Genomic DNA, 123,245 nt, shown 5'->3' with positions numbered 1-123,245 from the left:
TGATACGTGGAGATCTTATAAATTTGATTCTGAAAATGCCTGCGGATTGACTTGACGGTCTTGCCGACATAGAAGGACCCACAGGAGCATAAGATGATGTAAACCACATCAGTGGTATCGCAGGTGACACTCTGATTGCATCTAAGGGTCCTTCCCATGGGTAAGACCAGCTTACTACCCTCAATCATATAGGGACAGAAATCACATGCACAACATCGAGTCAAACCTACACTCCTTGAGCATAGGTTTACAAATGATATTGTTATGCACAAATAGGTCTCCCAAGGGGCATGCCTTCCTATGTATGATCCGCTGATTAGGGGCAATTACATTTCCTACTGTGGGATCATTTGCTTAAAGATGCCTGGGTGTGCTACAGATATCCCTTATTTTATTTGTAAGCCCTGTATAGCATAGACAAAGTCTGGTGGTATTGGAATCATTTTCTTTATATTACAATGACTAAAGATTGGAGCCTCATGGTTACTTTCTTTTGTATGCCATGTTTAGCCACTTATTTTTTATACCCTTACCTGAGAATTCTCTGTTGTAAGTCCCGAGTTTCCAAATTGAAATCCATCTGATCCGTGCAATCCTCCAGCCCTCAGATACTGGCCAGTTGGAATGCCACAGATGAGGGCCTCTGGATGAAATCTTTTAGCATGAAGGAGACTGTTTAATTTTGTTTTAATTATGTCATCCTCATCTAACTCAATTGACAGGTCAAGGAACATCAACTTCCTAGAATGGCACTCGCTGGTAAATTTTAAATTGTAGGGATTACACAGTAATTCCTCAGTGAACTCCTCACCTTCCCTCAACGTACTGGTCCAGAAAATGTGGACATCGTCGATGTACCTGTACCAGGATACAATCCTGGCTAGCTTCATCGACGATGTCCCCCCACCAAAGAGCCAGAGCACCCAATTTCCATGGAAAAATTTGGCATAAGCTGGGGCAAGCCTAGTGCCAATGTTAGTGCCTTGGGCCTGGCAGTAATACTTGCCATTACAAACTAGATTTCTGGTATCTGCTTTCATTCTGCTTTATGCTCTCAAATTTGCCATTCTCCCCGGAAAAGCAGGAAGGAAAGGTTTCCAAGGTTCCATTTGAACATGTTCATTGTTCCCAAGGGCAAAAGGTGGCATTTGTCCCATTCTTGATCTGAAGATTCTCAACACGTTCCAAAAAATGTTTTTCCCACTTTACCACCGCTACTTTTATTTTGCTGTGGGTACAGAACATTAAGAGTTTGTTGCCTTTCCATTTGGTCTGTTCATAGGACTTTGGGTCTTCACCAAGGTGTTAGCACCTGTCCAAGCTCTGCTTCCCTCTCAAGGGTATCCACATAATGAGACCTCTGGATGATCTCTTGCTAAAAGGGACAGTCAGTCCAGGTTTTGTCAGCCAATGTCCAGCAGAAAGTGCTGATGCAGCATAGATTAATATGGAGCCTCAATTTCTAGAAATCAGAGCTGGATCAGACTCATTACTTGGCAGTATCTGAGTCTAATCCTGGATATGGCCCAGTCCAGGGTCTTTTTTCCTCAGGACAACCTCCTGTCCTTCCACTCACATGGTTCGGTCCCTGCAGTGTAAAAGCCTCCTCCATAATTAACTATTGCATGAAGGTTCTTTGTATGAATGGTTGTTTGATTCGGGGCATGTATCATACGCCCATTTTCTTTTCAGACCATTACAATTTAACATCTTAGTTGCATGGGACAAACTCAATTTCCGGATGTGCCTGACTAGCAATGCCACACTCTCCCTGATGTGATGGATTCCTAATCAGGTGCTGGAGTCAGGGAAATCCTTTTTACAAATGACTCGGGAGAAACTGACAATGTCCTGGATACTTTCTTGGTACAGGGGATTTAGCCTCAGCTTCCCATCAACATCCTGGATTTTAGGGCAATTTGGTTGTTCCTTCAAGCTGGACCTCTCAACTGTGAGGTCACCAGACTAGAATCCAGTCGAACAATGCCACAGCAGTGGCTTGAGCAGAACTCCAATTTCCAAACTTTACCAGAGTGTACATCATAGGTGTGGTTGCTGCAACCAGTGTTTAAAGCTCTTTGTCGCAGGAGAGGTTTAACAACACACTGGACTAATGTTGCCAGATCCAGGGATACTCAGGCCTTCGCAGCAGATGCTCTGTTGACTGTAGCATCAGTTTAGACTAATCTATGCTTTTCCCCATCCAAAACCTCTACCTTATCTGCTCTGAGGGAATTCTAGTTGTCCTCATTGCACCAAATTGGCCCAGGAGGACATGGTACTCAGATATACTCATACAGCTGACAGACTTTCCAATGGCCCCTTCTGTCCAGAGGGTCAGTCCACTATCCTGCTTCTTGGATGCTGAAACCCAGGCTCTGAGGGACAGGGGCCTATCTGATTTGATCATCCTTTTTCTCATGAACACTAGGAAGTTGACTTCTTGTAAAGTCTACCATCATATCTGGAAGGCTTACTGGTGCAAGGCTAGGAAGAAAGTGGGATGATTCCTTTCCTCCACCAGTCTGGTCTGGATCAACATTTGGCCTTGAGCACAATGGAGAAATCTCAGGCCAGGCTATCCTTTTTTAGGCTGCTTGCACTATAAAGTACAGTGCCTTGAAAAAGTATTCATACCTTTGAAATTTTCCACATTTTGCCATGTTACAACCAAAAATGTAAATGTATTTTATTGGGATTTAATGTGATAGACCAGCAAAAAGTGGTACATAATTGTGAAGTGAAAATAAAATAATAAATGTTTTTTACATTTTTTTTACAAATAAATAACTGAAAAGTGTGGCATGCATTTGTATTCATCCCCCTACTCAGTTCCCCCAAGCTAAAATTTAGTGGAACCAATTGCCTTCAGAAGTCACCTAATTAGTAAATAGAGTCCACGTGTGTGTAATCTCAGTATGAATACAGCTGTTCTGTAAAGCCCTCAAAGGTTTGTTAGAGAACCTTAGTAAGCAAACAGCATCATGAAGGCCAAGGAACACACCAGACAGGTCAGGGATAAAGTTGTGTAGAAGTTTATTACAGGGTTAGGTTATTAAAAAATATCCCAAGCTTTGAACATCTCACGGAGCACTGTTCAATCCATCATCCAAAAATGGAAAGAGTATGGCACAACTGAAAACCTACCAAGACATGGCCTTCACCAAAACTGACAGGCCGGGCAAGGAGAGCATTAATCAGAGAAGCAGCCAAGAGGCCCATGGTAACTTTTGAGGAGCTGCAGAGATCCACAGTTTAGGTGGGAGAATCTGTCCATGGGGCAACTATTAGTCGTGCACTCCACAAATCTGGCTTTTATGAAGGAGAGGCAAGAAGAAAGCCATTGTTGAAAGAAAGCCATAAGAAATCCAGTCCAGAAGTGCAGTTTGTGAGAAGCCATGTGGGGGACACAGCAAGCGTGGAAGAAGGTGCTCTGGTCAGATGAGACCAAAATTTAACTTTTTGCCCAAAAAGCAAAATGCTATGTGTGGCGGAAAACTAACACTGTACATCACCCTGAACATATTATCCCAATTGTGAAACATTGTGGTGGGCAGCATCATGTTGTGGGGATCAGGGGTCAAGTCCTGGGAAAAAAAAGTGTGGGAATTCACCCAAGATCCACTCCCCCCCCAAAAAAAAAAAATAATTTTACGCTCATATGCGTATATATTTCACAGAAAATACAGTGCAACATTTATTGGAAAGTGCCAGTTTTCACCTGCAATAAACAAATAAATATAGAACAGTTGTAACAAAATAAGTTACCTATGCAATAAACGAATAAATATAGAACAGTTGTAACAACAAAATAAGTTAACTTGTTTGTCATACTAACAGAATAATCACCACAATGGGTGATGATCTTTCCCTCGCAGGGAATTTCTAAAACAAATAGTGTTTAAAAAACAAAACGAAACACACAGCCCATTAGAAAATATCCCACAAAATGGAATGACGTTGCCCTTGCCGTGCAAGATTATCAACTGTTCGAGATTTAGTATCATCTGCGCTGCGATGTATGGTCAGCCATTTTGTGACGTATGGTAAAGGATCCCATAAATGCACAGGAGGGCCAATGAGACTAATCAACAAAAGAGAAGACAGGCGTTCAATGCCAAGCCCACTCCTAATGGGTGACATCACCAAATTCATTGTACTAAAGCCCCTTTCACAATCACCGGATGTTACTGGAAGACTGTTAACTGCTGTCACCTCTGGTTTCAGCTTTTCAGGAATCTCTGCACCACCATTATCAATGTAGTCTCTGAAACCTTCACAGATGGATGCATAGCTGAGACGGAATCTTTTGCGCAGCTGCTCCAGCTTCACTTCACCTTCAAACCACGGACTGTCCACATTGATTGGCCAGCTTTGTGAATGCAAGTTGTCAATTTCAGAGACAAGACTTTCAAATTCACCTGACTGTGATGAAGCTGCAGGTTTGTTGCTCGCAGTTAAAGCAGAGTCTGGAGCGTAAATTATCCACCAAACATTGATTACATTGAGGGAGATTTATCTTCACTTGGCCTTTGGAACTCTCTGGATAGATGGTCACACCTTTGAAATTTCCTTTATCCAGCGATTCCATGACTTCTTTCAGATGTTTGCCAGGCATCTCTTTCATTTTTCAACTGCACGAATTGAACGATTAATCAGCTGATAGGCTCATGGAAGTGTGATGTCATCTCTTTGTAGAGCTTCAGATAACAGTCCCATTTCCTGAACAGCATCCGCAACCCCAGCAAGGTTTAACCACTAGATTTACTGCGGCAGGCAGCCACTCCTGGGCAAAGCGACGTAGTACTATGTTGGTCGCTCTCTCCGCTCTGGGGTGCGCTCCCGCGCGCCCCGGCCCCACCGATGGTCTGATTGGGTTCAGAACCGATCAGTCATCAGGTCCAGGCCAATGATTTTTGGCCTGGACCAGTTGATCGGTACTGACCAATCAGATACTGACTTGTGCCTGTGTAATATAAACACAGGCACAGAAATGACCTGCTCTCTCCTCCCAAAATCCTTTTTGGATTCATCGAGAGGAGAGAGGATCAAAACTGTGAGTACTGCACAAGCACACTTCCACACACCTAGCTAGGCACATTTAACCCCCGATCACCACCCCAGTTAACCCCTACACCCCCTGTCAAATCGAAAACTGTATACAGTATATAGCAGTTTTCTAAATTTCTGTATTAGTGTGACTTGGTTTAGCGCTTGCGACCGTTACTTTTAGGCTTAGGATACCCGCCACCCCCCCAATAATGATTTAAACCCCTGATCCCCAGTTAACCCCTCCCCCATCACATTGCACACTATATACAGGTGATATAGTGGTTTTCTGTATTTCTGTGATAGTGACTTCAGTTAGCGCTAGCGAGTTAGTTTCTGTCCCAAGTAGGTTTAGGGTCCCCACCACCCCCCCATAAAGATTTAACCCCCTGATTACCCCCAGTTAACCCCTACACCCCCTGTCACATTGAACACGATAGACAGTATATAGCATTTGCCTATATTTCTGTAATAGTGTGACTTGCGACTTGGTTTAGCGATTGCGACCGTTACTATTAGGCTTAGGATATCCCCCACCCCCCAATAAAGATTTAACCCCCTGATCACCCCCAGTTAACCCCTTTTCCCCTGTCACATTGCACACTATATACAGGTAATATAGTGGTTTTCTGTATTTCTGTATTAGTGCGATTGTGACTTCAGTTAGCGCTAGCGAGTTAGTTTCTGTCCCAAGTAGGTTTAAGGTCCCCGCCAACCCCCCCAGTAAAGATTTATCCCCCTGATCTACCCCAGTTATCCCCTACACCCCCTGTCACATTGCACACTATAGACAGTATATAGCATTTGGCTATATTTCTGTAATAGTGTGACTTGTGACTTGGTTTAGTGCTGGCAACCGTTACTTTTAGGCTTAGGGTACCCGCCACCCCCCCATATAGATTTAACCCCATGATCACCCCCTGATCACACCAAGTTAACTCCTTCATTGCCCTGTCACAGTGTCACTTTTATAGTGTACAGATTATTTTCTGATCACTATTATTAGTGTCACAGGTGACATTAGTTAGCGTCAGTCTAGGACAGCGCAGATCCCCAACGCATAGTTAGAAATATTAGTTAACCCCTTGATTATCACATACACACACATACACCTCCATTACTAGTATAGTATCTAAATGGATCAATATCTTTGATCTGATCAGAACTATACTAGTGTCCCCAATAGTTTAGGGTTCCCAAAACACAGCGTTACCAGCATCGGTCATGACACCTGCCAGCACCTCCATTTAGCCCCACCCCACCCCACCCAGGAAAGTGCAGTAATCAATAGATTACTGTCACTTCCAAAAAACACAACACACAAAACCACTGTGTTAGCAGAGTCTGGCCTGATCCCTGCTAGCATTAGCTGTTCTTTGGTAGCGGTTGAAATAGTCCTTGACAACCAGGTGCTTTTTTACCTGTGAGTCACACTACTGTACCTGTAAATTTAGTTTCTAAAATGTCCAAACGGTGGTACAGTAGTGAAGAGGCCTACAGCATACTGAGAGCGATGGGGAAGCCTCACTGGCAGAATCAGGGTCAGTATAAAAGCCTGTAGAGAACAGTGGCTCCCTGACAGATAGCTTCAATGACGGATGGGTCCCTGCTAATATCAGGCATACCCGACCCCATTCTGGAGTTGCTGAGGTGCAGGAATTGCAGGGTGCTCGTATGGAGCAGAGTGTCAGTACTAGTGCCGCTCACACTTTTGGTGAACTGGCAAGCACCAGCGGCTTAGTACACCCTGGACCTAGACATACCAGCATTGCAGTATCACTTAGTGACGTGGTGAGTCCCATGAGTGCAGTTCAAGCTGGTGCTAGCAGCATTCCCAATTCAGTTTGGTAGCAAGCAGTAGATAGTCCATGAACCCCAAAAGAGGGGTTGGGGGCGGCGACTGTCAGAGGACTCAGAGAAAATAATTACAAAAATTCTATTTTCTCTTATGTCCTCTGACAGTCGCCACCCACTCATACAGTGTTCACTACTGGGATGTCCTAAAGCAGTGTAGATGTGAGGGGTGGGAAACATAACTGTCTAAAAGACAACGCAGCACCCAGTTCAGAGAAAAGAACCTTATCTGAACCAGAAAGGTAAAACACTGGGTAACAGGAAAGCTCAACAGGAGCGAACAAACCCAGGAAAGCAAAATAACCAAGGGGGAAAAAACCCCAACAGGAGAGGACAGGCTAAAAAACGGCATGTCTCCCCTAAGGCACTGCCACACTCAGAACTTTGCGGCAAAAGGTGGCATCTGCCGATGCCAAAACATCAAGTTTGTAAAATTTTGTAAAGGTGTGCGCGGACGACCAGGTCGCTGCTTTGCACACCTGGGACACCGACGCCTGATGGCAGAAGGCCCAAGATGCGCTCACCGCTCTGGTAGAGTGTGCCGTGAGAGGGAAGGGCGGAACCCGTTCCCTAAGCGAATAAGCCTGTACAATCGTCTGTCTGATCCATTTAGAAATGGTTGCCGCAGACGCAGCCATACCCTTCTGACAGTGCTGTATCCTGGCCTATGCCAACAAGGCCCAGGCCTAGGGTGGCACTTTGCAGGGGGGCAGCAAAAAAAAAAAAGCTGCTCCCCACATGAAAAAAAAACAGCCTCCTCCTGGCTCCCGCACGAAAAGGATCCCCGCCAGCTTGTGCTACACTTTTAATATAGTGTCAGTTTTATGGGGCGAAATGGACCAGAGGGCAGAGTCCAGGAGGCAAATCAGTCTGGCATCCCCATAAAGCGGTCACACTGCTACCTGCTGGTATGAAAATACCGGCGGATGGGGACATGTGAACAGACCGCAGGCCGCCGACCACACTAAATACAACTGGCCCAACGACCGCCAATGCTAATAAGTCTGGCACTGCAGTCTAATGCTCTGCCTACCCTCCTCCACCCCAGGTATGGCAGGCATCATGTCAATAATAAAATTTAAATTTCTTTAAACATTCTTGTCCTTGAGTAGCATATTGAATTGCATCCTATACAATTAAGACTTTTAATTGTATATGATGGCAATAATATTTTGGACCTGCTCACCTCATATGTGCCATCGTAATATGTCACTTGATTAGTAAGATTACTCCAACCTTATAAGATATTTGGACTTGTGTTTGGTGCCACTAATTATTTCACTTATTTGTATAATGACTATGGACTTCCTATTTTTATACAAATAAGTGGAATAATCCTATAATTGCAATCAGTGGCAGCAAACACAGGTCCAAATATCTTAAAAGTAAGGAGTAATCTTACTAATCCCGTGACATAAGGCTGTACTAATAGCCACTGATGGGGCTGTACTGATGACCACTGATGAGGCCCCACTGATATGCTGCATTGATGGGCAGTAATGAGGCGGCACTGATAAGGCTGCACTGATGAGGCTGAACTTATGGGAACTGAGGCTACACTGATGGGCACTGGTAGACTGTGGTTATGGTCTGTGGTTTACAGATGACAGGGTTGGTCATAAACAGGAAGGGGTGTGGCCTTTACAGGAAGGGGTGGGTCATATTTAAATTAGGGGTGCACAAGTTTTGTCAGGCCTAGGGCAGCACAAAACCTAAATACACCACTGCATTCCGAGGTCCCTCAGGAAGGACAAAAAGAGAATACGACTTCCTCCTAAGGAGTCAGTAGACGACAGGTAAACCCTGATTGCCCGGACTACATCCAAGGAATGCAAGGCAAACTCCTTAGGATGCTTAGGATTCGCACACAGCGAAGGCAAGACAATGTCCTCGTTGAGATGAAAATCGGACACCGCCTTTGGAAGGAAAGATTGATGAGGTCCCAAGACCACCTTATCCCTATGAACAACCAGGTAAGGGGAGCGGCAAGACAGGGCCGCCAACTCCATCACTCTGCGAGCAGATGTGATCGCCACCAGAAAGGCGACTTACCGTGAGAGCACTGGCAGAGGAATCTCCCGGATGTTTTTAAAAGGAGTACGTTGCAAAACAGACAGAACCAAATTCAAGTCCTAAGGAGGCAAGGGTGCCCTCCTAGGGGGAGCCAGATGACGTACCCCTTGGATAAAGGTGCGGATCAAGGAATTTGACACCAAGGGGCGCTGGAAGAGAATGGCCAGCTCAGATAACTGACCCTTAATAGTGGTCAGCACAAGACGCTGGTCCACACGAGATTGCAGAAAGGCTAACACCCTCGCCACTGAAAGGGAGCGAGGATGGAAACCCTGCGATTCGCACCAGGCAAAAAAAGCCTTCCAGGTAGATAATAAATTTTACCGGACGAGGCCTTCCTAGCCTTGAGTAAGGTAGAAACGACCGCCGACGAGAGACCCCGATCTCTCAAGACCTGGCTTTCAACAGCCACGCCGTTAAAGCCAGCGACTGTAAAGCAGGATGGAAGATCGCCCCCTGAGACAGCAGATCGTCTCGTAATGGAAGCCGCCAGGGAGGCTCGACGACCAGTTGCATGATGTCCGCGTACCAAGACTGGCGCGGCCAGTCCGGGGCCACTAGAATCACCAACCTCGGTTCTGAGACTAACCTGCGAAGGAACATGGAAACAACTGAATCGGGGAGAAGGCATAAATCAGGCGATACCGATTCCAAGGCTCTACCAAAGCATCCAAGGCGTCTGCCAGAGGATTCTTGCCACAAACCTTCCCACCTTGTTGTTTAGACAAGACGCAAACAGATCCACGTCTGGGGATCCCCATCGCGCACACAGCATCTGAAAACACCTCCGAGTGTAGGGACCATTCCCCCTGGTCCAGGGTCTGACGGCTCAGATAGTCGGCTTGCCAGTTCTCCACACTTGGAATGTGAACTGCCGAAATCGCCGAGATCTGCGTCTCGGCCCAAGACAGAATCTCGGCCACTTCCTTGGCCGCCTGGGCACTCCTGTTGCCCCCCTTGAGGATTTATGTAAGCCACTGCAGTTGCGTTGTCCATCTGCACACGCACAGGGCGGCCCCGAAGACGATTCAACCAACGGAGCAAACATAGTCTGATCGCTCGCAGTTCCAAGACATTTATCGGTAGGGAGGATTCCTCCTCCGACCAAGTGCCCTGAGCAAACAAATTGCCCAGAACGCCACCCCAGCCCGACAGGCTGGCGTCCGTGGTGACCACCGTCCATAACAACGGCCGGAAGGATTTCCCTTCCGTCAGAGCCGAAGACTGGAGCCACCACAGAAGATCCGCTCTGACTTGGTGGCTCAAAGAGATCCTCCTTTCCAAGGAAGGAGGATGCCTGTCCCACCTGGCCAGAATCTCCGCTTGCAGAGATTGTGTGTGGAACTGTGCAAATGGTATCGCCTCGAAGGCTGACACCATCAATCCCAGGGACCGCATGCAGGTCCTGAGCGATGAGGACTCATTGTGCCTGAGGGACCTGACCTCGTTCTGCAGAGTCCGGAGTTTGTCCTCCAGCAGGAAGACTTTTGCCTGGGCGGAGTCCAGAACCATCCCCAGGTAAGGGAGGCGAACAGAAGGAGACAATGTCGACGTGTAACAGAGTGGCAATGGAACTTGACCTTAACAGGAGATCTTCCAGATACCCAAGGATTGCAATCCCCTGCGCCCGCAACAGGGCCAGGACAGGAGCCAACACTTTGGTAAACACCCTTGGAGCCAAAGCGAGACCAAAAGGCAACTCCACGAACTGATAGTGCTCCTCTGCGATTGTGAATTGGAGGTACCTCTGATGACCTTCGTAAATGGGGATGTGTAAATACGCATACTTGAGGTCGATGGAAGCCAGGAAATCTCTCGGACTCAGGGAGGCCACCACCGATCTGAGGGACTCCATGCGGAAATTTTGAACCCGCACAAAGCGGTTCAGAAACTTTAATTGCGGAATTGGACGCACCTTGCCCTCCTTTCTGGGCACCGTGAACAGATTAGAGTAAAAACCGCGAAACTTGTCCCGATGTGGCACCGGGACGATCACCCCCTGGGCGAGGAGATCCTGAACCGCCCGTTGGAGATCTTGGAAACTATCTGGGGTCAAATAAAGATTTGAGGGAAAGAATCTGTCTGTTGGGCGTGATCGAAATTCGATCTTGTACTCTGACCGAATGAGTTCCTGAACCCATCTGTCCTGAATCTTGGCCAGCCAAGGTTCGGGAAAACAGCGTAGACTACCCCCCACCCCTGAAACGGGTGAGGGCGCCCCTTCGGGTCGAGGCGGACTGGGCCACTGTGGGCGGCTTTTGACTTGCCCGCCCAAGGCTTCTTCTTGCCACCAGAGGCCTTGAAGGTTTTGCCCTTGTCTTGTGCCTTGAAGGCACGAAAGGACCCCTGGTTAGGTTTAAAGGAAGGGCCCCGCTTACCGCGGAAAGACTTGCCCCTGGACACCTGGGGCAGCAGCATGCTTTTATCCCAAGTGACCCCTCTCACCAATTCATCCAGGGAGTCCCCAAAAAGGTGATTCCCTGCATAAGGGATGTCAGACACCGTCTTCTTGGAAGACTGGTTGGCCGACCAGCTTTTCAACCACACGATGCGACAGATCGTCACTGCGACTGCAGATAAGCGTGAGACTAAAAGGGCCTCATCCAAGGCTGCGTAACACAGGTATAAAACAGCCTGAATAATTTGGTCCACCATCTCCAGAGTAGCAGGAGTGGCGGAATCAGCCACAAGGGTGCGCCTTAGCACCTTAGTCCACTCCACCACAGCCTGAGAGACCATTACTGAGGCGAACACTGGTTTCATCAAGGAACCTGCTACCAGATAGGAGTGGCGGGTAAGAGACTCCACCCGCCTATCCGCTGGGTCTTTAAACACCGGAGAATCCTCAGCGGGCATCAAAGTGGCTTTATTTAACCTGGACACAGTGTGGTCCACCTTAGGGGCCACAGTCCAGCGCAAATCCACCGGAGACGCAAATGGATAACGGTACTGAAACCGCTTAAGCACCACAAAATTGAGCTTTAAATTGCGCCATTGTTCATTCACTGTTTCATGAAACTCAGCGGGACAGGGAAACACCTGAACCGACTTCTGGGCTTTGCGGGAGAAAGACCGCTTACCCGGTAGGTAGGGCTCATCTTCTAAATGTAGCGTGTCTTTAACAGAGCTAATGAGCGCAGACATTGCATCGCGTCCTCTTGCTGACCCGGAGGGTGAAACCTCCACCTCCTCCCCATCCGACTGAGAGGACTGAGACCCCTCAGGGGGTACACTGTTCGTGGCAACCATATCTGGCTCTGAATCAGAAGATTAAGAAAGCCTGGGCCTTTTCTTAGAAGCCCGCTCAGACATCAACAGATCCACTTTGAACGCTAAAGTCGTAAGTGCAGCAGTAAGTGAGACTATTGCAGAGGATTCAGGAGTACCTGAATCCTCCACCAGAGCTGGGGGGAATTTGCTATCCTGGGACTCCATCAGAACACTTAGAGATTAAATGGCGCTGGCCCTTTAAATCGGCGATAACTGCGGTTCCCACCGCAATGAATAACTAGCCTGTGCTACTAAGCACTGAAAAGTAATAACTGCCAGCAGAGATATAAACCAGAAAAAACAGCAGAAAATCCCCCAGAAGTGTGCTATACTGTACCCACGCTGCCAGCTCGATCTGTGTGCCCGGAGAAGGAAATTATGTCACGCCACTAGAGGCAGAACATAGTTCTGAGCCACAAAAAAATGGTTGCCAATGTAAGTCTATGGGGGAGGCTCCGAGAAAATGGCCGCTGAGCACATGAGGAAACACATTGCCCACACTAGAGATGGCGCCCGAAAGGGCACCACAGCATTACAGAAAATGGCTGCTGCCCTCAAAATGAGGCCAAACAGCCTGCCCACACCTGAAATGGCGGCCCCGCGGTTTTACACCGATGCGGCCCCCACAAGCATGTCTGTACCCCCAAAACGTTGCACAAGCACCACAGGGACCCCCGCAAACCCCCCACACCACGGCAGAACCGTACTGACAGACATGAGGGGGATATCACAGACTCCACATAGACTGCCATCCCCATAACAAAGGTCCCACATACACCCCCAGACAGATAATGCCATAGACAGAGGGGTAGCATGGTACTCACCGGTCCATCGTAACGTGGGTACCTCTCTGTGACAGCAAGCCTCCCACTCTGGGTGGGGGTGCCATCAGCCGAACAGGACGCTAGCAACACGCAGCGTACTGCAGTTGAGACATCCCAGCGAAGTAGCCACTTCGCAGGCTTTGGCCCTGAGCACAGGGACAGGTCATTTGCGAGGCCTGGGCATACGCATAGCCTGCTAACGCTCGATGGCAGGCTGGGATTCCGTAAGGCTCTAGGACAACCAGTGCGATTCCCAGCTCCGCAAATGCTGTAGTCTTCCGAAGTCTCACTATGTAAGAGCAGGAACAAATAAAAAGCCATCAGTGTAAAGAAAGATCACTTTGCAGAAATAAAAAAGAAGAAGAAGAAGAAAGGCTGAGACTGCAGCCACAGCCAAGGGAAGCCTGCCTACTCCTAACTAGGCAAAAGACAAACTGAATTGGGAATGCTGCTAGCAGGGGGGTATTGGACCAGAGGGACAGCCCCCTGTTGGTGTGTCTATACAAGATTTTGTGAATGTTTCTAACAAAATCTTCTGCCTAGCTTACTCCTGTGGATAAGACCAATACCCAGTAGTGAAGACTGTATGAGTGGGCGGCGACTGTCAGAGGACGTAAGAGAAATTTAATGTTCCCAAAACTTGTGGCAAAATATAAAATATTTAATGGACTCACCATGCCTCTCAGCAAACAGCTTGGGGTGTCTACTTTCCAAAATAGGGTCATTGGGGGGGGGGGGTGTTGTGGTTTCTTGACATTTCAGGGCCCCCTAAACAGTGATAGGTAGTGAGAAAATGCAATGAGAAATTTACGCCCTTTGAAATTCTGAAGGTGGTGATTGGTTTTCGGGGTCCCGTAAACAGCTAGGCTCCTAAAAAGTCTCACACATGTGGTATCCCTGTACTCAGGAGAAGCAGCAGAATATATTTTAGGGTATAATTACACATCTACCCATGGCATGCATGAGCAATATATCATTTCAATGACAACTTTGTGTAAAAAAAAAAAAAAATATATATATATATATATATATATATATATATATATATATATATATATACAGTGGGTACGAAAAGTATTCAGACCCCCTTAAATTTTTCACTCTTTGTTATATTGCTGCCATTTGCTAAAATCATCAGTTCATTCTTCTTCCTCATGAATGTACACATAGCCCCCCATACTGACAGAAAAACACAGAATTGTTGACATTGTTGCAGATTTATTAAAAAAGAAAAACTGAAATATCACATGGTCCTAAGTATTCAGACCCTTTGCTGTGACACTCATATATTTAACTCAGGTGCTTTCCATTTCTTCTGATCATCCTTGAGATGGTTCTACACCTTCATTTGAGTCCAGCTGTGTTTGATTATACTGATTGGACTTGATTAGGAAAGCCACACACCTGTCTATATAAGACCTTCCAGATCACAATGCATGTCAGAGCAAATGAGAATCATGAGGTCAAAGGAACTGCCTGAAGAGCTCAGAGACAGAATTGTGGCAAGGCACAGATCTGGCCAAGGTTACAAAAAGATTTCTGCTGCACTTAAGGTTCCTAAGAGCACAGTGGCCTCCATAATCCTCAAATGGAAGACGTTTGGGACGACCAGAACCCTTCCTAGAGCTGGCCGTCCGGCCAAACTGAGCTATCGGGGGAGAAGAGCCTTGGTGAGAGAGGTAAAGAAGAACCCAAAGATCACTGTGGTTGAGCTCCAGAGATGCAGTCAGGAGATGGGAGAAAGTTGTAGAAAGTCAACCATCACTGCAGCCCTCCACCAGTCGGGGCTTTATGGCAGAGTGGCCCGACGGAAGCCTCTCCTCAGTGTAAGACACATGAAAGCCCGCATGGAGTTTGCTAAAAAACACCTGAAGGACTCCAAGATGGTGAGAAATAAGATTCTCTGGTCTGATGAGACCAAAATAGAACTTTTTGGCCTTAATTCTAAGCGGTATGTGTGGAGAAAACCAGGCACTGCTCATCACCTGTCCAATACAGTCCCAACAGTGAAGCATGGTGGTGGCAGCATCATGCTGTGGGGGTGTTTTTCAGCTGCAGGGACAGGACGACTGGTTGCAATCGAGGGAAAGATGAATGCGGCCAAGTACAGGGATATCCTGGACAAAAACCTTCTCCAGAGTGCTCTGGACCTCAGACTGGGCCGAAGGTTTACCTTCCAACAAGACAATGACCCTAAGCACACAGCTAAAATAACGAAGGAGTGGCTTCACAACAACTCCGTGACTGTTCTTGAATGGCCCAGCCAGAGCCCTGACTTAAACCCAATTGAGCATCTCTGGAGAGACCTAAAAATGGCTGTCCACCAACGTTTACCATCCAACCTGACAGAACTGGAGAGGATCTGCAAGGAGGAATGGCAGAGGATCCCCAAATCCAGGTGTGAAAGACTTGTTGCATCTTTCCCAAAAAGACTCCTGGCTGTATTAGATCAAAAGGGGGCTTCTACTAAATACTGAGCAAAGGGTCTGAATACTTAGGACCATGTGATATTTCAGTTTTTCTTTTTTAATAAATCTGCAACAATGTCAACAATTCTGTGTTTTTCTGTCAGTATGGGGTGCTATGTGTACATTCGTGAGGAAGAAGAATGAACTTAAATGATTTTAGCAAATGGCTGCAATATAACAAAGAGTGAAAAATTTAAGGGGGTCTGAATACTTTCCGTACCCACTGTATATATATATATATATATATATATACATATATATATATATACACAGTAAAACCTTGGTTTGAGAGTAACTTGGTTTAAGAGCGCTTTGCAAGACAAGCAAAATTTTCAAATACATTTTGTCTTGATATACAAGCGATGTCTTGATATACAAGTAGCCTCAAGTCACAGCTAAGTATAAAAGAGAAGAGAGGCGCCTCTAAGTGTAGCAATATGGTTAAATTTAATGAAGGTACAACATTTAGCAACTCACATGGTTGATGATTGGAACAGGCACATTTAAGGATGCAGGCATCCGGGGTAAAGCTGTCCACATAGACCATCCTCTGCACCGACATCTACGTCATCCCTTCCATGCTGCCCCTCGCTTTCAGATCGCTTTACTGCAGGGCGGTCTTTCTGGTCAGGATTACAGACTGGCAGCCGGCGGTGCAGAAGATAGTCTATGTGGACAGCTTTACCCCGGATGCCTGCATACTTAGATGTGCCTGTTTTATTCATCAACCATGTGAGTTGCTAAATGCTGTACCTTCATAAAATGGAACCATATTGCTAAACTTAGAGGCGCCTCTCTTCTCTTTGATACTCTGTAGCTCCTGCTGGATTTTGCTTCTAATCCCCTTATGGGCTATTTGTGGATGGACATTTTATGGTTACACAACCTATCGCAATGTTATAATCTTTTTATATGGACTATAAACTGAAGGACTTATGACTAAATGGTTGTGGAAGGAATCATCTTAGTTTCTATTATTTCTTATGGGGAAATTCGCAATCCAAGGTTTTACTGTATATATATATATATATATATATTATTTTTTTTTTTTAGTCATTTTTCAAGCACCTGTGACAAAAAAATTAAATATTCAATGAGTTTGTACTGCCCTGCCATTTTAGCACTTCATGAAATTAGATAGGCAGGTAGAAAGTAAAAGCTGCATAAATTCCAGTATTTACACCATAGTTTGTAGTATTGATTGACTGATATCGTTATTTTACCACTGATACCGATATTTTGGTCATCGTATATCGGTATCAGCCGATATTGGCCAGTATTTTTTGACATTAAATTTTTTTTTTTTTTTTTAAATGTCTACAGGTACTGTGGCGAGGGATCTGGGGGATCTAAAAGACCCAGAACCCCTCCTCTGCACTTAAAAGCATTTAAAACGCCAAGTTTGGCTGTTTTGAATGCTGTTAGTTTTTTTAATTCGGCGCCGTCAGTACCCGGAAGTGAAGTCATGTCATGACATCACTTCCGGGTACTCAGTGGCGCCGAATTCAAAGAAATGGAGACCCAGTCAGACGGCGGCAGTGGAGGTAGGATGCGAGCTGCGGAAGGTGGCGGGAGGGGGGGACGTCCCCTCCCACTCCTTGGAATGACAGCTGAGCGGCATCTCAGCCGCATCGGTTGTCATTACAAGACAGCCGACTGTCGGCTATGGACACCAGTACTGGGGTGATGCCTCTAGCTGCAGGCATCACCCGGGTACATGCACTTTCCCGAAATATCGGCAATATCGGTAAATCAAAAGGCCGATTCCGATATATCGGGAAAAGTGCATATCGCCCGTCGATATATCGGCTTTGCCGATAATCTGTCGATCACTAGTTTGTAGACACTATAACTTTTGCGGAAACCAATAAAAATATGTTTGAGATTTTTTTCGTCAAAGACATGTAGCTAAATACATTTTGGCCAAAATATATGACAAAAATTGGGTATATTTGATATTTTTAAAAAGAATGTTGAAAATTTCATTTTTTTTTTCAAATTTTTGCTTTTTTTTATTAATATCGAAAAAAAAAAATAAAAAGCACAGAGGTGATCAAATACCACTTAAAGAAAGCTCTGTTTGTGTGAAAAAAAGGACGTAAATTTTGTTTGGGTACAACATTGCATGACCGTGCAATTGTTAGTTAAAGTCACGCAGTGCCAAGTTGAAGAAAAGGGGCCTGGTCATTAAGCAGCCAAATCGTCCGGTCTGAAATTGGTTAAAGGGCCCCGGTCGCATGGACTAGCTCCTGCTGTGTTTAATAACAGTGGGAGCGCGGCACGCCCCCTGGAGCCTTAAAGCGAAATCACGTACATATACGTGATTTTGCACTTAAGGGCCGCCCTGCCGCAGTATATGTGCGGTGGGCAGTCCTTAAGTGGTTCATCAATACAATATATTGTTTTCGGGGGATCCACTGATAGAAGTGCCATCATCCAAAATGGATAAACATTCCAAAGAGCCAGCTAATGATAATAGAACGCAATTGTGAGGATGAGGATTATCGCAAACAAGCGGACATCCTCTTTGAGAGACTTGAAGAAAAAGGGTATGCTAAAACCCAGTTAGACCGGGTCAAAGAACAAGTGGGGAAAATGAATAGGGAATCACTAATGGGTAAAAAAAAATTCAGAACGGAATAATATAAAAAAAAAAAAAAAAAAAGGGCCAAGGTTTAGTAGGCAATTTAAGGACATCGAAAAAATAGTAAAAAGACGTTGGTCTATACTGAAAATGGACAGGGTATTAGTAGACATATTACTGGAACACCCAAAGTTCATATATTGTAAAGCTTCTAATTTAAGAAATAAATTGGTACATAATCTAGTGAATCCACCAGAGAAAAAAAGTAATCGTCCTACGTCAGAAAGGATTCTTCTATTGTAAAATATGTAAGGCTTGCAAGATCAGCCAAAATAGGAAATTTATCAATTTTAAATCAAATGTTACAGAGAATACCAAAAAAGGGAATTCATTACATGTGATGGTATCTAAGTAACCGTGCAAGAGAAAATACCTAATGTCCGTGCAAAAGAAAATACCTGGGTAGAATCACAAGGTGCCTCTCAAAAAGAATAGGTGAGCATATAGATAACATCAAAAAAGGGTTCAGAGGACTCAGTCGATTATGACATTTTGGAGAATGGCATGGGAGAGACCCACATGGGATGATTTTCTATGGTATAGATAAAATAACCAACCATTTGGAGAGGAAAAAACAAAAAGAGGGAAGTGTCTAAAAATCAAATATGTTGGATTTACACTTAGGTACCAGGAGGGCTTAATGTTGACATCAATTTAAATGGCTTTTTATCAAATTATGGTAGCAACTTGGGGGTATGTAGTGCCATACAAAAATACTATTATAAGGAAATTTGTAGTGTTCCCTTTTAAACACAGACTCCCATTGTCTCCCATCTGAGGTAGGGTGTTCTGAGTTTTCCAGTTATTGTTAAGAATATTTATCCCCTTCCTGTATAACTAGATTAGACACCATGTGGATGAAAGTTACACTCCATTAGAGTCCATTGCTATTTAATATCTCATATTAGAGTTCCTCTTAAATAAATAGAAGTGAGAAATATTTTATATTACATTTTAAGCATTCTTCCTCAAGAAATGGCATGAAAGTTTGCTTGACTATCATATTTTGAAAACCAAATGTCAGAGTTCCCATTTAAATAGAGGATAGGGGTATGTTACATAATTTGACAAGGTTTTTCCCCCAGCAGTGTAATAATGGTATTTGAAATTCACATATCCCCCTGTTTAAAAATTGCATTTTATAGGCATACAATTTTTTAAAGCATACATTTTAAAGTATGCATTTTAGTGTAGTCTATACAGAAAATAGAGTCAATAGGAGCATAGTGATTGATTAAGAATATGTGGGTTTGTGTTCATTTTCGCATACCATAACACCTAAATCCTGGCTATTTATGAAATGTTCTGATATTTTTCGGATACAGACTGATATGTGTTTAATCTTATTGCTTCTTCAGCATGGAATGTTTAAAAAAAAAAAAAAAAAAAAAAAAGGAGGTATACATTATAGTATATTACATCAGATGTATATATTTAATGCCGTCACACTGCAGGCTGGGGTTAAGGAAACCAGGTTATATTTTGGACAGAGTGCACCAGCATGGCGCCGCTCCTGATGATGTCAGAGTGATGAAATGCGTTGAGCGAGGCTTGCTGGCATCACTTCCGGCCTAGGTGGTTCTGAACTGTGGTATGCAGTTTGTTTGTTATTGGTTGTGCTTACCAGCTCATGTATGCGCGCATTTTTTTTAATGTGAGTTAGCCACTGACGTATGTTTTATTTATTTTAAATAAACAGCATTATATTATGGATGTAGCCCAGTTTATTTTTCCTTAACATGTATGTGTAACATAGATGTAAGGAGAGTATAAGGAGGAGCTGACCCGATCTTCTGCTAACATCCTGATAATATATAGCTATGGTGTAAGGCGAGTCTAAGAAGAAGTTGATCCAGTCTTCTTACACTATACAATGCACTAATTACACACAGCTCGGTTGAGTGAGGACACATAAGAGGGAAGTAAGGAGTGTTGCACATTGGAGCACTGGATCAATGCAATTTGAAGCACTGAGCACTTATTATTGTAGTATATGAACTTTATTATTGAACTCTTTGAGCACTTTATTCATCTATGTATTATGATTTAATTTCGTATGTCATTTAAATCATGCAAACAGGTTTTTTAGGCTGATAATGTGATCACAGTAGCACCTTACTCATTTAATTCAATATTTTAAATTTAAAATGACTATGCTAGACATGTGTGTACGCATGCATCACCCACTAGTGTGATGGAAATTATAATAGATTAATCAATCATCAGGTATTTTATTATTTCGTAGTTCAAAGCAGAATTCTCGAAACCGACAACCAACTCAAATATTGTTTTATAGAGTCGGTACAGGCCACATTGACAATGGCCCAGCTGGCATGCACCCGCTTATATAATTTATACTTAAAGGTTCTAGGCTGCCAGTGCCATCTAGGCAAGTCCTTAGTGTTGCTGCCTCCAAACCATTTGCATTTGTTGATGAAATACAGTGTACTGTACTTTCAGTTCAAACAGACTGCAAAGCAGAGCAACATACATGTAAATCTCATAAAATTAGATAATCAAAAAGTTAATTTATTTCAGTAATTCAATTCAAAAAGTGAAACTCATACTTTATATAGATGCATTACACACAGGGTGATATATTTCAAGCATTGCTTTCTTTTAATTTTGATGATTATGGCTTACAGCTAGTGAAAATCCAAACTTCAGTATCTCAGAAAATTATAATATTATACAAGACCAATAAAAAAAAAAATAAGTATTTTTAATACAGAAATGTTGGCTTACTGAAAAGTATGTACAGTATAGTATGCACTCAATGCCTGGTCAGGGCTCCTTTTGCATGAATTATATGCATCAATGCAGCATGGCATGGAGGCGATCAGCCTGAGGCACTGCTGAGCCGTTATGGAAGTCCAGATTTCTTTGATAGTAGCCTTCAGCTCGTCTGCATTGTTGGGTCTGGTGTCTCTCATCTGCCTCTTGACAATACCCCACAGATTCTCTATGGGATTTAGGTCAGGCGAGTTTGCTGGCCAACCAAGCACAGAGATAAACCAGGTATTGGTACTTTTAGCAGTGTGGACAGGTGCCAATTCCTGCTGGAAAATGAAATCAGCATCTCCATAAAGCTGTTCAGCAGAGGGAAGCATGAAGTGCAAAACCAGCAGATGACATGACTCTCCAAATCATCACTGACTGTGCAAACTTCACACTGGGCATCATGAAACTTGGATTCTGTGCCTCTCCACTCTTCCTCCAGACTCTGGGACCTTGATTTATAAATGAGATTGGATGGAGATGCGGATTTCATTTTCCAGCAGGACTTGGCACCTGCCCACACTGCTAAAGTACCAATACCTGGTCACATGATCATGGTATCACTGTGCTTGATTAGCCAGCAAACTCGCCTGACCTAAACCCCATAGAGAATCTGTTGGGGTATTGTCAAGTGGAAGATGAGAGACAGCAGAGCCAACAATGCAGACAAGCTGAAGGTCGCTATCAAAGAAATCTGGGCTTCCATAACACCTCAGCAGTGCCACAGGCTGATCGCCTCCATGCCACACCGCATTGATGGAGGAATTCATGCAAAAGGAGCCCTGACCAAGTATTGAGTGCATACTATACTGTACATGGACATACTTTTCAGTAAGCCAACATTTGTGTATTAAAAATCCTTTTTTTTTTATTGGTCTTATGGAATACTCAAATTTTCTGAGATACAGAATTTGGGGTTTTCACTAGCTGTAAGCCATAATCATCAAAATTAAAAGAAAGAAATGCTTGAAATATTTCGCTCGTTGTGTAATGAATCTATACAATATATGAGTTTCACGTTTTGAATTGAATTAGTGAAATAAAATAATTTTTTGATTATATTCTAATTTTATGATATGCACCTGTATTTCCTTTGTCCTCTAGGTTTTGATTTTGGGGTGTGCTGCCACAGAGTGGACATATGATCTTTAGCGCCTCTTCCCTCCAACCCTGGTATGCCCATGAAGACTAATCTTTTTAGTTTAAGAGTAAGGCAAGGCAGTTACCTGGGGTAAGAGGGGATGACATACAAATGGCTTGTGGGGTACAAATATAAACACGGCCTTAATGCTGGCAGAGCTTTATGAAAAAAAAAAAAAAAAAAAAAAAAACGCAAATCCTCACTACACATTAGACAAATATTCACCTACCACTGCTTCAGACTCAGATGCTAGCAAAGAGCCACAGCTAGACAACTAAAGGGCGGTTGTGATGCTGCAATAAAAAAAATATCAATGTGTAAATAAGGTGCAATGAGGGTTTAGATCCATGCTGCCTAACATGTGGCATACCAGGGCTCAGCGTGGTGTCTGCTGCGTTCCACACATCAAAGCAGGTCTAAAGCACAGTGGGTTGCACACAGAGTACCAGTGGATCTGGTGTGCTTTAGTACTAGTTCCGCTGACTGGTAGAGATCATCGCAGTCCAGCACTCAACAGCTAAATCATTCAGCCTTTTTACCTCGTACATGGCACCCTGAAACTGTAAACACAATGGGCTTGATTTATTAAAACTGGTGAGTGCAAAATCTGATGCAGTTGTGCATGGTAGCCAATTAGCTTCTAACTTCAGCTTCTTCAATAAAGATTTGACAAAAAAAGGCTGGTTTCTAAAAAGAGCTGCACCAGATTTTGTGCTTCAGTTTTAGTAAATCAACCCCAATGATTCCACATAGTGTTTACAGAGGAAGTATGATCAGAATTGAGTAAGATGATACAGTAACATTTTACAAAAACAAATCTTTTCTGGGTACAGGGCCATACACTGTACTAATGACAGCACTTCTATGAAAACTAAACTATGGTATGGTCCTCTGGACATGTCAAGGACCCCACTTGAGACCCCTAGATTTACTAAGCTGACCATTGCTGGCTTAGGTCTAATTTAGACAATGACATCAAGCAAGACACTGCAATTTTCAAAAAGATACAACTTCTTTATTTTTTTAAAGTGCTTGGTGTAACATAATGTTCCTCTAGGTTCTAGACTGTCCCTCCGGTCTACAATTTCATTCTATGCACTTTGGTTCTCTGTTGTGTTGGAGAAAAAACACTGACATTCACTTTGGTTGCCAAACACATTCCTAACTGCAACACTTTTTAGCAAAATCCCCCACCCCCCCACAGGAATGATGCTAATTTGTGTTTTGTCAGATCAACAAAATGCACAGTGTGAATTTAGTAGATTATATGATTACAAAAAAACCCACTGCTGTATAAAACAAAACATATTGTGTGATACAAAAAAGATTACAAGTTCAGCTAAAACTATGACATAAAAATATATATATGTAACCCATAGTCCTTGTGCTTGAACACAATCATAAAACTTACACGGATATCCATGAAACTTCTAGCACTTCAAGATGAAGTTTGTTAACAAAATAAAACCGTAACAACGTGTTACATTATTTACAAGTTCATTTGATCTATTTTGTGATCTTAGGTGTCTTATATGGATTACAAATTGATCTTATTTAGAATTTGCTCTGCTTCCTTCAAGTAGAATTCCAGACAAAATTTCTGTTTTGTTTAAATGAAATAATACTGTCTGTGTGCTTATTGGAGAGATTTCTCTATACTTCCTGTTCCAGAGCCAAGTTGTCACTATAACAAAAAGATGGGGGAAATCTCACAAACAGAAGGAAAACCATTTCTGGTACAGTGAGGGAAGGGAATCTTATTTTCCTTCACAACACTGTCACTGGGACAGAACATGGTGGTAAATATTCCCAAGGCCAAAGGTAACAAAAAACTGAAAGAAGATCCGACCCCCTCCCCAATACTCCAAAAAGAAAAAATGTGGATGGAGTTACACTTAAAGAGAGCATGTTTCCAATTTACAAAATTGTAGGTAAATACACAGAAAAGTCAAATGAATAACTGGGCAACAGGGTCTCTTAAAACTCTACCATATGTATCCCATTTTCATCCACCTTCAAGTCAAAGTTTCTTTCAAACTTAAACTGCTGCAGCCAAACAAGTATTTTACCAAGTAGATACTGTTAGGTCTTCTAAAGCATACCTTTAATACAATTCCAAAGCTTCCGCTGTACTATTCTCCGCATAAAAGTCCAAATAAAAAACTTGAAGTTACTAAAGCAGGTCACACACAGATTGCATTTTAGCTGATTCTTGCTAAATCAGCCAAAAATGTGTTTTGTGGGTGGCTCTATCTTCACCTAGCTTGACAGAAGTACATTTTGAAATTGACTGGTCAAAGGAGCCAGATAGAAAATTCTTAGCTGAACAGCACCTGAATCCAATCAGATGCAAGCACTGTTTGGGCATTCTGAAAGCCACGAGTGCCGGCTCTCTACCAAAATACCAGAGCTGGCACAGCAGATTTGTCCATCCACACTGTAGCGTGAATGGCCAGCCTTATCAGTTACAACACTCACGTCCTTTGTCCCTAAATTAACAATCTACTAATTACGTTAACTCATGTCTGTAAAAAGGTACCTACAAATCTAAAATTATAAACATGCCAAAATCTACATGTTGATGGTGTCTCAAAAAAATACTCGGAACAACGAGTCTGCTTGTGGCAATATACAGACTTTCTCAAAAAGAACCCTGAATACATTTACCTGCTGTAAAGAAAGCTGAAATTCTGTGACTTATAAATGGTGATCTATGGGGAACACTGACTATAACAAAAAAATGTGTTTTGTATTATTAGGTGTACCCTTAATTATAACTAATCCAACAGCTAAAATACCCTAGTGCACAATATAAAAAAGAAAATATTTATAATGCAATCAAATGTGTTTCTTGCTCTAGTTTTTGTATCATCTTTGGAATGTAAAACTGATCTGCAATTCCATGCCACCACTTGTTATACTTGGATAATCTGCATTTCAGTAATATGTATTTGCCAATACAATCATTACTACATTTGGAAATATTTAGTGTAACAAATAGTATGGGCTGATGCACTTGCGAGACACCAATGTACAAAAAACAAGTGGTGTAAAAATGCCTTACTGTAATGAAAATTTTCTAATCATAATATCCGCAATAATGATCAAATGAATATTCCACAAACGTGTAACTTTTTCTTCCTGTCATCTGCTTGGATACTATTGGGCTGTAGCAGATGTAATGTCAGGATTTTCCAGTCACAGTGCTCAGGATGGGTTATTGCAGAGCAAAGTGTACAATTTTGTACTAATATATATATACACACATACATATATATATATATATATATATATATATATATATATATCATTATATTTGCAGCAGCCAACCATCATTGGTATCTGGCCGGCTAAAAGGACTACAAATCAAATCCAATTCAAATAAGATATTACTGTTTAATTGTACATTATTTTTCATTTTCTTGGGGCTCTTAAAAAAAAAAAAACATCACTGGGGATGGATACATATTCTGTATATTAAAAAATCATCTTTAATACTTTCTAAAATAGGTGATCAAAGATCTAATACTGTCCTCAGTTATTAAATGTCCTGTTTACAATTTTAAATATGAAGATATATTTGCTTTGTCAGTTGGTGATATTTATAAAAGGGATGTATGCCGAGTATTAGTCTAATCCTATATAAATGCCATAAACTCTTGTTGGCAAACTGGTTGGTATTATAACTACCAGATTCTGGTAAAAACAGATTAATTCAGCTTGCCTGGAGCAAAAATTAGTTTTAAATCTGATCAAATGTTAACTTGGTGACTGAAAAATTATCAGTGGAGTCTTTTGGGAGCACCAAGTCCCTGTTCTCTGTGGCATGCCTCATGAGGTGAGGCTCTGGGGTCATTAGGACCTGACATGTAAGGCCTGAGTGTAAAATTCTGGTATAAAAATGTAAACCAATTTTTTTAATTTCCTACCTCAACAGCATGGTAACTACTGACATGTAAGTCTGATGATTAAAGAGCTCAATAAAACATTCTCTGCATATAAACTGACAATAAAGCATACCCCGACAGTTAGGCCTTTTTTACACAGCTGAGTAGCTGTGGCTGCCGGATTCCTACAGCAAGAATCGGCGGATTGTTCTTGCTGGAGTGACCAGGTTATGCAATCAGCAGCAGCTGCTGTCAGACCACCATTAGTTTAAATGAGTGCTGTTGCTGACTGCTTAACCCGGTCATTCCAGCAACCAGAGTCCGCCACTTCTTGCCACATAAAATGTTCCCTTAGCTTAGTGAATGAGGTGAAAACCCTGCTCACTCCCATTATCCAATTGTAGGCAAAATATTTTTTTAAAATTTCTTGTGATTGGGTATTCAAGTTAGTTTTTAACAACATTCACTAAGCTGAGACAAAATTCTCTTGCAAAGATTCAAAAATGTGCCTTTAGTAGATCAGCCCTTTGAGTCACTGGCCCTGAAATAAAGGCGGATTATCTTAATCTGCATTCCTGTTCTGGGACAGTGACTGAAAGTAATAAAGCTAGTAGTTATAACAGCCAGTGAATTGCCCTTCCCAGTAGAAGGCCTGCAATGGCAACCCATATTTCTCTCATTAAAGGTTTACTTTGACAATGACCATGATGTTAGATCTTGCTGAATGCTAAATTTTGAGGTAAGACAACAAAATTAAATATTTAAAATGAAGGTTTTTTGATCTTACATATGTTTATAACACGTGACCTCGTGTTCATCATATGCTTTAACAGACAATACCGGGGGTTCCATTAAGGCTACATGTGGCTCTTAGTTAAGCCTGGTACACACTACTATTTTTTTTTGTTCAACCTAGCGGGTTGAAAAAAAAAACAAAAAAAAACCTCTGTAGAGCCTTTGTATTAACAATCTGTTGCTAGTAGAGCGATCTTTGCCCCCCCCCCCCCAGAACTCTCCGGTCAGCGCTTTCATCCATTGGCTGAGAGAGCTGATCGGGAGCCAATTGGCAGACCTTTTTTGGTCATGTCCCTTCCACAGAAGCCGGTCGAATGGTAGGCTTCCATCGGACTGGCTGCTGTACACATGGGCCGAATGCCGTGAACCGGCCGATGCCACCCGACATTAGGCCCATGTGTACTAGGCTTTAAAGGTTTTCTATAATCTCCAGTTCCTTCTGCTAGAGCGCCATAGGCTACCAACAAAAGACTCTAGTGCACTTTCAACTTTCATTACACCTGGCTATTAGAGACACTGGTAGCCACTCCTCCCCCATCCAGCCCCTCTGTAGACTGGGAAGAGGGAGGCCTTGATGTCTTTGAGCGAGGCTGACAATTAGTTCCACTAGGAGTCCCCAGGCAGTGGCTCATTTGTGAAGCTGTGTCATCAGATTCCCATCGTTCCAACTCTTCCCTCACTAGCCGCTCCATTTGTTCTCTGTGCATCTCATTGTCGCGGCCAAGCCGTTCATCCTAGGAAGGAAACATAGTTTAAATGAAATTTAAACTTTGATAATATTTTTTAACGGTTTAGATATATGCTGGCTACATATATATATATATATATATATATATATATATATATATATATACACACATACATACACACACACACACAGTATATCTCTCCATCTCTCAATAACGTGATTACAGTAATCATTTATCATTAATCATGATTACATTAAAGTATTAAAGTATTATTACGCTGCAGTCTAAAACATTACTACTAGTTATTCTTTTTCAAATAGTATAGCAATACATGATACATTTAGGTAGCAGGCAGGTTGCCCCTATCAATGCCAATCAAAGGCCATCATGATCTGGCTTGGAACCTAAAATTTGTCAAGTTTAGCATTAAAATATTAATGGGCTTAGATAAATGAAATGATGCTACAGTGCCTTGAAAAAGTATTCATACCCCTTAAAAATTTTCCACGTTTTGTCACGTTACAACCAAAAACGTAAATGTATTTTATTGGGATTTTATGTGATAGACCAACACAAAGTGGCACATAATTGTGAAGTGGAAGGAAAATGATAAATGGTTTTTACATTTTTTTACAAATAAATATCTGAAAAGTGTGGCGTGCATTTGTATTCAGCCCCCTTTACTCTGATATTCCTTACTAAAATCTAGTGGAACAAATTGCCTTCAGAAGTCACCTAATTGGTAAATACCTGTGTGTAATTTAACAAAACTGACAGGCCGGGCAAGGAGAGCATTAATAAGAGAAGCAACCAAGAGGCCCATGGTAGCTCTGGAGGAGCAGGTGGAAAAAGGTGCTCTGGTCAGATGGGACCAAAATTGAACTTTTTGGCCTAAAAGCAAAATGCTATGTGCGGGGGAAAACCAACACTGCACATCCCCTTAACACACCATCCCCACCATGACAGCATCATGTTGTGGGGATGCTTTTCTTCACCAGGGACAGGGAAGCCGGTCAGAGTTGATGGGAAGATGGATAGAGCCAAATACTGGGAAATCTTAGAAGAAAACCTGTTAAGAGTCTGCAAAAGACTTGAGACTGGGGCAGATGTTCACCTTCCAGCAGGACAACGACCCTAAACATACAGCCGGAACTACAATGGAATGGTTTAGATCAAAGCATATCCGTGAGTTAGAAAATTTTTTAAAAAATGGTGACTTTATGCAGCTTCCCCCACCTGGCCGCGTTACTCATTTACAGAACTCTGTGAATGGTAAACTACAGGGTCTGGCAGCCTTTACAGACTTCAGAAACCAAAAATAATAAATGCTAATTTTTTTTACCTGCAAAGAAATTGTTCATTTATTATTTTTTTGTCAAAAGGTGAACTTATTCTTTAAATTCCTTAATTCATTTGTACTGCAGAAACCACAGAAAGTAGTTTATTGTTTTCTATAAACAACAAGAAAATGTCATGCTAGGATTCTATTCAAACAGAGCCCCCCCCCCCCAAAAGATAAATATGTACCTCAGTGACTCCATCCAAAAGTCTTGCCAGGACCTCTCTGCGCTTCACTTTGGCTCTCTCCATGGCTTCCAATTTAACAATCACAGCATCTATTTTGGACACAATGCTCCCAATAGAGTGCTCCATTCGATCCACTCTTCTTACAAGACTATAAAAGAAACATTTTCCAAGGCCAATGGATTAAACATACTGGATTTGTATGGCAGAAGCATATTTCGGAATACTGAACCCAAGACATTTGTGTAATTTAATAATGCTCTTGGGGGATTGTAAAAATGCCAACATATGAGAATAGTGCCAATTTGTGTAGTGTAAATTACACAGTTAAAATTCAGCAATTTATTATGGTGGACGCAATCAGCCATTCCATTTTCTAATTGAGCCTCGTATTGTCCTGGTAGAGACTCTCTTTGTCTATACCTTAGCCTAACCTTCTAAATATACATAGCCTGTTAAAATCCAATGTATAGCTTTAGTCCCTAATTTATAGCAGTTGAGAACTTGCATTCTTGAGTAACATATCCAAAGCATTTTGTGTGAAGTTAACATGAATCTGTATTCCAGGCCTTAGTAACAAAATTAAACTAAATCAGAAAGCTGCACATTAATAGCAGAGATTTTGTGGTCTGTGCTGTTAGTCTATAATGGAGTATGTATTCACTTTAATTCATAAAGGTAAACTGTAAGGTTTTTCACCTTCACTTACAGACTGACCAGGAATAACAGGGCTTGCTCCACTTATAGCCCTAATATTCAATTATTCACTTTGTTCAAAAAGTGATTCTGTAGCTTTTTTTTGCCATTGAAAACGGGTGAATTGTTGCGTATGAATCTGGTATCTTTTAACTGATTTTAAAACGCAAAAGTAGGATAGTAAAGGAAAAAAAATCACCATATAGAGGTTTCAAGGAAACAGTAGGTGTAGCTGACAGAAAATAGTACAAAGCTAGACAAGGGAGGCCAAACACATTATCAGTGCTGTCAAAGCATAGAAAGAGGAGGAGATTGCTAAATCTATTAAGAAAGGAGATGAATCTTTTTTTTTTTTTTTTTAGGTACATTAGTGATAGAAGGAAAAGATACAATGTGATCACAAAAATGAAAACTGGGCAACGCACTTATGTTAAGGGAGACCTGGATGTAGCAAACCATTAAAATAATTACTTTTGTTCAGTCTTCTCAGAAATAAAAATTGTACTAATACAAAAGTTGTACAAACGTTGTACAAGCTGGGTGGTTCAGTGGATATGCAGTTAGCTAAATTATAGATACCAGAGTGTAATTGTATGTAATCTATATGTAAGTGATATAACTAAAGGTTTGTTGGTCAACTGGAGGGAAGAAGGAAAAGGGGAGATATGACTGAAACCTTCAAATACATTCAAGCAGATGAATAAAGTTCAGGAGGGCATTTTTTTCAATATGAAACCAAAATCAAGAACACGGGGACATGACTTTAAACTAACTGGAGGAAAGTTCAAAATAGATTTTAGAAAGTATTATTTTACTGAAAGGATAGTTGATGCTTGGAATAAACTCCCAGCAGAGGTAAGTGAGACAGTCAACAGCAAATGACTTCATGGCTTCGTGTCCTGGCATGCTTGGGACAAACCTAGATCTATACTCAGACAAAAAAGTTAAAAAAACAAAACAAAAAAAAACGGGCGACTCGATAGACTACTTTTTCTGCCATCACTTTTCTATGTTTCTATGTAGGCTTTCCACCACATAGCTTGAGTACTTACACTTGGAACTCTTCATAAGAAACACCACTGGAGCTGCTGCCTCTGCGGCGAGAGCTGTGACCACTGTCCTCATCATCATCCTCTTCTGAGTCATCCAAGCTACGTGGAAAGCTGCGACCACTCATGGGACGAGGTAGAGAGCCACGGTCCAGCTCCAGGTCCTCCTTGTTGGAAACAAACATGCAGCTACTGATTGCTGATCATGAGAGTTAAAAACAATCTCACAGTCCCAAGACATTTACAGTGAAATTAAGTAATGGATTTCTCTTAGCTTATTTGTTCAGCTAATTGGCTTGTTTATAACGTGCCATCATCCCTACCCATTATGTCCTTTTCTGCAACAGAAATCAGCACAAAAAGAACAAAAAAGTGACCTAGATAAATAAGAACACGAGAAAAGTGAAATATAACAAGGACTGTTACTTTTACAAGATGCTTTGTGTGGGGAGTCACTCCAATCTCGGCTCAGCCTCTCCAGCCTGGGGGACGAAAAGGTGCTGGCTGCTGGAGTCCTCACTCTAACATGTCGCAAGTCCAAGTAAAAAGTGCCCACACACTAATGATGTCAATCTTCCAAAAGGGTCATGGCTACTGTAGTGTGCACATCCTGAATAAACTTTTGGAGGTTTGATGTCATTAGTGTGCAGTCCATTTTGTATGGACTAAAATTAGCCATAGACAGAGCGATTGCAGGAAAGAAAATCGCTTGATTCCTTACCTCTAAACTTTTGTGTTCTCCCAGCAGGAGGGGGGGCTGGGGAGCTGTCCCCATCCAGAACACATAATCAATGCTAGCCACTAGCAATAATCGCATGCAAAATCCAACAGGTTGGTTGTACCCAAGCTGATAGATCAATCAACTTGGGTACAATCAGCCTACCCATACATAGATTTGAACCATAAATGGCCGGCATTGGGAGTGTTACTTGCTTTACATAAAAATCAATACATTTTTTGATTGTGTTAGAAATAAAATATGCAAATATGTAATAATTATAAACAATTGTGATAGAAAGTACTGAATTCTCAAAGGGTACAATATGCCAGTTCTAGAAGACACTCCCTGCTAAGTCTTCAAGAGTTTACGTTAGCAAGAGACATGTTTCTTTATGTTTCTATGTTGATCTATAAAAAAAAAAAAGAAAGAATAAAAGATGCCTGAATTGAGGTCTGGTAAGAACATAGAGTTGAACATTTCATTTAACACTGAGAACTCAGTGTTAGGTAGACAACATAGCCTATGCTTTTCTAGTTTGGTAGCAACTGCAGAGATTCTGGGGTACATTTACTAAAACTGTAGAGTGCAAAATCTGTTGCAGCTGTTCTTTGGAGCCATTCAGCTGCTAATTTCAGCTTGTTCAATTAAGCTTTGACTAAATAAACTTGGAAGCGGATTGGTTTCTTTGCAGAGCTGCATCAGATTTTGCACTCTCCAGTTTTAGTAGCCAACCCAATTGTTTCCTACTGTGGTTCAAATCAAAATCTGCTATTAGAATCACATCTTGATTCATGTAAAATCTGTGAGTTACAATTTACTCTAATGAATGCAAGTTCTGCATTGGTTCTCCCATGTACCAAATAATTATGATAAGGAAGATGTAGGTCAGTGTTAAATTTTTCCATCTGTACCTTCACGACACAAGGCCAATTCTGACATAGAAACGTATAATAGGTACCATTTAGCACTTCATGCGTGCCAGTATCTTGAAGATGTTTACTACAACCACTTAGGGCTACTGTAATATAGATGGAAGATCTAGAAGATTTAGAAATGTTTTCTAAAAGAAAGAAGAAAGATTCATACACCTGCCCTAGTGTAGTAAAAAATGCAAAAGTGGCAGCCTATGCAATGCAAGACCTTCATTGTATGTAGGCTGGTCAAGCAGCAGGACTGGCCAATGTATAGAAAGCATTGATTATGATATTATATACAAAATCGCATGCAACACTAAATTTCTGGGCCAGCAGTTCAACCTGTAGCATCTAGATAACCCTAACAGTGGGGTAGGATTTCAGTTAAAAAACTTTTTGTACATTTTATGCAGAAATCATACCATTCTAAGGGTATGTACAGTATCTAACATCTGAACAGGCACAGTAGAGAAGTGGCATCTAGTGTAGAGTATCTAACATCTGAACAGGCACAGTAGAGAAGTGGTATTTAGTGTACAGTATCTAACATCTGAACAGGCACAGTAGAGAAGTGGTATTTAGTGTACAGTATCTAACATAAGAACAGGCACAGTAGAGAAGTGGTATCTAGTCTTAATACATTTTGCAATTGTGGACAAAAATCCAGGTCAATAAATTCATCCTTAATTCTCTCTGAAGAACAGTAACGATAAGAAGATAAGATAATGTTTAGGTGTGTTATTCCACATATTCTGAATTATTCATTAGCTTTAGGAGTTTTATGAGTGTAAGTACGGCAATTGACATTATCAGTGCTTGGAATTGCATTACTACAAAGAAGAAAGGAAGAATATGGTCCCAAAGGAGGACACTAAACCTAAACCAATAAAATTGTAATGACCAGTGGGTCAAATGTGCTCTATAAATGTGAAAGATAATAAATAAACTCCCGACTGCAAATTCACCTTAGTGACCTGCAAGTGTTTCCATAAGCCTTTACGAAGTACAAAGTCAAAGGTATGCGGAATTATGGCAGCTGATCAACAAACTATGGTATACAGTTACACAGAGTCACATTTATAATCACAGAAACTGTATGTATTGACAGGACAGAAAAACTACAGTACAGTATATTTAAACCTATAAATAAAAAATTAGGAGGCGCATGCGCGTGAGCCCCGGGACAGATGACTAACCCGTGAGCTCCGCACCGCTCCGGTCTACAGAGAGCCCCTGAGCCGGCGCCGCCGGGAGATACGCTCTCCCCGCCAGCATCCAGCCTCCCGCACTCCCGAGGGACTCTTCCTGCATGTCGGTCGGCTGCAAGAGAGAGGTTTCCCGCCGACTCGATTTCTCCTTCCCTCTGCTGGTCGACTCTAAGATGGCGGCGGCCACTTCACTGCAGCTTGATACAGGAGGCAGCGCTGAGGTGGGAGGGCATCAGGATTCCATTGCGGACATACCGCCAGCTTCCCCGGGACCCTGGTCTTCCCCAGCAACCCCTGCCTACACCATTAACCACCCAGAGATCTCTCCTGCCTCCACAGAATCTCTGCTGCACCGATCTCTGGCTCATATAGGGGGGACATCAGGACTACACAGCCCGGCCTCTCAGGCCTGCTCGCAGCAACTGGGTCCCAGTCCCCAATGTCCCAACCCTGAGATGGCACACCTTATGGCCCTGTTCTCTGACATGCTGGCTGCGGGCTTAGCGCAAACGGCCACCCAGATCACTGACTCAATCAAGGCGGAATTACATAATATCGGCGCAAGAATGGAAGCTATAGAATCCACAGTGGACCAAACCGTGGCAAGAGCCAACCAAAATTCAGCTTGTATCCAAACGCTCCAAGACCAATTGGACACTGCACTTTCAAAGTTGGACGACCTAGAAAATAGGAACAGAAGGCTTAATTTCAGGATTCGTGGGGTTCCCGAATCCATCACGGATGTTCCCACTTCTGTTAAGAAATTTATAAAAGACCTCATCCCTGACATCCCAGACCACCGACTAGAGCTAGACAGAGCGCACAGAGCCCTGCAGCCACCTCGCAAGGACGGTTTACCAAGAGACATCATTGTCAAGCCACATTATTTCGGGGTGAAGGAAGAAGTTATGAGGAGAAGCAGGGGCAAAGAGGATCTATCTGTGCAAGGTCATAAAATTCAGCTGTTCGCTGACCTCTCGCCTATGACGATTCAACGCCGCCGGTCCCTGAAACCATTACTCACTGCTCTTTCCAACAAGTCCCTGAAATACTGGTGGTCCTTCCCTTTTAAGCTGAACTTTCAACATCACAACAAGACTTTTAGCTTTTCCAGCTTCCAGGAGGGTGAAGGTTTACTTCTGCAGCTGGGAATCATCACCAGAGACTCTCAGACCTCTGCTCTGACAGCGAGACCATCGACGTCCAAGCGACCTCCTCCAATCAGCCCCCTCTCGAACGTTTGGAACAAGCATCAATCGAAACGACATCGTGATGTCCAACCCCCTTGATGATTCGGTTTGGTCACATATCCAGTTTTTTCCTTTTTCCACTTTGCGCTTCTGGGATTCTTATCCCTGACGGGGTGGCCTAATTCCACCACAGTCCTACTTGGAGGTTTTTTTTTTTTTTTTTGCTTTTTAACCTTTTCTTGGACTTTCCTCCCCGCAACTTGAAATGTATCTGCTCATCATACGCTAACTTTACCGTCGCAGCATATGTCATTTGTTTATTTTTAGTCTCTTTATAGGAATGTGTAGTTTATTTTTGTTCCTCTCTTGCAGACCCTCTTACCATCAGTCTAAGCTCCCCTATTGATGCATTCACTACTGACCCCTTTTTTTTTTTTTTTTTCTATACTGCTCCTAGGTAACGGCTTTGGCTGCGGTCATAGTTACCATGTCACCTGCTCCTCCTACCCTTCATTCCTACCCTAACTCTCCTTCCCTCCTCCCTGCCCCCTTCTCTCCCTGATTCTGCTCACTTTCATCCAACTCTTTCACAATTCCCCCCATTTCCTCCCCCCCCTCTCTTCTTTTATTCTCCCCTATACCAGTTCTCCTTCCCATCCCTCTCCCCTCTGGTTTCCCTCGCTCCTCCAGCTTTTTGTTTGTTCAGGGTGCTACTTTTACTTATTTTTTTGATAGGGGCGCCGGACTGGGGCTCCATGGCCGGAGCGGCCTTAATGCGCTCCCTCCTGTTGGTGGTAGGAGCCCATCCTCTTACCTCCTGCAGGAATGCGCCCTGACTGGCTCAGGACGCATCTGCACACACGGTGGGGTGCCGGGGGTTCTCCCCATGGTCTCCCCATCCCCCTGCAAGCTCAAGCTCTTGCAGGCTCTTCTTTTTCTTGCTCTACTCTCCTCTCTCTCTTTTCCTTTTCACTTGCTCTCCCCTTCTTTTCCAGGTTCCTGTGGTCCGGACGATCCGCCAAGATAATCACTACCTACGTTGCATGGCAGACGGTTCGGCTGCTGGGGAATTCACCAGTCCTGGGTTGGGCCTTTGACACCGAGCACCCTTCTACCATACGTGATGTCTTTTAACCACTTTACCACCGGAGGATTTTGCTGTCTTCCGTCCAGTCCACTTTTTGCGATTCGGCGCTGTGCGACTTCAACTGACAATTGCGCGGTCGTGCGACGCCGTACCCAAACGAAATTTACGTCCTTTTTTTCCCACAAACAGAGCTTTCTTTTGGTGGTATTTGATCACCTGTGCGATTTTCACTTTTTGCGCTATAAACAAAAAAAGAGCGTTTATTTTGAAAAAATAACAATATTTTTAACATTTTTTTATATGAAATTCCCCCCAAAAAAGATGTAAAAACCAATTTTTTTAAAAATTTTTGGCCAATTTGTTTTATGCTACATATGTTTGGTAAAAAAAATCGCAATCAGCGTATTTTGATTGGTTTGCGCAAAAGTTATTGCGTTTACTAACAAAGGGAAAGATTTCTGTCATTTTTGGTGTTTTTTTTTTTAACGCGTAATGGCGGCGATCTGCGATTTTTTTTGCGGGACTGCGACATTGCGGCGGACAGACCGGACCCCTGACTGACATTTTTGACACTTTTGGGGGTACCAGTGACATTACTGCAGTAATCAGTGCTATAAATATGCACTGTTACTGTAAAAATGACACTGGCAGGGAAGGGGTTAATTTTATTGGAGAGGGAGGGGTTAATGTATGCCTGGTGCTTACTAACGTGTAGGGGGGGAGGTGACTATGTGAGTCATGGACAGATCGGATGTCCAGCTATGCTGAACAGTCCGATCTGTCACTCCCTGTCACTATGGAGATCCGCCCGCTGTGTTTACACACAGCGGGCGGATCTCCAGACTCGATCCCCGACGATCGGGTAAGAGCAGCGGCGATCGCCGCTGCTCCTCCCCTGGCCCGACTCCCGCTGTGAATGAAAACAGCGGGAGCGAGCCTCCGGCGGCGCGCAAGCGCCGCCCAGAAGGGGGAGTGTCCAGTCACGTTAATACTACGTGGCTGGACGATAACGAACCACTCTGCCGCAGTAGTATTACTGTGAGCGGTCGTAGAGTGGTTAACGTGAGTACGGTTTCCTCCTTACAGGTGGCATCTCACAACACACAGGGCCTGAACTCTCCTGTTAAACGGAGGAAAGTATTCCAGCACTACCATTCACAAGGTATTGGGGTTCTCCTGCTTCAGGAGACGCATTTTCCAGCCTCATTTAAGCCCAGATATCTTCACCACAAATATCCATCTTTTTATTTAGCCAATGCCCCCTCTAAACAGAAGGGAGTAGCGATTTTGTTTGCCAAAGCCTTGCCCTTCTCTCACGTACACACTATTGCGGACCCCCAAGGTAGATATCTTTTAGTGAAAGGCCACCTGCATGGCACCTTATACACATTCATTTCGTACTATGCACCCAACAAGGGACAGGCGAAGTTCCTTACCGAAATGCTTCTACTCCTCTCTCCCCACTTTGAAGGCCGTGTCATCATGGGAGGCGATTCAAATCTAGCCTTTGACTGCTCCCAGGAGAAATCGACCTCATCCCGATTTATGATGCGGCGGCCCTCGAGACAGAGCCTTCGAGTGGCTAGATCACTCCATGCTCTCGGCTTAGTAGACATATGGAGGGAATTGAATCCCACCGTCCGAGACTACACTCACTTTTCAGCCCCACACAACACTCTGGCGCGCATAGATCACATCTTCATCCCGACCTCTGAAATTTCCACTGCCCTGAAGTCCAAAATAAGGGACACCCCTTGGTCAGATCACTCTATCGTGACTCTGCAACTAGCATGCTCTTCCCCCCGTAGGGGTCCTACCCCCTGGAGGTTGAATGATTCCCTCTTAAGCGATCCTACTAATTGTACAATCATCGAAAACGCGCTCCGTGATTATTTTTCCCTCAACAATCTCCCTGACACCGCCCCCCACAATGCTATGGGGTGCGCATAAAGCGGTTTTATGGGGCCAACTCATCCAACTGGGAGCTAAAATCAAACGTGAGCGACAAATAGATATCGACCGCCTGGAGGCCGATTTTAAACGCCTTAGTAAAGCCCATAAACGCGCTCCCACCTCTGCTTCCTTAGCGGACTTAGATGAGATAAAACTTTCGCTCAACCTGGCCCTCACATCTAGAGCAGAAAAGAGCTTGCGCTGGCAGGGAGCTCGTATTTATGCATCGCAGGACAAATTGGGCACAAAATTGGCAGCAAAACTTTCCCCTCGGTATCGGGTTATATCCCTCCCCAAAATCAAATCCCTAGCAGGAGAATTAACCAGCAACCCCGATTCAATCATGCGCTCCTTCCACTCTTTTTATTCGAAAATTTACACTGCCCCTGCTTCACAAAAGGGGGATGATATTACATCCTTCTTGAATGGTGTGCCTCTCCCCCAACTCAACTCCTCGCATAGAGCTCTCCTTGAAGCTCTGTTTACCGAGCAAGAGGTCCTTGAGGTTATAAAATCTCTTCACCCAAACTCTGCCCTTGGCCCAGATGGCTTCTCCAACACTTATTATAAATCATTTGCGTCGACCCTCGCTCCTTACATGGTCAGGTTTTTTAACTCCATTAGGGATGGTACACCGCTGGATAATTCTTTTAATAAAGCCTTCATCTCAGTTATTCCCAAACTGGGTAAAGATCATTCGGAAGTAGGAAACTATCGGCCAATATCGCTTATCAATAACGATCTTAAGATAATGACAAAAATTCTGGCTAACCGCCTTTCGAGCTTTGTCAACCAATACATACATAAGGATCAGGTGGGGTTTATACCTGGCAGGCACGGCCCTGACCAGGTGAGGAGGGTTATTGATGCTATTTCTCTACTCCAATCGGGTTGGGATGGCGGGAAGGCTCAGGAGGGGTTTCTTCTCTCGCTTGACCTGCAAAAAGCCTTTGATTCCCTATCATGGCCATTCCTCTTTAACACATTGGAAAGATGGGGATTTGGCCCCTCTTTCCTCACCACACTTACTTCGCTATATTCCTCCCCATTAGCTCAAGTCAGACTACAAGGCTATTATTCAGCTGCCCATTAGCTCAAGTCAGACTACAAGGCTATTATTCAGCTGACATTTCAATCCGCAGAGGCACGAGACAAGGATGTCCCCTATCCCCTCTTCTTTTTGCCGTTGCTCTGGAATCCCTGGCCACGGCAATACGCCTGCACCCTGACATTCATGGCATCCGTTGCGGCAGTGCTACTCACAAATGTGCGCTGTTCGCGGATGACATCATGCTATTCGTTACATCGCCATTAATTTCTCTTCCTAATATAGTTGCCCTCCTTGACTCCTTTAGTACAGCCTCAGGCTTACGGGTCAATATGAATAAATCATTGGCGCTGAACGTCAACCTCCCCACGTCGCTGGCTGATCGTCTTAAGGCCCACTTTCCCTTTTCCTGGCACTCGGACACCATCCCTTACCTAGGAATCTCCTTGACCCCCACGATGGACAAGCTTTACTTAGCCAACTACCCACCCATGATCAAGAAATTGTCTAATGACCTATCGGAGTGGTCGCGTTATCACATCTCCTGGTTAGGCAGAATTAACGCAGTCAAGATGACACTCCTTCCGCGCATTCTCTATCTATTTTGCTCCCTCCCCATACCAGTGCTTAAACCGCACATTCAGAAACTTCAAGCCAGCATCTTCAAATTTATATGGGGCAGGAAGGGCTATAGGATAAATAAACACACACTCTTGCGCTCCCGGAAACAAGGAGGCCTGGGGGTACCAGACCTCTGGAAGTATTATCAGGCGGCTCAGCTAACACAGTTCTCCATCGTATACTCAGGGGGGGGACAAGCCTGACTGGTACTATATGGAACGTCAGGCCGTCCCTCTTCACACTATTGACTACCTGGCTTGGCGGCCTGCTAAATCTTGCCCTCCAGTTATGGCACCTACCCTCTCTCACTCCCTCACCTTATGTGATTCAATCCACAAAACACTGAGAGTCACATCCTCTTGGGCTCCCCTCACTCACATAATTCATAACCCAGCATTTCCTCCTGGTGAAGATATCGGGGCTTTTAAATGGTGGACGGACAAGGGCCTCTATAGGATAGGCCATTTCTTTGACAGGACAGGTCCCTTGTCGTTCTCACACTGTACTAACACATTGAAGATGCCACCCGTGGAGCGATTCCGCCTGACTCAAATTACCCACTTCCTCAATTCCCTTAGGACCGATTCCCCCGAACCCCTCAGAGTTACCCCGTATGAACAGTGGTGTGCTCAAATCTCTGATGTGAAGGGTGGGATTTCCCTGATTTATACTCTATTGAACGACTCTCAGACCAAAACCGCCTACATGACTAAATGGGAACATGATCTAAATTGTGACTGGGACGTTTCCGACTGGCACGCCTGTGTCGGACGTTCCTTTCGGGGAATGCACAACGTAGGTCTCATGGAAGCTAACATTAAGGTGCTTATGAGATGGTACATGGTGCCTACACGTTTGGCGGCGATCTTTCCCTCGTCTTCACCGGTTTGTTTTCGGGGCTGTGACCTATCTGGTACTCTCCCACACAGGTTTTGGGAATGCTCCAAAATAAGGACATTTTGGCAGCGCATTTTTGGAATGGTTCGTCAAATTACTGGCCTGTCCCTTCACCCTTCTCCGATATATGCCCTGTTGGGCCACCACATCCCCAAGGTCCCCAAACACACCCAGGCGCTTATTTTCTATATATTTCTCGGTGCTAAAATGACAATAGCCAAACAATGGAAGACGCCTGCGGTTTCTTTCCGTCTTGCTAAATGAAAGATATCCTGGATAATGACTCAGGAGAAATTGTTCAGTATTTTGGATAATTCAAAAACAAAATTCGAGCAGATCTGGGAACCTTGGGCGGCTTTTGTAAATGTATCCATCTAAGACCTGCCAAATCTAATCTTGACGACTACAACCATACTTCTCACACGTAATGGACGGAGCACGGGCCGCAGCAACTTTCTCCCTCTCACTTCCTCTCTCTAATCCTCTCTGCTCCCTCTCTCCACCTCTCTGTCCTTTCTTACCCAATTTTTCTTCTCTCATACTCCTTCAGTGTTTTTGCAGCGGACAAAGAGTCAGGTTTTACTTTTTCAATAGGGATCGTGAGGGTCGGGGTATCCTACCTCATGTTCCGATTCGTTTTGGGACGGACCCGACATTGTGTATTAGCCAGGTCTCTTAGTTTTTTCAATCTGCTGTTTAGGTTATAAAGGAAAGCAAGGTCTCTCAGATGAATCTGTAATGAGGGGTTTGCTATGGTTATTCTCACATAAGTTCCCTCTTTGGCGGGACACTACCTCTGAGACACAGTATGTTCCCTTTAGGGGTGTCTTAGGGGTCGTGGCCTTGCGTTTAGGGGGTCCCCCCTCCCTCGTTTGGTTTTCTCACGTTCTTATATTGTTCCATGACCTTATGCAAATTCTTCTATCCTCATTACCTGAAACCTGCTTAGCTTACTACTGTTCGACCTGGTCGTATTCTGACTTACTACCCACCTCTAATGCCTATTACCTGACCTTTGTTATCAGCTAGTATGTCTATTTGACTTTGATGTACCATTACTGTTTTGTATTTACAGTTGTTAAACTTTAATAAAAATAAAAATATTGAATTAAATAAAAAATTAGTATACTGCATCTTTCCAGCTATGATATCTGGTGACTTATAACCTTTCTGTGCAATGAAATGCAATCTCAAGCAATGGTATTAGCCTTCCTGGCTCACTTTTTTTTAAATGAATGCAAAGCATTCTCTGATTGGATGAGGTGAAGAGACAGGGCAGGGTCATGCTCTCCATCTCATCACTAGAACTTACATTTTTATTTTTTTGGGACCATGTTACACCTATATTTAGGCTGTACCACGAAACATGATTGCATTTCCCAACGCCTTGCACTCAAATCCCCCCAGTTACCTGAACTGGACAGTGCTTCTCCCTGCAGTGCCCTGTTTTTTTATTTAAAGCAGCTGTGTGTAGCACAGACATCACCACTAGGGATAATCGAATGGTTCGGGTCGACCATCGGTTCGACCCGAACATTGACTGTTCGAAATTCAGCCGAATTGCGAACTTTTTGCGGAAAAAGTTCGGAATTCGGCAACCAGAACCGACCAAAATGCAATGGGACAGGAACTGGGCTTTAAAAGCCCTTGATTGGACCAGAAACATCAGTAAAAGCCAATTGAGGGGGCAGGAGGATGCTAGGAATTTGATTGGAGTGACTAGGGGGTCCAGAGGCCAATCAGTAGTGAATACACCCCCCAGTATATAACATAGCCCCGCCAAATCTCTAGAACTGTAATACAGGGGCTGTGGAAGAGAGTGGAAGCAGTTCTGTTACTCCTGCTTCAAAAGTGTCATTTAGCGATTATTAGTGTGAGGAAAGGGATATCTAGTGTAGTTAGGGCACTATTTTCCACTATAGTTAGATTTAATAATCTAGTTTCTTTAGGGAAAGTGTTAAGTGTCAGGGTGACTGTAGTGTAGTGTAGGGTTAACTGACTCTGACTGCTATGGCAGGGTGACCAAACTCTTCCATGTCAGGGTGACTGCCATTGAAAAAAGATCTTTTGTCTTAGAATTGCAGTAGAGCAGGCATAGGGCTCCGCTACTTTCACATCTGGCCGTTTTTGTTGCAGGCGTTTATTGGGCTTTTTTGTGGACGTCTTTGGAGGCAGGCATGACATCTGAACTTCTGTGTAGGGTATATATATATATACATACACACACACACACACATATATATATGTATATATACACATACACACATATAGGTGTGAATGTAGCGGAACCCTATGCCTGCGCAAATGAAATTATTTGCAGGGATGTGGCTTCGCTCCTATCACACCTATATGTGTGTATGTGTATATATACATATATATGTGTGTGTGTGTGTGTGTATATATATATATATATATATATATATATATATATATATATCCCTATACAGAAGTTCAGATGTTATGCCTGCCTCCAAAGACGCCCAAAAAATGCCCAATAAACGCCTGCAACAACACACCTGGGCGTTTTTGTTGCAGGCGTTTATTGTGCATTTTTTGGGCATCTTTGGAGGCAGGCATGACATCTGAACTTCTGTATAGGGTATATATACACACACACATATATGTAAATATACACATACACACATACAGGTGTGATAGGAGCGGAACCCTATCCCTGCAAATAATTTCATTAGCGCAGGCATAGGGTTCCGCTACTTTCACACCTATATGTGCGTATGTGTATATATACATATATGTGTGTGTGTGTATATACCCCTATACAGAAGTTCAGATGTTATGCCTGCCTCCAAAGACGCCCAAAAAATGCACAATAAACGCCTGCAACAAAAACGCACAGGTGTGTTGTTGCAGGCGGTTTTTTGGGCATCTTTGGAGGCAGGCATAACATCTGAACTTCTGTATAGGGGTATATATACACACACACACACACACACACACACACACACACACATATATGTATATATACACATACACACATATAGGTGTGATAGGAGCGGAGTGACATCCCTGCAAATAATTTCATTAGCGCAGGCATAGGGTTCTGTTACTTTCACACCTATATGTGTGTATGTGTATATATACATATATGTGTGTGTGTGTATATATACCCCTATACAGAAGTTCAGATGTTATGCCTGCCTCCAAAAATGCCCAAAAAATGCCCAAAAAAACGCCTGCAACAAAAACGCCCAGGTGTGTTGTTGCAGGTGGTTTTTTGGGCATTTTTTGGGCGTCTTTGGAGGCAGGCATAACATCTGAACTTCTGTATAGGGGTATATATACACACACACACACATATATGTATATATACACATACACACATATAGGTGTGATAGGAGCGGAGCCACATCCCTGCAAATAATTTCATTAGCGCAGGCATAGGGTTCCGCTACTTTCACACCTATATGTGTGTATGTGTATATATACATATATGTGTGGTGTGTATATATACCCCTACACAGAAGTTCAGATGTCATGCCTGCCTCCAAAGACGTCCACAAAAAAGACCAATAAACGGCTGCAACAAAAACGCCCAGGTGTGAAAGTAGCGGAGCCCTATCCCTGCTCTACTGCAATTCTAATACAAACGATCTTTTTTTTTCTGGTTCTTGACATGCTACAGAGCTGAAACTCCACAGGTACACAATTTTTAGACCCCCCCAGACACTAAATCCAAAGAAATTTAATTTTTTTTTTCAATAATTTTTTCAATAATTGGCTCTCTAAAACGACAATTTTTAAGAACTTTTTTTGTGTGATTAATAGTCCCTGTGGCATGACCCAGAACCCTAGGCACTTTTTAGGGGCATTTATTGGGTTTTAGGGCTTCAAAATGGTGTTTTTTGATTACCGAAGTTCGGGTCCCATTGATTTCAATGGGGTTCTGGAATCCGGACCCGAACTTTTGGGAAGTTCGGGTGTTCTGGTCGAACCAAACTTTTCAAAAGTTAGATCATCCCTAATCACCACATGTATAGTCCATAGTTTACTTCCTCCAGCCCCATAAAAGGAGGTCTGAGGTAAACATTACAGGAGCTTAATAACTGCGCCCTTTCTGTAGGCTTAAATGGAAAAATAATTAATAAATGCACATTTTTTTATTTTATTAGTGTGGGTGCATTTATTACATTTTTGCAAAATGTGGATTATGCATTTAAAGTGGATTTTTAACCTAATAACTAACATATCCTGTAATCTGAGAAATGAGAGAGAAGTAAAAACACTTTGTCCTTATCTCTGAATTGCTTTTCTGCATGTCACCCAGTCACATGTGCTTTCAGTGTTCCCAATAGATGATTTTACTTGTATTCCTGTTTTAGTTTTTTCAATTGTAAAAGATTTAGACTTCCCCTTCCAGAGACAATGGTCACCAGGGAGTAATACAGTATATATTTTGGAATGCCCTTGTGGCCTCCAATATGTTGGAAGGACTACAAGAAAGCTTGCTATACGCCTTAAAGAACACATTTATAACATCACAAGGGGTTACAAAGGCCGCATTTTATCAAACCACTTTAGAATGCACAACAGGACTCCCAGTAGATTAAAATTCTAGTGAGCTGAAAAGACCTACGTTGGTTACTAGTGGCCTGACTGTTGACACTGATCTTAATTGTTTTCCAAGTGATTTATATTTCTGTATATAAATTTTCTCCTATTGATAAATTTAATATTGTCGCTGTTTATAATTATTTTATACTTTATTTTGCTTATTTTTGGTTTTCAATTCCCATTGTGATTTTAGACATATTTTAAACTTTATTCTTCAGATATGAATTTATTCATATTGCAATATGCTGTTTAAATGATTATGTATACCTTTATGTGCTTTACCCCTCTCCGTTTGGGAATACATTTTGTTGTGGCAGATTATGGTTCATAGATTTGTAAAATGTTGCCATTTTGCTAAAGGAGTAGTTGTAGCAAAGAATGGCCACTATGCAGAGATGTTTTGTGAACTTGTGTATTTGGGAGTGCTATAGTTTGATTTATAGTATGTGACACTTAGAGGATTCTTAGCTTGGAATGCTTGAAGTTTAACTTGTGCCTGCTTAAAAAAATGGATTTTCACATTATGGTGCTGGAGAGCATGTCCCATTATTGGTTAAATGGGCATGGGGGCAGGGCTGAGGGGATGATGCTCCAGCAGCGCCCGCACATTCTGCACGTATATAAATCTCCCGCAACTGCCTCGCTGCATGTCCCCAATGACGTTGGTAAAGACGAAACATGTTGGGTGGAGATTGGTGTTCTAAGGAAGAGGCATTGACGTGACTTTATGGAGTGACATGCGCTTTAAATGTGTATAATTCATTGCATTAGCAACAAGTGCTGTACCACAAAAGATTGTAGATACAAGTGATTATTCTGCTTTTTTAATGTGAGTTTTATTTAATTTATTAAATACAATTTATGCAGAGAACACTATTGATATTTTAGTTTTCCCTTTAAGCTGATTCGTGGGATTATTTCCAATTGGGCTGGACTAGCTGTTTGATCCATGACTCTGACCTTTGAGAGATAATTGATCTGAGCTGAAGCTCTGTGTGGTTTGGAAGACTTTTGATGCTTACCTGAATTCTGATGTTTTGTAAAACGCTCATTTAACCTTTGTTGAGAAAGTCTATTTTGAAGGTGAGCAGACACCTTTAGGGAACACTGGGATATTTTGGAAGCACAGTTCTTCACATATTTTGGAAGATCTACTGGGTTGAGTGAACTGAACCCTACTTTTCACCACAGGGCGGTGCACACATTGATGTTTTTTTAAGAAAAAGTGATCTTATGTATTAAATAGAACTTTGATGTATATAATGCCATGCTTATTCGATTTATAAGTGTAATGTTTTGAATTTGATCATATACCACAAGTTATTAAGCACAGCGCATTTATTATACTTTATTGATAGGTCCACACTAAATTATGCACTATACCCAATAGGAAGTTTTGCTTTCTTTCATGTAGCTGCAAAATTATTGTAAACCACGTCTAAACATGCTGAGACCGATAAGGAGTACAATTTCTAGATTCTGCTACATTCCCTACGCACAGTTTTATATGCATCTACTCAAGGCAACAAGCAAAATGTAAACATTTTCAACAGGACACATCTAAAAATGCAAAGAACTTGCCCTTGCACCTTTTTAATGACACATTTACTGGTAAAATAAAGATAGAGATATCTGTTAAGGAAAGGTGCCTTTTGTTTAACTAAGGTCTAATTAACCTTCCCTTGAGCATCTTATAAAAAATATATACCAATCAAAAATATAAAAAAAAAGCACTGATCTCAGATCAGGCAACTATCCAGTTTTATCTACTGTGGCTTACAATGGGCTGGATGGCAGCCAGCTGGCTGTGCAGTTCAGGGCATATACCAACACCCTGCTATAAAATAAATGATTGACTACCCATTTCTCAGAAGGCCAATGTAGAGATGCACTGGCTATTATACTTTATAGTAAGAAGCTGATACTACCACAGTACTGCACAACACCTCAGCTATCAGCATAGTTAAATGCCAAGTGGCCCTTTCAGCACTTAGGGCTGGATGATTATTTGATCAGACATCAATTTGGGTATATATTGTTAACAGCAGGGGTGTGAGGGAGGGACAGCTGGTCCGTCAAAAATGCAGCTATCCTTTAAGGTCCCATCCAGACCTGTACAGTCCAGTGTGTTAACATGCGATGTGTTAGGGCAGCTCATCCATTTAAAATGGGCTGCCAATGCACCACAATGGACCAAAAAATGCACCTGTGCTGCAATACAGGTATATTCCTTTGTGCATTGGGATGGCATTTAAAATAATGGGTACCACAACACACCGACACACACATAGTGCATTACCATGTGGTGATTTATGTAATGCATACGTGTAAAGCCAACTTTTAGGTTACTCACCCTCTCTTTTTCCAGATCATCCCTCATTTGTTGATGTTCATGTTCAGTAAGTTCCTGGTCTCCATCTTGGTCATACTTCGCAAAAATAGCCTCAATTTCTGCATCTGTGTGGCCTTTCCTGTAGAAAACAAACAAAAAACAAAAAGTTCAGATAAAATTCATCATCAGGCAGATTATATAATTTAAAAGTTGCAGAAATAGGCTTATTGCAATAGTTGTATTAAAATATGTTAAAGTACAACTAAAGGCAATTTTTTTTTTTAGTTTTGAATAGAGTGCAGAGGGATTAGGACGCCTGTCTGTTTTTTATTGGTGTCTGTGCCCCCAATAGGGAAATTCACCCTCTATTTGTCCTGTTTACCATTATTATTGAAAGTAAATCCCAAATTTTAGGGTTATCCCTGGAAAAGAAATAGAGGGTAAATCTTCCAATGGGGACACTAGTTCTAGTGACATGGGGGTCCCCAGGGGGTTCCCTTAATTTGCAGGGATTTCCTCTCACTTCTAGTTTTGGCTATGGAACAGGAAGTGAAGGAATATCTCCCCAATGGGACACAGATGGCAAAATATAATCTGACAGGGGTTATAACTAGTGATCGACCGATATCGTTTTTTTTACTGCCGATACCGATTTTTTGGTCATCGGTATCGGCCGATATTTTCAGACATTAAAAAAAATGTTTTTAATGTCTACAGGTACTGTGGTGGAGGGATCTGGGGGTCTAAAAGACCCAAACCCCTCCTCTGCACTTAAAAGCATTCAAAACGCCAAGTTTGGCTGTTTCGAATGCTGTAAGTTTTTGAATTCGGCGCCGCCAGTACCCAGAAGTGATGTCATGTAAGGACATCACTTTCGGGAAATCGGCGGCGCCGAATTCAAAGAAATGGAGACTCGGTCAGACGGCGGCAGTGAAGGTAGGATGCCGGGTCTCTCGGTGGGACAGGAGACCCGGGCAAGCCGCGGAAGGCGGCGGGAGGGGGGCGTCCCCTCCCGCTCCTTGGAATGACAGCCGAGCGGCTTCTCAGCCGCATCGGTTGTCATTACAAAACAGCCGACCGTCGGCTATGGACACCGGTACCGGGGTGATGCCTCTAGCTGCAGGCATCACCCCGGTACATGCACTTTCCTGAAATATCGGCAATATCGGTAAATAGACATATGCCGGTTTTCGGTAATTCGATATATCGCGGTATTGCATAGCCACGGTATTGTTATTGTGGCATTTTTAAAATACCGAGTTTCTCTACTCCTGGGTCTGACTTGTGAATTGATACATTTCAGTGAGCTGGATGACTCATTCACTCACACAGCTAACACCTTTCAGCATTAAGGCTCCTTTCACACGGCCGCTCTGTGTGAAAGGTCCGCTGCGGGACTTTTTTTTTTTTTTCCACGGAGCGGATGACATTTCTGTCATCCGCTCCCTGTGACCGGAAATTATCCTATCCGTTTGCGGATGATATGCGGACATAATGTAAGTATATGGCACTGCGGATGTCAGCGGATGACACCGCTGACATCCGATTTTCCTTCCTTTCCGTTTTTTACACGGAAGGAAAAATGGGGTTCTGTTCCGTTCATAAAAACGGAACAGAACTGACAGGAGGAAAATCGGGTGTCAGTGGATGGTATTCCGCTGACATCCGCAGTGCCATTCACTTACATTATGTCCGCAAATCATCCGCAAACGGATTGGATGATTTGCGGACACACGGAGCGGCCGTGTGAAAGGACCCTAAGTCTCCCAGTAACTATAAACAAAAATGATTACATTGTATCTTTTCCTTCCCTCTGCCAGGGAGAAAGGAAGTTTAACCTCTTAAAGACTGGACCTTTTTCTGACACTTGTTGCTTGCAAGTTAAAATCAGTTTTTTTTTTGCTAGAAAAGTACTTAGAACCCCCAAACATTTTATATATTTTTTTAGCAGAGACCCTACAGAAAAAAATGGCGATTGTTATAATATTTTATGTCACACTGTATTTGCGCAGCAATCTTTCAAAACGCAATTAATAGACTTTAATGAATAAAAAAAAAAAAACGTAACAGTAAAGTTATCCCAATTTTTTTTTTTGTTACACAGAGAATCGTGAGAGAATCGTGATCTTTATTCCAAGCTAAAAAATCGTGATTCTCATTTTGGCCAGAATCGTGCAGCTCTAATATATATATATATACACACACACACACACGCATAGCAGCCCACATTACAATATTATATAGCCATCAAGCAGTGTCTGGCCTACCTGGTGATGACTGGTCCTGGCGCTCCGATCCGATGGCCTGGTCTTTAAAGGGGCAAATCCTTGCGATCCAGAAGTGGTTAAACCTGCAGGAGGACCGGTGTTTTTATTAATGACTTTACTATTGCTTTAGGCCTGGTTCACATGTATGCGGGTTGGTGGTTCACATGTATGCGGGTTGGCGGTTCACATGTATGCGGGTTGGCGGCCCACATTTGCACAGGCATAGCAGCCCATTGATTTTAAAGGGCTGCTATGCCCTCATTTTCCGCAGAAAAAAGGTGCATGCAGCATTTTTTTTAAAATTCAGTGGCCTTGAAATCCATCCTGCTTTTGCACCATGCGACTAACCTGCAGTTCCTGCTCTGGCAAGCTTTCTGCATTTTTTGTATACGTGGGCACGGCATTTAAAAACAGTTTGCGTGTGCAGCAACGGCAGGTAAGTCGCATGGTGCAAAAGAAGGATGGATTTCATGGCCACTGCATTTTTTTAAATTCTGCATGCACCTTTTTTCAGCTGAAAACGCAGGCATAGCAGCTCAAGCCCATTCACATCAATGGGCTGCTATGCCTGTGAAAATGTGGGCCCCCAACCCGCATACATGTGAACCAGGCCTAAAGCAATAGTAAAGTCATTAATAGATAAAAACACCGGTCCTCCTGCAGGTTTAACCAATTAATGACTTTACTATTGCTTTAGGCCTGGTTCACATGTATGCGGGTTGGGGGCCCACATTTGCACAGGCATAGCAGCCCATTGATGTGAATGGGCTTGAGCTGCTATGCCTGCGTTTTCAGCTGAAAAAAGGTGCATGCAGAATTTAAAAAAATGCAGTGGCCATGAAATCCATCCTTCTTTTGCACCATGCGACTTACCTGCCGTTGCTGCACACGCAAACTGTTTTTAAATGCCGTGCCCACGTATACAAAAAATGCAGAAAGCTTGCCAGAGCAGGAACTGCAGGTTAGTCGCATGGTGCAAAAGCAGGATGGATTTCAAGGCCACTGAATTTTAAAAAAATGCTGCATGCACCTTTTTTCTGCGGAAAATGAGGGCATAGCAGCCCGTTCAAATCAATGGGCTGCTATGCCTGTGCAAATGTGGGCCGCCAACCCGCATACATGTGAACCGCCAACCCGCATACATGTGAACCACCAACCCGCATACATGTGAACCAGGCCTAAAGCAATAGTAAAGTAAATTTATAAACAACACCTCCTTCAGGTTTAACCACTTCTTGACCACAAGGATTTGCCCTCTTAATGACCAGGCCATCGTATCGGAGCCGAGCGCCAGGACCAGTTATCACCAGTTAGGCCAGACACTGCTTGATGACCTATTTTAGGCCTGGTTCACAGAGTCTGTACTGACTGACTATATAATAATGTGCATAAGTGAACCAAAGCCCCTAAATTCAGCAATGAAATTGAAGTGAGGTGGAAATTTAATAATTTAAATTTAATAATAGAATACCGTGATAATACCGTATACCGTGGCAAAACCTTAATCAATTAATCGCAGCATGAAAATCTGATACCGTCACAAGCCTATCGGTAAATCAAAAGGCTGATTCCGATATATCGGGGAAAGTGCATATCGGCCCTCGATATATTGGCTTTGGCGATAATCGGTCAATCTCTAGTTATAACCTTCTATTACTCTATACAAAATAAAATAAAGTTTTGCCTATAGTTTTACCTTAAGGTTTAAAATAGACTTGTTTCTAATTTAGTTTCAAATGTATTCTTGTATGTATGTGGCAATAGCCATATTTGCAAATTACAGCATCTCAATAAAATGTGCAGGGAAACAGTTTTTCTTAGTTTTGGGAAGGTTTTTGTGTCCAGTTTGTACGGCTAATCAGGACTCTCTGTTAGAGATTTTCCCTCACTTCCTGTCCTGCTGATAGCCTCACTTCCTGTCTGTTAGAACAGTGTAACAGTAGAAATACAGAATTAAAAAAAAAAAAAATAATAATTATATTCTGTGTGTATATATATATATATATATATATATATATATATATATATATATATATATATATATAAACGGCCGCCTTTCAAACCTGCGTCACTGATGCCTGATGACGGAAGGTCCAGGAGGCACAGAGCACCCAAGTAGAGTGCCCCTTGACAGGGAAAGGAGAAACCTGACCCCTGACGGAACAGGCCTGAATCACCGTCTGTCTGATCCATCTGGAAATAGTCACAGAGGAAGCAGAAAACCCTTTCCGAGGTCCATCCGTGAGCACAAATAGTGAGACTTCCTAAAATACTTTGTAGCTGCCAGGTACACCCTAACTGCCCTGACCACATTCAAGGCATGCAAGGCAATTTCCTTCAGATGTTTTGGCATGGGACACAGGGAAGGCAAAACAATGTCTTCATTCAAATGAAAATCAGAGACAACCTTTGGAAGGAATGACGGACAGGGACGAAGAACCACATTATCTTTGTGAACCACCAAGTAAGGTGAACGACGGGATAACGCTGCCAATTCAGACACCCTGAGCCCAGAGGTGATAGCCACCAAGAAGGCCACCTTTTGGGGAAGCGTAAGCAGGGGAATCTCCCAAAGATTCTCAAAAGGAAGTTTCTGGAGGACTGAAAGCACCAAATTGAGGTCTCAAGGCGGCAACGGAGACTGCACTGGAGGGGCCAAGTGTCTAACTCCCTGAAGAAAAGTACACACCAGAGAGTATGTGGCCAAGGGCCGTTAAAAGAAGACCGCTAAGGCCGACACCTGACCCTTGATAGTATTTAAGACCAATTTCTGCTCAACCCCCCCATTGAAGGAAGGTCAAGATCCGAGCCACTGAGAAAGAGTGAGGATGAACCCAAAGAGACTCACACCACGCAATGTACGACTTCCACGTACGATGGTAGATCTTCCTAGAAGTAGATTTCCTAGCTTTTAACAGTGTTGGAATCATAGACTCAGACAAACCTCTATCCATCAGCACCTGGCGTTCAACAACCAAGCCATCAAAGCCAACGACTGTAAAGCAGGATGGAAGATTCATCCTTCGGACAGCAGATCCTCCCTGAGAGAAAACTTCCAAAGAACATCGGCGACCAGCCACACCAGATCGGTGTACCAAGCCCAGGGAGGCCAGTCCGGGGCTACTAAGATGACCAGAATCTCTTCTGCCTCGATCCAGCGTAGAAATCTTGGTAGAGGCTTGAGAGGAGGAAAGGCATGAATCAGATGATACTGACCCCACTGGGCCACCAGCGAGTCTGTGGCGTACACCAGAGGATCCTGTGACCGAGCCACAAACCTCTGCACCTTCCTGTTTAGCTGAGACGCCAACAGATCCACCTCGAGGATGCCCCACCGGAGACACAACTGATGAAAAACCTCTGGATAAAGGGTCCATTCCCTTTGGTCCTACACCTGCCGATTGAGGTAATCCGTTTGCCAGTTTTCACCCCGGAAATGTGTACGGCAGAAGGGGCTGGAACGAACCGTTCTGCCCACCTTAGAATGCCGGCTGCCTCCAGGATACTTCTTGTGCCCCCCTTGTAATTGACAATACCCACGCCCGTGGCACTATCAGATTGAATGCACACTTGACATCTCTGAAGACGATCCATCCAATGGTCCAGGCATAGTCTGAAGGCTCGTAGTTCCAAGATATTGATTGGTAGTCTGGACTCTTCCAGTGTCCTGATCCCCTGAGCAGAATTTTTGCTGAGGACAGCTCCCCAGCTGGGCAGGCTGGCATCTGTGGTGACCACTGTCCAATACTGGGGGAGGAAGGATTTGCCCAGCCGAAGTGCCGGAGAACGAAGCCACCATAGCAGGGACTCTCTCATTTCCCGGTTCAGCCGGATCTGATTGTCCAGAGACTGCAGAGGCTTGTCCCATTTGGCCAGAATCTCTCTTTGCAGAGGCCTCGTATAGAACTGTGCAAACGGAACTGCCTCGAAGGTAGACACCATCAGGCCCAGCACCCGCATGCAAGTCCGGAGGATGACCATCTGCTGGACAGCAGGAGATGAATTGCAGCCTGCAGTTTCTGGAGTTTGTACAGAGGAAGGAGCACTTTGGCTAAGGCCGAGTGCATATTCAGACTCAGATAGTCCAGCTTTGTGGATGGAACCAGAGCAGACTTCTGAAAACTCCCGCCGAACTCCCTCAGAGTTTGTATGATGAGTTTGTATGATGATTTCCAGATTTTACACCACAGCAGTAGGAGACTCCGCTCGCAGAAGGAGGTCGTCCAAGTAGCGTCGATCAGGAAGTGAAAAGATCCTGGAGTCAGCACCAGGGGATGAGGAGGGGCTCCCATTGCCAAAATCGCCACCCACAGGGCTACACTGTCTTGGCCACAGCTATTTTCATTAGCAAACACTGCAAAATGGCCGCCGGACTACACAAACATGGCCACTGAGCATTGAGCACACAGGCTACAACAAAACTGCGGCACCATAAGGCTCCCAGCGACCCAGGAGGGATATTGAAAAAAAGAGGGGGACAGCGCCCACAAATAAATAAATTATTCAGGATCTACACAGATAAATATTCTTGATTGAGTAATCAAATAAAAGTGACAGTGCACAGTGCAAGTGTCGCAATAATAAAAGTGACAGTGCATAAACTCTATAATAAAAATATAAAATGGTGACAACACTTATGTGCAAAAACGCAGATGCAATATTAGCAGCAAAATTCAATATAGTGACTTAAGGTGCTTCTATATTCAAAAAGGGACCGCTTCCCCTTGTTCACAAGTTGTTGTGCTTATAATGAAAACAGTCCTTATGTGCAAAATTGCAAATGCAGTATCAATAACAAAAATCAGTCCAGTGACTTATAAAGTGCTCAGTGCTGTGAAAAAAGGTGCCTTCTCATGGCGAGGTAGCAAGAGGAAAAAGAAAATCCACCACCAGATGTCCAAAACACTTACTAGATGAACCCTTGGGGTCTAGCCTTGGTAAGTGGTATGCTGTATACCAGGTCTCAGATAAGATGGAATTCCGACACAACTCTTATGGTAATCTATCCACCTAAGGAGACTGGTAGATTCTTCCTTCAATGCCTCGCTCTCAGACCCCACACAGACCGATCAATATATAAGAAAAAAGGAACTTCATGGCATAGTACGTATGTTCAGTTTAATAGGTGAAAAAAAGAGGCCACTTACATCAGGTAAACGAAGGAACCGCTTTACAGCATTGCACGCCGGTTTGCGTTCCGGCTGTGTTCCAAAGAACCGGAAGTGACGTGGGCGTAATGCGCGGACCCGACCGGTTTCGTCAGACTACGTGTGACGTCATCAGGGATCACGCATCAAGCTCCAAGACATCCCTATATATACCTCCAGATCGGGATGAATCAGCCAATAGAAAAGAGCTCTAAAAAATAGCCCGTAAATGGCGAACGGAAATAACATATATTATCTCAAGCCCTCTAGTGGTTTAATAATGTTGTGCCCGTATTATAATCTAATTTTCATAGAAAACCACGGGTGTCTTGTGCCATCTAGTGGACAACGGGAAAAATGACTACTATTTTTAAGTTCCCATAATGATTCATCTTTGTTATTATTTATATATCCCTTCTGTGGTATATAGGTTTGTTTTACAAACATAATATCCAATACATACTATCCATAAATAAATAGTAAACAAATATTATCCAAAAACATTAAAATTTTATACATAATAATTTTAATATGTGTTTAGTTCATATTTTAAAATTAATGTAGGTTTAAAATTTATTCTGAATATTTAAAATTATTTTAAAAAACATGACGGTATTAATGTAAATTAAATTGTAGAACACTAAAAATATATATATTAACCATATTAAGAGATCTGATAAATACTAAAAATCAATAGATTTTATAAATATTTATTATTAACATCCTTTTGTTGTTAATCTTTTATTGGGGTCATTTTCAATTTATTTAAGATATACTATGTTTAAAATGATGACGAATATATAAAAATTTTAAAAATTGTTAAAATGATAAATATTAATAATTAGATATAAAAACAGTTTAAATCTATGTCTACATTCATACCAATGGGCTGGACAGTATGCAGACGATAGATCCATTCAGTTTCGTTTCTCGAGATTCTTTGGACCTTATTGCCTCCTCTCCAATGAGGTTCTATTCTATCAATCCCAAAGAAGAGGAGTCCAGATGGATCTTTGTTATGATATAAACGACCCAGGAGGGATCCCTAGGCCTCAGAAAATGGGACAGGCAGAAAGGTGGTCCCTGGCAGGAGCCCCCACCAGGTAGAGCCCCTCTCCACAGCCGATCGCCGAGTCGCCAGTGAGCGCACCTGCCCCCACCATCCCCAGCACAGCACCCTGCCCCACCCTAGGCGGTGGACCAGGCCACCCCACAGCACCAGTAAAGGAGAGGGGGGAACGAATGGGGGGGCGATATGGCCCACAGGGTCCGACCGTCCCATGGAGGGGCCCACGTTTATCCCAAAACCCTCCAGGGGGAGGGGGGGGGCAGTCACTTACCATACCAGGAACCAGGTGGGCATCGCTCCAGACAGAACCTCCTCTCCATTGAAATGGGGAGGCTGTGGGCCAGGAAGAATGCTGCGACTCAGGCCGAGACCCGGTCGTATGCAACCTCACAAGGTGTTTAGCTTGCAGACCAGCCCCCGTCCGGTGGGGCTATATTGCGGCTAACCTAGTGCGGAGCTGAGGTCTGCGCGTACTCGCTGGCCAGACTGGGGTGACCACTGAATCTAGATTATCCAGCCCGTCGCCCAGTTTGGCAGTTGATTATAGAGCTCACAGGAAAAAAAAACAGGACCAGAGATCCTAGCAAGGAACTAGGTTCTTACTCCTGACTAGGCAGAAAAAAACTGAGTACCTAAAGCAGGGAGAGGGAGTCTACCCCCTGGGAATGCCCAAAGGCGTAGCCAGACTTTTGTTCTGCCTAGTGTCCTACTCCTGTAGGGGGCAGTATAACCCAATGGTTAAGAAGATTAGGAGCTGTGTCCGTCAATGAACGAAAGATCATTTTTTTTTTTTAAACAGTAGGGTAAGGCTAGTACCCCTGTCAGGTTTTTTTTTTTTTTCTGTCCCTGTTGCAGATTTTCAAATGCTTTCAGTACGGTGACATGGTTGTCAAAAGAAAAGATAGGCTACCTCTTTCAAACAGAATCCTTAAAAGCAGTAAAAGCTAGCAGGAGTTCTAATTATTTCCCACTCTACAGAACTAGAAAAAAAAGCTTTGACATGAAATATACATGCTGCATTATCTGTTAGACATATACTGTACAACCCTAGAGATATAATAATGTGTGAATATCACTGAAGTATAGGCACCCCACCCCCTCTGTGAACCATGGGTTTACCCTTTTAGGTCTTGTCTTAGCTCATCAAAGTTCAGCTTTCCTCCTCCTTGCCGAAGACTCTCTGAAATATCATCCACCGTAGTCTTCCTCAGTTTAAGCTTCACCAATGCTTTGCTACAGCCCTGGAAAAATGTACATTTTTATTTTAATTTTGCTTTATTTGCATTTCATGTTACTCTTTAAATTCCAGATTAGCAAAAGCGTGCCTGTTCGATGAACGGCTGAGTGCAGTGGTGGCAAGTGAATAAGTTTGTGTCAGTGTAGAGACAGCGAGTGAATAAGTGTGCATCAGTGCAGTGGGGACAATCAAATAAGTGCAAACTGATGCTGTGGCAGGGAGAAGGTGCCTGTCAGTGCAGTGCTGGTGAGTAAATAGTGTATCAGTACAATGCCAGCAAGTGAATTAAGTTCATATCAGTGCAGTGTCAGTGAGTAAGTAAGTGCATTGGCGTGAGTGAATAAGTGCACGTTGGTGCAGTGATAGCAAGTGAATAAGTACGCGTCAGTGCAATGGCAGTGAGGGAACAATTATGCTTCATTCCAGTAGAGCATAGGTAAATATGTAGACGTTGTGGTAAAAGGGGGGGTAGAAAGTGGTTGTGTGCAGGTGTGGTGATGAAATTGGGATGAGAAGTGGTCAAGGGCAGGAGCAGTTAGTGGTGGCAGCAGGGGAGGAAACAATTGTGTGCAGGTGTGGTGGTAAAAGCAGGGTGGGAAAAATTTGTTTCCAGGAGTGTTGATAAGAGCCGAGTGGTAAGGGTTTATTCAGGTGCGTCAGTTTTTATGCTTTTTTATTTTTGACCATGTGGTGACACCCAATTGGTAACGTCAAACTGCAAAGTTCTGATAGCACATTTAAATGAAATTCGTTTTGACAATTCTTGTAGAGGAAAAATACAACTACAAAGGATTTCACCCTATCAGACCAACGGCCTGTATGTACAAATTGGTTACAGTATTATTAGGTAGAGAGGGGAAAAACACTTCAGGTGACTCAGCATGTGCCTGTATACTGCTTTCCTAACTGCTCTCACCTGGTCACCCTGTATTGTAAACATACTGACAACGTATTGCAGCATACCACACATGCCCAACAGCTGACGTGCATGCACAGTAAATCATTTGGTGCCATTTTTGGTTAGCCTGAACTTGAATGAAGACCAAGGCATCTATACCTAATAAACCTGCCCAACACAACAAATATAGCAGTGATGAGACATGCTTCCGCTGATGAAGCCCAAATTACTCCCATGTGTGCATAATCATTTCTGTTTGGATGACAGCATTTTCCTGCTGCTATCCACTTTGCTATGGCTACAGAACCTGATGGCCATCACGTTGAGGTCCAGATGAAAAAATTAAACCTCTCTTTATTATGATTAAGGCCTCCTTCTCATGTGCATACCAATCCGTACAACCGTGTGAAGGGCCGTCATTACCCGTGCGGGATGCACCAGTCTTTAGTGCAGCCACCCTGTTCAAATCAACGATAGGCAGCTGACTGCACAGATCTCCAAATACATCCTGGAGTGAATTTTCTATTGGATTGAGGTATGGGCTTTGACTAGGCCATTCCAACACATTTACATGTTTCCCCTTAAACCACTCAAGTGTTGCTTAAGCAGTGCGTTTGGGGTCATTGTCCTGCTGGATGGTGAACCTCCGTCCTAGCCTCAGATCACGCACAGAGTGGTACAGGTATGGTTAAGAATATCCCTGTATTTAGCACCATCCATCTTTCCCTCAACTCTGACCAGTTTCCCAGTCCCGGGTGCTGCTGAAAAACATCCCCACAGCATGATGCTGCCACCACCGTGTTTCACTGTGGGGATGGTGTTCTTTGGGTGATGTGATGTGTTGGGTTTGCGCCAGACATAGCGTTTTCTTTGATGGCTGAAAAGTTCAATTTAGTCTCATCAGACCAGCTCTTCCCTCAAAATAACTAAACACACAGTGATTAATGTCTAAACCACTGACAACAAAAGTGAGTACACCCCTAAGTAAAAATTTCCAAATTGGGCCCAAAGTGTCAATATTTTGTGTAGCCACCATTATTTTCCAGCACTGCCTTAACCCACTTGGGCATGGAGTTCACTGGAGTTTCACAGGTTTCCACTGGTCCTCTTCCACTCCTCCATAACGACATCACAAAGCTGGTGGATGCTAGAGACCTTGCACTCCTCCACCTTTTGTTTGAGGGTGCCCCATAGATGCTCAATAGGGTTTAGGCCTGAAGACCTGCTTGGCCAGTCCATCACCTTTACCCTCAGCTTCTTTAGCAAGGCAGTGGTCGTCTTGGAGGTGTGTTTGGGGTCGTTATCTTGTTGGAATACTGCCCTGCGGCCCAGTCTCCGAAGGAAGGGGCTCATGCTCTGCTTCAGTATGTCACAGTACAGTGCCTTGCGAAAGTATTTGGCCCCCTTGAACTTTGCGACCTTTTGCCATATTTCAGGCTTCAAACATAAAGATATAAAACTGTAATTTTTTGTGAAGAATCAACAACAAGTGGGACACAATCATGAAGTGGAACGAAATTTATTGGATATTTAAAACTTTAACAAAAAAAAAAAAAAAAATGAAAAATTGGGTGTGCAAAATTATTCAGCCCCCTTAAGTTAATACTTTGTAGCGCCACCTTTTGCTGCGATTACAGCTGTAAGTCGCTTGGGGTATGTCTCTATCAGTTTTGCACATCGAGAGACTGAAATTTTTGCCCATTCCTCCTTGCAAAACAGCTCGAGCTCAGTGAGGTTGGATGGAGAGCGTTTGTGAACAGCAGTTTTCAGTTCTTTCCACAGATTCTCGATTGGATTCAGTTCTGGACTTTGACTTGGCCATTCTAACACCTGGATATGTTTATTTGTGAACCATTCCATTGTAGATTTTGCTTTATGTTTTGGATCATTGTCTTGTTGGAAGACAAATCTCCATCCCAATCTCAGGTCTCTTGCAGACTCCATCAGGTTTTCTTCCAGAATGGTCCTGTATTTGGCTCCATCCATCTTCCCATCAATTTTAACCATCTTCCCTGTCCCTGCTGAAGAAAAGCAGGCCCAAACCATGATGCTGCCACCACCATGTTTGACAGTGGGGATGGTGTGTTCAGGGGTTCAGGGTGATGAGCTGTGTTGCTTTTACGTCAAACATAACGTTTTGCATTGTTGCCAAAAAGTTCAATTTTGGTTTCATCTGACCAGAGCACCTTCTTCCACATGTTTGGTGTGTCTCCCAGGTGGCTTGTGGCAAACTTTAAACAACACTTTTTATTAATATCTTTAAGAAATGGCTTTCTTCTTGCCACTCTTCCATAAAGGCCAGATTTGTGCAGTATACAACTGATTGTTGTCCAGTGGACAGAGTCTCCCACCTCAGCTGTAGATCTCTGCAGTTCATCCAGAGTGATCATGGGCCTCTTGGCTGCATCTCTGATCAGTCTTCTCCTTGTATGAGCTGAAAGTTTAGAGGAACGGCCAGGTCTTTGTAGATTTGCAGTGGTCTGATATTCCTTCCATTTCAATATTATCGCTTGCACAGTGCTCCTTGGGATGTTTAAAGCTTGGGAAATCTTTTTGTATCCAAATCCGGCTTTAAACTTCTCCACAACAGTATCTCGGACCTGCCTGGTGTGTTCCTTGTTCTTCATGATGCTCTCTGCGCTTTAAACGGACCTCTGAGACTATCACAGTGCAGGTGCATTTATACGGAGACTTGAATACACACAGGTGGGTTCTATTTATCATCATTAGTCATTTAGGTCAACATTGGATCATTCAGAGATCCTCACTGAACTTCTGGAGAGAGTTTGCTGCACTGAAAGTAAAGGGGCTGAATAATTTTGCACGCCCGATTTTTCAGTTTTTTTATTTGTTAACAAACTTTGAAATATCCAATAAATTTCGTTCAACTTCATAATTGTGTCCCTCTTGTTGTTGATTCTTCACAAACAATTACAGTTTTATATCTTTATGTTTGAAGCCTGAAATGTAGCAAAAGGTCACAAAGTTCAAGGGGGCGAATACTTTTGCAAGGCACTGTACATGTTGGCATTCATGGTTCTCTCAATGAACTGTAGCTCTCCAGTGGCAGTAGCACTTATGCAGCCCCAGACCATGACACTCTCACCACAATGCTTGACTGTAGGCAAGACACACTTGTCTTTGTACTCCTCACCTGGTTGCTGCCACACACACACGCTTGACACCATCTGAACTGAATATGTTTATCTTGGTCTCGTCAGACCACAGGACATGGTTCCAGTAATCCATGTCCTTAGTCTGCCTGTCTTCAGCAAACTTTGCAGGCCTTCTTGTGGAAGATCTTAAGAAGAGGCTTCCTTATGGGACAACAGCCACGCAGACTGGTGTAGTGTGCAGCGTATGGTCTGAGCACTGACAAGCTAATCCCCCACCCTTTCAACCTCTGCAGCAATGCTGACAGCACTCATACATCTTTTTCCCAAAGACAACCTCTGGATATGACACTGAACACGTGCACTCAACTTCTTTGGTTGACCATGTTGAGGTCTGTTCTGAGTGGAAGCTGTCCTGTTAAACCACTGTATGGTCTTGGGCACTGTGCTGCAGCTCAGTTTCAGGGTCTTAGCAATCTTCTTATAGCCTAGGTCATCTTTATGTAGAGCAACAATTCTTTTTTTCAGATCCTCAGAGAGTTCTTTGCCATGAGGTGCCATGTTGAACTTCCAGTGACCAGTATGAGAGAGTGAGAGCGATAACACCAAATTTAACAAACCTGCTCCCCATTCACACCTGACACCTTGTAACACTAACAAGTCACATGACACCAGGGAGGGAAATGGCTAATTGGGCCCAATTTGGACATATTTACTTAGGGGTGTATTCACTTTTGGTGCGTGGTGTTTAGACATTAATGGCTGTGTGTTGAGTTACTTTGAGGGGACAGCAAACTTACACTGTTATACAAGCTGTACACATACTACTTTACATTGCAGCAAAGTGTAATTTCTTCAGTGTAGTCACATGAAAGGATATAATAAAAAAATTACAAAAATGTGAGGGGGTGTACTAACATTTGTGAGATACTAATATATATATATATATATATAGTTAGTATTAATGAGGTTGCTGGACTTTTATCTAACACCCATCTAACCACCTGCCCCCTGGATCCTGCTCCCTCACACATGCTACGCTCACCCTCTGACTCTATTCTACGCTCTCTAACTCACATCTTCAATCTCTCCCTGTCTTCTGGCATCTTCCCTAATTCTCTAAAACACGCGCTAGTCACTCCCATCCTTAAAAAGCCCTCACTGGACCCCACGAATGTTCACAATCTATGCCCCATCTCCTTACTCCCCTTCCCCTCCAAACTCCTTGAACCATTGGTCTACAATCAACTGAGCGACCATCTGACTAAGAACAATCTTCTTTATCCCCCTTTAGTCCGGATTTCGCCCTCAATAGTCCACTGAAACTGCTCTCCCTAAACTCACAAACGACCTACTAACAGCAAACACCAATGGACACTATTCTGTATATTCTGTACTACTCCTCCTGGAACTCTCTGCTGCCTTTGACACAGTAGACCACCCCCTCCTCCTAAAAAAACTCCACTCCTTTGGCCTCTGTGACCGTACTCTTCACTGGTTCTCATCCTACCTATCCCAACACACCTTCAGTGCTACTTACAACTCTACTACCTCCTCTCCTTTTCCTTTTTTCTGTCGAGTCCCCCAAGGTTCTGTTCTTGGACCGCTCCTTTTCTCAATTCACACCTCCTCCCTGGGTCAGCTGATTGCCTCCCATGGCTTTCAATATCATCTCTACGCTAATGACACCCAAATCTATCTCTCTACCCTTTAGCTCATTCCATCAGTCTCCTCACGCATCACCAGCTTACTAACAGACATATCAGCCTGGATGTCACATTGCTTCCTCAAACTCAAGCTATCCAAAACCGAGCTCATGATATTCCCTTCCCCACGTTCCTCTTCCCCTGATTTCTCTGTCAACATTAACGGCATCTTTATCATCACCTCACCATCTATCGGCCACACATCCAGTCACTGTCCAAAGTTTGCCGCCTCAACTTTCGCAACATCTCAAAGATATGTTCCTTCCTAACCAATGATACCACAAAGCTTCTAATCCACTCCCTGGTTATCTCTCGTCTCGACTACTGCAACTCCCTTCTCATTGGCCTACCTTTAAAAAGGCTATCCCCCTTTCAGTCCATCATGAATGCTGTGGGCAGGCTCATTCACCTTGCAAACCGCTCTGTGTCTACTACCCCTCTTTGCCAATCCCTCCATTGGCTGCCATTGAACCAACAAATTTAATTCAAGTTACTAACCATAGCTTACAAAGTAATCCATAACTTGGCGCCCAGCTACATCACTAATCTGGTCTCAAAATACCAACCAACTAACCAACTCTTCGTTCCTCCCAGGACCTCCTGCTCTCTAGCTCCCTTGTAACCACTTCCCATGCTCGCCTCCAGGACTTCTCCCGAGCTTCTCCCATCCTCTGGAATGCTCTACCCCAACCTGTCCAATTATCTCCTACTTTGTCTACTTTCAGACGATCCCTGAAAACACATCTCTTCAGAGAAACCTATCTGGCATCCACCTAACTATTGTACTTTAATTTTCTCAATCAGCCCATCCCCACAGTTATTACCTCTTGTATCACTTGACCCTCCCTCTTAGATTGTAAGCTCTAACAAGCAGGGTCCTACTGTATTAAAGTGTATTGTATTTGTACTGTCTACCCTCAAGTTGTAAAGAGCTGTGTAAACTGTTGGCGCTATATAAATCCTATATATATATATATATATATATATATATATATATATATATATATATATATATATATACATACATATATACATATACATACATACATATACACACACACACATACATACATATTGTGACAGGAAGTCAGCTAAATCTGGGAATGTAGTCACAGGAAGGAGATACATTTCCACCTGATTGAGAAGTCCATTAATTAATTTAGGGTGTTGGCTACAGAGCTAGCCAGCAGGAAGTTGAAAGGCCTTCACCTGTTCAGAATGAGGGAGTTAAGGCTCTATAATTTGTTTAGAGAAAGTCCTATTGTTTGCTGCCTCCAGAAGCTGCATCCTGAAGCCATGTGGGCTGGGAGCAGGAGGACAGTCAGCGTGTGCCTCCCGACAGGATGTGTGGGCCTGGGAGAAGACCCCCCGGAGTGATGTGTGCCCGGGACGGTAACCAAGGGTGAATACGTCTCAAAGGTGAGAAGACGAAGTGTTTCTGTGTGAAAGAAACAAAAGGACTGTGTTGCCCTGTGAAACTATTATAAAAGGACTATTGAGTGTCCGCTGGAGGACAAGGAAGTCTGCCCGACGGTAGGTTGGAGACAGACACTTAGGCAGGTTCCAGTTGTGAGAAGGTAGCCGCCCACAGAGGCAAGGATTTATTTTCTGTTTTATTTTATTTTGGATGTTTTGCTGCATACAGCCTGGTGAAGAAAACACCATTTAATAAACCACACTGTTTGTTTGCAAGCACTTGTCGGCTACCTCTCTGGGAAAACGCACCCCCCAAGGGGTCATCCACACCCGCCACCGAGCTAATCCCTCACATATGGTGGAGGTATGCAGTGGGCATAAGCAGAGATCCCTGCAAGGAAGTGCAAATGTTTGATGAACTTTATCTGGTGCATGAGATTGCACAATCTATGTGTGCAGGAGAGAAGATCCTGACAGAAAAAAAAAAAAAAAAGTGTTTTAAAGAGACAGCGGTCTCAAAATTATTTGATGAACTTTGTTGTGTCTGGTGCAAGTGACTGCACAAACTGTGTGTGCAGGAAAAGAGATCTTGCAAGAGAGAGAGAAAAACTACATGTGTTAAAGAGACAGTGGTCTGAAAAATTTTTGCTGGACTGTGAAAAATTTGTTTGTGGAGTTATTGAAGATGGGGCGGTCCAAACGCCTGAAAAATGCAAAGATAGATGAAATGAGAGACCGGATTCTATGGATGGAGGGGATGTTGCCGTCTGAACCAGCCCCATCCATGCCTAAAGAGAGTCTACTAAAGAGGAAGGTTGTTGTCCCTAGCAACACTGATGAAACTGCTATGGAGACGCAGTGTGCTCAGATGAAAAGTAAACTCAAAATGGAGGAGATGTTGAAACATCTGATTATATCAAATGCAGCTCAACAGCAAGCAAATGCAGCTCAACAGCAGGCAAATGCGGATTTTCAGCAGAGTTTTGCAGCTCAACAAAAGGCTCATCAAGAGAGCATGGCAGGCTGGAAACAGAGACGCCAGCAGCCAATGGAGGCCATCGGTTTGGAGGAAACCGAGTATGTGTGCAGGGCTGAGTTGGATGCCTTGCAACGGAAAATGGAAGAAAAGGAACAAGCCTTGGAATTGCTTAAAATGGAGCATAGAAACTTGCAGGAAACAAATGAACTACTCAAGTCTCATGTGTCACAGTGGGAAGAATCCACTGCTCTTCTTTTGGTCGAGTTGCAAAAACGCAGAGAGACTATAATGGAGAAAGATACCATCCTCATGGAAAAGGAAAGTGAAATTCAGACTTTGCAGAAGCAAAGTATGGCTGATATGTTGGAGTTGCGTAATCAGCTGGAAAAAAGTCTTCAGTGTTTGGAAGTTACAAAAATAGACCTGCAGGAGTCGCAGGAACAGAATGTTGCTCTGGAAGCGACATTGTCTCTCAGCGACAAAGAGAAAAGTGAAAGAGAGGCTAAATTACTGAGTACTGTGTATGAGCTCACTACTTTAAGCAATGTGGTAGATGAATGGCGTGCGGACTGTGAAAGTTGGAAAGGGGAAGCCCAACGTGTCCAGCAGCAGTTAAAGGAGAAAGAAGCCTGTGTGGCAGAATTACATTCTTATTCCCAGATGCTAGCCAATGAGGTGAAGGCTCTTATGCAGGGAAAAGAAGATTGTGAACATAAGAGGGAAAAAGTAGAGGCACAGCTTCTGGAATCGCAAGTCAAGGTGTCAGAAGGTGACCGATTGTGTGCTAAGCTGTCAGAGAAGGCAAACCGACTGCAGGTTGAGTTGGACAATGTTACAAATCAGCTTTCTCAAGCAGACAGCAAATCTAGAGAAATTGCGGAAGATTTTTCTATCTTGGAATCGCAGCTGCAAGACACGCAGGAACTCTTACAGGAAGAGAGGTGTCAAAGGCTGAGTTTTAGCACAAAGCTCAAACAAATGGAAGATGAGAAAAATGGCTTCCTGGAACAATTAAAAGAGGAGGCGGAAGCAAAGAAAAACCTATCAGAGCAAGTCGCAACATTGCAAGCTCAGATAGCGGATATGAAAAAACGCATGGAAGAAAGCGTTGCTTCATTACAGTGTGTTGAAGATGTGAAAAAGAAGTTTGATCAGATGCTTGGTGAAGAGAAGACTGTGTCTGCAAAATATGCAGAAGAACGCGACCGCGCAGAAGCGGAGGCGCGTGATAACGAGAGCAAAGCCCTGTTCTTGGCTCGCTCTTTGGAGGAAGCTCTAGAGTCCAAGGCTGAACTAGAAAGAGTTAACAAGCAGCTATGTACAGAGATGGAACATGTGGTCAGCTACAAGGATGAGGTTGAGAAAAGCGTTCAGGAGCTAGAAAAGTCTAAACGAGCCTTAGAACAGCAAGTAGAAGAGATGAAGATTCCGTTGCAGGAACTGGAAGAGGAATACCAGGCAACAGAGGATCTGTCCCAAAGAGGGGATAGTGTGCCTGATGCAGTTTTTAAAAGGATCAGTGTTTTGGGGTCTGTCCTGAGTGAGCCTCAGAAATGTGATGACACGTGGCTTGAATCACCCCTTTGGAATAAACCGTTCCTTCAAAAACTTCAAGCATTGGAAAATGTATCATTAGAGCTTCAGCAAACAAAGGAGCTGAGTAAGAAATGTGGTGATTTCTCAGTTCAGGCTGAAAACCTAGTGGAGAAAACTAAGGCTGTTGGTGAAAACGTGAAGCAAATGAATAAGTGCCTTTCAGGGAGTGTTTCCAAAATGGAACTGGTGAAAGACGGGTGGCAGAAGTTTGATCGTGATCTTGAGATGCATTCCATGTGGAATTCAGATAGAGAAAAAGAACTAGGTGACCTTGAGCGGTCAAATAGTTCAGCAGAAAGTGCATTGAAGAAACCTGTAAAAGAATGTGTTGCAGTTCCATGCTTCTTCACTGATGCAGAAAGGAGGTCTATAATGGATACCACCCAGATCGCTGGGTTCAACTGTGTTGTTGCCTTTGACCCCTATGTTGGTGGAAGGAAAGTTGATGATGTTCTGGTTGGCTTCTTCTGTGAAGAGTTTGGCAAGAAATATAAACTGAATATCAAATCAAATAGTAGGCCTTTACTGCGACTCGCTCAGGAGGGCGAAAAGTTTAAGAAGTTGATGAGTGCAAATGCTTCAGATCTGCCTATGAATATGAAATGTTTGGTGAATGATATTGATATCTCTGGGAAAAGGAACAGGGGTCACTTTGAAGAAATGTGTGACAGCCTGTTGTCTCAATTGGAAAATCCTCTGCACAGCATCTTAGAGCAAGCAAAGCTCAAGAAGGAAGATCATTCCCTTTTACAACAAAAAGTCAATGATTGTGTACAGATGTATGGAGAGGCAACTCAAGTCACAGAGGGATGTCAAGAGTCCCTACTTGGAACAAAGCTTAGTGAAGCAAAGGTTCTCAAAGTTTTGTGGAAAACATTTATGGATTGCAGAGAGAGGCGTCTTAAGAATGTTGAAGACATTAAGACTAGCCCAATTGAGTTGCCTATGGATCACGGTCCTCCATGGTGGATTGGACAGACGGTTATGAGGGACAAGCTGTCTGACATTTATGAGAAAGCTGTCAATGAAGATGACAGAAACGAGAAGGAGCAAAATGATGCCAAAAATGCAGTTGAAGAATGTGTATATGAGATGAGAGACAAACTGTGTGGCATTTATGAGAAATCCGTCAATGAAGATGACAAAACAGTTTCATCCGGAAGCTTGAGGATAATAGGAGGCTTATCAGTGAGTCAGCAGTGCCTGACACATGCGTGCCTGGAAATATGTGTCCCAACCCTAGGGTTGAAACAAGAGGGGGGGGTATGTGACAGGAAGTCAGCTAAATCTGGGAATGTAGTCACAGGAAGGAGATACATTTCCACCTGATTGAGAAGTCCATTAATTAATTTAGGGTGTTGGCTACAGAGCTAGCCAGCAGGAAGTTGAAAGGCCTTCACCTGTTCAGAATGAGGGAGTTAAGGCTCTATAATTTGTTTAGAGAAAGTCCTATTGTTTGCTGCCTCCAGAAGCTGCATCCTGAAGCCATGTGGGCTGGGAGCAGGAGGACAGTCAGCGTGTGCCTCCCGACAGGATGTGTGGGCCTGGGAGAAGACCCCCCGGAGTGATGTGTGCCCGGGACGGTAACCAAGGGTGAATACGTCTCAAAGGTGAGAAGACGAAGTGTTTCTGTGTGAAAGAAACAAAAGGACTGTGTTGCCCTGTGAAACTATTATAAAAGGACTATTGAGTGTCCGCTGGAGGACAAGGAAGTCTGCCCGACGGTAGGTTGGAGACAGACACTTAGGCAGGTTCCAGTTGTGAGAAGGTAGCCGCCCACAGAGGCAAGGATTTATTTTCTGTTTTATTTTATTTTGGATGTTTTGCTGCATACAGCCTGGTGAAGAAAACACCATTTAATAAACCACACTGTTTGTTTGCAAGCACTTGTCGGCTACCTCTCTGGGAAAACGCACCCCCCAAGGGGTCATCCACACCCGCCACCGAGCTAATCCCTCACAATATATATATATATATATATATATATATATATATATATATATATATATATATATATATACACACACATATACATACACACACACACATATACACACTGCCTTGCCAAAATAAAAAAAGGGTTACACACTCTAAATATTTTGTTTTGATTACGGCACGTATTCGCTGTGGCATTTTTTTTGATAAGCTTCTGCAATGTCACAAGATTTATTTCCATCCAGTGTTGCATTCATTTTTCACCAAGATCTTGTATTGATGATGGGAGAGTCAGACCACTGCGCAAAGCCTTCTCCAGCACATTCCAAAGATTCTCAATGGGGTTAAGTTCTGGACTCTGTGGTGGCCAATCCATCTGTGAAAATTATATCTCATGCTCCCTGAACCACTCTTTCACAATTTGAGCTCGATGAATCCTGGCATTGTCATCTTGGAATATGCGCGTGCCATCAGGGAAGAAAAAATCCATTGATGGAAAAACCTGGTCATTCAGTATATTCAGGTAGTCAGCTGAACTAATTCTTTGGGCACATGCAGTAACTATCCAATAGGATAGTTACTGCATACTCAGTTTAGTTAGTTTCTTAGTTAATTCCAGGTGGCAACTTTTTTTTGGCCAGGCAGCATATATATATATATATATATATATATACACACACACACACACACACACACACACACACACACACACACACACACACACACACACACACACATTATATATACACAATTATACACACACATACACACTTGCAGCAGAAATGCAAGTCTATAACTTATTCTCTGTGGGCACTAGATGTACACGCAAAACATCCAATGCCTGTGCTGCTCTCCTCTCATGTAAGCAAAAATCTCTGAAAAATAAATAAAAGTCAATCATAGTCCATGGCCCAAATTAGCAGGAAGCCTAACAAATGCGGATGTGTGTACTGAACCACCAGCAAAGTATTCCCTCTGGATCCTAACAGAGACTCAGCCTACAAATACTGAACAGGATTTGCAGACAAGAAGAGTTATGAATTGAAGGAGGTCCTTATTTTATATTTTCTAATATTTTGCAGAAGCAACATAAAGGGGTTGATTTACTAAAAGGCAAAACAGGCACACTGTGCACTCTCTGTAAGGGCATTTGCGCCAGAGCTTAGTAAACAAAGTAAAGCGTCATATTGCAAAGAATAACCAATCACATGCAAAAACTGAATTTTTGCTTGCACATGATTGGGTGATGAAAATCAGTAGAGCATTACGTCATTTACTAAGCTCTGGAGCAAATGCACTTGCAAATTGCACTAGTCTAGTAACCTTAAGCACATCAACTCCATAGCCTCACTACGCAAGACTGTGTGACCACAATGAACCAAAGCTAGATATGACTTCTGTCAGCTAGTGTTAACGAGAAATAAACATACCATGTTTAAGAATGTTCATTTGCAAACAATTAACAGGCACAAAATGAAAACATACAGTATAAGTGTGCTGGCATAAAAGAGACCAAATGGATCAGCAAGTCTGAAGCTTTTTAACCTTTTTTAGAGAGTAGAGATTTAGGTTTGTCCCAGATATATTTAAATTCACTTACTGTTGTCTGATTCACTACCTCTGTTAGAAGTCTGTTCAACTAATCTTTTGGTTAAAAAAAATAATTTTCTAAGGTTAGTTTTGAACTTTTCCTCCTGCTGGTGATGGCATGTCTCCATGTTCTCGATCTTAGCTTCTTGTAAAAAAGGCCCTCCTGAACTTTGTTCATACAAGTGACACAAACGGTGTGATACACATAAATGACAAACAATAGCTGGTCTTTTTGGATGATGTCTTTCTTTCTGCTTGTACTAGGATGAGAACATTTTTAACTTCTCCTGGTTCCTTCCTACTATAACCCGCATGTGAATTGCACAGTGCAATGTGCAAATCACATGTGATTCAGTGTGGTGCACTAAAGAAGTGCAGGCACCTTTTTTAAGCCCGCATGCTCATTTTGTACCATGCGATCCTGTCCGGGCATTGCATTTGCATTCCTTTTGGGGGTGTCATTAACTTTGTATTGACACCACAGTGGATAACAAACACAGTGAGTATAATCATGTCCTCTAAAAAATATTTCAACAACTTACCTTTTTTAGAAGATCAGCCAATTCCATTTCAGTTTTTTGCTGAGCCATATCTGTTTTCACTTCTGAATATGTGTCGCTGATGATGGCTAAAAACATGTTCTGTTGAAAAAAAGTTAAGGTGATTGAGAATAAAAGGACTTTAACAAATAAACTCAGCCTAACCCCAAACTGTAATATAAACCAAACCCTTAAAGCGGTAGTATCATCGATTTTTTGACATTGCAGTATAGTAATGATCTGTGGCAGCATTATCTTACCTACCTTTTCCGATGCCTGTCACTGCAGCCGTTCTCCTCCGATTTATCATCGACGTCATTCGCGCATGCTCAATGTGATATTCTTTTCCGGCAAGATAATTAGCTTGCCGGAATATTGCAGTGTCTAGTGCGGGGCTGCGTCATTTCCTCTCCTAGACGTCAGCCCCGTGCTCCCGCGAGGCTCCGACCTATTGGCTGTCCAAATGGTGAATGAAACCAAAACGAGGCTTGGTTTCTGCGTTTACTGCGCATGCGCGGGATTTCGGCAATTATACTCGTACTGTGGGCGGAAAGGCAGGAGAAAACCACAGCAAGGATGGCGGCGCTGTGCTCTTCAGAAAACCAAACTTATAATCTAAAATATTACAGGTTAGCAAAACTTACAATTGATTGCTTTCCCTAAATTAGATTGAAAAAGACATTTTACTGGTGCTGAGGTTTTAAATTGCTGTACTATGAGTGAGTTTACTACCGCTTTAAACTAAAAACTAGCCTATGACAAACAACCCCCAAAACATACCCCTTAACTTATTGTAAAGTAAAGAAAACTCTGCTCTGTGCAAAAGTTTTGCACAGAGCAGCCCAGATCCTCTTTTTTGGGTCCCCCCGCTGGCAGTCCTGACTTCTTTTCCCTGCCAAGTGCCCCCAGAAGCAAGCCTGTTGCTATGGGGGCACTCGAACAGGCTCGCTCCTGAGCCATGCTCTATGTGCCCATTCACACACAGAGTGTGGCTTGGCCCCGCCCTCAACTTTCTCCTCACTGTGATTGACAACAGCAGGAGCCAATGGCTGGCGCTGCTGTGTAAGCCATCGAAGAGAGAACAGAGAAAGCCGCTGCTCTCATGCACATCACTGGATCAAGATGGGGCTTAGGTAGGTATTGGGGGGGGGGGGGGCTGCACCTAGAAGTTTTTTTACCTGATGAATACTGTAGGCCCAATCCCCAAAAAGCATATGTTAGGCTAAAACGATAAAATAGAAAAAACAAGCTTACTTAGTAAATCCCTCCGAAACATGCACATTTCCCAGTGTTTTTTTTGGTTCAATAAAGGTTTATTGATTTTCAAATTTTGTGCAAACAGTACCACTACAGTCAATAAAAAGTGACTTGTAAATTTCCCCGTGTTTTGTCCCTTTACAAAAATTACAACTACAGCAAAATATCCACTGATTTGCTAGAAATCCACTGGACTCTAAGCCTCCTGCTTGGGCTTACAACCCAGGTCCTTCCTTCACTGAAATCTCATCTATGGTTGTCGCTCCTGCCTGCATGACTATAGAACAGGGTTCTTCAAACTATGGCCCTCCAGTTGTTCAGGAACTACAATTCCCTACATGCCTAGTCATGGCTGTAAATGTCAGAGTTTTACAGTGCCTCATGGGATGTGTAGTCCCGCAACAGCTGGAGGGCCGTAGTTTGCCAACCTGCATACCAAGAGCCTGTGTGTGTGTGTGTGTAGAAAGAGGTTTAGTTGTTGGGACTGAACTTCCTGACTACATGGACTTCAAAACAGTAGTCCCCCTCTTTAAAAATATGACCTAATAAAAAAAATGTATCTGCATTCAAAATGTTGACACAACTTTCAATTCATCAAAGATAAACTATTTTAAACATTCGTTTGGAAACTTATTTGTGCTAAATAATGCTTTGAGAATTATTGTAGGTATTTGGAAAAGCATATCTAGTCTTCAACTGAAAATACATATCTGAATAATTCATCCTGTGATGAAGCAGGTAATTTAAAACGAATACGAAATACCACATTCGCTCAAGTCTGTGATGTGGTTTCCTTCTATGGATAAATTTGCATAGCTGAAGCCCCTGGAATAATTATCAACAAAGTACCTAAACTGTATCCTTTTCATATGGTTAGAATATTGCTTGCTTTTCTGCTGTTTGTAAGGATGAGAAAACACTTTGCAATGATCTTTTTTCCCTCTTTTATGATTGGCTGTGGCAGAGGGCAAAGGCAGACCATAGGGGTCCAATAGACCTTTGATGTCTCCATGAAGAGACCCTGTCACCTGCCCATGCTATCACATAGGAGACTTGTTAGTCCCCTTGTGATAGAAATACAGTTTAATGAAGAAAAACAAGTGTTGAAAAATTACCGTAAATTAAAAAAAAAAAAAATGCTTAGTTTCTGCTACAAAATGTTGTAAACAAATAATTTTTCTCCTTCACTGATGAGGCTTCACTGAACAGGCACTGATAGGCTGCATTGACACCACGGATATGCAGCACTGATGGGCAGCCTTAATAGGCACTGATAGGTATCACTGGTGGGTATTAGCAGGCATCGCTGATGGGACTGCACTGATAATCAATGCACTGATTATCAGCCAGTTCCCCCTGTCAGGAGAGCTGATTACGGGCTCTCCTCTACTCACGCCGTCAGCGTAAATAAAAGAATGTCCACTGCATGGAACCGAACGGTTTGGCTCGCTTTTGTGCTTTTCCACTGCTGGTACCGCATGGTATGGTGTAGGAACGGTTCGGTACGGTACAGTACGGCGGCGCTTTTCCACTGCATGGAACAGAACGGCTCTCAAAAACAGTACCACCTCGATTGTGGTACCAAGAGGTAAAATACCCGGTACCATATCCCACAATCCTTTGCATGCAGTCACTACTAGCCACTGATTGGTCAGAGAATCCCACCCACCCCGTTGTTATCCCACCCACTTAACTTTAGTACTACTTTAGTGGAAAAGCAAACCATACCATAACGTACCGAACCGTTCCAACACCGTACCATGCAGTACCAGCAGTGGAAAAGCAAACTGGGCCAAGCAGGGCCGAGCCGTTACTTGCAGTGGAAAAGTGCCATATTTACACAGTGATCAGCTATGATTATACGTGTTTTGATAAACAGTTGCGCAAATATTGTGCGACAAAAAAAAATTGCAACTAACACCATTTTATTTTACAGGGCCTCGGTTTTCAGAAAATATATAATAGTTTGGGGTTTTAGGTAACTTTCTAGCAAAAAAAAAAGCAGATTTTACTATGTATATGCAAAAGTGACATTTTTGTTCCGGACATGAAGTGGTTGAACAACAGAACAAACCTAGAGATTATTACACATACCAAAAGTATGAAGAACATAAAAAAAACAAAAGATGAAAAATAGATGGGCCCCAATATTCGATCTGCTTCCTCAACCTTGGTAAAGTCGAAATCTCCCAGAATAAGACGGAACTGGGTAAAGCTAAAAAAGAAGAAGAAAAAAATTACTTGTAAGTTTCACTTCAAATCTATACTAATACTAACCTAGCAAATTAAAAGAGTTAAAGAGTAACTCCACTATGTTGAGAAGAAAACATTCCCCTCTGGGTGATTGATCTATGTACATTCTAGGGATTTTAACAAACTTTGTTGCAAATTCCTACCTTGTGTTACTCTTAAGGAATAGCGGTTTGTCTATGTGCTGAGCGAGTCCATATGGGAGTGGTTTACGACATATCAATCAGCTGCTGGACCTGCAGGGCTCTAATAAGGAAAGTGGCAGGGTCTTCATCCCTTTGGACAGGATTTCCCTTTGAGAATTTCTCACCAAAAATTACATTTTATGTTCCCAATGTTTAACAACAATGTTCTTAACCTGTCTATGTGGTAAAAAAGGACCACTTAAAATTATCATCAGGAATCCGCTTAAGCCCCTTTCACACGGCTTTCTGATCAGGTCCGCCTGCCAGTTTTTCAGGCGGACCTGATCGGATGCTCCATGTACCTCTATGGAGCAGCGAATGTCAGCAGTGACATCTCCGCTGACACCTGGTGCTCTCCAATCTGATGTGGTCTGTGAAATCCAGATGGATAGAAACCCTATTTTCCATCCATCATAGAGGAGAGCGGGGATCTGACAGCTCCATCTCTGCAAAATAAGCGGAGACAGAGCTGTCATCCGTCTGCTCAGGGGGTATCGGCGGATCGATCCCCGCTGAGCAAAACGGAGTCTGCCGGGTGGAAAGCCTATGCGAAAGGACCCTTAGGTTGTTCATCCAAAATGGACACTCTATTGATATTAAGGATGTTACATATTTCAGAATCCAACTCATGTGAGTCATATCCCTTCTCCAAGAATCTATGTTTGAGCACAGAAGCTTGTTGTTAAAAATCAAAAGAATTATTAACCAGCAGTTACTGGCCAAAACGTATTTTAAACCTACTGATCATAATGGTTTTATCGCGACTGACAGCTGTCATCACAGAAATTGGTTGAAATCAGTGCTCGGCAGCCAATTTTTTCAACTGGTCGTAACTGTTCAACCACTTTAGATTTTAAACAAGCTTCTGTGTTCAAACATAGATTCTTTCAGAAGGGATATGACTCACAAGAGTTGGATTCTTAAATATGTAACATCATTAATATTAATAGAGGGTCCCTCTTAGATGAACAACCTAAGCGGACTCATGATGATAATTTTAAGTGGTCCTTTTTTACCACCTATTCCTTACAACATAGACAGGTTAAGAACATTGTAATAAAACATTGGATGTTTAAGAAATTATTGGATTCTGGGACCACTATTACCTGTACGAGCTAAAGTAATTTATAGGTGAGCCACTATTCTACAAAGTAAAATTGCCCACAATATAATTATTTTTTGCCCCATGTGCTACTCAGAACGCTGTGTACTTGCTGACTTGTCCATGTGGCAAACAATATGTGGGCAGAACCATCAGATCCTTTTCTGTGAGTGTCAACAAACATATTAACAACATCAAGAAGGGCTTAACTAATCATAGTGTACCCAAACATTATCTGCGTTATCATAATAAAGATCCTACCCAATATTTAATTATAGACAAATATGTTCCCCCATGGAGGGGAGCAGCTATCAGACGGGGGGTCCTACAACTTGAAACCTATTGGATTTATGAGTTGAGGTCTTTCTCTCCTTATGGGATGAATATCGAGTGGGACATCAATCATTTATCAATAAGGCTTGATATATAATGCTGAGTACATCTGCTAGACGAGTTTGTATTATGTGTTTTTTATCTCCTTTTTATATTTTTATTTTTACCATATATTTTTTTATTTTACTTTGGTATTAATATAAATTACATTTTTTGCATTTTGGCTTTTTTATTTACATTATTATTCATAATTCCTATAAAGAAGGTTCAGATTTCCCTTTTTATATATTCTTCATGACATTTTGTATTGCTACAGAAGTTTATGATTTTTCTACTTTTTATGTGGATTGTATGGAGTTGAATGTCCCCGTCTATGGCTAGGCCTGTTTCTGGCTAGGTTGTCACCAATGATCAAAATGAGGCTTGGTATTTCATGTGAATTAAGGATGAGGCTTGGAGCTCACTACACTGCCATGTTTGGTTCCAGGAAGTATTGATTCAGGATGTGCCTTCAAGGGACAGCAATTAGGGTAATTACTTAAAATATATATATATATATATATATATATAGCTATATATATATATATATATATATATATATATATATATATATATATAAGCAATGGACAACATTTCTTCAGACCTCAGATGATGTCTTTGAAGACAAAACGCTTTGGGTTTCTTACCATTCAGGCCATTGCACTATGATCTTGTACACTGGATGATGTTACAAGCACTTGTGTATTGGGAACGATGCACGTTTTCTACTTTTTTAAATACATTTTGAACATACAGTTTTACACTATGTGGAGCCTTTCTTTATCTTTATGGTCCAACGCACTGTTTTGACACCAATCTATGTGGAGCGGATTCATCGTATTGTTACGTGTGGAACCGTTTGGAGTCTTCTAGTACCACTCCTGGACCACCATCAAGCTGTGTTCAGTTTATTCTTCTCACCTCACATCTAGACCTCTAAGTCATAGGAGGTCTAGCAGCGCTTAAATGGTGAACATACATGATGAGATATCCAAGCAATCAAGGTCTGGTAACTGACTCCTATTCCTGTGGCTGCATCACCTTTTGTCATACCAAAAGTAGCTATGGCAGCCAAATGCTAAGCACCTAAACAAAAACCTTTTTAGGTATCCTAGGTAATAGAAGTGTGTTGGTTCTGGGTGTCCGCTACCCTCTGATGAAGTCCTTCCTTTGGGATGTAATGCGTAAGGGGGCAGCCACACCCCTGTGACATTATATTTTAACCAAGCCTTTGCACAGCTCCCTAAGAACATACAGTCACACAAACCTGAAGCTTTGAGCAACTAGGGGAGACATATTCCCACCGTTGTTTACATATTTGAGATGCTTTTATTCTACTTGTCTTTGGGATTGGTGAAGCTGAGTATGGGGTTTTCTGCACAGAGAGTGTGGTTTGTGAATAGGAGTGTCCACTGGGCTGATCTACAATAAAATTGGTTACAGCCCCAATTGAATTGATTGGACTTTGTATTTCACCATTTTACATACAATAATAATCCATCGACTATTTATTATATATTTAATATTGTATGTTTTAATCACTTGTTTTCATTTTTTTACACGCAAATTTTTTCATGGTGAAATATGTTGCTATAAAACTTTGGCTGGATTCCACATTATGAGAATATATCACTAGATATATTTAAGTGCGGCACAATTTTAATTTAGTTTATTAGTGTGTTTATTCTGTGGATGAATAACAGCCTATTTTCCAATATATTATATCTAATTTTATTTTATTTTTTTTGCATGGTGACAGTTCTATTTTATTTTCCTGCATTACCTCAATCAGAAAAAAAACCTCATTATTGCCACTAGATGGCACTGATGATCCCTGGAATTAAAGCTGATGTCCAGGTTTCATTTTACTTTAAATAGTTTGTTTGGGCCAAGCTTGGGAATGGCTGATCTAAGGCCAGAGAGCCCAGGGCCTCTTGGAAGTTGGTGATATTAAAATCAAGGATTTTTTGCCAAATGAGCTGCTAATAGCATAAATGACATGCTCTTGCTGTTGTTTTTATAACGTTTCTCCTCTGAGCTTCCTCATCGTGCTGCCCTAACCCAGATACATTGGTGTCCCCTGTACCTGCTGGGACCTATGGAGTCCCAAAAAGGGTCTATACTATTGTGTGCACCCTTTTAGAACTACAACCTAATATGTATCTGTTCTCAGCACCACACATGCAGGCAGAGCAAGAGGGACACCACAGTGCTGATTGACAATGGCTCCTAAATCACCACGGCTTTGACTCTGTGACCCTCTCAGGAACACGGCTGCACGTAAGGTCGTAGTTCTAAACAGGAGCATGCATGTAGTAGAGACTGCCGGGGAGACTCTATATGTATTGGCAGGCACAAGGGGTACCCATATACCTGGTGGAGTCAGGCAGTGTAGTTCAGCAAATAGCAGCTCATTAGCAATAAAAAAAAAGAAAAAAAGAAGACTTTAAATATCACTTTAAAGTAGAACTAAAAGGAAAAACTTTCTTTTCATTCTCAATATACTGTAGTAGGGGAGAGTTATAACCCCTGTCAGGTTTTTTTGCCATCTATGTCCTATTGGGAAGATTTCCCTACACTTCCTGACCCATAGCCTCAACAGGAAGTGGGAGGAAATCCCTGGAAGTCTACAGAACAAAGATTTTGCCTCTGTCTGTTCTGGTGACCAATCAAAATTCGGGATTTTCCTTCACTTTTACGTTCAGTTATAATGGTCACCAGGACAAATACAAAGGGTGAATCTTTTTAGCATAGTCAGCAGTAAAAACCTGACAGGGGTTCTAATTCCTTTCCACTATATCTAAAACAAAAAAAAAAGAAGTTTGCCTTCAGTTATACTTTAAAGTAAACAGAAAAAAAACATTGAACAAGACCACTCCTTAACCACTTTGCCGCTGCTCACTAGAGCTCTACTGCGGTAAAGTGGCTTGATAACGTCTGGCGACGTAGACCTACGTCGCCAGACATTCCCCTCTCTCGGTGGCACGCTCTCACTGTATTCAGTCACAGCGGGAGTAGGACCAGGGGAGGAGCGGCGGCGATCGCCGCTGCTCTTCCCCGATCGTCTGGGAATCGAGTGTGGAGATCTGCCCGCTTGTGTAAACACAAGCGGGCGGATCTTCTAAGTGACAGGCAGGGTCAGATTGCAGGGTTAGCATAGCTGAACCTGCGATCTGTCCTTGTGTCACATAGTCCCCTCCCCCCATACATGTCAGTAAGCACCAGGCATACATTAACCCCTTGATTACCAATAAAAATTAACCCCTTCCTCGCCAGTGTCATTTTTACAGTAACAGTGCATATTTATAGTAGTGATTACTGCAGTAATGTCACTGGTACCCCCAAAAGTGTCAAAAATGTCAGTCAAGGGTCCGATCTGTCCGCTGCAATGTCGCAGTCCCGCAAAAAAAAAAAAAAAAAAAAAAATCGCAGATCGCCGCCATTACTCGTTAAAAAAGAAAACACCAAAAACGGACAGAAATCTTTCCCTTAGTTAGTAAACGCAATAACTTTTGCGCAAACCAATCAAAATACACTTATTGCGGTTTTTTTTTTACCAAAAATATGTAGCAGAAAACAAATTGGCCTAAAATGATAAAAAATTTTGATTTTTACATTTTTTGGGGGGGAATTTCATTTAAAAAAAAAAATGTGAAAAATAGTTATTTTTTCAAAATTGTCGCTCTTTTTTTGTTTATAGCTCAAAAAGTAAAAATTGCACAGGTGATCAAATACCGCCAAAAAAAAGCTCTATTTGTGGGGGAAAAAAATACGTAAATTTCGTTTGGGTACGGCGTTGCATGACTGCGCAATTGTCAGTTAAAGTCGCACAGTGCCGAATCGCAAAAAGTGGCCCAGACGTAAGACAGCAAAATCCTCCGGTGGTAAAGTGGTTAAAGTGGATGTAAACCTGATAAATGAAATTCGACCTAGGCACATTTATCTGTAGTGTTATCTTATATATCTCCAAAGCCCTAAGTCCCATAGCTTTCTGTTCTTATATTATCAGCATGATAACTTTTGACAAGTTCTCCATCAACGGAGATAAAATTTGTGTCGGGGTGGGTGCTATAAATAGATTAGCAGAGAGCTGGTCTATTCACATCACATTCCTCCTTCCTCTGCCTATGTGGAGTAAGAGCGTGTTCCTTTCCTCCAATCAGCTGTCACACAGTGTATACCAACACAACGTTCCCAGTGCTGAACAGGAAGAGAACATTTCAAACACATGTGCACGTTCTAAAGAATATATAAAGCTGAAGACAGCAGATATACAAGTAAAACTTGTATGTAGGGAGATTTGTTTAATCCTTGTGTATCATCTGAGGCTGTTCACTTCACTGGGTATATGTGAGGGTTTACATCCAAAAAAATAAAGACATACATTTTTTTTTAAACTTGCTTTACATTCCTGGATTTATTATAGGACCAATTGGCCCTATCCGCCCTTGTTTATTTTCCTGCAAAAATGTGTGCATTTTAAGTGGAAATCCAATTCTTTCCTTGATGGCTAACGTACATCCATATGCCCTTCAGAAAGTAAAACTATGTGCCAAATCACACCAACGAATTATCATTGTCACATTTGCAGCAATGCAGATCCATAAATTTAAATAGAGCTGATATATAATAAAAGTGCAGATACCATTTACCATATCACACTGGAAATTATTTGGTACATTTTTGAACATGGTGTAATAACTTGACTTTACTGGGAATTAAAAAAAAACTTGTAACATGGAACAACATGCAGGTTGTTATTGAAAGATGACTCAAACACTTATCAGCATCCAGTTCAGGCAATGAAAATAACCAAACTGGATGAGTTACGCTTCTTCTATCACACAACACTTCCTATTTGTTCTGTGAATGTGATCCCACACACAGACCAATATTGATAAACCTCTAACCACAATATTGCAGCATATGTGCTCAGCACAAACCCCAACCAATCACTTGTTTACTTCCATGATGCTTCTAGGAAACACATTTGGCTGCACATTTTGTTTACCCCAATTTAAAATTTTTAATGCGGAAACAAATCATAAAGTAATTTTCTTCTCTATACTAAGAATATGTTTTTAAAACATCTGCACAGTACATTACTAAGTCGAAATTTACTGCTTTATCAATGAATGCTGGAATCATCCATTTCCAAATGTTATGAGTTTGTTTCTTAGCTGGCAGCGGTTTAGGAATACGGTCTTTCAAAACCAGGGCTTTTTTTCAGCAGGAACGTGGGGGAACGCAGTTCCGGCACCTCAAGCACTGAATGTATGTATGCAATAGCAAGGGGAGTGGGGTGTGTTGGAGGGTCTCTTGATGTTGGCTGCTTGGGGAACTATTATTGTGTGAGGGCCTGTTGTTGCTGCTGGGGGATCTATTGTTGCTGGGGGGTCTCCTGTTGAGGTAGAGGTCTATTGTTGGCTGATCTATTGATACTGGTTGCTGGGAGAGCCGTTATTGCTACTGGAGGGGGGGCTAATCTTGCTTGGGTGGATATTTTGTTGCTGGGTGAGGTATTTTGTTGTGCGTGGGAGGTGGGTAGGGGATGGAACCAAGGGACAGTGCTCAAAGGTGGGTAGTGGGTGGAGACAAGGGGTTCACTCAGAAGGGGGAAGTTCCTGCACCTATTCTCCAAGAAAAAAAGCCCTGTTCAAAACTAATACTAGAGTCCTAGGAAAAGAGAACCCAGGAACAAAAAAGCAATCAACCACTCCCCAGGTGGCTTTTAACCAATCACTGTCCAGTGATTAGTTAAAAGCTACGTGGGGAGTGATAGATCACTTCTCTTTTCCTGGGTTCTTATTTCCTAGTACTCTTCCATTATTTTTTGTACAGGTATTTGGATTATATCCCCCCCACACCATATTATGGGGGGAGTTGGCATCCAATCGTCATATTTAAACCCCTGGTTAAAGGCAATTTTTTGTAGATACTGTTTTCCAAGGCTGAAACAGCAATGAGATCTAAAAGAGAATGAGGACATAGATACAACCTTGGTTAAGCAGAATAAAATTACTTCTACCCATTCGTAAGCCTAGTACACACTAGCAGTTTTTTTTTTTTCTTTCAACCCAGCAGAGCTGAACGAAAAAAAAAAAAAACCCACAGCTCAGGTCGGAGCAGCTGTACTAACTATCCAACGTTAGTACAGCAATCTCCACTGCTATTCTATTGTGTTCTGACAGAGGGATGCCCCCCCCCCCTCCCACCACAACACTCTGGTCAGTGCTCTCAGCCATTAGCTAAGTACACTAATTGGGAGCCGATCAGAAGACCTTTTTCAGTCATGTCCCTTTTGGCTTCTGTCGAACCGACTTTAGAACACACGGGCCGAATGTCGGACAGTTTCTATTGAACCGGCCAATGTCGCCCGATATTCAGCTTTAGCAGTACCGTCTGCAGGCTTTAATTCTAGGAGTTTGGAATTAGACAGGCATCAATACTAATCATGTTTACCATCTCTACAAAAACTGGTAGAAACAACACAAAGAGACAAGAGGAAAGAGAACTATAAGAGATGACCAACATGATACAATCCGACTGTACAGTTTCTTTTACATTTTTTAAAACAATGTTTTTGTGAGGGCCTACGTAAACAATCCATTCAATTTAAATTCAATTAGGCAGGCCCTTGCACTATATAGTGGTTGGTCAACCTAAAGGAGATTGTTCAATCAGACTGTAATGTGTATAATCAGCATAAGAAACTGTAGTCATTCATGAGTTGCATTGCTTCAGTTCAATTTGCTGCAAAGTATGACTGCGTATGAACATTACGATTGCCCCCCCCCCCCCTAAATTACTTACATACAGTCCTGGAAAGTACTGAAGTCATCAACCTGAGTGCCAAACACAAGATAGGCAAATTGGGCATATGCCAAAAATATGATGAAAAACATGATGGAGAAGCCCAAGATATCCTTGGCACAACGAGACATAGTTGTAGACAATTGGGTCATAGTTCTGTTGAAGTTCACAAACTTGAAGAGCTGTCAGAGTATAAGAATCCGTTATAGACATGCTGGTACATTCTAAAAACACACATCATTAGACAATAGTGTCTGAAACAAAGGTATAGAGGCAGTGGTAACCCAACTGTGCTTTATCTCATTCCATTATGCTGAAGACACATAGCCTGGCACATTTGTGGTTTTCCTCCTAAAAAGGCTTAGAGTTACTTGCTAGGGAGAACGTATGTACTAAACATCGCTACCGGATGAAATAGCCCGCAGGTAAGCAAGACATTTCATGCACTAGGAAATGTCAGACACCTGCAGCAACTGGAGATCAACATCATGGCAGAATTTTTATTACAAAAATGTAATATTCTTCTTTTACAAGCAGTCCTTAATTGAATCTGCTCCCTGTGCTGACAGGGTCGTTTTAAGTTGGACTCCAGGTATTACATGCATGCATAGCCATTTTTCCCACAATGGGTAATCAGTATGGTTCATTCACAACATACCCTCAAAGCTTGATGACTACACATGGAATAGCAGAAGATCATCACACTGGGGTTTATTTCCTAAAGCTGGAGAGTGCAAAATTAGGCTCACTTCTGCAAAGAAACCAAAAGGCTTCCAGGTTTTAATGCCAAAGCCTAATCGAACAAGCTAAAGTTAGGCCCCTTTCACACATACGGTCCGTTCAGTTCAGTCACGTCAAAATGTATCAGTGTTTCATCAGTTTTTTTTACATCCACTACCAATGAAAAAACAGATGAAAAAACTGACCATTTGTCTGTTTACATCCGTTTTTCGTATGATCCGTTTTTTTTGACGGATGAAAAATAGGGCATTCATCTGTTCCAAAAAACAGACATTGACGGAATCGGATGAAAACGGATGTTAACCACTTAAGCCCCGGAGGATTTGGCTGCTAAACGACCAGGGGGTATTTTGCAATTCGGCACTGCGTGACTTTAACTGACAATTGCGCGGTCGTGCGACGCTGTACCTAAACGAATTTGGTGTCCTTTTTTTCCCCACAAACAGAGCTTTCTTTTGGCGGTATTTGATCACCTGTGCGATTTTTTGATCATGCGCTATAAACAAAAAAAGAGCGTCAATTTTGCAAAAATAGCAATATTTTTCACATTTTTTTATATGAAATTCCCCAAAAAAAAATTTAAAAATCTAAATTTTTTAACATTTTCGGCCAATTTGTTTTATGCTACCTATGTTTGGAAAAAAAAAAGATCGCAAAAAGCGTATTTTGATTGGTTTGCGCAAAAGTTATCGCGTTTACTAACAAAAGGGAAAGATTTTTGTCATTTTTGTTGTTTTTTTTTTAACGCGTAATGGCGGCGATCTGCGATTTTTTTTGCGGTACTGCGACATTGCGGCGGACAGATCGGACCCTTGACTGACATTTTTGACACTTTTGGGGTTACCAGTGACATTTCTACAGTAATCAGTGCTATATATATGCACTGTTACTGTAAAAATACACTGGTAGTGAAGGGGTTAACTTTGAGAGGGAGGGGCTGTGTGTGTCCCTAGGGGCGTGCTTTCTACTGTGATTGGCTGTGGCTTCAGCTGTATGAACGGTGATCAACGGTTCTACGTAATAGAACCGTATGATCGTCTCTCATACACAGGGGAGAATGACAGGCAGCTTGTTTACACAAGCCGCCTGACTTTCTCCCTCTCCCCCGCCGATCGCAGAGTGGCTGGTGGACATCGGGTCCGCCGGTCACAAGCGCGGGGGGTCCGTGACCACGCGGGAGCGGGAGCGCGCCTCCGGGGGCGCGCGCTCGCTCCCTAGACCCTCACAAGCAGGCGACGTAGACCTACGTCAGTTTGCCTGTGAGGGGCTGACCGCCGACGTAGATAGTCGTGCGGCGGTCTGCAAGTGGTTAAGGGATGATCATCCATTGTCATCCAATTTTACATAGAGATGCATTGATGTCCGTTTTTCATCCTTCAACGGAATGATGAAAAACGGACAAACGGACCTATGTGTGAAAGGGGCCTTAGAAATTGATTGGTTTCTATGGAGAAGTGAGCCTGATTTTGCACTCTCCAGCTTTAGTAGATAAACCCCACTTTTCATGACAGCCAGCTCACAGTATTTGAGTGACAGCATTGTACAATGCATTGCACAAAGCTAAAGACACAGCTGCATTTAAAAATACATTTACATTTTTTTTCAATAGATCATTTATATGTCCTTTTTTCCCCTACAAAAAGAGCTTTCTTTTGATGGTATTTGATCACCTCTGTGGTTTTTATGTTTTGCGCTATAAAACAAAAAAAAAAAAAAGAAAAAAAAAAAAAAAGGCAATTTTGAAAAAAAAAAATAAATAAAACCTATATTTTTTTACTTTCTGCTATAAAACATATCCAACAAAACAACAAAGAACGAATTTCTTCATCAATTTTGGCCAATATGTATTCTGCTACATATTCTTGGTAAAAAAACAAAAAACAAAAAGCGTATATTGATCGATATGTGCAAAAGTTATAGCTTCTACAAACTATAGCATATTTTTATTTAATTTTGTACTAGTAATGGTGGCGATCAGTGACTTATAGCGGGAGTGCGATATTGCGGCCGACAGTCGGGACACTAACTGACACTTTTGTCACTCTTTGGGGACCAGTTTCACCAATCCAGTAATCAGTGCTAAAAATATGCACAGTCCCTGTACTAATGACACTGGCTGGGAAGGTGTTAATATTGGGACAATCAAAGGGTTAACTGTGTGTCTAGCCAGTGCTTGTGTACTGTGTGGGAGGTGATTTGACTAGGGGAAAGCATTGATTCATTTTCCTTGCAGGAACACAGGATCAATGCCTTCCCTACTGACAGAAATGGTGATCTGCCTTGATCTGCATTCTGCCTGTGTAACGAATGATCGGCGGGTGCTGGCAGACTTCGAGTATGCGGTACTCACAGATCAGCTACCGCTGTGTCTAACCACAGTGGGAGTGGGTTGCCTGCGGCACGTGTGCCTGCTCCATATCCGTTCAGTGTCACTAGGTACCTGATCCGGTGCATAGCAGCCACCCTGCTGCAGTATATGTTCGGTGGGCGGTCCGCAAGTGGTTAAAGAGAGGTTTTATTTTTTCATTTAATGAACTTTGACCACAAGTAAAGAATATATTTAAATTTACCTTAATCCAAGCAAAGAAAACAGTCACAGCAACAATACTGTTGAACTGATTTTGCCAGTAAGCCAGGGATTCAAAGTTCGGAAATGAATTCATGTCTGCCAGGAGTTTATTGAGTGGTCCTTCCACAGATGTCATTCTGAATAAGCTGATTGCCACTGCCACCAAGGAGAACTGCAGGCAAGACAGAAATGATAAGAAGAAGTCATGCTTAGACCTTAGAGAGTCACATACATGGACAGACAGAAATGTAAGGTAGTGATCTTGCTTCTGTTAAATATACAGTATAATGGCCTCATGTATTAAAGCAGCCTTTCTCAACCTTGTTAACGCTGATAAATTCCTGAAACAACTTTCTGGTCCCAGGGAACTGATGCTAAAAGTTACTACAACTCATTATACATTAGAGTGATGATCAGTGAGAAGAATGCTCCTAACATGTGTGGTCATTGGGAAGAAATACCCCCTTACAGATAAAAAGATCACTGGTGTCATTAGGAATTATATGACAGGCAGAAATAGCTCATTGCTCAAGGAACCCCTAGCAACATGTGGAGGAACTCTAGGGTTCTCTGGAACCCTGCTTGAGAAACCCTGTATTAAAAAAGTTTTAGATCTGGTAACCTGGTCTTTAAATACAGTGCATTTGTGTATGTCTGTTCCATAGCAACCAGGTATTACTACAGTTAAACCGGTACTTTACCCATAACAACTTTTCTTGCTGGAGGCTTCCAGTTTGCTGAAGCCCAGAGCCCGAAACAGCAGTAAATCATAAAGTGGAACTAAACCCATCAATTTAACGATTTCAAAAAACAGTTACATTCCTGGAATGCCGGGATTGCCAACTGTCACATTTGCTTCTGTCCTCAACCAAAATGTCAAACCATAAATTGGCTGGTGTCATACCTGATCATATGTGCAGCACCATGACAGTTGCAGATTAAACAGAACCAGCAGCCTTGGCTGTAAAGGATAGATGGGTTCAATTCCGCTTTAAGGCTGTCAGCGGACCGGCCTCTACAACTCAGCAGTGCCTAAAAATGCAGAGCAACTGAGCATGTGCAGAGCAGGGTGAGACAGTGTATTACTGGATTTTAAACAGTATAGCCACTGATTTTTAATGTTTTACATAGCTATACCTACAAAATGGGCCAGCCTGAAGTGATCTAGCAGGACTTCATTTTCTGACTAAAGTTCCACTTTAAAGCGGAGTTCCACCCAAAAGTGGAACTTCCGCTTTAGGTAGTCCTAACCCCGCATGTCACGCATGTCATTTTTTTTTTGGGGGGGGGGGGGAGCGGGTACCTAGTTTTGACAGGTACCTGCTCCCACTTCCGCTCGGAGCGCCGCGGTGCCCTGAGCGGAAGTTTTCCTCTCCCTCCCTGCAATCCTCTGGGACAGGTCAGAGGTCCCAGAAGATTGCCGGCCAATCAAAACGCGCAGTGCAACTTGCGTATGCGCAGTACGTACCCGGCTGTGAAGCCGCAAGCTGTCACACCCGGGTGCCCACACTAGTGATGCCGGCGCCGCCGAGACCAGAGGGAGAGGATCGAGGCTTCAGGCGGCCGCATCACTGGACCGTGGGACAGGGGAGTGTGTGTTTATTAAAAGTCAGCAGCTACACTTTTTGTAGCTGCTGACTTTTAATAAACACAGAAAAGGCTGGAACACAGCTTTAAGTTCTAGGACAAAAGTCATAAAATATCAGGTGACAATCAATGCATTAATAGCTACATTACATCTCTGCAACCAATGTATTTACTGATGTGTAAAGAAAAGCCTCTAGCCTGTCAGCTGTTGTACCTACCACAATGATCACAATATCAAGACAGTTCCAAAGGCTTCGGAAGTAGTGCAAGCGGTGAATGCGGATCTCTAGGAACTCCTCCACCATATAATAAAATATAAAGAGACAGAAAGCGATCTCGCAGGCAGCCAGGAAATAGTCAAATGTGGAAATGTAATGGATTAACTTCACGGTCTGAAAATGCCAAGATGTGACCAGGCCACCGGTAGCTGGGAATTCCACCAATAACCTACATGACAGAAAAGGGTATTGGGGTCATTTTAGAAAATAAAGAATAGAAAATCATAGAAACAGTTCTTCAATCAAAATGCCATTTACTTTTCAAGTATTTAACCAAAACCTGATACTTTGGGGGAAAAAAGCACAGCTAAATATACACAGATACATTTCTAGATCATCTGTTATTCAGAAAGAGAAATACACTGGGCGTTTAGACTATGGACAGGAAGAGGGAAAAAACACAAAAAGGTATCCCTTGCCAAACCATTAAAATCTATATGCAACTTTACAAATCATTTGAGTTGTGTGATATCAGATATAAAAATAATCCCAGAAGATTGTTAAGGGTTTAATATTACAGCCAGAGACTAGTGTATTTTTTAGTGGTGCCCATCTGTACAGTATTGTGACTGTACACTACATGTCTTCCGGCCACTGGACTTATAGAATTCTTTTCCTGCTGATTGTAAGGACAGAGGCAAAAAGACAACCCAGAGTCCCCAAATTTTCCATAAGAGGGCCACATCATAAATTTTAGAAATACTCGGGGTCTGAAAAAACATAATTTTATAAGCGAATGAATAAACATGTTCCAAGAAATAACTGCACATCAGAAGTCCCGTCCCCCCATCACACCAGAAGCCCTGTTTTATGCAAAAGACCCCCCCCCCCCGCCTTTTTTATTAGAGCCCCCCTTTTCACATCAGAGTCCCTCTTTCACATTAGAGTCCCCGTTTCCCATCAGAGCCCTGCCCTACCTTACAGCCTGCACCACAGCAGCAGCATGGCACAGGGTGGGAGGCCGAGCAGGTTTTTTACAGAGGACAGGAGGTGGAGCAGGTCTCCTTCTGAATGCTGGGGTTGTCCTGAATGTTGCCAACCTGGATCGGCAGTAACAATGACTGTTTTGGCGCTGGTGGCCAGCCTGGCTGCACCATGGAAAGAAATGACACAAATAAGTGCTGCGGAGTGGGTAAACTCTTGTAGCGGGTTGTGTTTTGGAGACCCCTGATGTAGAGAATGGTTTTTCATAAAGGGCAGCAGTGAGCTGCTGTGGATTGGATTTCATGCACAGAGTTCATTTTCAGCTTGGCACTTTTACAACATTTAGTATAATACTGTAAATAAAAGCCAGGAACAAGTTTATAGGAGTTTCTTTTCCATCAAGGCTCACATTCACTGTCAGATAAAATCCAAAAGTTCAGATCTTATATTTTGCCCAACACCCCATTTAACATTTGCATTAGGAAACATACCTCACAATGCAGAATAGGTTAATATTTGCATTGTAAACAGAGAAATCAATAAACACTGCTCGGGTGCCTCTGTCCAGCCACATGTTTTTCTTTAAAGTTGCAATTTGCACAGCTGCCTCTTCTCTCTCCCTGGACAGGTCCAAGTAATAACCAGCCCCACTATATATGGCAATGAGGCCCCACTGGCTGCTGCCATTCAAGTCCTTTTCTTTGGTGTATGTCCAGCTAAAAGGAATCAGAAATACAGAAAACAGTTGTAATATCATCTGTAATATCTTCAAAACAACATTCTCATGGTACAGAATATTGCTAGGATTCTAGATGACCTATTATGTGCAAGGATCCTGGAAAAATGAACATGCCATAGCTGCACATTCTATGTAGCAGTACAATATACTTGAAACACCACTGCTCCACTTTACACGGTCCCTTGACAATAATTATGAAGAAAAAAAATAGTTGAAACATTGGATGCTCTTTATGAATTCTAAGGGCTCTTTCACACAGGGAGTCCGTCCGCTGAGCAGGAGGATGACAGATGTTCTCCGCGCTGTGTGCGGAGACACAGCTGTCAGGTCCCCATGCATCTCTATGGGGGAATCGGATGGGAACGGACCGTCTGTCTGTTCTCATCCGATCCAATCCGCTGGACGGATGGAAAATAGGGTTTGCATCTGTCCAGATTTGACGGCTTGGATCGGATGTCAGCGGACATGTCTCTGCTGACATCCGATACCCCATAGAGATGCAAGGGGTGACCATTCAGATCCGCCAAGAAAACTGACAGGCGCGTCTGAAAGGTCCACCTGTGTGAAAGGGCCCTTAGAATTAAGAAGTAAAACTGTCACTAAAAAACTATAGGTAATCCTAAACAAGAAAAAAAAAAATAAAAAAAAAAGGGGGGGATTTATAACTTTATTGTTATTAAAAAGTACCACATCCAAAATATATATATATATATATATATATATATATATATATATATATATATATATAAAAATACAAACACATATATATATTAGGGATAGGCCGATTATCGGCAAGGCCGATATATCGGAGGCCAATATGCACTTTCCCCGATATATCGGTATCGGAACTGCCCGATATTTTTGTGATGTCATCCTGCCTTCTTAGTCCGCCTCCCTCGCCTTGGACAGCCTCGTCTGGAGTCAAGACTAGTCTCGCGGGAGTGTATCACAGCCATACACCCACCCACAGCAGCCCGGTGCCAGCCAGCCACCCACATCCACAGGCCCTGTACCAGCCAGCCAGCCACCCACAGGCCCTGTAACAGCCAGCCACAGTACCAGCCAACCACAGGCCCTGTACCTGCCAGCCACAGGCACTGTATACCAGCGAGCCAGCCAGCCACCCACAGGCCCTGTCTTAGTGAGCAAGGAAGCCAGCCATTAAGCATTAAACAGAAATTACCATGTTCAGTACCAGATTTGTGTCAAAATTTGTCTTTATTTTTCAAAACCTAAAATGTACAAAATATCGGCCCATATCGGTATGTTGTGACCAAAAATATCGGTATTGGCCCTGAAAAAACCATATCGGTCTATGCCTAATATATATATATATATATCTATATATATATATATATATCTATATATATATATATATATATATATAGATATATATATATATATATACACATACACACACACACACACATACATACACACACACACACACACATGTATGAACCCTAACAGAAAGAAGCTACAGGACTTTAAAAAGGTACCATTTCATAAAATCATGTGTTTTTATTCAGATGATTAGAAGTATTGAAAGGAATACTTTTAGTACTTCTAACGATATGAATAAAAACAGACAATTTTATTTTAAAGGTCCTGTTGCTTTTTTTCCTCTATATACAGTATAAGCCTCGGTTTCCACTAGTGCGGCTACGAAGTCGTGCTACTTCTAGCACGACTTCGTAGCAAAAGTAAACCGCAGCTTCAGTTAGACTTGTCCCTCATATATAGAGGGAAGTCGCGCTCAAAAGTAGTACACGATTTACTTTTGAGGTCGCGGCAACTGAAGCCGCGGCAGTGGAAACGGGCCCCCTTGAAAACAATGGGTTTTGACTTGCTGTGCGACTTGACATGTGTCAAGTCGCACTAGTGGAAACCGAGCCTTAAACAATGACATCAAACTACTAGGGAGTAAATGGATACATATTTGCTTTTTATTTGAAGGAAGCACTAACCATGAAAAGGAAGCAGTTTTACTGAAAAACAATAAGTCTGTGTCAGAGATACATACGCTGTTCCATTTCGTAGCCCAAAGGGAGCAGTATCTTCACTCCTCATAGAATACATATCATAGCAGTCTTTGATATCATCTTTTAAATCTTCTGGCACAGTGCAGGACCCATTCCTCACTTTAAGTTGACGGAGACGAGGAACCCCAAGTAGCATGTTCTCAAAGTAGATGAGGCTTTGGTTTTCTGTCATTGTACGGTTGTTGAACCACATGTCCCAATATAGACCATCCAATAGTGGGCCCTCTGCAAACTAATTAGAGGAAATTTCTGAATAAAACATATATATGAGGAACAAAATCATACTACCCACAGAAAGTATGCCTAAAAGAGGTAGAGCAAAAATTTATAAAATGCATGTAACTGATATACATTACAAAATAATGTGACAATTTACAGCTGAAAAGAAAAATATGGGCAAACTGTTTTTTTTTTTTGGCTATACTTTTACTTTTGTTCTCTTGCGACCCAGTCAAATGAGAGTGGGCTATTGCCCGTTATCAGCTGATGGGACAGAGCTGTGCCAAGTACAGGAAGGATTCTGACAATATTGTCAGGATTCACCCAGCTGCCTGGTTGACAGATGGCTTTAACTTTCAAGGCGCTGCTGAGTGGCAGACCCAGCACCCCTGCCCTATCCCCAGCCTGGTGCTCTCATGAGTGCTGGAGAAGTGGAGAGGTGTGCAGTGACTAATGGTTACTGTTCTCTGTGGACTGATCCACAGTCATGCAATTGGTCAGTTTTTGGTCTTCGAGCAAGCGTGGGACAGCTGCAGTGTCACACAGACGCTGAAGCATGAAGGGAAGTATTTATGTTTGGGGGGTTTTTTGTACCCAAAATGTGTCATTTAATTACTAATAAAATGATTCGACTTAAGCTAGATTTTTCATGTACAGTGGGTATAAAAAAGAACCACCCCTTTAAGGGCCCTTTCACACTTGTGAGACTTGTCCTGCGACTTGGGACTGCAAAGTCGAATGACATGTCATACCCCATGATTTCCAATGAGTACCGTGCATATCTGTGCGACTTCAAGTTCACAGGTAGCCACTGGACTGCTCTTCCACTCCTCCATGACGACATCACGGAGCTGGTGGATGTTAGAGACCTTGCGCTCCTCCACCTTCCGTTTGAGGATGCCCCACAGATGCTCAATAGGGTTTAGGTCTGCAGACATGCTTGACCAGTTCATCACCTTTAACCTCAAATACTTTAGCAAGCAGTGGTTGTCTTAGAGGTGGGTTTGGGGTCGTTCTGTTGGAATACTGCCCTATGACCCGGTTCCTGAAGGGAGGGGGGATCATGCTCTGCTTCAGTATGTCACAGAACATGTTGGCAGTCACGGTTCATTAAGGCACGGCATATAATATTAAGAAAACAGATTGTTTTAGACTTAACAGGCGCATGGGTTTTTCACAAAGAAAAATAACCTTAAAGCATATGCTAGAATGAAACAGCAGAAAGCAAACGGCCTAAGGAGGATAACTAGGGAGAAATCCTATACTGCGCACAAAGACACATAAGCCTCAGCTCTCTGAAATCTCTTCTGCCCTAATATTAATTAACTCTCTCTTGCTGATTTGGAAGAATCACAAGGAGATACTAAACACGTTCAGTTTCTAGACACAGTTCGGAGAGTTTCAGGTTCCGCAGGTTTTGGGGGTACACATATATATTAACGTGCAGGCTAACAGTTGTCATAATGAATGCACGGACTCCCTTGCCCAGTGTGCAGAATACTTTGACATATTAGAAGCCGTCACACCTACTGCTTTTGTAAATGTACACCAGGCTGAGTAATACCCATTACTCCAGGAATAGGGGTTTTTTTTTGCCCCTCACTAAATTAAGATAAAAAAACCTTCTGTGTGCGGTAGCCCCCTAATAATTACCTGAGCCCCATCTCGATCCAGTGATGTTGCACAAGAGCCTCGACTGTCTGGTCTCCATCCTGACTGGCTGAGCCAGCAACAGCAGGCACCCTTGGCTCCCACTGCTCTCAATCAAAGTAAGTGAGCCAATGAACGAATGGACACACAGAGCAGCAGTTCTGCTCGGGTGCCCCCATAGCAAGCTTGCCGTGGGGGCACTCGACAGGAGGGAGGGGCCAGAAGTGTCGGTGAGGGACCCATGAAGAGGAGGATTGGGGCTGCTCTGGTCAAAAACCCTGCACAGAACAGGTAACTAGAACATGTTAGTTATTGTTAAACAAAGAAAAATAAATTAAAAAAACACACAAAAAAAAAAAAAAAAACAAGCCTGTAATATTACTTTAAGGACAACCGCTTTGCTGATTTATACTGATGAGCTGGCTTTTCTTTGTGGATTAATGTTGAGATCCCAGCAGAGCCTGGACTATCTCTGTGATGTCAGCTGACAGCAGACCTTAGTATCTGTGTCACAGGAGTGCAGAACTACTGAAAAAGTATAGCCAATATAGCATTGGCCATACTTCTCCTTTAAAGTTATACTAAGGCCTCTTTCACACGGCCGTTCAGTTTTTTTTCTCTGCTCTGGTGCTTTTTTTTTCTTCTTTTCACGGAGCGGATGACGCTCCGTGTGCCCGCATATCATCCCATCCGTTTGCGGATGATATACGGACATAATGTAAGTCTATGGGCATTGCGGATGTCAGCGGATGACACCGCTGACATCCGATTTTGCATCCGTTCCGTTTTTTGAACGGAACAAAAATAGGGTTCTGTTCCATTCCAAAAAACGGAACAGAACTGTAAGGAAGAAAATCGGATGTCAGCGGATGGTCTTCCGCTGACATCCGCAATGCCATTGACATTCATTATGTCCGTATATCAGCCGCAAAAAAATAGGATGATATACGGACATACGGAACGCCCGTGTGAAAGGGCCCTAAATCCGAATTACAAAAAAACAAAAAAAAAAAACAAAACCCGCACACAAACACACAGTGCTGTAGCCATCAGCACTTATCTTGTTTGCATATCCATTCTTCTATGAGCACTACGCCTGCTTCCAAATCCTCCTTTCTGGTTCCTGTCTTAGGGTGACTGTCTACCTACCAGGCTACATGGATGAGTCCTCTTATGTATACTGAATCTCATAGACCCTGTGGCAAGCCACTTCCCTTCTTCTTCCCCAAGCTACTGCTTGACCATGGCTGGAGCCTGTGCTGTCCCTGCTTTACTGTGTATGTGAAGGGCACAGGGAACGTACTCCACTACCTGGAAGTTCAGGGGAAGCAGTGCTGAGGACATGGAGCCGGCAGCTGTGAGCAGAGGTTGTAAGTAAATGCTTGGGCACACCTATTAAAAAAAAATGTACTGGGCAATATTACACTGCTTGACAAAAAAATAAAAATAAAAAGGACCATTTTATACCACCTTAACAATTGTTGAGATAGGCATCACCCCGATACCGGTGTCCATAGCCGACGGTCGGCTGTCTTGTAAGTACATTTCTTGAGGATTTACAGTTATTTTTTTTTTACTTACAGTTTTTTTTACTTCTAGAGTTTTTGGGTCTGTTCACACTAGAATGCTGTGCAGGAAACCATCGTTCTGTGCCAGTTTCCGCGCCGCATTCCAATTGCAATGCCCTTGCAATCTGCAGTGGATGTCTGTGCAAATTTAAAGACACCCCAAACATAGGGCGCAAATGCAGTGCGTTTGCCTGCACCAGATCACATACTACACAAAGTACCATGCAATCTGGTTGCAGTGAGTTATCAAAAGTAGTGCAGTGCGATTTCAGTCCATTCTAAATGAATGGGCTGAAAATCGCATTGCACAGAACTGAATATGAATTGCACAGTGTTCCTGTGTGATTCACATGCAGTCCTTAGTGTAGAACCCTTTAAAGGGATAAAACATGGGGAAATGTACATGTGTTGCAGAGATGTACTGCATATGTTTTTTACTTTTGCCTAGACGTACACTTTAAATATGAGTAAAGACTGGGTGAGGACTTCACAGCTAAGTAAATCCCCAATAATTTTTTTTTTTCTGAACATCCTGTACCCAATAATCAAATAATTATATCTAGTAGAAAAATGCTCATCTTTCAGCACAAAAAAAACCCTCTCACATTTCTATAATATTTTTAGTTTTTAAAAATGTCTAGGTTTTCAGTGCCCGATACCAGCTCAGCATCTACAAAACAAGGCCCTCAATGACTTTTCTCATCAATACTGCTGGTTTCAACATGTGTGCAAAACACTATCCTAAAATACCTCCTGCAGATCTACAAGATCTTAGCTTAAAATAACCCCAACCCCAACCCTCCTCAGAAAATAAGGGGAAAACGTAATAAGTGGCCTGATATTTATAACTAGGAAGGATGGTTTCTGAGGGCAGCATGGGAAGAACGGTGTTAAAAAGTGTAAAAACAAAGTCAGCACTCTCCTGATTTTCATTATAGACCTGAATTACTGTACCTTTTTAAACATATGGAATTATATGCCTATAGTATAAACCTAAAAATGGACTTTCATATACTACTCATTCAGTACCTTACCTTCCAAAAGTCCTCCTTTGTCATCAAGTTTTTGAAATTTGTCCTCTCAGACTTTAAAACAGGTGTGTCCAGAAATTGCTGGGTCATTGCCTTTGTATAGTAAAACATGCTGGAAGACACCATCCCATATGATACTACAAAAAAAAAAGTAAAATACACAAGTTAAAATAAATAAGAATATATAAAAGACTTTAATCGTATAAAAAAATACAAGATTTCAGTTGCAATAAAAACTATATATAGTGGCAAGAAAAAGTATGTCAACCCTTTGGAATGAACTGCTTTTCTGCAGTAATTTGCCATAAAATGTGATCTAATCCTCATCTATGTCACCACAATAGACAAACACAATGGGTCTGATTTACTAAAACTGGAGAATGCCAAATCTGGTGCGGCTCTGCAAAGAAACCAATGAACTTCCAGGTTTTTTTGTCAAAGCTTAACCACTTCTACCCCCTGCCTGCCTAGGCCAATTTTCAGCTTTCAGCGCTGTCACACTTTGAATGACAATTTGCAGTAATGCAACACTGTTCTCATATGAAAGTTATCATTTTTTCACACAAATAGAGCTTTCTTTTAGTGGTATTTAATCACCACTGGCGTTTTTTTTTTTGCTAAACAAAACAAAAAAAGATCTAAAAAACAAAAAAAAAAAAAGTTTCTATTGCAAATAAGTGTTCTGTCTTTTACAAATAAGTAATACAAGTCATTTTTCTTGCACAGATGTGCACTGATGGGCACTGATAAGGGTCCTGATTATCAGTATAAACTGATCCCATGCCTGACGAAGGAGTCCTGCGTGACTCCGAAACGTTGCTTGTGATGTGATCATGCTTAAATAAAAACAATGCTTGGACCGAAGATCCGTGGTGTTCTGGAAAATATAGTGAGTGTGTGTGTGTGTGTGTGTGTGTGTGTGTGTGTGTATATATATATATATATATATATATATAAACACACACATACATACACACACACATACATACACACACACACACAGTAGCTCACAAAAGTGAGTACACCACTCACATTTTTGTAAATATTTTATTATATCTTTTCATGTGACAACACTGAAGAAATGACACTTTGCTACAATATAAAGTAGTGAGTGTACAGCTTGTATAACAGTGTAAATATGCTGTCCCCTCAAAATAGCTCAACACACCGCCATTAATGTCTAAACCACTGGCAACAAAAGTGAGTACACCCCTACGTGTCAGCCTGACAAGTCGCGGTCCATTGTGTGCTACGGGAACCGTTCTAATAGGAGCGACTCAAGTCGCTCCGACTTAGAAAAAGGTTCCTGTACTACTTTGGGGCGACATCGGAGCAACTTGCATAGACATTCATTATATGAAGTCCGTGCAAGTCGCGATGAAGTCGCGGTGCACGCGACTTCACAGGTCGCCACCGAAGTCGTGCCGCGTTAGTGTGAACCTGCACTAACAGTGTAAATTTGCTGTCCCCTCAAAATAACTCAACACACAGCCATTAAGGTCTAAACTGCTGGCAACAAAAGTGAGTACACCAAATAATGTCCAAATTGGGCCCAACTAACCATTTTCCCTCCCCCGGTGTCATGTGACTTGTTAGTGTTACAAGGTCTCAGGTGTGAATGGGGAGCAGCTGTGTTAAATTTGGTGTTATAACTCTCACTCTCTCATACTGGTCACTGGAAGTTCAACATGGCACCTCATGGCAAAGAACTCACTGAGGATCTGAAAAAAAGAATTGTTGCTCTATACAAAGATGGCCTAGGCTATAAGAAGATTGCCAAGACCCTTAAAATGAGCTGCAGCACGGTGGCCAATACCATACTGCGGCTTGACAGGACAGGTTCCACTCCGAACAGGCCTTGCCATGGTTGAACAAAGAAGCTGAGTGCATGTGTTCAGCGTCATATCCAGAGGTTGTCTTTGGAAATATATGTATGAGTGCTGCCAGCATTGCTGCAGAGGTTGAAGGGGTAGGGGGGTCAGCCTGTCAGTGCTCAGACCATACACCCCACACTTCATCAAATTGGTCTGCATGGCTGTCATCCCAGAAGGAAGCCTCTTCTAAAAATGATGCACAAGAAAGCCCGCAGTTTGCTAAAGACAAGCAGACTAAAGCCCCGTACACACGTACTGATCGTCGGCCGAACGATCGGCCGTCTTTTGTCCAGGGCTGTTGGGTCTGTTGAAAACTGCAAAAGACTGCACACTAATTTTGTCGGCCAACAACAGCCGACTGCAGAAGTGATGTCATGTGATGGTTAACTTTCCTTGTCTTTTTTCTTTTCTGAGCATGCCCAGTCTTGCTAATCTGCTGTCTGTCGGCCAAAATCTGTACTGACTGGCGAACAATCGGCCGTTCTGGTGTTGGCCAACAAAAATTTTAATGCCTGCACGACAGATTCTGTTCGGCCGAAAATGCGCTGTCGGCTGTCGGAAGCATCATACTAACAAGCCTACAATCGGCCGATCGGTCGTCGGCCGAATATTTACGGCTGACAATTGGTACGTGTGTACGGGGCTTAAGGACATGGATTACTGGAACCATGTCCTATGGTCCGATGAGACCAAGATAAACGTATTTGGTTAAGATGGCGTCAAGCATGTGTGGCAGCAACCAGGTGAGAAGTACCAAGACAAGTGTGTCTTACCTACAATCAAGCATGGTGGTGGGAGTCATGGTCATGATGGTGTCATGGTCTGGGGCAGCATGAGTGCTGCCGGCACTGGGGAGCTACCGTTCATTGAGGGAACTATAAATGCCAACATGTACTGTGACATACTGAAGCAGAGCATGAGCCCCTCCCTTCAGAGACTGGGCCGCAGGGTAGTATTCCAACATGATAACGACCCCAAACACACCTCCAAGATGACCACTGCCTTGCTAAAGAAGCTGAGGGGAAGGGGGTGGACTGGCCAAGCATGTCTCCAGACCTAAACCTTATTGAACATCTGTGGGGCATCCTCAAATGGAAGGTGGAGGAGCGCAAGGTCTTTAACATCCACCAGCTCCGTAATGTCGTCATGGAGGTGTGGAAGAGGACTCCAGGGGCAACCTGTGACGCTCTGGTGAACTCCATGCCCAAGAGGGTTAAGGCAGTGCTGGAAAATAATGGTGGCCACACAAAATATTGACACTATGGGCCAAATTTGGACATTTTCACTTAGGGGTGTACTCACTTTTGTTGCCAGTGGTTTAGACATTAATGGCTGTGTGTTGAGTTATTTTGAGGGGACAGCAAATTTACACTGTTATACAAGCTGTACACTCACTACCTTACATTGTAGCAAAGTGTCATTTCTTCAGTGTTATCACATAAAAAGATGTAATAAAATATTTACAAAAATGTGAGGGGTGTAATAACTTTTGTGAGATACTATATATATATATATATATATATATATACACACACACACACACACACACACACATTTTACACACACTACATTACCAAAAGTATTGGGACGCCTGCCTTTACACACACATGAACTTTAATGGCATCCCAGTCTTAGTCTGTAGGGTTCACAATGGAGTTGGCCCACCCTTTGCAGCTACAACAGCTTCAATGTTTCTGGGAAGGCTGTCCACAAGGTTTAGGAGTGTGTTTATGGAAGTGCTCGACCATTCTTCCTTCATGTTAAGTATACCTTGGGCATGAATATTGTTTTTCTCGCACAAATTTATTTTCTTTTCTTGTTTTATTTGCTGTAGGATATGCCAGGCATTGTACCATGTCATTATGTATATTTTGACAGTGTTCTATTTTTTTAATACCAATAAAACACTCCTGTTTTGTTAAAAAAAAATAATGTCCTCTAAATGCATAAAATGCTGGTGGGAATGAGACCTTAGACAGTCCTGTCTCAGCCCAAACCTGCAAATGCTGCACTCTTGCAGCGACCTGTGTAATATAACATTGAGAATAAAACCTCTCTGTAATAGCTGTGACAGGTTGGAGGACAGGGAAACTTACATGGAGAAACCTTGTGGTCATAAAATGTATATATACACAAGAAGCCAGTGGGTGGTTCAACCCACTTCCATCTGCCCGAAACTGAAATCCCACTTTCAGGTAGACTCACCCTGTAATTGGCCCTTCTGACCCTTTTATCTATGGTAAACACAACACATCTTTACCAAAAGGACATTGCTCTAAAAAGCCACAAAAATGCTTTAGCTCACCCATCCCTGATTAGAGAAGTCTTTGTAGGCAGACTGCCAATGCAGTCTCCAGGGCTTCACCTGAGTGACTTATTAATACTGTTATGTAGTAAAACACTAACCAGCTCAGTAGGAGAGCACAGACTAACAGTGTGAAATCGTGGGGGGCTCTGCAGGAGAACTATTGTTTAGATAGCAGGCCAGCTCAGAACATGCTTCTCATTACTCTATTAGGGATGTATGACAAAGCATATAAGACCTGTAAACCAGTGTTAATTTTGGCAGCAAATTTCGATTTAGTTTTAGTTATAGTCTTTTGACTAAAATGCCATTTTAGTTTTAGTCTTATTTTAGTCTTAAGACTAAAATGCCATTTTAGTTTTAGTCATATTTTAGTCATCTGAATTGTGTTAGTCGACGAAAACGTTTTAGTCGGTTTTAGTCGACGAAATTAACACTGCTGTAAACAACACATTTCTGCAAAAGGGACAGCTATTGCAAGAAAATCTCATTGTCCTAATTTGCATACCTGCCTATGAAAAACTAAAGGTTAGAATACATGAAACTTTCAGGACCAACGCGTGTAAACGCATCTAAACGTGCGTTAATGCTAATTGCCTTTAGTACGTGAGCATTCATTTTAATAACGGGAATATACTTATGTTCTGGCTAATTAATGTTAATTGAACACCTAAACATTTGAGTCATCTAAACAATGTACACGTGTTTACAAGCGTCAAGCAGGTTTTTTCTACTGCCAGGAGAAATGGCATCCAAGCGCCGGTTCACATATATGCGGTGACAGAAATCGCATGTGAATCGCAGCGCGCTGCGCTGCAAATCACATGCGATGTCTGTGCATTGCAAACTCAGCCATACAGGTTGTATGGCTGAATTTGCATTGGATTCAGACACAACTCGCACAGGACCCTTTTTTGGGTCCACACCAGAATCGGATTGCATGGGTATTCACACCTATGCAATCCCATTCATGTCCGAACTGACAGTTCACGCTGCGATATGAGAACTGATCTGGGAGTAGGGCTGCACGATATTGGAAAAAAAGTACATTGCAATAATTTTTTTTCCAACGATATATATTGCGATATTGAGAGACCCGTCAATCCAGTCGATTCAGTGCAGCCTTGTACCATATACATTACAGGGTTAATGTTACTGTAGGGTAGGGAAGTCTGATTGTACAAGGGACACCTGGGACAGCCAGGGTTAATGTTACTGTAGGGATGGGATGAGTTTTGCAGCAGCCTTCTTCTGATTGTATATATACTGCACTGGGAGTCCAGGACAGCCAGGGTTAATGTTACTGTAGGGACGGATGCTGGGAATGGATGGAAATCATGAAGTATTGCAGCAGGGCATGCAGGCAGCAGCACAGCCTTCTGATTGTAATTGCAGATACAGGGCAGGCCAGGGTTAATAATGGTATTGTACTCTCAGTGACAGTCAGTGTGGAATTGTGGATTATTCACAGTCTCTTACTCTCGGGACTCACAATGGTGGTAGGAGCCGGTAGAAGAACAGCCTGACAGTGACTCACTCGACATCCGTGCAGCCCACACGTTCAGTCTGCCGCCCTGCAGCTAGTTTTCTTCACAAGCACAGCGAACCAATCACGCCAGGATTAGCTGTGCCGCCGCTCACGGCGCGCTGCTCACCGCTGAACGTGTGGGACGGATGTGTCCAATCACTGTGAGTCCTCCTCCTCCCCCCGAGTCCCTACTTCTCCCTGCCTCCCTACCTAATGCCTAAACATCGTGTCTTCGGCGATGTGAATATCGCCCACGCCCGCAGAACGATAGTCGATATCACATCGACTATCATTCAGCCCTATCTGGGGGTGTTGTTAACTTTGTATTGACACCCCCAAGGATCCGCATATGGTAATGTGAACTGCCTGCGAGTTGAATACGATGCGGGAACCCGCAGTGGATTTGCAGGGTTCCCGCATTGCACATGTGTGAACCGGGACTAAGAGAGATAGCAAAACGTCCAGTGTGCATGAGGCCTTAGTGTAAGGAAGTAGTTAATCCAGTGTGAAACGTTCCCTCTGTGCAGGAGTTTCCTATAATAACGACTATTCACTGCTGGTCTCTCCTGGTGCATGGTGGACCTGCTGGGTCCCTCTAACAGTTCTACACTTTGCACACGGCATTTAGGGCAAAGTGATGTTTTTACTATTAATTTTACAAATTAAAAACTGGGCATGTAAAGATATTTGTTGCACACAAAGTGGGTTTATATCTTTTATGTCCATTAATGAAAATACACTGCTCAAAAATTAAAGGAACACTTTTTAATCAGAGTATAGCATCAAGTCAATTAAACGCTTAAGATATTGATCTGGTCAGTTAAGTAGCGGAGGGGGTTGGTAATCAGTTTCAGCTGCCTTGGTACTAGATTACCAGGTACTAGATGGGCAACAATGAGACAAGCCCCAAAACAGGAATGGTTTTACAGGTGGCCACTGACATTTATTTTTTTCTACTCCTTAACCCATAAGCAGGACCAGTATCTACTCCTTTGTGCAAGGAGGAACAGGATGAGCACTGCCAGAGCCCTACAAAATTACCTCCAACAGACAATTGGTGTGAATGGCTGTGACCAAACAATCAGAACCAGACTTCAGGAGGGTGACCTGATGGCCTGAAACCTCTAGAGGGCCCTGTGCTCACTGCCCGACACCGTGGAGCTTGATTGGCATTTGCCATTGAACACCAGAATTGGCAGGTCCACAACTGTGCTTTTTACAGATGAGAGCAGGTTCACCTTGAGCATGTGTAACAGACGTGAAAGGGTCTGGAGAAACTGGAGAACGTAATGCTGCCTGTAACACCGTTCAGCACAACTGGTTTGGTGGTAGGTCAGTGATGGTCTGGGGAGGGACGCACAGACCTCTACAGGCTAGACAATGGCACCCTGACTCCATTAGGTATCTGGATGAAATCCTTGGACAGACCCTACGCTAGTGCAGTGGGTCCTGGGTTCCTCCGGGTACACAACATTGCCCAGTCTCATGTGGCGAGAGTATGCAGCCAGTTCCTGGAGGATGAAGGAATTGATACCAGTAAATGACCCACATGCTCGCCTGACCTAAATCCAGTAGAACACCTCTGGAAATATATGATTCAGTCCATCCGATGCCGCCAGGTTGCACCTCAGTCTGTTCAGGAGCTCAGTGATGCCCTATTCCAGATCTGGGAGGAAATACCCCAGGACACCATTCGTTGTCTCATTAGGAGCATGCCATGACGTTGTCAGGCATGCATACAAGCACAAAGGGGCCATACAAACTACTGAGTACCCTTTTGAGTTGCTGCAATGAAATTTAAGCAAAATGGACTAGCTTGCTGCATCATTTTCTCACTTTAATTTTTGGGGTGTCTTTGAATTCAGCCCTCTGTAGATCGTTGATAATTTTCATTTCCATCAAACAAAGTGACATCCTTTTCTACCGAACACATTACCCAGTCCATATCAGTATAGATATCCAGCATGAGATTTTTCCACATTGGGATCTGATGTGTTTTCAAAGCGTTCCTTTCATTTTTTTTGAGCAGTGTATTTAAATGAACATTTTCTTCCTGAAGTGCAGCTTTAAAAGGAGTTGTAAAGTCTCATGGTTTTCCACCTTAATGCATTATATGTATTAAGGTGAAAAACTTTTTCTGCTTCAGCTGTCCCCCAGACAATCCCCCCCCCCCTTCTTACCTGAACCTGATCGTTCCAGCAACGAGCAAAGCCCAGCGACTCCAGCTGCTGTCTCGGATCCTCCTTGGATAGATTCATAGCAGCAAGAGCCATTGGCTCCCGCTGCTGTCAATCAAATCTAGTGACAGGGAGCGGGGCTGAGTCCTGCTGTCTGGGTCAGTGGATGCAGCAGCGGGACTCCTGAGCGTGCCTGCATGGGTGCCCTCATGGAAAGTGTCTCTCCGTGGGGGCACACGATGAAAAGGAGGGGCCAGGAGCGACGTCGGGGCACCCCAGAAAAGGAGGACCAGGGCTGCTCTGTGCAAAACCAAGTGCACAGAGCAGGTAAGTATAACATGTTTATATATATATATATATATCAAAAAAAAAACACACACCTTTTACAATCACTTTAAGGTGTCCGCTCGGCAGTTTTGTTTTCCTTCTTGCCTTTAGGATGCTTCCTTGACCCTAAATTATGAAAATATCTAAAAATGAAGAACTGTCTTTCAGATGACCTGTGTCACTCCACAGTAAACATGCAAATCCTAATTTTACAGCTATAGAGGTCGCAATCTGACTCTCAACTACCATTGCTGGGGATCAAAACCACAGTAACAGTGTCCATTACAATTTAACTAGTTATTTTTTTTAAACCTTTTTTTAAAACTATCTCCAAATTGCTTTTTTTTTTTTTTAATCAACTTTATTTCGCAAAGGATGAACAACATCCCTTGTAAAAGTATGAGCGCTGACAGGTCCTCTTTATGGAGAGACCTGGGGTCTATTAGACCCTAAATCTCTCCTCTGTTCTTCAAGGCAGCCAATCACACACACAGATTGGTCTGATCAGCTGCTTTCTTGGCCGCCAACGGCCAGGTAAACAAACAGCCGAAACGGAAATGACAAAATCCTTGTCACTTCCATGTTCCAGGGGCACAGAAAGGGAGGAACATCATCAATTCCTCTCTCTCTGTGTAGTGCCGCCGTCACCACAGGTCGCATCTCTCCCCGGCTCTGCGACTGGACAGCCGAGCCTGGGATGGTACCGGCAGCGGTGGAAGTGATCGAATGGTTGTTTAGCCACTCAAATCACTTCTGCTGAAGAGGCAATTGCCAGCTGAAAATGTTGATACCGTGATGATGCCTGCAGGTGTATGTCTAAAAACACAAGCAGTAGTTGAGCAGTTTTCATTTCCAATGCATGTTCAAAGTCACAAACAATAGCTATGCAGTATATTTCCCAGTTCCCAAAAGATGACATAAGGCTGATGCATTCAGATTTTTATTCTATCAGGAGTTCGTATAAAATTGACCACATAAATTGTGTTTGTCATCTGAAATTCTTTCCTGAAAAAATTTATTCCGGATTGATCAGCACTATCCATACAGATATAGATAAAAAACATTAGATTCAGTGTGAAATGACACAAGCACCCACATTTTTCACACTCCATGAACATCTGTAAGGGCTTATTCACACTTGACTAAATCTTTAATGCTTAACAAACCCTCCTATAGCGTTTGTATGGCATTAGTTTTTAGCGTCAGACAGGCTTCAATGAGCTTTAATATGGGGAGCATTACAAGCATTAAAAACGCTCCATAAACGCCCTATGTGCGGTTTCGGCGCATTTGATGAGCATTAAAACTGCTCCACAATGGAAAGTGACAGAAATAAACTAATTTTATTGTGCCGCAACCACACCGAAACTGTGCAGTCAGAGCGTTTGCAAAGCATTACCATAGACTTGAATAGGACACATAAAAGGCTTCAAACGCCTCCTGACTCGACACAAGGCCTTAATTTTGAAGCGAAGCAACTCTAATGCTTCATGTTTTGATAGTGTGAAATGCACAATGTGCTTTCTATTGTATTTTGTGCATAGGTGTCTGAGAGGAGATTTTAACGCCTATCAATCGCCTGCTTTTATTGCCAGTGTAAGCTCCTTAGGAGAGACACTGACCAGTGCTGTTCTGTGGAGAAAGGATTCTTCTTTTATGGTATTCTTGTAATGACATGCATTGTATAAAAACCTCCATAAACAGCAGTGAATGCATATCTTGCAGAGTTTCCATGGATAACATTTCAGCTGTGTATTGTGTTTTACACAAAATAGTAAAGTGCCCAGTAGAATGATTCCATTTCCTACCATCGTATGCAATCATAATACAATTCTTTAATAGGTTAAATCAGGGTGCTCAACCTATGAAGAGCGAGGGCCACTTAAGTGATTTGGTAACCGGTCGTAGGCAACAATAAACCATGGAGTTTTACCGTCTCCCAAACTGCAAAGGTAAGCAAGTCCTTACTGTCCTGAGCCCACTATAAAGCGGTTTTCACACTGATGCATTGTGCGTTACCTGCACTGCATCGCATGTATTTTGATTGGTTTGCGCAAAAGATTTATGTCAGATTTATGATCAAAGAGTGCATCTGCGGCTTTTCTGTACGTTAGCGGCACTGAACCAAATCTTGCATTCAGGAGTTTTGGCACAGATGGAGCTCACACACCCCCAACAGCAGCCAGCTGCTCACATCATGTTACCCCCAAACACGGCGCTGGTTTGTCCAGGGCCAGGGAGGCTTTCTATGTATGTAAACTGTAAGCACGTATGTGATCGTATGTGATCAAACCTAAGCTGGAGCTCCTTTGACACCCCAATCACACTTGTGCGACTTTTCATGCAACCATAGCCGCATTACAAGTTGTAACCCATGTTTTCCAATAATACCCACTCATATGTGCGACTTAAAGTCGCAGCGACTTCAGTGTAGTTCATGCACTACTTGGTCCAACTTTCATGCAACTTGAGGGCCATAGACTTCAATGTTAACCCTCAAAAGTAGCATGAAAGGCGTAACCAGGGCCGATCCCAGGGTCACAGACGCCTGAAATATTTCTGGCGCCCCCCACATGGGCGTGGTCATCTTATCTCTCTAATGGACACAGAGAGGGCCTCTGTTAGAGAGTCTGGTAGAAAGTGCCCCCATCATACTACAGGAGACGGTCAGAGACTGCAGACATGCTACAGGGGACGTTTAGAGACTGCAGACAAGCTACAGGAGACGGTCAGAGACTGCAGACATGCTACAGGAGGTGGTCAGAGACTGCAGACATACTACAGGAGGTGGTCAGAGACTGCAGACATAATACAAGAGATCAATGCAGCCTCACCAGTGTCCATCAAATGCAGCTTATCACTGCCAATCAAATGCAGCCTCATCAGTTTCATATTATCACAGCTTATTTGTGTATATGAATTATGTATTGATTAAAGCATGGAGCACTTTTCAGTACATGAACTTTCACTGAATGTGGACTACTTAATGAATTTGTAGCACAGAGCGCTTTTTGCAATATCTGTATATAACGTAATGCAAATTGAACACTTTATATTTTTGATTGGCATGACTTACAAAAGCAGTAGTATCCTTCTAATCATACCTGCTGTCCTGGCCTAAGTGTTACCCTTGTCCTCCTCTTGACACAGACAGACCCCGCCCCGGGCCAGAAGAAAGTTGCGATATCATGTAAGGATGCATTAGGCTCTGCCTCCTCCAGCTGAATTAGGTGCGGCCGGTCCCCCCCGCTGGCCAACGACACCCCTTAACTGGCGCCAGTCCCTGCCCAGTCTGCCCCATAATAACACTGGTGCAGTGGCGCTACAGCAAGCCGATTAGATGTGATAAGCTCCAATTTATCTTTGCTTGTGAGTGCATTTTTATCTAGTTTTTATAACAAAAATAAAGGGTATTGCAACAGAGCCTGTTCTCTGCTTTTTGTGTATCCAGGAGTTACCTGCAAGATATAATAGAGGTCTATGGCTTTGTGCAGCTAACCCACCAGCACCTGCGGATCAGTGTAAAAGCAGCCCAATAACTCTTTTTTTATAAGTGCTAATATGCCCATTGCAAAAGTGCAGTATATGTGATGTTTAATACATGGACCTTTTTTCTCTTACAGATTCTGCTGACATTACTCTCCAGGCTACTAGAAAGGTCCCAGGCGAAGTGCACTTGGTATCACTCCCCCTGGGACAGGAGCCAACGCTACAGAGGAAGCAACAGCTTAGAAGGTTCCTGCTCCCTCTGCAGCTGCCTGATACCTCCGCTGTTGGTGCCACCTCAATGCATTTTGATGCTCTGGGATGGCAGGTCAGCAACCCATTGATCAGCAACCCATTGATCATGATCAGGGATTGCCGAACCACCATCTCAGACCATGGGCATGCAGTTCCCTGGTTTGCGGTCGCGGGCCACATCAAAGGGCTCCACAGGCCATGGGTTGAGCACCTCTAGGTTAAATGAATATTCACCCTTTTATTGATTAAGGGTACTTGCACATGGTACTGATGTTTGAACATCAGTATTCCTGGCTAAAATTTCTTGTGCTTATTGTGCGAGTATACAAGTAAAAACACATTCTAGCTTCAAGAGTGCCACAGTTTGCATGCCTAAAAACAATTAGTTTTTAGTAGGGATTGACCGATTATCGGCAAAGCCGATATATAACAAGGGCCGATATGCACTTTCCCCGATATATATCGGAATTGGCCCCTGAGGTTACCGATATTTCGGAAAGTGCTTGTACCGGAGTGATGCCTGCAGCTAGAGGCATCACCCCGGTACCGGCGTCCATAGCCGACGGTCGGCTGTCTTGTAATTACAACCGATGCGGCTGAGAAGCCACTCGGCTGTCATTACGAGCAGCAGGAGGGGACATCCCCCCCCCCTCCCACCGCCTTCCGCGGCTCGCCCACCGGGAGACCCGGGCAACCAGCCTGCACGGCCGCCGAAGATCCGAACAAAGCCGCATACGGCTCTGATCGGGTCTCCATGCAAAAACCCGGAAGTGATGTCATAACATCACTTCCGGGTACTGGCGCCAGATTAAAAAAAAGACAGCATTCAAAACAGCCAAACTTTGCTATGCCCTCTGAAAAAGAACGTGGAGAACGTAAACCACTAATCCCGACAGGACTGTATAGTGAAAAAGGACTTTTATAGAGAGGTCAGGTATGAGTGCTTGACCACTAGTTCAAGTCTGCCCAAGCACACAGAAGTAGATTCCTGTCTGTTATACATGAAACCTTAAAAACGACCTCAATCCAAAACCACCATGGTTCTAGACACCCTCCAGTACCATAGAGTGGGGCAGCATCAGACATGTGCAGTAAGAGGACCTGTAGGAGGTTTTTGCTACTGCGATCCTGGACGAACAGCGGTAGGTAAACAGGGAGGAAGGTAAATATTTTACTAGGTGGGCAGCACTTAGAAAGCTGGATGGGATTTATTATAAATTTCCATGTAGAGGACTTATTTTTACATGCTTGCTTTTGATAGAATTACTTTAACTGCTTCAATACAGGGCACTTTTACCCCCTTCCTGCCCAGGCCAATTTTCTGCTTTCAGCTCTTTCACACTTTGAAAGACAATTTGAGTGCTCATGCAATGCTGTACCGAACCTAAATTTTTATCTTTTTTTTTTCACAAAATAGAGCTTTTTTTTTGGTAGGATTTAAATTACCGCTTGTTTTTTTTTTTTGCTAAGAAAACGACAAAAAAATTTGAAAAAAAAAAAAGTAATTTTGCTCCTTCACTGATGTGTGCTGACAAGGCTGCACTGATATGGACTGAAGGCACTAATATGCAGCACTGATATACATCACTGATGGGCACAGATTAGCATTACTGCTGGGCACTGTTGGGGTTGCACTGATAATCAGTGCCCTGATTATCTGTACAGGTCTCCCCTGTGAGGAAATGCTCTGTCAGTGTGAGAAAGGAAAAGCAGATAAGCAGCATTTCCTTGTTTACTGTACAAGAGATCAGTGTTGATTGGACACAGCTAATCACATGGGTAAAGAGCCGCATCATTGGCTCTTTGCTGAGATCAGAGTCGTGCGGGTCGCACCGTACAAGCGTGGTTATACTGGGGCAACGTCACATGAAGTTGTCCCAGAACAGCAGAGCATCTTGCCAGCCGTCATTGGTCTATATGGCGGGCAGGAGGTAGTTAATGAACCATTTTTGCTCAGTACGTTCAGCTGTGTTGCCTTAATGCGTGTTATAGCAAGCGTTTAATGTGCATTGCGTTACAGCCCATTCATTTGGATGGGCCGTCATTGCACCAAAATTCAATTTTTTCTGCCTCAACAAACCGCAACACACAGTTAGCATGAGTTGTAGTGCACTGTGGTGAATGAACGGCACCACAACATGCTAAACCATGTTACTGCGATACATAGGAACAAAGAATATGTAAATGGGCCCTAAAGTTGACCTTGAATCCATACATATGGTAAAAATTGTACACAACTTAAAGAACCAGTAAAACTGCAATATCAGTATTAATACTTATTACTATAGTCACAACGCTAACACAAACTCTGGCCACTGAACCGGAAGGTGCTTTGGCAGCTTACAGGAGTATCTCAGTAGTGTGAAGTCCATTAGGAAGAAGGGTGAATGAAGCTGCAATAGTGAATACAGGAGAAATCTTCCTGGCTATGCAGCCCAGTAAGATATGTACATTGAAGGAACAGAATTCCAAATACTTGGGGCTGTAATGTTGGTCACACAGGTGTATTTAACTGTTTTTAGTAATTTGATCATAGGATCCTTATACTTACGGATACATAGGATAATCAGAAAGCCCACATAGGTGACAAGCTCACGGAGCACACTCTTCAGGTATTTCTCTCTGGTAGGTATGCGGTCCTCTGTGTATCTTGTGCCCCAAAGACCTATACAGGAAGACAAAGGAGATATATGAAATAATACTTAAAGTATATGTGAACCCCAACAAACCTCTCATATTTGCTCCCTTTTGATCAGGTAAATCTACCTTGGAAATTAATTTATTAGATCTGCTTGAGAAGTGCAAAAAATACATGTTCATTGCCAGAAATCCAGAGAGCTCATCATTTTCTGTAGTGGGCTGACAACGCTGTTCTTCTGCTTCCCTAAATTCCCATGCAGTGACATCAGCTCTGCAGTTCACCCATGTGAACTACAGAACATTTCCACACTCGGTTTTAGAAAGAGGAGAGGAGAAGGTGTTCTGTAGTGCAAATAAGTAACAAGCAGCCTAGGGTGACATGGATGCTCTTTCACAGATACAGTACATGTTAGCATTGTCACCCTTAGACAGAAAGGGTGTTACTGGCAGAATCACCAGGTTGGAATAGAGCTGCACGATTCTGGATAAAGTGAGAATCACCTTTTTTTGCATAGAATAAAGATCACGATTCTCTGCGTAACATCATCTTTTACATTATACAAAAAATTGGGCTAACTTAACGGTTTAGTTTTTTTAAGGTCATTCAAGTGCATTTCTTCACAAAAAAAGTGTTTGAAAGACTTCTGCGCAAATACAGTGTGACATAAAACATTGCATCGATCACCATTTTATTCTCTAGGGTCTTTGCTAAAACAATATATATATTATATACACACAGTATCTCACAAAAGTGAGTACACCCCTCACATTTTTGTAAATATTTTATTATATCTTTTCATGTGACAACACTGACGAAATGACACTTTGCTACAATGTAAAGTAGTGAGTGTACAGCTTGTATAACAGTGTAAATTTGCTGTCCCCTCAAAATAACTCAACACACAGCAATTAATGTCTAAACAGCGGGCAGCAAAAGTGAGTACACCCCTAAGTGACCATGTCCAAATTGGGCCCAATTAGCCATTTTCTCTCCCCAGTGCCATATGACTCGTTAGTCTTACAAGGTCTCAGGTGTGAATGGGGAGAAGGTGTGTTAAATTTGGTGTTATCGCTCTCACTCTCTCATACTAATCACTGGACGTTCAACATGGAGCCTCGTGGCAAAGAACTCTCTGGGGATCTGAAAAAAAAAAAAATTGTTGCTCTACATAAAGATGGCCTAGGCTATAAGAAGGTTGCTAAGACCCTGAAACTGAGCTGCAGTGTGGTGGCCAGGACCATACAGCGGTTTAACAGGACAGGCTTCACTTAGAACAGGCCTCACCATGGTCGACCAAGGAAATTGAGTACACGTGCTCAGCGCCATATCCAGAGGTTGTCTTTGGGAAATAAACGTATGAATGCTGCCAGCATTGCTGCAGAGGTTGAAGGGGTGGGGGGTCAGCCTGTCAGTGCTCAGACCATACGCCGCACACTGCATCAAATTGGTCTGCATGACTCTAGTTCCAGAAGGAAGCCTCTTCTAAAGATGATGCACAAGAAAGCCCGCAAACAGTTTGCTGAAGACAAGCAGACTAAGGACACGGATTACTGGAACCATGTCCTGTGGTCTGATGAGACAAAGATAAACTTATTTGGTTCAGATGTTGTCAAGTGTGCGTGGCGGCAACCAGCTGAGGAGTACAAAGACAAGTGTGTCTTGCCTACAGTCAGGCATGGTGGTGGGAGTGTCATGGTCTGGGGCTGCATGAGTGCTGCCGGCACTGGGGAGCTACAATTCATTGAGGGAACCATGAATGCCAACATGTACTGTGACATCTGAAGCAGAGCATGATCCCCTCTCTTCGGAGACTGGGCCGCAGGCAGTATTCCAACATAATGAGGCAGAGCATGATCCCCTTCCTTCGGAGACTGGGCCGCAGAATAGTATTCCCACCTGATACCGACCCCAAACACACCTCCAAGATGACCACTGCCTTGCTAAAGAAGCTGAGGGTAAAGATGATGGACTGGCCAAGCATGTCTCCAGACCTAAACCCTATTCAGCATCTGTGGGGCATCCTCAAATGGAAGGTGGAGGAGCGCAAGGTCTCCAACATCCACCAGCTTTGTGATCTCATCATGGAGGAGTGGAAGAGGACTCCAGTGACAACCTGTGAAGCTCTGGTAAACTCCATGCCCAAGAGGGTTAAGGCAGTGCTGGAAAATAATGGTGGCTTCACAAAATATTGACACTTTGGGCCCTAGTTGGACATTGTCACTTAGGGGGTGTACTCACCTTTGTTGCCAGCGGTTTAGACATTAATGGCTGTGTGTTGAGTTATTTTGAGGGGACAGAAAATTTACACTGTTATAGAAGCTGTACACTCACTACTTTACATTGTAGCAAAGTGTCATTTCTTCAGTGTTGTCATATGAAATGATATAATAACATATTTACAAACATGTGAGGGGTGTAAATATATATAATTTTTGGGGGTTCTAAGTAATTTTCTAGTAAAAAATACTGATTTTAACTTGTAAGCAACAAGTGTCAGAAAAAGGCTTATGGTGTGAATACACGATTAGAATATCGCCCGATCATTCGACCACCAACTTTTGAAAAAGTATTTGTCGGTCGAAAACGTTGCCAACATACACGGTCCGAATATCGCCCGACCGTTGCCCGCCGACCATCGAAACAGTGTTATTTCCGGGCATGCGTGATGAAGTTATACAGATTTAAACTGAACAACCTCAACACCAACGTATAGAATATCGTTCATTCGCAAACGAGACAGAATTTTTTCGGGTTTTTCCAACGGTATTTTTCGTTCACAATATCGATATCGCTCATTGATGGCTGGACATTAACCAGTAGAATATCGGCCGATCGCTCGCTGAACGGAAATTTTCGGACGAATTTCTTATCGTGTATTCCAGCCATTAGTCTTTGAGAGGTTAAATGGCCCTCGCTTACAGATGGAAGTTTATTCCTCTGATCTAAAAGAACGAAAAGATACATTGTAAAACATTGTGTTTATAGCTATCTAGCAGCCTTAACAATGCTGATAAACATGGAGGCTCTTTTTTTTTTTTTTGACAGCTGTGAGTGAGCAGAGAACGGCTCTGTAAAAATTGAGGAACAGCTGTCTTAAGATTGTGAGGGGAGGGTGAATCGAGATCGCAATTTAACGATTAATCATGCAGCTCTAGGTTGGAAGAAAGAATAAACCCCCCCCCCCCCCCCCCCAAAAAAAAAAAAAAAACACATTTAAGGACTGTCAGGCTGAAATCAAGTGCTGGAATGTGTGGCAAAGCAAGTTATGCACATTGTTGCTTTGCAGGTCAATTCATTTTGAACACACCTGAGTTGCAGTGCACCACAACAAATGCTAATTCACTACCAAGCATTATGGTGCGATTTGCTGCTAAAAATAGTGCATGCGCCTTTTTAATGCAATCTGGAATTTTAGAAGGGACTGGCTTAACCCAACGGTGCCATAATGCAGGGCTCAACAAATCCCAGGCGCCAGGTTACTATGGCGACTAGAAATTGCATATTGGCGCCGGGACTTCTGTCAGCCCATTCACTGTTGGCACCAGGCAGTGGCGGAACTACCAGGGCCGCGAGGGCTCTGCGGACTCTGATGTAAGGGGGGGCGCTCTACGGACTCTATGTAAGAGGGGGGCTTTGTGGAATCTGATGGGGGGGGGGGACTCTGCAGACAAAAAAAAGTTAGAAGCCACTTTATTTTTAACTAAAAAAAAAAAAAATCTTTATTTTCAACGACCAAACCCCTTTGAAACTGACAAACCACAGACTCAGCATTATTGAGCTCTCTCCCTAGCCACTGTGCCTGTCCCACCGAAGGACGCAGCTGGCAAATTTCTTCAGTGACTGAAAGGTCCACCAGTCTGCCATGTCGAGTTAAGCTGTTGGGTGGACAATATCTGATGGATTCATTAAGATACTAGTTCCCCATCAGGTCCACCTCCCCTTTAGATTGACAGGGGATGGAGCTTAATGGGTGATGCTGAGAGACTATTTTTTTTATCAGGTACACTAGCCTTGCGATTGACAGCAGAAGGCAGTGGGCAGATTACATGGCTGCCAGACTGCCTGATAGTGGCTACAGGATCTGCCCACTGCCTTCTGCTGTCAATCACAAGGTAAGTGAACCTGATGGAGAACTAGTATCCCAGCATCATACATTGGGCTCTGCCCGCTGTCAATCTAAGGTTGCTAAGAGGCTGGTTGCTGTCAGCATCCTAGCAACCCATGGAGGGGTTGGTGGAGGTAAAAAAGACCAATATGACGTTGGTCTTATTTATCTCTGGTTTTCTTCATACCAAATCGGATAGTATTTTTTAATAAATAGGTCACAGCCATAGCAACATATCAGTGACTTGACTAAAGTTTTCCACCTTGTTCAATCGACAGGAGTCATTCTCCCACCTAATAAATGACTTCTGTTGAACTGGGATGGCCATACCCAGATCGAAATTTGTCTGGCTCCTGTTGAATCATCCAAATTTCGATCTATGGCTAGCTTAGGAAGCGAGTAAGAGGATCCTGCCCTGCAGCTGCTTGTATGCAGAGGGGCAGGGATGTGAATGATATCATTGACCTAATATGGCAACATGCCCATATTAGGTCAATGACATTGCAACCCTGCCGATCCAATGTAATTTGGGTGGGAGATTCCCTGCTCTGCATATATACAAAGCAATGAGGGTGCTAGTTACATCATTTACCTAATAAAGCCACATTCCCATATTGGGATGATGATGTTGTATCTGCTGCCCAATGACATTTAGGTGGGAGATTTCCTACCCCACAGCTACATGTAACAAAGGGGTGGGGATGCTCATGACATCACTGACCGAATATGGCCCTAGTAGGCCAATGAGGTCATGAACATCCTCAGTCCTTGGTTACGTGCAGCTGTGGGGTGCGGAATCTCTTGCATGCAGCTCATTAGGTTGGCATGGATGTGATCATGTGACAGCTTTCTCTGGATTTGGGCAAAACTGGGTTTGGATCTGAACCCAGCTTATGCCATCAGGCCTGGAGCATAAGGGCTGGTTCACACCAGAGCACAGTGCAGAAAGTAGTTTCCCGCACCATGTTTAAAAGGTACCGCATGCGATCTACAGCGGGTGTCACTATTAAGTTAATTACGCCACAAGTGCAGTGTGTTTGCCCGCACTGGTTCGCATAGTGCAGAAGTACCATGCAATGCGGTTGCAGTGAGTTTCCAAAAGTAGCGCATGCACTACTTTTGGTACGTTGTGATTTCAGCCCATTCAAAATGTATGGTCCGAAATCCCACTGCATAGAACTGCATGTGAATTGCACAGGAACGCACAGCGTGTTCCTGTGGGATTGCCGGTGTGAACCAGCCCTAAGGCTCGATTCACATTTCGCGTTCCCACTCGTGATTTTCATGCGATTCCATGTGTCACACATAAGGCTGCCCTAAGCATGTTTGTCGCCCAAAAGAAGCTCCTGCTCCTTTTTGGGCAACAAGCTTCACGGAAATTTTAAAGTCGCATTTTGCTGTGACTGCAGCGCAATTCTATTGCAGGACAATTACAGCAAAATTGCACCATGTTTTGAGTGCCATTCAGAATGAATGCCACCCAAATGTACGTTTTGCGCCGACTGCCATGCGTTTTATGAATTGTTAAGTGTGACTGGGGCCTTAATAAAGAAAATTATACTCAGCTCTACTCTTCAGGTGCCCACAGTCACCCCTTCTTTCATAATCAGGGGGCACTGGAACGAACTGTAAGCCTGGGTTCACTAATCTGTGGTGCGGCACATCACATATAATTTACAGAGGAATCGCACCGCGCACACATCGCATGTGATTTGCACAGGAATGCGGTGTGATTCCTGTGTGAGTTGCATGTGATATGCCGCACCACATATATGTGATTCCAGTGCTCCCTGATTATGGAGGTGACTGTGGGCTCAAATTGCACTAAATCAGCACAAAATAGGTGCAGAACCCTTTTTCCCCCCCACACTAGAAATCGGATTGCATGGGTGTTCACACCTATGTGATCCCATTCTGTCAATCACACTGCGTTTTGCAAACTTAACACTGTCACCTCCTGCGGTTCGCATGAACGCATGCGATTTAAATGCAGCGCGGGAAACGCACGGGATTTTCTGTGGTTCCCACACCACATATATGTAAACCGAGCCTAATACTGGATATGTACATAGAAATATATAGATTATCCACTTGCCTGGTACGTTACTGGACTTCAAGTGGTTATACCAGGATGCTGCCTTCAGCTGTCCACTACCGTTTGTTAGAGGCGGTGGTTTGCTCTCCTGTAAAATCAACCCTAGTGGCTAACTAACCACTGGATTGCTTTTACAAGCAGCAGTACGGGGCGTTCACCCCTCCCATGGCTCTACCACGATCTCTCATCCCACTGGGAGTCCCGATCGATCAACCGACGCTTTCTCTGGCTGACCATAGAGGCGATCAAAGACGCCCTAAAATTGCTCTGACTGCCTCTGATATAGGAACCGGGACGTGATGAGTTTATTTTTCTTTTTTTAAAAATGAAAAGAACTTGATGTCAGCGATCTTGGTGTTTTCAATGCTTTTAAGGGCACAGGGATCTGGGGTCTTTTAGACCCTAGATCTCTATAAAGAGTACCTGTCGCAAGGATTTTACATTTTTTCTGGTAGCTATAAAACTAAAAAAAAGTGCCAGTGTAAACAAAAAATAATAATAATAAAAAGAAAAAAGTAAGGACCCTTTCACACGGGCGCTCCGTATGTCCGCAAATCATCCTATTTTTTTGCGGATGATTTACGGACATAATGTAAGTCTATGGCATTGTGGATGTCAGCGGAATACCATCCGCTGACATCCGATTTTCTTCCTTTCAGTTCTGAACAGAACAGAACCCTATTTTTCCTCCGTTCAAAAAACGGAAAGGAAGGAAAATCGGATGTCAGCGGTGTCATCCGCTGACATCCGCAATCCCCATAGACATACATTATGTCCGTATATCATCCGCAAACGGATGGGATGATATGCGGACATACGGAGCGGATGACACAAGTGTCATCCGCTCCGTGAAAAAAAAAAAAAAAGCACCGGAGCGGATCGCAATGCGGACCGCTCCGTGTGAAAGAGCCCTAAAGTGTTACCCCCAATGCAAAGTTGAACGCACCCATCAGTCTCACACATGTGAAGTATCACCGTAAAGGTCAGACCATGGGCAGTCATTTTAGCACCAGAGCTCCTGTGTATATCTAAAAGGGCTATGAGGAAGGCTGCGGCCGAAAAAACGCATTAGTGGATATAGCTTTTGTCATTGCTGTTGTGCATCAATAAAAGTTTGTTAAGGAAGAAGCACGGAGTGGCCGGCTTTTTGTTGGATTACAATCTATGGTGGACACCCCCCGGCCTGAACACCGGTACTCTATTCATACATCGCTTATATAGCAGTACAGCTTGGGTGAGTTTTGCATAAATCTAAAGTGGTAACCGGCAAGCGTCGCCTACTGATGGTAAAATTGATGCCGTTTGTCGCCCGCCACTGCACGGGCGTGTGCAATTTTAAAGCGTGACATATTTGGTATCTATTTACTCTGTATAATATCATCTTTGATATTTTACAAAAAATAGGGTTGTGCTTTGTTTTTTGCATTTTTTCCCCCAAAAAACTGTGTTTGAAAAACCATTACACAATTAGCGTGCGAGATAAAACAATTGTAACACCCACCCTTTTATTCTCTAGGGCCTCTGCTTTAAAAAAAATAAAATAAAAAAAATAAATTATATATATATATAAATAAATGTTTGGGGGTGTTCTAACTTCTAAGTAATTTTATAAGCAAAAAATAATGATTGTTGCATGCAAACAAACAGTGTGAGAAAAGGGGCTGGGGGTGACGTGGGTATACAGTATATATTGGTATATATACAGTATGTGTCAGCTGAGTGTACTGTAGGTTGTTACCTCGGAGGGTGTGCAGGATCTTCCCCCAGCCTTCCAGCTCCTGAGTGCGCTCAGCTCCATGGGCAGCTGTAGCCGCTGTAGTAGCGGGCTCCCCTCTCCTCCTCCTCCCTCTCTGTCCTCCCATATTATTGGGGTGATGGTGATACCCCACTAGGCCGGTACTGCCACCACTACTGGAGGAGACCAGGGAAGAGGACCTCCGGGCATGTCCTGCAGAGGGATGCCACTCCACATCCATCTCCACCACCGTGCCCTCCTCCCCGTCCTCCTCCTCTTCCTCCATGCCGTCCTCCTCCGCCTCGAAGCCCGGGTTGTCTAGGCTCCAAGCCTGCCGGGAACAGGAGGAGAGCGGTGACGGGGTGGACCCTTCGGGGGGCGCCTCTTGTCTGGGGAGAGCGTCCATCTCTAACATGACCCGGGACACCGGCAGGCTGGGAGAGGAGGAGGAGGACGGCGCCGTCTTCATCTGTAGATCGCCTTTCCTTCTCTTCTTCTTCTTCTCCTCTCCGTCCACATCAGAAGGTGGCTGGGGCTTCACACGGCTGGGGTTCACCATCCTCTTTTCTCACCAGCAGCCATCTTAGCTCCAACTTTTATTCACGAACTTTCCTGTGACTTTTCCTCTGTGATCCCGCCCTCCTTCCTCTCACACAGACCCGTTATCCAGGAAAAGGCTGAGCACTCTGCTTGGCAACAATGGCACTGCACCTCCCTCCTAACTTACTACTTCCTTCCAGAGGTGTCTCCACAGCCTCTTCTCTCAGGACTGGAGTGTCACCCCCTCCAACCCTTCTCCTTCCAGAGGTGTCTCCATAGCCTCATCTCTTAGAGGTGTCACACCCTCTAACCTATTCCTTCCAGAGGTGTCTCCATAGCCTCGTCTCTCAGGAGTGTCACCCCCTCTAACTTACTCCTTCCAGAGGTGTCTCCATAGCCTCGTCTCTACCCGGAGTGTCACCCCCTCCGACCCTTCTCCTTCCAGAGGTGTCTCTATAGCCTCGTCTCTCAGGAGTGTCACCCCCTCCTAACTTACTCCTTCCAGAGGTGTCTCCATAGCCTCGTCTCTCAGGAGTGTCACCCCCTCTAACTTACTCCTTCCAGAGGTGTCTCCATAGCCTCGTCTCTCAGGAGTGTCACCCCCTCCGACCCTTCTCCTTCCAGAGGTGTCTCCATAGCCTCGTCTCTCAGAGGTGTCACCCCCCTCTAACCTATTCCTTCCAGAGGTGTCTCCATAGCCTCGTCTCTCAGGAGTGTCACCCCCTCCTAACTTACTCCTTCCAGAGGTGTCTCCATAGCCTCGTCTCTCAGGAGTGTCACCCCCTCTAACTTACTCCTTCCAGAGGTGTCTCCATAGCCTCGTCTCTCAGGAGTGTCACCCCCTCCGACCCTTCTCCTTCCAGAGGTGTCTCCATAGCCTCGTCTCTCAGGAGTGTCACCCCCTCCTAACTTACTCCTTCCAGAGGTGTCTCCATAGCCTCGTCTCTCAGGAGTGTCACCCCCTCTAACTTACTCCTTCCAGAGGTGTCTCCATAGCCTCGTCTCTCAGGAGTGTCACCCCCTCCGACCCTTCTCCTTCCAGAGGTGTCTCCATAGCCTCGTCTCTCAGAGGTGTCACCCCCCTCTAACCTATTCCTTCCAGAGGTGTCTCCATAGCCTCGTCTCTCAGGAGTGTCACCCCCTCCTAACTTACTCCTTCCAGAGGTGTCTCCATAGCCTCGTCTCTCAGGAGTGTCACCCCCTCTAACTTACTCCTTCCAGAGGTGTCTCCATAGCCTCGTCTCTCAGGAGTGTCACCCCCTCCGACCCTTCTCCTTCCAGAGGTGTCTCCATAGCCTCGTCTCTCAGGAGTGTCACCCCCTCCTAACTTACTCCTTCCAGAGGTGTCTCCATAGCCTCGTCTCTCAGGAGTGTCACCCCCTCTAACTTACTCCTTCCAGAGGTGTCTCCATAGCCTCGTCTCTCAGGAGTGTCACCCCCTCCGACCCTTCTCCTTCCAGAGGTGTCTCCATAGCCTCGTCTCTCAGGAGTGTCACCCCCTCCTAACTTACTCCTTCCAGAGGTGTCTCCATAGCCTCGTCTCTCAGGAGTGTCACCCCCTCTAACTTACTCCTTCCAGAGGTGTCTCCATAGCCTCGTCTCTCAGGAGTGTCACCCCCTCCGACCCTTCTCCTTCCAGAGGTGTCTCCATAGCCTCGTCTCTCAGAGGTGTCACCCCCCTCTAACCTATTCCTTCCAGAGGTGTCTCCATAGCCTCGTCTCTCAGGAGTGTCACCCCCTCCTAACTTACTCCTTCCAGAGGTGTCTCCATAGCCTCGTCTCTCAGGAGTGTCACCCCCTCTAACTTACTCCTTCCAGAGGTGTCTCCATAGCCTCGTCTCTCAGGAGTGTCACCCCCTCCGACCCTTCTCCTTCCAGAGGTGTCTCCATAGCCTCGTCTCTCAGGAGTGTCACCCCCTCCTAACTTACTCCTTCCAGAGGTGTCTCCATAGCCTCGTCTCTCAGGAGTGTCACCCCCTCTAACTTACTCCTTCCAGAGGTGTCTCCATAGCCTCGTCTCTCAGGAGTGTCACCCCCTCCGACCCTTCTCCTTCCAGAGGTGTCTCCATAGCCTCGTCTCTCAGGAGTGTCACCCCCTCCTAACTTACTCCTTCCAGAGGTGTCTCCATAGCCTCGTCTCTCAGGAGTGTCACCCCCTCTAACTTACTCCTTCCAGAGGTGTCTCCATAGCCTCGTCTCTCAGGAGTGTCACCCCCTCCGACCCTTCTCCTTCCAGAGGTGTCTCCATAGCCTCGTCTCTCAGAGGTGTCACCCCCCTCTAACCTATTCCTTCCAGAGGTGTCTCCATAGCCTCGTCTCTCAGGAGTGTCACCCCCTCCTAACTTACTCCTTCCAGAGGTGTCTCCATAGCCTCGTCTCTCAGGAGTGTCACCCCCTCCGACCCTTCTCCTTCCAGAGGTGTCTCCATAGCCTCGTCTCTCAGGAGTGTCACCCCCTCCTAACTTACTCCTTCCAGAGGTGTCTCCATAGCCTCGTCTCTCAGGAGTGTCACCCCCTCTAACTTACTCCTTCCAGAGGTGTCTCCATAGCCTCGTCTCTCAGGAGTGTCACCCCCTCCGACCCTTCTCCTTCCAGAGGTGTCTCCATAGCCTCGTCTCTCAGGAGTGTCACCCCCTCCTAACTTACTCCTTCCAGAGGTGTCTCCATAGCCTCGTCTCTCAGGAGTGTCACCCCCTCTAACTTACTCCTTCCAGAGGTGTCTCCATAGCCTCGTCTCTCAGGAGTGTCACCCCCTCCGACCCTTCTCCTTCCAGAGGTGTCTCCATAGCCTCGTCTCTCAGAGGTGTCACCCCCCTCTAACCTATTCCTTCCAGAGGTGTCTCCATAGCCTCGTCTCTCAGGAGTGTCACCCCCTCCTAACTTACTCCTTCCAGAGGTGTCTCCATAGCCTCGTCTCTCAGGAGTGTCACCCCCTCTAACTTACTCCTTCCAGAGGTGTCTCCATAGCCTCGTCTCTCAGGAGTGTCACCCCCTCCGACCCTTCTCCTTCCAGAGGTGTCTCCATAGCCTCGTCTCTCAGGAGTGTCACCCCCTCCTAACTTACTCCTTCCAGAGGTGTCTCCATAGCCTCGTCTCTCAGGAGTGTCACCCCCTCTAACTTACTCCTTCCAGAGGTGTCTCCATAGCCTCGTCTCTCAGGAGTGTCACCCCCTCCGACCCTTCTCCTTCCAGAGGTGTCTCCATAGCCTCGTCTCTCAGGAGTGTCACCCCCTCCTAACTTACTCCTTCCAGAGGTGTCTCCATAGCCTCGTCTCTCAGGAGTGTCACCCCCTCTAACTTACTCCTTCCAGAGGTGTCTCCATAGCCTCGTCTCTCAGGAGTGTCACCCCCTCCGACCCTTCTCCTTCCAGAGGTGTCTCCATAGCCTCGTCTCTCAGAGGTGTCACCCCCCTCTAACCTATTCCTTCCAGAGGTGTCTCCATAGCCTCGTCTCTCAGGAGTGTCACCCCCTCCTAACTTACTCCTTCCAGAGGTGTCTCCATAGCCTCGTCTCTCAGGAGTGTCACCCCCTCTAACTTACTCCTTCCAGAGGTGTCTCCATAGCCTCGTCTCTCAGGTGTGTCACCCCCTCTGACCCTTCTCCTTCCAGAGGTGTCTCCATAGCCTCGTCTCTCAGGAGTGTCACCCCCTCCTAACTTACTCCTTCCAGAGGTGTCTCCATAGCCTCGTCTCTCAGGAGTGTCACCCCCTCTAACTTACTCCTTCCAGAGGTGTCTCCATAGCCTCGTCTCTCAGGAGTGTCACCCCCTCCGACCCTTCTCCTTCCAGAGGTGTCTCCATAGCCTCGTCTCTCAGGAGTGTCACCCCCTCCTAACTTACTCCTTCCAGTGGTGTCTCCATAGCCTCGTCTCTCAGGAGTGTCACCCCCTCTAACTTACTCCTTCCAGAGGTGTCTCCATAGCCTCGTCTCTCAGGAGTGTCACCCCCTCCGACCCTTCTCCTTCCAGAGGTGTCTCCATAGCCTCGTCTCTCAGGAGTGTCACCCCCTCTAACTTACTCCTTCCAGAGGTGTCTCCATAGCCTCGTCTCTCAGGAGTGTCACCCCGTCTAACT

The 123,245-nt window shown here is 43.4% G+C and overlaps 1 protein-coding gene across 2 annotated transcripts; it reads right to left on the bottom strand.

The window, feature by feature from the left end:
• Positions 1–27,213: 27,213 nt before the first annotated feature.
• On the bottom strand, positions 27,214–119,319 carry PKD2 (polycystin 2, transient receptor potential cation channel). 2 transcript variants are annotated; one of them, XM_082272073.1, is made up of 15 exons: positions 118,635–119,319; positions 110,607–110,720; positions 96,107–96,240; positions 91,617–91,867; positions 89,346–89,570; positions 87,871–88,099; positions 86,067–86,237; positions 82,756–82,937; positions 74,128–74,248; positions 70,780–70,878; positions 56,887–57,008; positions 47,306–47,423; positions 30,745–30,905; positions 29,000–29,147; positions 27,214–27,517 (listed from the first exon to the last, which is right to left on the bottom strand). In XM_082272073.1, the coding sequence occupies exons 1-15, from the start codon at positions 119,188–119,190 to the stop codon at positions 27,278–27,280; spliced, it is 2,871 nt and encodes a 956-aa protein (XP_082128199.1). In that variant the 5' UTR covers positions 119,191–119,319; the 3' UTR covers positions 27,214–27,277. The 2 variants fall into 2 exon arrangements, with proteins under 2 accessions (XP_082128199.1, XP_082128198.1); XM_082272072.1 differs by having other exon boundaries at positions 30,745–30,908; positions 118,635–119,318.
• Between the last annotated feature and the right edge of the window lie 3,926 nt (positions 119,320–123,245).

The sequence above is a fragment of the Pelophylax lessonae genome (assembly GCF_965119305.1).
Source record: "Pelophylax lessonae genome assembly, chromosome: 1".
NCBI lineage: Eukaryota > Metazoa > Chordata > Amphibia > Anura > Ranidae > Pelophylax > Pelophylax lessonae.
Note: the sequence above shows the minus strand (reverse complement) of the source record. Positions and strands in the feature narration are given on the sequence as shown.

Bases quoted from the DNA above. Each gene is read 5' to 3' on its own strand.
- PKD2 (XM_082272072.1), bottom strand. From the start codon at position 119,190: ATGGTGAACCCCAGCCGTGTGAAGCCCCAGCCACCTTCTGATGTGGAC. The intron at 86,238-87,870 runs GTAGGTACAACA...TCTTGCCTGCAG, and splicing joins TTGATATTGTGATCATTGTG to TTCTCCTTGGTGGCAGTGGC. The intron at 70,879-74,127 runs GTATGTGTAATA...TTTTTTCAACAG, and splicing joins TTATGTTCTTCATACTTTTG to AACATGTTTTTAGCCATCAT.